Genomic DNA, 142,727 nt, shown 5'->3' with positions numbered 1-142,727 from the left:
GGAGAAAAAAAAACAGAGAGAGAAAAGAAAGAGAAAGAGAAAGAGAGAGAGAGAGAAATGACTAGTCTTCATCGTTCAAGAACTTTATTGATTGTTATATGAAGGTCTTACCTATGAATAGCATGACTGATTATGTTCGTCTACCAGTACTAGTTGTTGTTCTCTTCCTTGGAATCTCGACTCTATCTCTTTAACACAGAAACAGAGTTTTCTTATGCTTCTGTTAGATTGATGTGAAAAGGCCAGCCAGATCAGTTATGGATTAACACTCATCAGTACTTTGGGTGAATAATTTCTTTTTCTTTTTTTTTCATTTAGGATTTGTAAACAGATCTACTATACGCTTGGCACTCTGTCATTTAGTAAACTTTTTGAAACATATAGGACTTCATTTATTTATTTTTAATAGCATGAACTAGAAACCTTTTTAAGCAGAATGTCAGGGATGGCCTCATAGAAATATTCGAGAACAGGAATGCTAGCAGCATGTAAATATGTGGGGGTCTACAGCAGAGGGATAATATGTAACAGTTTATCATCATAGGCTAACTAAACGTTATGGATCATTTTGATTACCTTTTAAATGTCAAATATTGTAAGCTCATCATCGTAGGCTGCAAGAAGCTCTAGCTTTCTATTTGTTAATTATTTAACACACACGCATTTCTCTCTAGGAAAGTTCTTGAAATCTTTTGTAGGGTTTAACATGTTCTAACACCGAACCTTACTGTGGTAGACTTCTTGGACGGGTATGGTACTGGTGATGAACTGAACTACGGATTGGTGAATGATCAAATACCCATGGACCAATATTCGGCTCAACCAGAAGGTGTGTGTGTTTTTGGATTTTAGTATGTTATAATTAATACAAAACCGTTCTAAGGTTTCACTCATAAATTTAACCTTTTGGGCTCAATGCAAGCTGCTGGTTTTTTATCACGATAGGCTGGCTAGCCAGAAACTTTAGCTGCTAGTGTTTTGCTAGCATATATTTTTCTTTGAGCAAACTTTAGATATCTCTTTCGGATTTGAGTTTCAAAATCTTGAATGCAGAACATGGAGCAAATACGTTTCCAAGTCATGGGCATGGGCACTTAATCCAATCGGTGAACACTCAAATAAACCATAACCAGTCAGCTCAACCTGATGGTAGGAATTCTGATCACTCATCGTATGAAACATACACAAACGTATCATCATGGGCTAAGCACTAGAAGCTTTTATTATATAGCTGGTCTATGTTTTGTTGATTTTATGTTTCTTTAAGAAAAATACAAATGTCTTTTAAGGATTTGTTTTTCTAATTAAGCTTTTAAATCCACTTCTAGCATGCTCATTTCAGTTTGGGACAGCTCCTAGTTATGCAATGAAACATGGATTGGTGAATGTTCAACTCCCTCATCGGTTGGATCAACCACAAGGTATAATTAAATTTGGATTGCTCTTGTTATTTGAAAAATGAGCGAGCTCATCATCACATAGGCTTCGGCTACCCTTGATAAAATTGACTTTTAGTACTATTTTATGAAAATCCTAAGGACATTAAGTTTAAGATCTTGGCTATGAGTCTGTTGCATCGATCATGGCAATTCTTGTATATTTTTCATTTGTTTAATAAAATTTATACGTACCTAGCTAAAAGCTGTTTGAAAAATCTTAGCTAGGGAGGAAGGAAACATAAATGTGAGTTAAGCTATAAAATCAGGCAAAAAGTTATAAGTTTTTGGATGAGACGTAAGATATTTTGGTTTTACTCCCTTGTAGCTAATATTTACGTTTCAATACAAGCTAAGACTAACAACTCCCACCAAGATTTTGTTCTTCTAAATTTGGAACGCGGCACAACCAAACACTTTCACATGTTGGGAAATGCAGGTGCTATTTACACTGTGAATCCCTCCATTAGTGCTCAGATGAACCTTTCCCCGTTGGCTAAACCAGGAAGTTCTCAGTCTTCAAACATAAGCAATGCTGATCTTGAGAAAAGAATAAGGAAACAAGAGAGTGACAGGAAATCTCGGGCAAAAAAGGAGGTGATACAACATTAATTTTCTCTCAACCCATAATTTTGTATCGTTATTGTCCATTATAATTAGTTTGTACCCTCTTGTTCTGTATACCGCACAGGAAACGAGAAGAGAAAACGAGGAAAGGTTGGTTAAGGTTACCGAAGAGAACAACGAATTAAGGAAAGACAATGCCAGCTTAAAAGAGGGAGAAGTTGAGATGAAAAGAAAACTGAAGAATTTCGTACAGAAAGTTAGCCACTTCGAGAAAGAAGTTAGCCGCTTGAATAACAAGCTTAAAGGCCAAAACACAAAGGTGGACGTGCTTTCTGAGAAACTAGTAAGTATGCTCATTTCTCCTAATCTGCTACTCGTTCAATCATCTAACTGAATCAAACTATTTTATTTGACGAATACTTTCAACAAAGGAGCAATACGGCAAAATACACAAATCTTGAAAGGAAATCACAAAACAGACAATTAGTCCAAGATTTGCAATGCCGTTCTTATCCATCACTCCGTCTCACTAAACCATCTCTATGGCGTTAAACAGGCCCTGCATTGTCCTAAGACTTTTCACTGTTGGAACCCATCCAATATTGTGAAAGCAGTTAAGGGAAAAGAAAAGAAAAGGATGCAATTAAGATACTATTGGGAATTTTGTAACTAATTTAGCAGCTAGTTAAATTAATTCTCAATATCATTAAACTGTACTTAAAATGATTATTTAATCATGATACCAGATTTTTAATGATCAAATAATTATAAATTCAAATCTTATTATTCTCGTTCGAGGGTTTTTTTTTATTATTAGCATGGATTTTTTAACAATTCTCTTTATATGATGAATTTATTCTAACTGTGTTACAGGTTGCTAGCTCTGAAGCTACTGGTCTTGTGGAAGAAAACAAACAGCTGAAGCGCAAAAATGAGCAGCTAATGACTTCATTGAAATATCCAGACATCATGAAAACAGTCGAGCTTGTCGAAGAGATTGAAAAGTGGAAACGTAAAGCCAAGAGACTCCAGATTATAAACGAAGCTTTGTGTGACAAGTTGAATAATGACGAACATTAATGAAGGGGCGTGGAGCACCCCTTCATGACAAGGTACCCTTGTTAATGTTGTTTAAATTTAAGAGAATCCAACACCTTTTCTGACATAAGGAAAAAAAAAAAAAAACAACTTGCGAAGTGGAGGTAAGAGGGAGAGTTAGCCCATCTCATTTTCTAATTAACTTGGCTATCTCGAAGAATCACTCAATCAAAGGTTTAAATTATTGAGTGAGGCAACATCATATTCTCAGTTATTGCTAGCAGTTTTAGGTTCCTGAGGGTAGTTGGCAACTTTCTCCAATGTTGCCCTAAGAAAGATTTAAAAACAAAAAGGAAAGGAAACCTTTAGGCTTCAAATTAAGAAAAACGCATCAATAATGAAGGTTTTTCATTTGATATTTGCAGGGACTTCAACAAAGTATGTTCACTATCGATCAGGGAGTGGTTGATTTGGCGCCCTGCGCAGGCTGCTCCTGTCCTCTTCTTTATCAGTTTATATATCGAACATATATGTGTAATAAGTTATGGTTGACATGCACAGACAGATAGCCCCTCAACTTCGCAGTTTATGTTATGGACAAGTCGGGTGTTTGTGATGCTGTTTCATTTTGGTGTTCGATAAGTTGTGTGTGTGTCTTTTGTTACAAGAACTATTTTGTTATCCATGGCATGCTAGAATTCTTTTATGAATTCATATAGGATAAGTTTAATAGAGAATAATATATTCATATTCGTAAAACATCGGGAAATTAGCTCAATTTGATTCTATATTTTAAGCCTAGTTTTCAGAATATCCCTAAGAACCTCATTGCTCTGAATTTGTTTCAAAATATACGGTCATTCTCTAATCTCTGTATATTTTTTACCAAGTCAGTTTTTTAGAACGCGGTAAACTATTTTTTACCTGTTGCTTGATTTTTCCTCTGATTCTTATGGACCTGAAATTAAATAGCTTCCAAATTGTAATTATTTAGCCAGTGCTAATTAGTGTTTAGTGTTCATGAAAACAAAAGTGCTTAACAGTTCAACATGGTGGACCCGTCATATAAAACTAATTTCATGGTAGAGTCTCCGTCAATGATCTAAAAAAACAATATTAAAAATATGTATCTCCATGAATGGCAGCTCGCTTATCAAAAACATTAATAGATATAGTAAAATATTATGGATCATAATTCATGCTACATTTTAATGATGTTTTTGTTAAAATAATATTTTTAATTTAATCTATATATATAAGCTTTTTGTATCTAGATTAAAACAAGAACTTTAAGACAAATCAATTAAGGAGAATTTTAACCTCCTTCTCTTTTATGTTCATATTTATTTTTGTGTTAATTGAATTGTTTTAATAGTTTTTACCATTCATATGATAGGTTAATAAATATAAATTGAAAAACAAAATAATTTTTTCACCAAGTTTATATCATATTATTAAATTAATTAGGAATAAATCACTCTTCTGTTTTTTTAACACAATAAAAAACCTTAATTGTCTTTTAAAAAAATCTTAAAATAGCGTTTGAAGGTTTTTTTATTTTGTAAAACAGTGAAATGACTTCAATCCTTGAAAATAAAAATTACTAAACTTGTTTTTAGAGTCTTTTTAATAATTTTATTTGTTTTTTGTTTTAATCAAGTTGATTTAGAGATAGTTTTTTTTATATAAACTTTGTATATAATTAAAAGCATCCTAAACATAATTTTTTTTATAAGATTTTTCTTTCTAAAACTAGAATTTTAACTAATATCTCAACAATCATATAATTACTATGTATTGATTTTGGTCCACCAAGAAGGGAGCCTCGAAGGTACTCACAAAGTTTTTTTTTTTTTTTCCATTCTGTACAGTTTTGTATTTCTAATTTCTATGTCCCTCTTAGCTATCAATTATTTGTAATATTGTGCTGGAAGAGAAAGAAGGAGAAGCAGAAAAGGTATGATTGATGCTTGAAAACAAATCATTTAAATATATATGTATAATTGAGGATTCCATGATTAAAATTTAAGTTACAATCAAGTAGCAATTCCAGATAACTCAACATAAAATTTTTAGAGATGACGGTTTACGTCGCTTGTGATAGTTCTGGAGGAGTGCTAAGTGATACTCGGAACAACAACAATCTAATCGTTGCCTTTTTTTTTTCTTTTTTTTTTTTGTTCTCTTAAGATGATATTGGCGATTTATGGCAAATGTAAGAATTTATACTGCATAATGATGATTTATTTTTATGTTTCAAAAGTATTTTTAAAAAGTTTTAATTTTTTTATTTCAAATTAATATTATTTTGATTTTTTTAAATTGTGTTTGGTATTAAGGTTGTTGTTGTGTTTGTGATTTTAAAAAAGTTGTTTTATAAAAAATACTTTTATTTTAGATTGGTTTGGAAAAATATATATTTGGTTAAAACTGTGGTTGAAATTGAGGTTAAATAAAAAACAATTTAATGTGTTTGGTAACCGCATTTCTAAAAATGTTGAATTTTTTATTTTCAGGAAAAAATTTAATTTTAAATCTTCATTTTGTAAGATTTCTCTTGAATACCTGACTAATAGAATCTACACTTCAATCCCTTACGGGAAATTGGAAGAATCATGGGGAGACAGAAGTGCAAAAGCAGAATTCTATTTGCTATCTATCAGAGAATAAAATGGTTCGCCAATTTTCCTGAGACGCACCAACTCAACAAGATTTATTGGGTGGCATGCAGGGCCCCCCTTCCTTAAAGAAGTCTTGAGCTCAGACCCACCTAGTCAATGGGGAAAAAAGCTGACAATGATCAAACCAAAATGTTTCTTGTAAAATTAAAATAGAATATCAGAGCTTTCCCATCAGAAACAGAAACTGTACGCGTGAATCTTGCCAAATGTAAACAAGAAAATCTGTGTTACTAGACATTCAATAGATAAAATAAACAGCAATGAAATGGAAAAATGAATCCAGTGAATTTCCATATGTCAACCATGGTATGAGTTCTTACTGGTTCATAACTGTGTTCTATTTTTCCTATGCTGTAGTCCATTCTCCGAAAACAAACAAATATGAAAATTTTGCTCTGCAGAAGTATTAAATTAATCTCTCTTACTACCCCAGTTAAAGGAGCAAACTTTTTCCAACCCTTTCCCAATACAAGCTCCAAAACCACCTTCCTTCTTCGGAGAAGACACAGAATTATTTTTTACAGTAGAGGAGAGAACTTTTTGCAGTGATTGTGATCTCAAATTTTTGTGTGTGAGAGGGAGGAGGGATCTGATAGGTGAGAAGAAACGAGTGCAATTCAATTTTTGACAGTAGAGGAGAGAACGTTTGAATCGATTTGGCTGGGAGAGTGATATTATTATCCAACTGCTTTTTTTTTCTCTGGAGCCTGTCGGTGGATGATGGAAGTTGAGGTTGCGGCTGGTTAGCAGACTTTTCATAAACCACACGTTCGGCCGATGGGTCCATCAAATTCAACCCACCCATGTTTGAAACATAATTAAACACTTTTTAGTTATAAATTATTTAACGTTTAATTTTTTAAAATAAAAAATATTATTTTAATATATTTTTAAATAAAAAATATTTTAAAAATTAACAGTTATCACACTTCTAAACACTTATTATATCATTATGATGTAATGCTTAATTGCTTGTATGTACATTAAGTTTGTGTTTATTTTTTTTTAAAGTATTTTTTTAAAATTAATTTTTTTTAATTTTAAATTATTTTTTATATTTTTAGATCGTTTTTTATTTAAAAATATATTAAAAAATAATTATTATCATATTCCTAAACATATTAAAGTGAATAAAAAATTGTAATTCAGAACGCACAAGTTTGAGGTGGTCACCAAACCCTAAAAAAACAATTTTTTTAACTATAATATTCAATAAAGGTGATTATATTTTTTTTTTATCTTTACTATGACCCACAAATATTAAAATGAATAATCTCTAATGACTTTTTTGCCCTCTATCAAACATATATTCTTCACAAACTTGAAAATGACCGGTAACCATATTCTTTTGATATAGAATTTTTAATTTGTCAAAATTATGATGAACTTAACAAAAATATCATACTTCCTCTTTTGATCCCGTAGAAAAACATGAATGATTTGTCATCATGTTAACTTTAACAATTAAACTTAATTTGTTTTTTTTTAATTCTACATTTTTTATTTTTTATATAAACTCTCTAAATTTGTTTTTAATTCTAAAAAAAAAATATATCAATATATGCTAAGTGAATTTTTTTGAAAAAAAATCAAATTGTTAAATAAAAAAATTATATTTTTAAATAAAAATTATTTTTTAAAAATACCTTGAGCTCGGTACCACAATCACTCTTACCAAGCAATGCAATTTTCTAATCCAAGTCCTGGCCGATGCATGCCCACACAAGTGTGTTTGGTATTGCGGTAGCTGTTGTGGTTGTGGTTTGAAAAAAGTTGTTTTAAAAAAAGTACTTTTAGTTGTGGTTGGTTTGAAAAAATAGGTGTTTGGTTAAAACTGTGGTTAAAATTGAGGTTGAATAAAAAGTAGTTTAATGTGTTTGGTTAAGAATGATTTTGAAATTAAGGTTATAAAATAATTTTAAAAAATATATATTAATATTGATGGTTTTAAATTTAAATATTGTAGAATTAATTACTCCTATTACATCAAGAAATAAATAATAATTTATATAAAATATTTTTTATTATTTCATTAAACTATTTATAATTCCATTACGTACAAAATTTATCCGATAAGAACTACAGTTTTCATAATATTTTGAGCGTGTAATAAAATTAGATAAAATATTACCAGGTATAAAATTGATATTATAGTGCGAGTGAATTTAATTCACTATATACTAGTTTTTCAGGAAAAAAAATATTGTTCACATCATAATGCGAATGAATTTAATTTACTCTAAAACTAATTTTTTTTTAAATGTAAAAAAAAGAAAGAAAAAAAGAAAGTGTGTGAACAGTGCAAGTGAATTGCACTGTTCACGTGAACAGTGCAATTCACTCTTGAACAGTGTGTGCTACACTGTTCATGCTAATTAAATTTAGCGTGAACAGTGTCCACAAAGCAGCAAAATGCTGCTTCTTCCTTTCCTGCGTCTTGGACACGAAAAAACATGGGGCCCATACACAGTAAAATGTGTTTTTTTGGTTACCAAACGGGTTGCATCTGCGTTTTAAACAAAACACAGACGCAACCTCGTTACCAAACGGGTTCAAAATCATATCACATCTTTGTCAATGATTCTTTAATCATAATTTCTTTCCCTGCCAGGGGATTGGACAGTAAAGTATTATATATATATCAGTGGTGTTCGATTGTAAATATATTAAAATAATTTTTATTTTTATTTTTAAATTTATTTTTAATATAATACATTAAAATAATATAAAATATTAAAAATATTAATTTGAAACAATTGTTTTTTTAAGAAACTAAAAAATCTTCAATTTCTTATAGCTGCCCTGTCCTCTTGGATTCGATCCCTAACCTCTCCCATGAGTTTTAGCGTGTTTGTCAGTGTGGTTGTGGGTGCTTTTCAAATAATTTTTCATGTCAAAATGCATATCAATGATGTTTTTTTATTTTTTAAAAATTATTTTTGAGCATATCAAAACGATCCAAAACATATAATTCATATCAAATTTTAATAAAAAAAAAATTTAAATTTGTTAGAAACACCTACACAGCCGCCTTTCCTTAAATATGGAAGCTTGAAGCGAAATTCCCAAGTCCTAGTAATTGAGCTGTTCTCTTGGATATCATGAGAAGTCTAATCACGCATGTCATCTCAGTACCACTCCCTGCTACATTTCTCTCGTGCTTTTCTTCCACTTCAAAAAACGCCACAGACTCACTGTACTATGTCTTGCTTAAAGTTGAGTCCGCAGACCGGATGGTAGTTCATCCAGGAAGCCTATGAACATATCTGTAAGCAGCACATTTCCTGCCCGTAGTTAAATTACAGATCTCATTTTTTTTATCTTTTAACTTTCTCTACTAATTACTCTAGCTTCGACAAAGCGCAGGAAGGCAAAGAAAGGAAAAGTATGCAAATCAAAAAACCAAGAGGGAGCATGATGTGGTGCTGCATGATCCACATAGCTATAAGTTTCGTGAACTCAGAACTCAGAGATGGAATTGCTGAGGGGGAGAGAAACGTCAGCTGGGATGAGAAGCAAAATTAAGTGGGTAAGCTAAAATTTGTCCTCCCTTTAGTTTGAAGGCTTTTTTTTAAGTAACCTGTTTGTTGATATCATTTTACTCTCGGTATCTATTTGTTTTTTTAACCATTTATCAACTTCTTCTTCTTCTTCTTTTTTATGCGGATGAAGAAGTTATTTTTCTCAGGTTGATTACAATTTCTCTCCTTAAAATTTGGGATAGTTGTTTCTAATTTTAATTAACCATTGAGGTTTTAAGTCATTAATTTTTCAGATTTTTTCCTTGAAATTTGACGCTTTTCAAATGCTAATGATGGTAACAAGTTTCTTAAGCGTAGTCACATTTGATACTTAGGTTGTCGATTCTGTCCGGCTCAGCCTCCCTTAAACCCACATCAATCCCAGGCTCCTGCTTTTAATAATATGAGTATTTAAATTAATAATTAATTCTATAAATTTTAAAAATTAACGATGATGTAAGTTTACAGTGTACCTAAAATTTATAGGACAATTCCATTTCAGTGCATGTTTTATTTTTTCAATTGGAATGAAATATTTCAGTTTAGGAGTATTTCGGCGTGTCATTTCAGGATTGTACTGTTCATATATATACATTCAACAAATATAATTTAAATTTAAGATAAATTAATTATAAATCATGCAATACAAACACATTGCCAAACAAATATAATTTTAAAATTTAAAATATTTCTAAATAGTCAAGATTAGATCTTTAACTTAAAGTAATTCAATTTAAATAAAATATCAAAATATTATGAAAGTAAAATATTTTAATACAAATATTTTAAATATAAAGTTAGATCAATGTTATCAAGGCTAATGGAATATAAAGCATCTTTTATTTTGCTCAAATTCCTACAAGGTATAAACATGAAAAAAAACAACATGAATATAAACCATATATATTAGTGATAAATCTAATTTTAAAAAATTAATATCATTATTAATGAAAATAGTAATAATAATTTTTAATATTATTATTAATATTATTGTTATTGAAAATTGTAATGAAAAATGGCTTTTTATACTTGGGTGGTTTAATTAATTAAATTGAACAAGGTTCAATTTGATTCAATAGCTTTTCAAAAGCGTAACGAAACATGTGAAATGAAACTGGAATGTTCTGGTCGAAATTTAACTGAAAAATCCGAAACAGGTCAAAATTTAAAATAAAATAAAAATTGTTTCATTTTATTCTATTTTTTAAATTAATATAAAATATTTTAGCCATTTCAGCCTAAACAAAACAAAATTAACAACCTTATCCTCAATGACCTGCTTTTTAATTATGGGGGTGGATCTTCCAAATCTTTGAGTTCCCTTCAAATCATAGGAATGTGTCTTTAATGTCTAGATTATAGAATATCCCCAGTGAGCTGGCTTCACTTGTGTCCTCCGTGTTATCACAGCCACGTGCCATGGGTTCGGAGGCCGGTAGTAAAAGTAACATTCCCAAATCCCAATATCTCAAAGCAGGTTGGATTGAAACAAAGATGGTAATAGCATTATTGAAGATTACATAGCCAGCTTGGGACGATCAACGAGTAAAACAAAAAACAAAATCACACCTATTTTTTGCCCTTCTTTTCTGATTATTTTTCCATGTTCTTAGTCAGCAATGACGGCTCCCCCTTCTTTAATGAATGTTGAGCGTCAGTAAACTAAGAAACACCCTTTAGTAAATAGTAAGAAAAAATTTACCTTCACGTCATGTATTAGACGCTAATGGTGCGGTGTCGAGCGGTTCCCTGCGTTTTATTTCGTCGTCTCCTGGTTTCTTGCGATAAGTCCGGTCTATAAATTTTCCATTTGATACCGGTTCTTTACTTGGCCTATGCGGGCTATTTTTTCTGTACTCTCAGTTTAGAACACCGGCCAGTTATTTCGTCCTCAGACGCCGCCGGTTACCAAGACCGACCGCCCATCACCTGCTCAGGTAGTGTATATGAAAACAAACACAATAATTGTGGTGCTCTCACCTGTTTGATCATCAAGCTCCGTTCCTACTTTTACTGTTTTTTGAGTTGATCTTTACCTTTGTTATCGATTTTCTTCAGATCACATCAAAACGCATCTGATGTCTTACTCAAAGTTCTCTGATGCTAACGGTAAGCTTTTTTCTTTTCTTTTCTTAATCTTCTCATACGAGAAATAAAATAAAGGGAGGGAAAAGATTGGTGCTTTCATTGTTTAAGCACTTTATTAATTTTAAGTTCTTACCAGGAATAATATCTGCGACTGGTCTGATCATTAGATCAACCTCTACGGCCAGCACTTTTGTTTTTGTTTTTGTTTTTGTGCACCTATTTTTCAGGATAAATATCTCTCTCTCTCTCTCTCTCTCTCTCTCTGATCTCAAGGCTAGCTGCTAGATATTAATTATGATTTTCTAGCACTCAATATTATCAATTATTACCTTTTTTAGGGTTTCCACTTAGGGTTTACATTAACAACCTTGCAAGAACAACTAACTACACAAATCCATCTTGGATCTATACACAAATCCACTATCTGGGTAGAAAAGAGTCCAATCACTTTTGTTGGACCTTTTGGGTTACAAGGCCAAGTGATTGTACTAGGCTCGATCTTTTAATTTTATTTATTCTTCGTGATTCTGAACACAGCTCACCTTGGAAACTGTATGCAGGTGCTGTCAGTAACGAGAACACATCCTTGAATGCTGCTCTGATAAACAGTGTGAGGAAAAGAATGGCTGGCATGAACAAGCATATTGCAAAATATAAGGTGATGATTTAAATATTATGTGCCTCCCTGTATTGATACGTAATTGATCATTTTTCGCAATCATTGTGCAGAATGCAAACACCTCCTTGGTGAAGGAAAATGTCTACCTGAAGAACCGACAAGCTTGGATGACAAAATCTCAGAAGCGTCAGAAGAAAACCTTGGTCTGCTTGAAGGACAAGTACAATGAACTGACTGACAAGGCCACAGGCCTTTCCAATCTACTGGTAAGTATTTTCTTCTCTTCATCAAACCGCACCAGAATGCGCGCAACCCTTAACTAACATCAATTTATCAATTTGTCTAGTCTAAATTTCTACCATATCACAACAAACAGCTGGGGTATCTGTGATTGATCAAATCTACCATGCGCTCGTGGAGAATTTTTACTTGTATTCTATCAACGGATTTAGATCTTCTCACTCTCTTTTCTATTGTGTTTTCTTTAATTTTTCTTTTTTCCCTTTTATGTTTGGCCATATTATTTGCTCCAGAACAACAACTTGGGTTTATTGTCTCAGTCCACTTGCAAAAGCCAAAGACATTTGCCCATTAGAAGGCTTGTTGAATTCATATTTACACTATTTAAATATTTTTTTTTATTTTTTTTGCAGTTGGAGTCCTATGCTCAGCTTCAAGAAAGAAATACGGAGCTTGAAGCAAGCAATGCACAGCTGAGGGAAAGAAATGCTGTGCTAGAGAATGAAAGTAATGCACGTGATGAGGTGAACAAGGAAAATGAGCATGAACTGGATCAGGCCAAAATTTAAGGTACATATATAGACCTATTTAATGTTTTCTTGAATAATAAGATATGGAATAAGTTTTAACAACATTTTTATCACTCTTTCTTAATTTAATTAAATGTTGTTAGGAGTATTAATTAATTATAATGTGGAGTTAAGGGTAGTAAAATTATTATTTGCTTTTTTTCTTATACATGCATGTAATATAGGTTAGTGGCAGAAGAATGAAATGATATTTTGGTGACTTCATCTACAACCTCTTATTCTTCTTTCTTCTCTCTCTCATTTTTTCACCTTCCTCCATTCATCTTCTTGATGTATATCGATCTAGCTTTAGCTTTCTAAAACTAGATCCACCTCTCTAATTAACGTTAGATATAAAAAAGAGACTAAAATTTGTTTAGATACTTAACATAATTTTAAGTTAATTTATTTTTTAATTTAAATTGAAAATATATATGTTGAATTAATATATATATATGAACAATACAACCTCAAAATAATATGTGAAAATTAATATTTTAAAACTGAAATGTATTGTTGTAATTAAAAAATTAAAATGTTAATTGGAATGGAATTGACAACCTTTCTTCGAAGATTTAGTTGTGAGGCTAAGAATGATAAATTTATGATAAATCGAGAATCAAATGACGAAAATAAATCGATTGGTTTGCTTGATTTGTTTTTCTAAATCTGCCTGTACTTTTTATCCTTTTGTTTGTGAGGAATAAAGGATTTAGTTTAGATTTGGTCTTACTGAAGCCTGTATTACCATGCCTCAAAAGAAAAACAATGATCTATAATATTTGCTTCAAGGAAAAGTCAATGCACTAATACAGGTTTATCATCTGATAATTGCAGCCTTGCTGGTGATTTATCAGTGATCATGTTGACTGGTGAGAGGAGAATGAAGTGGTTGATATGAAGCAAAATGGCTGCCTTTGATGGGATTAAATAAACATTCACTATGTAAAGCATACATCTGTGACTTTAATTAAGGTGGATATCTTTAAATTGCTTTTGCACTGACAGTTTGGAAGTTTGATTGGTATCTTTAAATTGGGATTTTAATAAGTTGTGTGTCGTTTGTTTTAATTAAAAAGCTGCCCTGATCAGGAGCATATATACCTGTGATATATATATATATATATATATATATATATATATATATATATATATATATATATATATAGAATTAAAAAAAATTAAAATATAACAACCAGTAGGATTCCAAACTATTTATAATCCGAACCTAATCCAAATCCAAATCCGGAGAGCAAAACAAAAGGTCAAATCCGGTATTACCAGGGACAACCGTCCATGGTTTTCTGTGACACATTTTGTTATATGTAGATCCTCAGTTTTTGGTGTATTTACAGTTTTAGACACCTTGGTGGTTGTCGTTCTAGCTTTTTGTTCATTTCTACCCTCTCCTGACACTATTAATTAAATATAGTTGTTGGAGTCAATTTTCTTATCGAAGACTCATCACGATGCATTTAAATAATTATATGGGAACGAGCTTTCACATTTTTCTCTCGTAATCCTCGAGGGTTCAACATTAAACACTGTATTTTTTGTAGTATTATTTTATAAGATCAATTTTGTTAGCAAATTGTTTAGTAAAATCAATAAAATGTATTTCATAATTTATTAAACAAAAGATAAGTATAGAGTACGTATTTGATGCAGGGGTTTTTTTTAGAAAAACAAATATTTTTTTAGTATTTTTAGTTCTTCCTCTTTAGTTTGGATTTTTTGTTTTTTAATATTATTAGGTTTTTTCTAGTTTTACTATTTGAGAAGAATAATTTTTTTTATTTTTATATTAAATATCAATATGGTTTTCTAGTTTTTTTTTTCTATATAGAGGGTTATACTAGTCTTTTGACATGTGAGACTTTAATGAATAAAAATTAAATATTTTAGGTGTCTCTCGATAGCTATGTGGTTCTTAATTTTTGAAGATTTTGACTTGTAATAAATCTCGTTATCCCTCGCTTCTCGATGTTTCAATTGATATCAAAGTTGTGTTAGGTGGTATCAAAACTCAACAATTCCTAATAGTTAATTATTTTATATTGTCATTGAAAAGAAAGGTGTTTGAAACGCATGATAAGGCAAGCTACATAAAAATATTAAAAGCTCGTGACGAGGTAGCCCATACATAAAAAGATCATTTAGTTTTTCAATAAGAAAGTTTTGCTTGAAGAATATTATAATAGGTGTTTTCATAGTGGATTACAGTTTTTGATTGATAAAGTTTTGCTCCATGAACAACTTGAATTCGAGTACGAGTTTCATCTTAACCTACGAAGACTACTATAGGATTTTTTTAAAAAATAAATATTTTTTAATTATTATTTTTCAGGTTAAAGAATTTTATTTTTTATTTTTTTATTTTTCCATTAAATGTTATTATTCTAGTTTTTTAATTTGAAGGGAATAATTTTCCCATTTGTTTTTATTAGTTGATAATAGGGTTTTTTAGGCTATATTTGTTTCTCGGAAAGTGATTTCCGGAAAACCACTTTCCAAACTTTCCTGTGTCTGTTTGCCATTAGGAAAGTTAGTCAACGAAAAACACTTTCCAGTCAAAGGAAAATTTGGCTTGGTTTCCAGAAAAGTGTTTTCCTGGAATATTTGGACGGAAAACACTTTCCGGAAGTTATGAAAAATTTAGAAATGTCATATTATTTGCTGATTATATCAAATTTAGTCCTCAAACTTTTGATTGCTATATATATTTTGTTTTGAATATTTATTTTTCAATTTTATCTTTTAAAATTTAATTTTTATATTAACTTTGGTCTTCATTTTTATAATTGTTATTTGTTTTTCCTTATCATTTTTTTATTGAAATTTTTTATCTGTCAAATTTGATCCTCATTCTTTTGATTGTTACTTATTTTATTTGAAATAATTTATAAAATGTTAATTATTATTATTGTAATTTCTTCATCTTTCATTTTTTTTTATTTTTTAGATTTGATCTCTATTATTTTGATTATTATTTATTTTATTTGAGATAATTTATGAAATTATATTTTTTTTCAATTTCATTCTCATTCAACTTTTTAATTTGTAAGATTTGTTTCTCATTATTTTAATAAACTTGAGAAAAATAAAACATTAATAAGTTATTTTTCAGCTCATTTTTCATGACATAACCAAACACTGGAAAATGTTTTCCAACTTATTTTTCATTACACTACCAAACATCAGAAAATAATTTATTTTTCCGGAATTCACTTTCCAAAAGAAAATTACTTTCCAGCAAACAAACGAAGCCTTAGATTTTTTATATAAAGGGATGTACTTTAGCAGGTAAAAAATCTGTATGAATAAAAATTAAATATTTTTAATATATCTCTATAGTTCTTATATTCTTAAATTTTAAAGACTTTGACTTATATTAAACCTTGTTATTTTTCGCTCTAGTTGTATAAATACTTATTTGTAGAATTATAAATTTTAGATCAAAACCAAGATAGAAAAGAAAGTTGTTGCGGATTTTACCTATTACTATTAATTAAAGCTAAATTGTCTATCAGTATGTGCAAATGATATCAGTGCAACAAGATTTCAATAATAATACATCTAAAGAATGCATTTAGGTTTATGAACTATAAAACTTACTTAAATATTTCCTCTATAATAATGGAACCTAAAACGGGAGGATAGAGAGCACAAGAGCAAACAAAAGAGTGAGAGCCCCATAATTTTTCTATTTCTTTTTCCTTTTCTTCTTCTAAACTTCTATCCAACTTCTAAGAATGAAGCTCCTTCGATTTTTATTTTTAAATATAATTAATTACTGATAATTCATTATATTTGAATTTTAATGAAACAAAATTAATTCAAGATTAATAAGAATTAAGTACTCATAACTTATTAAATTACAAAAATATATAATGAGTTTGAGAAGATTAAATGAAATAAAATTAATTCAAGAATTGATTCTTAACAATTTATTAAAGTTATAGAATAAATTAGTAAGAACGATCAATAAATTTCAAATTCACTATGAATGGTTTTATACAATATATAAATACCATGTCAAAACCATTTTTTCAACTAATTTTATTTCAAATCATTTTCTAACACTATAACATACAAAATTCATTGTTATTAATATTTTAAAGTAAGGATTTAAATAACTTATATTAGCTTAAATTACAAGAATATTAAATTTAAAGTCCAACAACATAATCGTAATATAATGAATCATGTAAATGAAGTAAATTTTATAATCTGATTTGTAATTCATTAATTTTTTTTATTTAAATAATAATCGAAACGTTGAATTAAATTTGATTCCCTCCCATTCTCTATAGCTAATTTTTATTCTCAAAAGAAAAGAAAAGGCCATAAATGAGAATCCTAGCAATTTAGGAACATCAATCAATGTGTCAAATTACAAGTAAAAAGACCTGAGCAAAAGAGATTTGGCGAAATGTAAAAATGGGAAACCAAGACTTGTTTGTTTCTTGCATGAGCAAGAGGTATGTTCAGATAAACAAAACAAAACAGTGCTGGTTTGATTTCCAAGAAGCAAAACTCAGCTTCCTTTACGTTCCAGCTTCGGGGTATGTTCAGAATGGGTTTTCTTTTTTCATTTCTTTGCTCATAGTTTACATGTCTGTACATCTATCTATCTCTTCTTTATTTTTTTGCGCCTTCTTTTGATAGGGAAAAGAAAAGACAAATCTTGTCTTTTCAATGCATGACCTTGATTATACAATGTTTAAATAAAAGAATTATTGAGGAAGCATGTCAAAATCGGTCATGTACATTGCTAAGCAGGGTGCCACATGTATGCTGGTATTGAATGGGGTTTGGCTAGTGATCTCTCTCTCTCTCTCTCGATTTAGCTAAATACTAAGTCCATATATGTGTGGATCTAGTAGATTATTAGATTCATTGTTGGACTCAGCTAAGTATTAAACTCTGATTTATATGGATCTAGAGAACTGGTAGACCTATTATATCTAGACTCATCGAAATACTGAGCCTAGATATATATAAGTCCAGCGAGTTGTCAAACTCATTATCTTTGGGCTCGGTAAAATATTGAGACTTATGTGGGTCTCGTGAACCGCCAAACCTGTATTATCTTCGGACTTAACTAAGCGTTGAGCCCAAGTTTATGTAGGTCTAGTAAATCACCAGACCCACAATCAGAGATATTTTATCCTTACAAAACGAAGATATTTGGCTAAGATATGAATCTTTTTTCCTTTCCACGAAGGGAGGGGACCTCAAGAGCTATAAAAGGAACTAATATAAGCCTCCACATGAGAGGTTTAATTTTTCTCTACTACAAATGGCATATATCTATTTCTATGGTTTTTTTCTAAAATAAAGATTGTTTTTTTCTCTCTTTTGTGATATTAATTTAATCATTGGAGAGTCTCCAAACTCTAAAAAAAGGATCTTTTATAGATATTGAACATTATCTATCAATTATTTCATCAAAAAAAAAAAAATGAGTCAAGTTCTGAGAATTAAAAAATTAATAATTTGACCTCATCACTTAGTTGGTGAATTCTTTTTGGTTATTTTAATTTTGTTATGAGCATGCTTTAGTGTGTTTTTTTAAATATATTAAAATAATATTTTATTATTATTTTTAAAATTTATTTTTTAAATCACATTAAAACTTTAAAATATTTGAAAATATATATATAAAATAATTTAAAATGAGAATTAAAAAAAAAATACTCTCAAATCATAAAAATAAACATGTTGTTTAAACCCTGAGGGTGTAGCTTAACTGATCAGGCTCTAGGTTTGTTCTCTAGAGGTCACTAGTTCGAGTTTTACAAATCTTGGAGCCACTGAAAACTCACATTGTCGTTAATTTTAGGACCGGTGAAATTAATTAAGATACATTCAAGCTGGTTCAAACATCTATTTTGATAAAATAATAATAATAATAATAAATAAATAAACACGCTGTTTGAATTCTAATTTAAAAACCTGGCCTTTATAGCAACACCACCTGTTTTTTAATCACCAAGAAACAACCTCCCCGTACCTCCCGAAAAACGGGTAAGAGAAGACAGCTCGTGTTACTTTCGTACTCGATATTCTGTATCTCTCTGTTCTTTCCTTTTTACAGTCACATGTAATAAAAAGCCATTTACAATAACGTTTTTCTAACATTGAGCTTTTTCGGCATGTCTATCAAATGTTTGATAAAATGCCTCGCAAAAATCACAATTCGTAAAGTTGTATAAATGATGTACGTGAATGCTTCGATGGAGGGCATGAGTAGCCTTGGTTTGATAGATAGACTTTATGGGTTTATGGGCCATTTCAAGAAAGCTTATTTTTTATTCCACTTTCAGAATGATTCAATGTGTTTGACATTGCTTGATTAGATTTATCTCTAGTTCTGGCATTTATTTATTTTTTTCATGTCTTTCAATTGCGTTAATCCAGTGTTGCAACTTGCTGTCATGAAAATGTTGAAGCTTGCCCCTTCAATTTTGTACTTATTGTAAACTTGTTCAGTTAACGCTAGAATCATTATGGAGATTGACAAAATTGCCGAGCTGAAGAGTTTTCTCAAGGTTCTTCCCCCAGTTGGATTTTGTTGCGTCTATGGCTCATCTCTCCATCCAAATAATAAGGACAAGGTTTTGGTTTTCATTTTTCCAATTCTATTGATTTGTTTCTTTATGCTTCATCTTTCTTTAAATTTTTAAAATCCATGGTCTTGTTTCTTAGTGACTATTGGTTTTGTAGTCAACCATGGTAGATTATATTATTGGCGTATCAGATCCCAAGCAATGGCATTCTGAGGTAGATTTATACTATTTAGAACATATAGAGTGATGTCTCTCCTTTTCAAGTTCTGATATTTTTGTATATCTCATTCTATTTTTGGTTATCACACTTCCAAGAATATGGAATTGAATGAAGATCACTATGCCTCCTGGATGGTGCCCCTTGGCGGTGCAAAACTGGTGCCTCTCCCTCACCCTCTCCACCTTTTTTTACTGCCTTAATCCTGAGACTATAACTTATTTATTATTTCAGATTACTCAAGTTGCAGATAAGATTGGTGTAGGAGTGCACTTTAATCCATTTGTAACATGGAATGACAAGGTATTTGCTAAGCATACTGTGAATTAGAAAAGGGAATCAGGTCTTACATGATACTATATATTCAGCTTGTCTTCCCTTGGCATGTCATTTTAAGATCATGTCACATTATCCTTATTCCAGTATTATCTAGTAACTAGTAAAATGTTTGATGAATTCATTTCAGATGCTCAAATACGGTGTTGTTAGGATGCATGACTTGGTTCAAGATGTACTGCATTGGGAGAGATTCTATTTGTGTGGTCGTCTACAAAAACCAGTGCGTCTTGTCTGTTATTTTATACTTATCTTCTCTAGTCTGTTTTGTGGATATTCTTGTTGTTTGCTCAATTTTTTTTCTGAACCTTATTGGATAGGTTACATTGAACTTTTTTCATTGTAAAATAGACAAGAACTGAGATAGAATTTAATTCAGATTCATATTGCTGTCTGGAACAGAACAGAAATTAATTGAGTTAGAAAACCAAAATCTGTTGAAGTTAGGTTCAATTTTTTATATTTGTAGAATAGGCTAAATGAGTGAATTTGTCATTTCAATTCCAATGTTATATTTTCTTGTGTTATGTTCATGTTATCCTTGTAGTCTCCATCTGAAAATAGCAGGAAGAATGATGCTTCTTCCAAAAGTGCAAAGTCTACCTAAAACAACTTGTATGATAATGTTTTAAATGGTGATAAGAATACCCTTGTGAAGAAATTATTAACTATTTGCATTAAAGGACTGGCTAGATATAGAAAGAGCATATTCCATGTTTATTTAGCACTTATTTAAAAGAATATTCAAATGACACCTTAGAATACTAGAGTGCATATAGGCTCTGAAGCTCTAAAGTCATGAACTAAACTCTACATGTTTCAATCCATGCTCCATAAGAATTCAAAGCCTAAAACCAAGCTCAGGCTTAGTTCATTTGATCATTGAAACCATCCAGATCCTTTCAACGAGCTGATTTACAACTTTTTTTCATGATCAAAGTCCCTTTTGTGTGTTTGACATGCATAATGTTTACTGCTTGAAATATTTTTGCTTAGAAATCTTCAACTCTTTTTCTAAGTTTTAAATTCTTCCTAAGAATTGTTAAGTGGTATGCTTACTCTTTTTCATGCCCAATTAAATCCTTGCCTCAAAGTTATTCTTAGAGCTGACATATTTTTTACTCTCAAATTTTCTCATTTCTTGCCTCTGGCTATCAGGAAAACTGGAGGATTGTAGTTGGCTGACGGTGGTGTAAAATCAGCTCCTTCCATTTCATGATATAGATTATAATGAATGAAGAAAAGGGATTTATATAGCCAGCCATAGCTAGTCTGGGACTTGGGCTTTATTGAATTGGGTTAGGTATTTTGATTTGTGTACAGTCCCAAATTGGTGCTACTTGCAACTGATCCATGATATGCTATTCTGGTTAAACCAAATTGTGATATTCTTCCATGACCAGTAATATATCTATGTCTGAAATTTTAATTTTTTCACTGCCTTGTAGACTAGGTAGATACATTTTAACATCCTCTTTTCAAATTGTCTGCTTCTGATCAAAACAATAAGAATCTATGTTTAGCTGTGTACCTTGTTTTATGCCTTTTCTTGTTAGCCTTGCCTGCATTAGGTCTCATACTTCCTCTGTATCCCTTGCCTGTTAATTATGTTTTTCCATTCACAAATGTCAACATTTCTTTGAGTTCTTTTTTACAGGTTCATATACTTGTGGATAATTTGGATATTGGAGATGTAAACTCTGTCAATCTGAGGGCTGCAGTCTCTGCTGCTCTTCTCCTTTTGCCATCCAAATTCACCGAGGTTTGTTCCTTTACTGGTGAACCATTATAGAGCTAATAGAATCCTCAACATATTCCATGCTTGTGCAGGAAGATTTGTACTCCAAAATATGTAGCCTCTCATATATGGGTGACTTGCGCATGCTTTTTGCAGAGGATAAAAATAAGGTAAAGTTGCTTATAGCTTTTGATAGTGCTGATAAGCTTTGTAATTTGTGCACTTGAAATTTTATGATAATTGCTGATTTTATTAACTACTTTTAATAACTGATTTGATCTACTAAGCATTACTTATGCTCCTCAATTACATCATTTAATTTAACTCACCGTGAACTGTCAAAATAATGGGTTAATTATTTATGAGGTCTAGGTTCCACCTCCATTGCATCAGAATTCTTTTGTCTTTGATGATGAATCATTATTATATTTCGTCTGTATGAAATGTTACTGGTTACTTGTATCACTTTGTTTGGCTGTAATCATTGGTGTTTCCACTGATTTAACTTTTGTAGATATTGTTGGTGACTTGAATTCTTGTGGTTTCTATGATATTTGTGATTTACGACTTGCACTGCTGAAGTTAGCAAATGGTGATCATTTCTTATGATAGTTTGGAGTTTCTGCTGCTCATGCTTGCAACCACCTGCAGGTGAAGAGGATTGTTGAAGGACAGTTTGGTTTATTCCAATCGATGTATAAACCATTTCTAAAAGAATACGAGGCTAAAGAGTTACTGACATTCTCATTGCCTAATTCTCATCAGGCTACTATCTCTCAGGTTTATTCAAATTTTCATATTCTCAATTCAAAACTTGTTAAATTTTGTACCTTCCATTGCAGTTCTCTTTTCTTGAGAACTGACAGTGTAATAGCCATTCAATCAATAAATATGCATCTTTGGCCGCAGTGAATCCAGCTAACAAATGCCGAAAGGCTTTTCTTTTTTCTTTTTGAGAACCAAAAGCTCATAATAAGGAACATTAAATTGGGGAATTAACATTTAATACACTCTTGGGATTTTGAAGTTCAATCATTGTCTATCATTTCACATGAGTGGCAGCACTCGTTATCATTGGCTTTTATTTATAATGCAGCATTTTTGGAAGGGGTAATATTTCCAACGTTTTCTTACAGTTGAGTAATGTAACACTTTGTAACTTCTAGCGCATTTTTAGATATTTAAACTGCTTTCCCTGAAATAATGCCTTAACATATGTATTGTTATGATTCTCGTTAACTTCTCATTAACATGTGTTTGGATTGACTACTCTGTCAATTGATATTTGTAAGCTTTTAGTAGATCCTTTGTTGTAAGCTAAAAGCTGTAGTCCTCAAGTCAGGCATTTATTTGTTGGCAGCACTGATATTTATGGATACATGTTTATATGTGCTTTAACATAGTCATCTTTCAGCACCATTTAGAAATTCTTATACAATCTCTCTCAAAACCAGGACTGCAGTTTATCAATGACTCATTCCCTAGTTCATTCACTTCCTCCCCTTGTCAGAAGAAAAATGGGGATGAAGCTAGGAGAGATGCAAGTGCTGAAGGATTCTGGTATGATGGGTTTTTTTTTATTTGTTTGTTTTGTATGGGTGTTTGATAAACTGAATGTTACTTATCTATGATGCAAATTGTTTGTCTTCATCTCTGGATTTTTCAAAGAACATAAATAAACTTAGTGATACTCAAAAGATGATTTAAATATCTTGGCCCAAGCCTTGCATCAATTATTGTTTCTAGGTGACTCATAAAATTCCCCATTTAACCACTTGGGGACTAGACAGTTTTAATAACGTTGACATAAGATTTGCAGGTCGAGTTTTACATGAAGTCGTGATTGGTTCAAGAGAAGAGGCTGCCAGGAGTATGCAGAGGATTATCAGGCGTACTGTTATGGTTTCAAGTGCAAGGCAGGCTGTCTCTGGTTTCCTGGCTGCTGGTGGTATTAATGCTACTAGATATCTTGCTAATAAAGTGCGCAAGGCTTGGAAATCTTGGACATGATGCAGAACATCTTCCCCCTCATTTCCTTGCCCCCCCAGTTTTGTGCATACTCTGAAATAGTTCAGCCAGGTCAATAGTTATATTTTCTTGACGAGGAATCCCACTGGTGCCAGAACACCCCAGGTGCCTAAATTGCCGCTAACTTAAGCAGCAGATGAGTAGAAAGCATACGCATTTTTACTTTTATACCGAGTAGGGCTTCCCATAAAAAAAATGGCCATACGTAGATGAGATGAAGGATAGATACTTAGCTAGAAGAACAAGCTTTATCGCTGATCTATTTCATCTATTTCATACTTTGTAGAGGAGCATTTCACTATTTCCTTGCTACACTTGTTATTGAATTTATTTTTTCTTGGAGAGGAAAGTTTTGTATTGACTTGTATATCGCCTTATGTATCATTATAGTATTTAGAACATGTGATAGTTCGAACCCTTTTTTTTTTTGTTCTCCTATTCTTGTTTGAACTTTGCAATTGAAGTCTTTATAGCAGTTGGCCTCAAGGGCAGGGTTGAAAACCTACCAGTTCATGACAGTATTTCTAACACTGACTTGCGCCTGTCTCTATCTAAACAAAGTATTGAAATGATTGAGCAGCTTGTAAAATTTGCCTTCGGACGATACGGTTCTCGTGAAGAAAAACATTCACTAGGTGATAGAAGGAATCATCCTCGAACAGTAGAACTTGCAATAGCAATCGACTTCCTGGTGAGTCACAGAGCGGGGCTCTTATAGAATGTTGATTTTTACACACCCCTTCATCATTTTCTCATACCGGATAGTATATGGTAGCCCATAAAATATATATATATATATATATAAGGCATCCACTAAACTTATTTTGGGCAAACCATTGAATTGTCACCATCTAGATTATCAGCAATTTCAAGCACGCAAAATCCTCGCTTCTCCAGCGAACGCCAAAAACAGCCAGAGCTTGGTTTTACGTTCAAGATTTGTAATCAGGCAATGTTCAACACAATTGATGAAAGGATCATCTCAGCTGGAAAATATCATTTTTTTATTCCATGCCTGTAAAGCAATTCGTTACTTGATTTTATGAAGATTTTACTTATTGGCCCCGCATTTCTTGAAAGTTGTTTCACGCACATAAATACATGTAGATTTGAGAAGAGATGGAGATGGAGATGGAATCTTCACATTTAATAGCAAATCAAGAATCCATTCCTATTACAAATATGGCTTTCAAGTAGTTTCAAGCAATTCTTAGTTATGAACGCCTAAAACCAAGAGCCACCTAATATTAGACCAGACAAGTCATCTACTGCTGCTCAGGTATCTCATAATCTTAGATTGCATGACCGCTAATTGAGGGTAGAATCTATACACCATAAGTTCACTTGGAACTTGTTTGTTTGTTAAAAAGTGTTTTTTTGAAAAGCACTCTAAACTTTCACATGTTTAGCTACATTGCAGAAAACTATTAGCTATAATGTAAAAAATTAGTAAGCTGAATTCCCTTTCTAGTCAAAGAAAAACATAAGTTTTAGATAGAAGAAAGTGTTTTCTGGTCTAAAAGATTGGAAAACACTTTGCATGAAAAATCAAAAAACTACTTCATTATTCTTATATATATATATTAAGAAAACTACTTTACAAGATAACAGTCTCCATAAAAGCTTAACTTTATCATCTGCGGTTTACTCCACTAAGTGCCGCAGGACACACGAGAATATAGTTATGGGTTCCATGGGAGAAATTGGTGGTGAGACTCAACATAAAAGTTATTGGACATTTAGCAAACAAGACTTCTTCCCAGAAGAGTCCTTCCAAAGCTGGGGCAACTACCATTCAGCATTGTCACAGACATGTTTCCAGTTCAAGGAAAATCTCATCAGCTGTTCAGATGATGCCAATGAAATTGCGGAGCTTCAGAAACAGAGTGAGACTGAGATGAAACGCTGCCTCACTTGGTGGGACCTTAACTGGTTTGGATTTGGTTGTCATTGGAGCTGGTATTTTTTGTGCTCACCGGACAAGAGGCCTGCATACATGCTCGAGCTGCCATTGTCTTGTCCTATTTTGCTTCTGAAGTCTCAGCAATGCTCTCTGTATTCTGTTACACAGAATTTGCAGTTGAAATCACAGTCGCAGGTGGTTCATTTGGTTACTTGAGAATTGAATTAGGAGACTCTGTGGCTTTCATAACTGCAGGGAACATATTGCTTGAAAGCATCCTGGGCAGTGCAGCAGTTGCCAGGGCATGGACTTCTTACTTCACAAGTCTTCTGGACAGTCCTTCCAACTCTTTACGCATCCATTCAAATCTAGCTGAAGGTTTCAATCTCCTGGATCCAATTTCAGTTCGAGTTTTGGTGATTGCTGCAACAATTGCAATGACCAGCACCAGGGAAACTTCAGTGTTCAATTGGATAGCAACGGCACTCAATACTGCTGTAATTTTATTTGTCAAGATTGCAGGTTTGCTCATGCCAATACATCCAATCTGAAACCATTTTTGCCTTTTGGGGTGAAAGGGATATTCCAAGCAGCTGCAATTGTTTACTTTGCTTATGGAGGCTTTGACAATATAGCCACCATGGCAGAAGAAACAAGGAACCCATCAAGACACATACTGTTAGGAGTACTTGGATCCATGTCAATCATTACCGTTATATACTGCTTAATGGCACTTTCACCAAGTATGATACAAAAATAGAAAGAGATGACCCGGACGTGCCTTACTCTGTTGCATTTCAGAGTGTAGGAATGAACTGGGCTAAGTACCTGGTAGCACTTGGAGCCCTCAAGGGGATGACCAGGCGCCTGGACAAGCAGTGTACTACTCATATTGCACGAGCCCACATGATCCCTCCATGGTTTGCTCTTGTCCAACCAAAGACAAGAACACCAATAAATGCAACACTTCTTATCACCATTTCAAGTGCTCTCATTGCTTTTTTCTCAAGCCTGGATGTCTTGGTAATTTTTTTGTCAGTAAGCACCCTATTTATCTTCATGATGATGGCTGCTGCATTACTTGTGAGGAGATACTATGTCAGAGAAATCACACCACAAATAAACCTCTTGAAGTTGGTCTTCTTCCTGCTAATCATTATTGCTTCGTCCATGGGAATTTCTGCTTACAGGGGATTGAATCCCAATGGTTAGGTTGGATATGCTGTAATCGTTCCTTTTTGGTTCTTGAGGACTATTGGATTATCCATGATGTTACATCAACAGAGAAAGTCAAAGGTTTGGGGTTCCACTTGTTCCATGGCTTCCATCCCTGTCAAATGCAATAAACATCTTTCTAATGGGATCTTTGGGTGCGAAGGCTTTTGAAAGATTTGGTATTTGTACAGTGGTAATGCTAATTTACCATGTCTTCTTTGGTCTCCATACTAATAATATGGCTCATCTGCATCACAAGGCAGAATCAACAGAAGAAATATGAAGATAAGATTGCAAGAGAAGGAGCTTAAAATCATCTTCTTCATCCTTAAGTTACCAAAGCAAATATTATGCGTCCTGATATTAGTATATAAACGATCATGTTTATTTTGAATAAGATAAGAATAACAGAGCAGAGCAACATCTATGCAGAATTATTTCAGACCTAACCTGTAAAATAACTGGCATCGTTGCCCCATCTTGCATAAATTTAACAGCCATACGGAAACAGAGAGCCCCATTACCATCACTCGATGTCATAGAGCTGTTAATGGCAATTCACAAGAAAAAAGGCCATAATGTTCTCATGTAATGTCCGGTAACGGCTATTATAGGCTATTATTGTCAAAATAATGGGTCGATAACAGTCTACTTGCTAAATACTAATATGATTTTTTGCATTTCAAGTTCATGGTTTCACACTTTTTCACTCTTTTGATAGTTGTAATGTATTGCTTATATGATATTTAGCTACTAGAAGTGTTATTATTGTACATATATTGTGAAACTATTAAAGAAGCATGCACGCTAAAATTTATTAAGAATTACAAATGATTCATGACAACCATAGCCGCAATCATTATGTAACACCTGCAAAGTCTCAGTCCTGCAACTACAATTTAAAATTATGACATCTTGAGCTCATCAAAGATAACTGACAACATTTTAATGTATCAACTTTCAGATAAAAAGCAGCAATGTGGCTTGCAAATCACATATCCTCCAAAATATTTCCCTGTGCCTTGTCTTGTAATGCCCTAGATTTCATATTTCTATCCACTTACAAGAGATTGGAAATCTTCAATTTCAGGCTTTTCTATTCAGTATTCTAAGTGACCAAACTGAACACAAGAAAGCAAACAGAAAGCACAAATTTCTCACTAAAAGCATATTCTGTATGCAACTATTAAAAGGGCACTAGGGTAAAAACTATCCTTGGAGAAGTCTTATTTTGTTTGATGATGGGTATGAAATAAATAAAAGCAAGAGAAAACTAACCAGCTTAAGGGCATTACATAAGAGAGAGCAGGTAACCATGAGAGGATAAAAAGAAGACAAGGAAGACAAAACACTCTTGAACATTTCCACAAACAGTGATTAAAAGGCACACTAGCATACAAAAATAAAATTGGAAAACCCATATTTCTAACGATGAGCATTAAAAAAATAATCAGAAGTGAGAGTAAATAGCCAGCATCTGTAAGTATAGACAAAAGAGCCAAAGAAAGTACGTTAACCACAAAATGATGAGAGCGAAAAAAGGACAAGAAATAAAAATAGCTTCTGACAGCTCCAAAACTTCAGGAAAATCGATATTCAGGGAAAAGCCTCCAATGCTGGAGAAAAAGATCCCAAGATTGGAGGTTCAATCCTATGAAAAGGAAGCTCCAGGCCCTCAGAAAAGCCATACTTCCATTCAACCACCTCAAGATTTCCCAAATCTTATGACTAATTTGTCTCCCCAAATCTTCTATTCCAGCTATTTATCAGCAGCACAAGCACCATCCTAAGCATCATCAAAACAGTTCCAAAAGTTCAAGAACACAAAAGACTGCACCTCCTCTGGAACAAAGCCAAACAGTAAAGGTTGGTTAAACATTATCTTCATTGCACTTGCATAAAGCACCCAACAACCCACCATGAAATATGATCTCCTGATGCTGGAGAAGGGTCTCCCTAACTTCAATATCAAAATCCATAAAATTTAGATACATATTAGCAACTATGAAAGTCTTTCTAGATGTTTACGGGAGAAACCATAATACCTGCCACTTTAAACATTCATCCAGTTCTCTCAGTGCTCAAACCAACAACCTGTCTCCGGTGATTATCTATCTCCAAAATTAAAATATTCGCATACGCTTCCAAAGAGCTTTTGATTTAAAACCAAGCTTCCTGGGCCAAATGTCACTCATCAGGAGACCAAATGATATTCAAATCTATGGTGGCTTTTAAACTAAGCACAAAACCTTTGCAAAGAATATCTATGTCATATTAATTTTCTATTAGCTGCAGAAACAATTGGAAGAAAAGTGCATTTTTCTCTTTTGGGGTGGCCTACCCTCATTTGTCATTATTATATGCCTTTGTTCAAGATTCTTGTAATAGTAGCTAGACGGTTAGATTATGCCAAACATTTAATGTTTCGGAGAACTGAAAATTATAGGATCCTTTTGGTCAGTTAGAAGGTTTACTGTGGCTCTTAATCGGGAAAAAAGGAGATTTTTTGCAGCTAAGCGGGAGTGGTAATTAATTGTAAGTCTGGTCTTCAATCAAGTGGCTCAAATGCCAAACTGGAGTCCTTTAAGTTCTTTCACAGGTATCCTCAGCAATTTCCTCTAATGAAATTTTAATTAGCTACCGGTTTAGATATTATCTAATAGAATGAACAGTGGATACAGGTGTATTCTTTCTCCGTTGTATTTCCCCATATTTATGGCCACCCTAGTTTGGTTGTTGCCACCTTTTCTCTTCAACATGGCAGGGGTAATATGGTGGCTGCCATGTTTCTGAAAACCCAAATGGGAGGATTTAATTTGTTGGCTTCTACTCCTCAACTCATGTTATAGGATTTCATTTTGTTGCTTCCACTCCCCAATTTTTATTTTTTTTCAAGACCTCATAACAGAGTTTTGGTAATATTCCGGTAATTTTTTTTTTGTTTTTTCATCACTTAGGCTCGGCTTGCCTTTGTTTCCCTCTGGGCACTTGTATATGGAAAACCAAACTTTTATATGAAGTCAAGGCCTTCACTTGGATGATGCAGACCATAGAACTAATAGCAATGATATCTGCTTGAAACAGGCCATATAATGTAATTTTCTACTAATATGTGTGTTATACAAAAATAATAATGTGACAGACACAGAGCAATTCTTTTTGCACTGTCCAAGCGCTAGGGATATGTAGCACATCTTTCCTCAGTTTGTCAGGGATGTTGGTGATCTCTGATCAAGTATAGGACCTTTCACTAATGTCTTTTCCAGGTTTTGGGACAAAGAACAATCATAAGCCCCTGTAGAGATACACTGTATTTGAAGTTCTTTGGCGGATGTGGTTGGAGCAGAACTCTGAATTTTTCATGGATTTTTTCGCTTTCAAGGGAAACAACAATGAGATAAGGTGTTTTGGCCTATACTCAGGGTACTGCATTCAGGGACTTCCAGTGGTGTTTCCTAGCTGAAATTCAAAGGGATTGGCAAACTCTATTATCTTAATTTTTCTTTCCTTTTCTTTGAAGGATGCATTCCCCAACCCCTCCCTCCCCAGTAGACCAACTTGTACATTATGAATATTGACAAGAACCAAAAGCACTTACTAGAAGAAGAAAAAACTAAATAAATAAAAACATATTTGAAGAAACATATAGTTACGTACCTCAAACACAATGTACTCAACTTCTCCAACAGTTCGTTTCAAATTCGTATTAACCAACACCTGCCCTGGTCACACACTCCATATAATTGTGACAGAAGTCTATGCTCTATAAGCTAGAGGTTCATTATGATCATATGAGCTTCACAACAACGTCACAGAGAACCCTGTTAGCAAGAAAATAGGTTAGTATTAAATGCTCATGAATGTTCATGCATTCAACACGCTCACACACATGCATGCAGAAGCATATATTGTAAAACTACAATCAGAATTAGAATACCTAAGGTTTGATAGCCAAATTAAAAAAAAATATATCATATTCAATTCAGGTTGAAGTAAGATAGCAGTAATAAGCATACCAATGAATCATTAATACAGGATGCTCCAACACTTCTGAATGACCGCTTGAACCTTCTTAGGTTTACAAAGATTTTCGACAACTCGTGCCCAAGTAGAGTGTTTTGGTGGCAAAAGCTTTTGCAGCATCACTTCTACAATTTTAGATGCACCTAAAACTCTCTGTCGCTTTAAAAGACGAACCACAAGCTCATCTAGAAACTCCCTCCCATCCTGAGGTGGGTCCAGCTTCTCTCTCAACATTCTCAAGAATATGGTGCATGTAACCAAGTCGGGATCACATCCCCGATCCAGCATGCTATTTAAAAGATCAATGGCACGAGAGATGCTACTCTGCTTGCACAATGTATTCAATAGTATGTTATATGTGACCACATCTGGTTGAGAATCAGGTCCCTGACAAAGCATCTCATTATAAAGTTGCATAGCATCTTCTACTAAGCCAGCAATGGAAAGGCCATTAATCATTGAACTGTAAGCCACAACATCAGGCTTACATCCTTTGCCCAACATCTGTGTCCACACCATCATAGCCTCCTTGACTTTCCCATCCTTGCATAACCCATGAATGAGTACACTGTAACAAACCTCATTCTGAGTAAAATTATGCTTTGCCATGTCTTTCCACACTTCAACAGCTCTATGGCTATTACCCGCCTCAAAGAATCCCTTCATCAGCGAGCTACAGGTGTATGCATTAGGTGTGCAGCCCTTATTAGTCATCTCAGAAAGAACTTCCACCGCATCATCTGGCTTTCCATCCCGGCATAAACCATCAATAACAGCACTATATACAATGGTGTTGAGCTCATATCCTTTTACTGTCATCTCCTTGAACAAATGCATTGCCTCTTGAGATTTCCCCTCTTTAAACAACCCACTAATTAGTGTTGAGTAAACATACTCATTAACACAATACCCCCTTTCCTCCATCAAAGCTAATACACAAGCCCCATCAAGAGCTCTTCCTTGCTTAACAAGTCCATTAATGATTGTCCCATATGTGACCACATTAGGCACACATTTACTCGATACCATCCGATCCAAAAGACTAATTGCCTTTTCCAGCTTCCCTTTCAGACACAAACCATGAATAAGTGTGTTATAAGTTACTTCATTAGGAATACATCCTTTAAGAAACATGTTGTCTACAAGCTTCGCGGCCCGTGATAAATCACCCTTCTTACACAAACCGTTGATTAACACATTGAACGTAACAGGACTAGGAAAACAACCATCAATTTGCATCTCATCCAACAGCGAAACTGCCTCATCAATCCTATCCGCCTTGCACAGTCCATCCATCAATGTACAATAAGTGTACACATCAGGCTCACATTTCCTAATCGTCATGTCTCTAAACACCTGGATCGCATCATCAACTAATCCCACCTTACACATTGCCTTAATAACCAAATTAAAAGTAAGTACATTAGGGGATATACTGACACCTTTGGCACCGATAACATGATTATAAAACTCTAAAGCACGATGAAACAAACCCTCTTGTATAATCACATTAAGAACCGAATTAAACGACTTTCCAGTTCTTTTACACTCAAATTCACAAGCCATTCTATCAAACAAGTCAACAGCTTTTTCAGGTAAATGAGCTTTCCCATAAGCCTTAAAGATAACAATGAAACATTTCTCAAAAATCACTCTCTTTTCGCACTTCATTCGATCCAAAACCTTCTCCAAAGACTTAAAATCGCCCAGATTTGCATAGTTATTAATGAGGGAATAAAAGGTTGAATCACCCAACCTGTAAGAACCCATTTTGGGGCCCGACTTGAATATCTTATCAGATATTGGGGGGTCAGGTTCAATGCCATTTTCTTGGTCAGTGGTGTTACAGTGTTGAGTGTGGTTTAGGGGTTCAGTTTCAATAGTTTTGGTGGATGGAATGGCATGAGCTGAAAAGTTAGAGTGCATAGAAAGAGAAAGGAACTTACTTGGGAACGAAAACAAGTTGTTGAGAGCCTTGAGGATGGAGTTGGTGTTGAATGGTTGGCATTTGGGCATGGAGTTGAAAGGGAGGTATTTTGGTTTTGAGGTTTGTGAAACGTCTCTTGTGTCTTGTTACAGAGAGTTTCGAGGGTTTTCTCGGTCATTCATGCTAGGGTTGTAAACAGCACGTTCATTGTAGCATTCACGAACAAAAAATCAAAAAAAAATCGTATCCTCTAATATTTAAATTGTGTTAAATGTGTGGATTCAAGACTATTATATAAGAAACATTAAAACTATATATATATTTCCCAAGGTTTGGAAAATACTAGTTACATGACCCGCGCGATGCCGCGGGTCAATTTTTTTGCATAAAAATATTAAAAAAAGCTAAGATCTAAAAATGTTAGGTTTTTTTACAAAGCTATATTCAAGAGTCTTGAGTTTGACTGCAACGCCTGACCCAAGAGTAATATTTATAATATTAATAATAACATTAAACTTGAATTACCCAAGTTTAAGTGGGTCTGACTGCAATACCAAACTTAATAGTCTTGGATGTGAGTCTGGCTGCAAGGTCGTGTCATAAAAGTGTGATAATTAAATAGATTAATTAAAAAAAAAACAAAGAAAAAAAACTAACATGAAGAAAAAAACTAATGAAGAAAAAGAAAAAAAATCTGAATCAACTGGGTTAACCCGTCAAATCTGAGATCCGTGTCATGAAAGTCTAATAACTAAATAAATAAAAATATAATATCAACAAACTAAATAAAAAAAAGCTAATTAAAAAGAAAAAAAAAAGGCATCAACCTTTTCACCGTGAATTGCACTGTGCAGTCCACAGTGAAAGGCATAAAAAGAAAAAAAAAGAAAAAAAAGAAAAAAAACTAAAGGCATCAGCTTTTTTTCCACCGTGGACTGCATACAATATTAAAAGATGAAATTGGAAGAACAAAACTAATGAGGAAAAAGAAAAACAATCTGAATCAATTGGGTTAACCCACCAAATCAGGTTAACCCGTCAAACCTCAGATTCGTGTCATGAAAATGTGATAACTAAATAGAAAAAAAGATTTAATATTAATGAACTAAATTAAAAAAAAAAAGATTAATTAAAAAGGAAAAGGCAAAGAGAAAAAAAAACATACAGGAAGAAAAAAAAATTAATGAAGAAAAAGAAAAAAAATATGAATCAACCGGGTTAACCCGTCAAACCAGGTTAACCCATGTCATGAAAGTCTGATAATTAAACAGAAAAAATTTAATATTAAGAAACTAAATTAAAAAAATAATTAAAAAAGAAAAAAAGACAAAAAAAAAACTAAAGGCATCAGCTTTTTCACTGTGGACTGCACTGTGCAGTCCACGGTAAAAGGCTTAGAAAGGAAAAGGAAAAAAAAAAAACAAAGGCATACGCCACAAGTTATTTTTTTTTCTTGCATAAAAAATATCAAAAAAGGCTAAGATCTAAGAGTGTTATATCTTTATGTAAAGATATACCCAAGAGCATTTGGTCTAGCTGCAACGCTTGACCCAAGAGTAATATTTATAATATTAATAATAATATTAAACTTACATGACTCAAGTTTAATTGAATCTGGTTGCAACACCGAACCCAAGAGCCTTGGATGTGGGTCTGGCTGCAAGGTCGTGTCATAAAAGTATGATAATTAAATAGACTAATTAAAAAGAAAAAACAATGAAAAAAACCAACAGGAAGCAAAAAAACTAATGAAAAAAAAGAAAAAAAATCTGAATCAACTGGGTTAACCCGTCAAACCTTAGATTTGCGTCATGAAAGTTTGATAACTAAATAGAAAAAAAAAATTGACGGGTTAACCCATAATTAACTGGGTTAACATGTCAAGCTCGGGTGTCATGAAAGTTTGATAATTAAATAGAAAGAAATTTAACATTAACAAACTAAACTAAACGAAAAAAAATTAATTAAAAAGAAAAAAAGCAAAAAAAATAAAATTTCGAGTTGACTCATCAAACCAGGTTAACCAATCAACTCGGAATCCGTGTCATGAAAGTCTGATAACTAAATAAAAACAAATTTAACATTAACAAACTAAATTAAACAAAAAAAATTCATTAAAAGAAAAAAACACAAAGAAAAAAGCAAAAAAAAAAAAAACCCCATAAAGGCATAAAAAACAAAATAAATAAATAAATAAAAACAAATAAAAACAATTTTTTTTTAAATATATGTTATAATAATAATAATAATAATAATATATAAGTACAATTAAAAGGCGTGGGGAAAGCTATAGTATTTTCCCCACGCCTTCAGGTCAACCGTCAAACTCGGGATCCGTGTTATGAAAGTTTGATAACTAAATAAAAACAAATTTAAAATTAACAAACTAAATTAAAGAAAAAAAAATTCATTAAAAGAAAAAAAACATAAAGAAAAAAGAAAAAAAAAACCTATAAAGGCATAAAAAAAAACAAAAAAAAATTAAAAACAAAAAAAAAGTTATAATAATAATATAACAATAATTATTATTATTATTATATTATTATTATTATTATTATTATTATTATTATTATAATATATAAGTGCAATTAAAAGGCGTGGGGAAAACTACAGTGCTTTCCCCACGCGTTTTAGAGTATTCTTTAATAATGGATTCACACAACTTTTTTTTTTATTAATCTCGATTTCTTTTTTGATTGCATTTTTTTTTATCAATTTAGTAATTGGTTTCTTATGATCTATCATAGAAAAACACAATTAAGATATATAGAACCAAAGTGTAAAGCATGGCAAATTGACATGGTTAGTCTAAAATTAATGCTACAAAGTTCCTTTTGATCCTCCTATTTTCATTTTTCTTCTATTACAGTCCTTACTCTTGGAAAGTTTTATTTTGATTCAAAGCTTTATTTTTCTTATTTTTATGTTTCTAATTGTAGAGAGAAAAGAAAAAGTTGTTGAAAAATAATGAAGGAAAAAGTGTTGTCAGTTGGCTGAGATTCTAGCCAAAAAGATTTTTGTTCTTAATGTTAATGAGTTCCTTTAGACTAATTGATTTTCTTTTATGTATTCTTTGGCCTTCATCCTGCCTAAAAAAATAAATTGGAGTTTCAGAAGTTTTTATGGAATAAAGTTGATTTTGCATTTGGAACCCGATTTTTCTAGTTTAAGACTACATATGAGGTTTTTAAGGTTTTTAGAGTGATTTTTAAATGAAAATTTGGTTGAAAATAAGTTTTTGAAGTTCAAGAAGTTGGACATGATTTTCCAGCCACCGTGGTCGGCATCTGGGTTTATATACGATAGACATTTGTTGTAACATATCATTTGTTTTTTTTATAAAAAAAAAAAGTTTTATGGAACAAAGTTGATTTTGTATTTTCAAACTGATTTTTTTCAAGTTTAAAACTATAAATAGGTTTTTTAAGGTTCTTAGAGTGTTTTTTTAATGAAAAATTAGTTGAAAATAAATTTTTGAAGTTCAAATTTTTTTAGTATTTTGATATTATAGTTGGACCACTAAATTGACCAGAATATATTAGTTAAACTCTTGTCAAATTTAAGTGGTTTAAAAATAACATTATAATAATATAACATTTATTGATGCCTTAGTTAATTTTGTTAAACATTCGTTTCAAATTTTGAATTTACAATCATAACTTTCCTTGCTATTGAAAACATGCACATTTTTTTTTTGCTGTCAATTTTTTTTTATGTAACCCATGGCAAAAGAAGGGTAGGTAACTAATTACATCTATTTTATTTTGTTTGTAGAGAGGTATTTGAAAATATAGTAATAATTATTTTTTAAAGTATTTTTTATTTGAAAATATATTAAGGTAATTTTTTTTTTTAAGTTATTTTTTATATTAATATATTAAATCGATTTAAAAATATAATTTTTTTTTAAAAAAATACTTAAAAACAGGTTATAAGTAAATAAACAGAAACATCTCCTACCCAGGCTGTCACGTGTCGCAATCGAAACCATAGGATTGGTTTATGGACGGACAGCTTCCTCAATCCTCAGCAGTTCGGATTAGCATACGAATGCCTCGGAGTCATGTAAGAGAAAATCTTGAAAAACCTCCAAACTCTTCTTCCTTAACTGAAATAACTACCAAATGTCCACCTACACTCAGCACCCTCTTTCCCCAATCTCTCTTCCTTTCAGTCCGTCAACCTCTCTTCCTTCCCACCAGCAGCCTACAAAGCCTCCCATTTCCTCTTCTTCTCCAAAACCCATTTCCTCTTCTTCTCCAAAACCCATTTCCATATCACACTCTCAAGCCTCATGGATTGAATCCCTTCGCTCCAGATCCCGCTCTAATCTATTCCGTGAAGCCATTTCTACGTACATTGAAATGATTGGTTCGGGTGTTTCGCCTGATAACTTTGCCTTCCCGGCAGTCTTGAAGGCCGTGGCAGGGATTCAGGAATTGTATTTAGGGAAACAGATTCATGCCCATGTTTTCAAATTCGGGTACGGGTCGTTCTCGTCTGTGACTATAGATAATACCCTTGTGAATATGTATGGTAAGTGCGGAGGTTTAGGTGATGCCTATAAAGTGTTTGACAGAATTACTGAGAGAGACCAGGTTTCTTGGAATTCAATTATTTCTGCGTTGTGTCGGTTTGAAGAATGGGAGGTTGCAATAAAGGCGTTCAGATTGATGTTGATGGAGGGATTCGAGCCTAGTTCGTTTACTTTGGTGAGTATGGCGCTTGCTTGTTCTAATTTGCGCAAACGCGATGGCTTGTGGCTTGGCAAGCAAATTCATGGGTGTTGTTTTAGAAAGGGTCATTGGAGAACATTTTCAAACAATGCTTTGATGGCTATGTATGCTAAACTAGGAAGACTTGATGATGCAAAAAGTTTACTAGTATTGTTTGAGGACCGTGATTTGGTTACTTGGAACAGCATGATAAGTTCATTTTCGCAAAATGAGCGGTTTATGGAAGCGTTAATGTTCTTGCGGCTTATGGTTCTTGAGGGAGTTAAACCAGATGGGGTCACTTTTGCGAGTGTTCTTCCTGCTTGCTCCCACTTGGACCTGTTAAGAACTGGGAAAGAAATTCATGCTTATGCATTGAGAACTGATGACGTGATCGAGAATTCTTTCGTGGGTAGTGCATTAGTTGACATGTATTGCAATTGTGGACAGGTTGAAAGTGGACGTCTAGTTTTCGATAGTGTCTTGGACAGGAAAATTGGTCTTTGGAATGCTATGATTGCTGGTTATGCACAAAGTGAGCACGATGAGAAAGCATTGATGCTCTTCATTGAAATGGAAGCTGCTGCTGGACTTTATTCAAATGCAACCACAATGTCAAGTATCGTGCCTGCTTATGTGCGCTGTGAAGGAATTTCAAGAAAAGAAGGTATACATGGATATGTAATAAAGAGGGGTTTGGAGACAAATAGATATGTGCAAAATGCTCTAATAGATATGTACTCTAGGATGGGGGACATAAAAACTTCAAAAAGAATATTTGATAGCATGGAGGATAGAGATATAGTTTCTTGGAATACAATTATCACTAGTTATGTGATTTGTGGACGCTCTAGTGATGCACTTCTTCTGCTTCATGAAATGCAAAGAATAGAAGAAAAGTCCACGTATGATGGTGATTACAATGACGAAAAACAAGTTCCTTTCAAACCTAACTCAATAACTCTGATGACAGTCCTTCCTGGTTGTGCTTCCCTATCAGCTTTAGCAAAGGGGAAAGAAATCCATGCTTATGCCATTAGAAATTTGTTAGCATCACAAGTCACTGTTGGAAGTGCATTAGTTGACATGTATGCAAAATGTGGCTGCTTAAATTTAGCTAGAAGAGTATTTGATCAAATGCCTATTAGAAATGTCATAACCTGGAATGTAATTATCATGGCTTATGGGATGCATGGGAAAGGAAAGGAATCATTGGAGCTATTTGAAGATATGGTGGCGGAAGGAGCCAAAGGTGGGGAAGTAAAGCCTACTGAAGTTACTTTCATAGCATTGTTTGCCTCATGTAGTCACTCAGGGATGGTGGATGAGGGCCTGAGCTTGTTCCATAAAATGAAAAACGAACATGGGATTGAACCTGCACCTGATCACTATGCTTGTATTGTGGACTTGGTTGGTCGAGCAGGTAAAGTGGAGGAAGCATATGGACTTGTCAATACCATGCCTTCTGGATTTGACAAAGTTGGAGCATGGAGTAGCTTGCTCGGAGCATGTAGGATCTACCATAACATTGAAATTGGGGAAATTGCAGCTGAAAATCTCCTTCAGTTGCAACCTGATGTGGCTAGCCACTACGTTCTACTCTCTAATATATATTCATCTGCTGGACTTTGGGATAAAGCAATGAATCTTAGGAGGAGGATGAAGGCAATGGGTGTGAAGAAAGAACCTGGTTGCAGTTGGATTGAGTATGGTGATGAGGTGCATAAGTTTTTGGCTGGGGATTTGTCACACCCACAAAGTGAGAAGCTCCACGATTTTCTGGAGACCTTGTCAGAAAGGTTGAAAAAGGAGGGTTATGTGCCTGATACTGCTTGTGTACTCCACGATATTGACGAGGAGGAGAAAGAAACTATACTTTGTGGGCACAGTGAGAAACTGGCAATAGCTTTTGGCATACTCAACACTCCTCCTGGAACTACTATTAGAGTTGCCAAGAACCTTAGAGTTTGCAATGACTGCCATACTGCTTCTAAGTTTATCTCAAAGATAGAAGACAGAGAAATCATCCTAAGAGATGCGAGGCGGTTCCATCATTTCAAGGATGGAACTTGTTCTTGTGGCGATTATTGGTGAAAAAACGACTTGAAACAGCTTTATAGGAGCCAAAATATCCCGACAATCCTGTACCTGTACAACGAGATATTCTCATTGGTTTCCCCACTCTGATATTGATATTTTAACTAAAATTTATTGTATCCTCAACAATATTGAAAAATTGTGAAATAGAGAAGAAAAATCAAACACAAAATCCGTAGTTTTAATTCTTCCTCAAGATATGTCAGATATTCTAGTGAGTTATCAAATTTTTGGGTTTTGCTTCTATTCCTTTCTCCATTTGGAAGGGAACTCGTTTAGAGCTTTGACAACAAAAGATTGGAGATACGAATCTCACACTTCAAATTTTATTCTACCAGCAGATCTTGAGCCTAGCTTCAATCTGGTATTTCTAATGAAGATCCAGCTGTTTTTTTTTCTCACATAAGTATCAAAATCAGCATGATAACTACTAAATTTTACTGAGCTATAGCTATCCAAAGGTGCGGAACTTTATGCGTCTCAGGAGACACAGCAAGTCTTCCATCAAGAAGAAGGGAGGGGAATTGATGAAAAAGAAGGGAGGGGAATTGATGGAAACTCTTGCTCACGTGGTTAACTAACTCTTAACAAAAATAGATAACAACTTGAAAAGTTGAAAATTATATTTGATAGAATCTTGATTTAGAAATAATCATGTATTTAAGAACTAAAAGTTTTAGAAAAAAACTTGAACTCAAAGATAACTCTGAATCTAAAAACTTAAGTATACGAATGATACCATGAAACTAGTTAATCTTCGATAAATCAATGTATGATCTTTGGTCCTTTAAAGAAAAATTATTTTACCACAAACAAATAAAAATAAAACTCACATTTATTCTTCAACTTACTTCTGAAATTTGCAGCTAAAAAATATAATATAGTTTCATCTAACTAACCCTAATAGATCTCTTTTGGGTTATAAACTAATATGTCTAAACTAGTAATCAATTAACATAAGTTTAATAGTGAAATAAACTCCTAAACAATATCTGATGGGCCATAACAAATCCAAATTAAAAATAATTATTTAACATTAAATAAATAAATAAAATAAAATAATAAAAACAAAACCTTCATGCCAAAATTCCTCTATGTAACTCGAATATTTGATTTTAGCATATTTTTAACAGATTTTCAATCTTGACTTCGAACATGTTCTCTCTCATCTAGATGAATTATTGAGTCTACCATATATGATTGGAAAGCTTGAGATATATAGTTTTCACCTCAATTTTAATCGAAGCACGATTCCACCTGTAACTCTAGATATGTCCCAAACAGGATACAAAGATCTAGTCTGACAGATTTATTTAATAATTTCAATCCTCTGAAATAATATTTTTCTGAACTCTATTTAACCTGAAAATCTAACACTATAGTTTTATTTTTTTAGTATTGCCTTGTAAAATTTCAGCTTGTTCTGATATATAATATGAGATATATGTACAGTTTTACAAAACTAGTCAGCAACATTTTAAATCCAAATTCGAACTTAATGGGCTGGTATCAAGAATACACAGCAAAAGGATGGAGTATTTAATATATCTGCCCTGTAAACTGAGCACTGAAAGAAGCTCGAGGAAGATGTACTAGCTTAACTGCTAAAATAGAGTTCGAACTTGTAATTTCTCTATCCTGCTTTCTAGCACCTGCGCGGGACAGCCACTTAAGACAAGCAAGAAGTGTGCAATTCTATAGACAACATTAGATGGGTAGTAATGTTTTACCTCGCCAATATATGCCCATTGTCACAGAAAGTAATCTTCCCAAAAAACTGGGAAAGAGTGCGGAAAAAGGTGTACAAACATATGAATTCTACACTTGTACAAAAACAGAGAGTACTCTTCTTCAGACAAAAAAACAATCAATTTGAAGAACACCAGAAAATCATCATTCCCCTTCCTTGTCCCTTCTTAGGCGGTACCTTTCCACGACGCTTCAACATTCCAAGCTCTGATAACGCCTGGCAAAGCATGATAAAGAAACATGTCAGGAAAAGAAGCAAGATTTAGTTCAAAAAAACTAGTTAAAGCTGTTAAATGTTGTTATTGTTTAGCCGTCACAGATGTGGTGATCAATCATCTCCTAAATAAAAATGTAATTCGGTTAAATGCTGGGCAAATAGAAGTGAAATGCCAAAGCTGATAAATGTGTCTTTAAAAATTCGCAAGAAAAACGGAAGAAGGCTACACATTATAGGACAGAAAACGAAGCTCGTTGGATGATATTTAATAATTCAACATAGTGAAAAGTAGCATATGCATATAACGACATTCTCTTACATATGTTAGCAATTGATCACCCCAACTAGCTTAGCATTAAGGCTTTTGTCGCTGTTAATGTTCCCGATTGATCAGCTCCAAAAGATGGATAAGGTTTTATCCGCAATTAGTTTGAAAGAAAGAAGTCTAATCAATCTATACCAAATCCCAATACTTGATCTGAGATTTTACTGCCATTTACGATGCAGTTTCAAGAAAGTCACACAATAAGGTGATAACTGATAAACAACATTCTTCACCCTCACGAGGTTATATCCTAAAAGACTAGTATAGAAGCCATAGATAATCATAAATCTATGTGACATCAAGAAACTGGTTTTCAGCGGCTCAGGATTTCAGTACGTGGTCAATGAAATCCCTTCGGATAAGAAATCAAATTTTTTCATATTTTTCAATATTTTTTCTCATCTTATTTTTAGAATTTTCATTTTTTTATATATTTTAATTTTTATTTAAAGTATAAGTTCATCTTATTAAAAGATATTTTAAAATTATAAAATATCCCTTCTATCAAAATGCTGCTTCTCTGGCACACTCACTCTTACACTAAGCATGTCATGCATCATTCTTGATTTTTTCAACTCATGTGAAATCATCATTCATCTTTTTACAACTTCATGGTCTTTCCTGTGATCCCTGAAAAAAAATTGATGTTTTATTTAGGAATATAGTGTAATAATTTATTAAGATTTTCACATGTATTGTATGATTTTTTCTGAATAACATGAAACAAAATATTACTACTAGTTTTAAAAATGCTATTTTAATCACCAAAAAAAAAACTGACATCAGCATAATTTATTCAAGTTTTATGGAAGTAACCTCGGTCAAATTTGTGTTCAGTTTTCGTTCATCGGCAAGTGAATGCAGTTGGATGAGTTGATATTCTAAAAAGCATTTATGAAGTTCCAAAAATTGTCTCATTTTGTAATTCAGAAACGAACGTTGTTTATTTACTTATCCAATCCTGCAATATGAATGTAAGAAAACGATATCGAACAGGTATTGAATGATCCTACCAAATGCTTGCCTTAGTAATAGCTCCTGCAAATTTAGGAAATGGAAGCTCAACCAATTGTTAGTTCAAATCTGAGCACAAACACAAACATTCTCACGAAATAGAGTGCTACTGTTGTGTACGAGACACGGAAGGACAGCAAATATTGTGCACCGCTTTTACTCCCAGATAGTAAGTAGTACACACATATCATTCCAAAATGTAATAAATAATAATAAACATGTAAAAGAAATAGTTGTTTAAACAAACTAATTGATCAGGCCAGTGAGAAAATAGGAATACAGGGCCTTTCAATCAGATACAAACTTGCCCCGGGCTGACAAATCATTTGGGCCATTTCTCATCTGCCAGAGTGATCAGACAGAACTAACAGACGCTTCGGCGTGTTATTCTTCCTTGGAATATGGTGAAAAGAATATAGAGAAGGAAAAAAATACAGCTCCTGAAGTCTTCTATGGTGATATGCTGAGGATATTTGACTGGAAAACATAACACAATTATCAGCTAGGCAAGGATCTCTCTTTTGCAGCATTTGTGCACTTAAGGAGAAATCCTTCACAAAAATGTTGCTAACTCCACATATAACTATTGTAGAAGAGGAACTAAAGTGGGTAAAATAGGAATAATTGAATCTGCAAGTTTACAAGGAAAGTAGCACGGATTAGATTAAAGTCTTCCAGATGATACACAAGTCCTAGACCCCCGAAAAAGAAGATACTCTGTACTCGAGTCAGAATGGTATGTGAGCTTTCCCTAATCTTAAAACATTGATATCACATCAATAACCATCCTATCATCTCCTATTCCCAATAAAATGGCAATATGTTTGCTTCCTTCAATCCTATATGATAGCTCCACAGTATTGTTGGAACAAACATCACAAGGATCAAAAACTTAAGAAAGAAACTGACAGAGAGAGAATCGGTGCCTTGATATTCCTGAATGGCAAAGCACAGCCTGCTCAAAAAAGATTTGACGGAGATAGAGAGTGGTCTCAGAAACTCATTGCGTCATCTATAAGGTAAAACCTCAAGACTGCCACACAGAAAAACAATTATGAGAGAGAGCTATACAGAATATAAAGAATATAAAGCTAAATTATAGTACAATATAACTGCATATGGTGGTCAAGGACATAGCAGTTATATAATGAGTCAAGAACTTACATGGAAAACATTATAAGCTGTTCAAGGCAGAAACAAAATATTTTTCAAAGCATGTGAGCGCTAAAGGAAGTAGCAGAAAAGAATGATCCAACTATAAGCAGAATGCAATGTTAGGAAAGTAACCACAACCATCAAGACTTTCTCAATTTCTGATTTCACTTCAACATTTATGCAGCAAGGCAAAATTGGACAACTTAAAAGAAATGGTCAAGCCAATATCCCTGTCTTTGGAGGTGGGGCATAGCAACACTACACTAACTATGGCGAGAGAAGAAAACTGCCTTAGAGATATGGAAAACGAAGAAGGGATTATAGTCATATTTTAAATAACTATAGCCAAAGTAGCAAAAGTGTTCTCAGAAAGCTCCAGATAAACCAATTTCTGTCCAAAATCACTCCAAAAATAGGATATTTGGCCAGGTTCCTTTGAGTAAAAGTCTGTTTGGAAAAGAAAAAAAAAGAGAGAGATTTAAGAGATGCTTTTTGGACACAAGAGCAAAGGAGAATAGACACTGAACTCTTCATAAAACAATTGTTTTAACTGGAAAAGTAGAGCAGAATGAACTCACTGCAGCATGACCACCTATCCACATGTATCAAAGGAAATTTTACCCTTTTGATATAGGAAGCTACTCTGCATGAAAGCATGAAATGTTTACCGAAGGATGATACAATCTAGCTGTGAAATGAAATTATGATAAGAAGAGGAAAAGACAGCATAACTATCTTCTAACAATGCTAAAACTATATTGGAGAAGGGAGGTATAATTTCAAGTATTTTGGATACAATTGATCAGGGTTGGGAATGGAAGGGAATGAACTTGCACTCACATCCTCACATCCCATCCTAATTTCGTGCCTCCCTTAGAGTGCACTTTAACCCCCCCCCCAGAATTTTTCCAGCATCAAAAACATTACACCACAGAACTAATTCATTTTATACAAAGGTTCAAGCAGGATGAAGGATCTTCTCTGGCTTCAGAAAATCAATCAAATGAAATGCAAACTTCAGCAGATGCATCAAAACAAACGAAAACCAGGTTAAGCTCATGGAATTGTGAATTCTTACTACATAACATATGGCTTTGATATTTTCAGCTGGATGCCGGTTTTAATAGCTTAATCCTCTCCATTAACTGGATGTTATATTCATCACTCGTTAGGTAAATTCTAGGCCAAATGTCCAAGTCTAGCAATCAGTAAAATTTAACATACATCTTCTTTAACCCACTGAGAGGAAACAATTAGAGCATAGCTCCCTTAGCAGATTACCAAAAATCCAGCTACTTTTCAGCACCACTGACTTTATTGTTCTGCACCAACAAGCCAGAAATGATTATACACCCCTTCCCCATCTTTTTTCCTTTTTTCAATCCTCTTCACTAATATCACTGCTCATTTCAATATAAAGACATTTTTTTTGCAGGATTATCTCATTGAATATTACCTCTCTCATTCTCTACGTACAGTGGAACGAGAGAGAGAGAATCAGTGACTGCAAACAGACAGCCAAATCCAATCATTGTTTAGTTCATATAAAATAGTCTTATATCTGGAATACAATTACAAAATGCCCATATCTTACACCCTATTTATTAACATTCAATAATTCACATCATAAAAAAATATAAAAATAATTAATCACACAAACTGAACCTCAATGAATCAGTTAAAGCAGTTCCATAGGGGAAAAAAATTGTTAAAGCATACCTGCTTCTTACTCAGACCAGTTCCTAATTAAAGAATCCAACAAGTCAATAACTTTCTTACCACCCTCACCACTAACATCCTCAAAACAATCACATAAAGCCTTATCTAACTCCACTGCCTCCTTCACCCTAGCCTCGCTCAACAAACTCCTATAGACCCTTTCCTTTAACCCACCAATAGGCAAAAACCCCACACTGACCATGTCTTTCAAAACCTTCAAACCCTCAAGAACCCAACCAATCTCACACAACCCATTAACCAAAACACAAAATACAATCTTTTCAACTTTACATGGAGAGCCAGGCCTAAGCATCCAATTGTACACTTTCAAGGCCTCTTTGGGTCTCTTCTTTTTTATATATGAAGTGATAAGCATGGTGTTCATAGGTGAAAGATGTGAATGTGCTTGTGGGGTGTGCCTAAGAATGGTGAGAAGTGACATGGGTTTGGTCATGTCTGGTTGGGAAGTGAGAGAGTGAGTGAGAATGGAAAAAGAAAGGGACTTTGGAGGTGGGTTAGCGAGGAGAGAGGTTGTGATTAATTGGATTGCGGTGGTTAAGTGGTTTAATAGACATAAACGTGGGATTAGAAGGTTGATTTTGGTTACTTCTTCTTGTGTCAATGTTGTTACTACTTCCGAATTGGTGGAGAGTTTTGGTATATCAATTGAAGAAGAAAACAATGCAAACAACTGGTGCGAGAAAGGAGAGATGGTAATGGATTTTGATGGATTGGAGAGGAAGAGGAATAGGAGGGGCTTGGCTTCCATTGATTTCATTTTCATCAATGGCGTTCCTTCTACCCAACTGCACCTGTTATATTTTGAATTGGTTTTTGTATGTTTGGTCTAAATTGTAATAATCAAGTTTAAGTATCAACCAGCTCTCGTAGCTCAGTTGGTTAGAGCACCCGTTTAGTAAGCGGGAGGTCTTGAGTTCGACTCTCAACGAGAGCATTTAAATAAGATTTTGTCACTTTTTTACTTTAACAATTGAATTTTCTGACACTTCAGTTAAATTTTAATCCTTCGTACCCATTTCTTACGGCATTATTTTTTATGCTTTTTTTTTAAAGTGAAATACAGTTTAAATGTTTAAACAAAGTAATTTTGGTGTATGGTTGGAGTTTTGCTATTATATTTTTAGAGATGATAATTTAAATAATTATAGTTAGAAAAATAAATTTAAATAAATCATTTTTAATTATGATTTATTGAAATAAAATATATGTTTGATTGAAATTATTATTGATAAAAAGTTTGTATATATTTGGTTAAAATGTTTTTATAAGTGTTTTCGCTAATAAAATTACTAAAATGTACACGTTAACAATATTATATTTGTTAATGATATTAGGGTGTATTGTATTTTAATTTTTTTTAAAAGTATTTTTAAAATATAAAAATAAACGGGGGTTTTAGTAGGTTTTTAGAGTGTAGTAGTAATTGTTTTTCAAAGTGTTTTTTATTTGAAAATATATTAAAATAATATTTTAAAAAAAATTATTTTTAACATCAGCATATCAAAATAATTTAAAAACATATAAAAAAATATTAATTTAAAATAAATAATTTTTTTTTTCAAAACCATTTTTAAACCAATCGTATTGAAACAATTAAATTTATAACCAGACAATGAAAAATTGTGGTCGATGAAAACCACAGCAGCCACCACTTCCACCACTCCCCTAGACATTCTCTTAAAAGAATATTTTTAGTCTCTTAAAAGAATATTTCTAGGTGTGGTTTTAAATAAGTAGATTTTAAAAAATATATTTAGGTAAAACTATTATAAAATGTTTTTTTTGTATGTAAAATTAAAAAAAAGAGCATATTTTCATCAATAAAAAAAAAAGTTATTTATCTTCTACAAAATTAAGATTTAAAATACAATTATGTATAGTTCTAATAAAAAAAATTAACTAATGAAATAATATTTTTATATTTTATAATTAAATAAAAAAACACAAGCTACCACAATAATAAAGTATCTTAAAGAGACTAAAAATATATGATTCCAGCAGCAGCAGCTGCTATTTCCTTAATTATATGGTTGTTTCTAAAATCATACAGTGATCTATAGGACTGATATATATATATATATATATATATATATATGTGGCTATTTTCAAAGAATAGTCACTCCTATTATTAGTAAATTTATAGACTACACTACAGACCTTTCTTTTACACAGTAACACAGTATCATCAAGTATGCTCTGCAGGTAGAAATTGTTGAAAAATGTTCTTAATAAACTGATTCAAAGCAGCATCATCCTTCCATCTCTTTATTCTCTTCATCGTACCTGTTTTTGTCACCTTCACGTGTCCTTATTTAATATTTGAAGCAACATCGATCTACATGATCTCAACTATTTCTATATACAGAAGGGAAAACTAAGAAGATTCTTCTATAAATGTTCTAAAAAATAGGTACTTCTCTAAACCGTATATAGCACAGGAACTGGACCTCTCTCTGTTGTGTATAAGAGCTGCCATTGGTCACGAAAATTTCCATTCAGCAGACACATGATCTCCGCTCCTCTAATGGAATCATTCTTTGCTGGACTGGATGCTTTAGTTCTTGCGTCTGCAAATAGAAAGCAACATGAGGTGTTAGGTTGCAGAAAAAGTCTGAGCACCGAAGTTAGACAAATGATAACGAAAAGGACTCTTTCTCTTTGAACCACAAAGAAAAGAACTCGTTACCTTACACAGTTGTGTCATGACGTCGTAATGGTTGGGATTGTGTTGGAGCTTCATTGTTCTGGTTGTTGTCAAGTGGCATGTATTGTGACATGATAGCCATGATCTCTGAGTCCATGTAAGACTGCAAGTGGAAAGAAAAAATGTTAATGATTACATCGTTGCTTGCAAGTAAAGATACTAATTAGTAACCCAAGATAGATAAAAAGCTGGTCCCTTGTATTCATTTAGACATACCCGAAGCCTGTATTTGTAGAATATATAACCAGCAATACCGGAACCAGTCACAACAGCTAGGATCACAAGGGTGAGGAACCATCCAAATTTGGATCCATTTCTTTCTGCAGAATTGAGAAACGAAGGTCAGAAAGTAATTGATGACAAGTATGCCTTCAGTTTTAATTAAACTTGTAGCATGGTATTGCTCTCTTACCAATACAAGCATCTTGTTCCTTTATATAAATGCGGTTCCCCTTACATTTGCACTCATATCCACCCCACTTGTTTTTGCAGGAGCAACCATCACATTGGCAAGAAGTGTGCGCCTTACATTCATCGATATCTGGTGCAAAGTAGAAAATGATTATTAGAGAAATATTTCACAAGAACAACAAAGTTGACGGAGAGGTAGACAGCGAAACTTTTCCAATAGTTACACTGATAGAAGAGAAGCACCTTCGCAATGATGGCCATCCCCCTGAAACCCTTGTGGACAGTGGCAACCTTTCAACTGGGACTCCTGCTCAGTATGGAAAGGAATTGTGTCAAGATGGAACGAACAAATTACGTTCAAGGGTAGTTATTAGATTTAGCAAAAATAACTGAAGCCGTAGGGAGGAGGATTAGTATAATAAGAAGATGAAAGATAATATCACTGAACTGAGCAAGCTGAGAAACTTAATCCATGTTTTGTTTCTGACCAGCATCCTCCATTTTGTACTGCACACCTTCCAGGTCCAATAGCTGCCAAAGAAATAAAGAGAGTAGCTTATGAATGAGAGTGATAGTCTATTTCACATAGGTACAAGGTTTTATAACACAAAAGAAGAAACAGAATATCCCTGTAATTGTTTGCAGGGACTGACTTCCAATCTCACTGGATGTGAAACCAAGTAAAAAAGCTTACGTTTACAAGACATGTAACCATCTCCTGCATACTGAACACCCTTCACAACTGGACACTGACACACCCTTCCCCTAAATGTGTCCTGAACAAATTCAAGATCCTACTATTAGTGAAAGAAAAAACAAAGAGAAAGCAACAAATTCTACGGGGAATCAATCAAAAAGCTCAAATTGGAATTCTTCTGTCTTGCCTTGCAAGCGGTTGTGTTAAATTGTTTGTCCTGCCAACACCCTCCGTTCCTTTCCAGACACTCGTTAGTCTCAAGCTCTGACAGTATAAATCAAGGCGAAAAGGAGAGTAAGATTATTCAGCAATTTAACCAAATGTGATGCACCAATCGTGAGCGTGAAAGTAAATATGCCCACCAACCTGAACTTAAACAAACTGGAGGATCAGTGGTCTCCTTAAATCCAGAACATAGCGCTTTCAGCACCGCAGCCCTCTCCAATTTTCCTTCAGAAAGAAAATTAAAATAAGAAATAAGGACACATAAAGCCATGATATACATACAACATCCAAGAAAAGGATCACAAAGATCACTGTCAAAGGTATCCAGTTCATAGAACAATTTGGCAAAAGTTGTGTGAAAATCAGGGAATATCAGAGCTCTCCTTTTAACTAGAATCAAAAGATTAATATATGGGAAAACAGCCATGAAATAAAAGAAAAAAGCTTGGGAAATGGAAGGTCATAACCAACCAAAACTAGAAAAGGAAATGCAGAAATCCAATACAAACGCTTCTAACAAAGAGCTGGAAAGGCATCTTATGATTGGCCTGTAGTCACTAGAGTGGCCAGAAATACATAATGCAGAGGTTAAAGAGAAATGGTATACAATTTAAAACCAAACAAATCATCAACCAGGATTTGGACTATGAGAAGTCAAATATAAGATCTCAATCCAAAATTGAAACAGTGAATCGCGTTCAGTGTTGAAACCCACTTGCTTACATGGTGAACCCAACTCCTCAACATGCTTAAGCACAATCTTACACTGCTTTAACAAAGATCATTCACACACTGTGACATGGTCAGTAAATACGAACCTCGATATTGAACATTATTAATCACCATTGTTGGCAAGATGGTAACGTCACCACGAGATCCTCGCCCTACCTAAATCCCACAAACCAGAATAAAACAATTGAGTTCACATAGTAACAGCCGAACTGTGTTATGTATGTACAGACACGGACACACACAGAAATATACAAAGACACAATTAAGGGCACTGTATTTCAATTTAGAAAAGAAATCTGCAGTATTGATATTTGAAGGCCTATTGGATGGAAGGAACAGCAAAGTGAAAACCAAATGAGAAGTATGACCTGCAATTCCTGCTCAGTTTTGAGCACCTCATTCTCCACATCAGCTTCAGGGTTACCCATGCATTTTTGGATCTTCTCAACAGGCAAATCTGCGTCCGTCGATTATAATCATTAGAGCACCAATTCAAACAGGATTCTGTATAAACAATAGTGTAGAATAGAACTCACCAAGTGATTTCAAAACATCTTCAGCACATTCTTTGCTATATCTCTTGTTCTTCATAGAGCACCTGATATGGAAATCTGTCACAAAATCCCACCAAACCCAAGACCTTCCGGTCTCATTGGCAACTCTATGGACACAAAGTTGCCTCAAGTTCTCAGAGACCACGTCCTTCCCCTGATATCCCACCCCCAAATCATGTTCTGGATCAGGAGCACAGTATCGCCCATGGTTTATGCACTGAGATTTGCATTGAGTGCTAAGAATGAAAGGCGGGGGACAAAACCAAGTAATATAATGTGGAGTGAACAGAGTGTAACCCCCCCTCTCGAGGATCTGAGCATGGCCTTTGAAATTCTTCACAAAATCCATCTGCTCATCACATCGAGCCCCACATTCATCATTGCTGTTTGTCCAAAGCTCATACTCAACTCTCTGATCAGGATGAGGCACTGACTCTCTCCAGTCCAATTTTACCACCACATATTCTTTATTTTTCAAGGCTTGTTTCAGGCTCTCTCCAAGTGACCTCTCTATCAGAGCTGATGGGATTCCAATCTTCTCTATATACCCGTCTGCGTCATTGCTTTGCTCAGGAGAATCCATAGTTATTAGAGGCTCATCTATGCTATCAGCCACTAACACTGCTGCAGCTCCGGCTTGTTGAGCATTCCATGCCTTCAAGGCAAAGTAGCATTCTACATTTCCAAGAAGGAAAACCGAAAGATCAACATATGATTTCATCAATTTAATAAATTACAAGAAAGCTCAATCCTCTTGGAATTACGCAGTACAGTGGGGTTGATTTAGCTTATCAGTCATTGAACTTTATGAATTCGAGTTTTTCAGAACTAATCACCACTGTTAAGCCTTACATAAGATCATCATCTACTAGTCTTAATCAATCATCAATTTATAAAACCAGGCCTAGAGAAAGCAAGAACAAAGAGAATAAAGGAAAAAAAGTAAAAATTTAACTAAACACAATTAATCTTTGTTCAATATGGTGACTAGAATATTTATCAAAACTCTGAAATGAATCAAAATACTCCTCTTTTTTATCTCACAGTTGATCCAGATCAAACAGCCAACCTATCGAACCTAGAAGTCAACAGAAAGCAACCCTTGCGTTAAAGCCAGAGAGCCAAGATGGAAGAGTAATGAATGTGAAATAGATTTTTGACAATAACTTTTACCGAATTCGAACAAAATCAAGTTCAATAACTTCTACCAAATTCAAACAAATGGAGAGAAGGAAGATATATAGAGAATTCACACCTTAAATCTATCATCCTCACCATAACTTTTACTAAATTCAAACAAATCAAGTTCAATAAGCAAACAACTAGACCCCAATCCATAACTAAAAAATGAATATGCCTTTGTAATCTATTAGAACAAAAAAAACACAAAAGACAACAACTAACCATCAACGCTAACTCCATAATTAGTGATCCGTCAATCAAATTCCCAACAAACGAATCTCATTAAGCAAATAAGAAAGTTGAAGAGAAAGAGAGAGAGAGAGAGAGTTGTTTGTGAGAGCAAAATCAAACAAAACCCGTTTTAGACGAGGTTTATTAGCTACTCTATAACAGAGTTGATCAAATTGTTAACAAACAAGTTAGCAAATCAATAATAAAAAAAAAAAAAGATGTAGTGTAAACAGAGTGGAGTCAAAGTCCAAGAAACACCATGAATCAAGTTCTCGACAAAGAAATAAACTTCACTTGGACTTAATATCATTAATCTATCAAAACACAACAGGCAAGAGAATAATTGTGAGTAAACTATTTATACCTCCACGATCAAGAAGTAGAATAGTTGGGCGAGAGCCTTTAGACTTGAAGGGCTTATCACCATCAAAAGGCTGACAACCATTAGCTCCTTTATCTGGATACATAACAGAACCAGCCAAGTAGCCACCATAATCTGGAATACCAAAGTTACCTATTGCACTGTCATGTTTTGATCTCAAACTCATGGGAGACAACACTCTTAGGCTACTCTTCTCGACCACAAAATGACCAAACACATAACACTTCCCTAGAAATGTTAGTACAAGTAACAAAGACGCAAGTTTCTTTAGAGAAGCAGCCATGCAAGTGACCATCAGTACCATGATGATTAAGGAAGAATATATATTCGTACAAGACTAGCTACGAGCTGGTTTATGAATTCTTGTCGAGAACAAGGAGAAGCAGAGAGAAATATTGGATAAAAGAAAGAAAGAGAGGGGGGGGGGGGGGGGGGGCAGGTGGGGGGGAATGGCTAGGGAGGACGTTTGGTGTGAGCGAGAGTGGACTTTACAATGGTCTTTTCAGGTGGAGAGTTTACAAGTAATATAGTTTTCAGTTTGGTGTTAGAATCATAAATCTCTTGCTAACTTAAATAATAACGTGTATTTTAGAGAGGACGAGAGACATTTATTGGAGAATTGAAGGGAACGTTTACTTTTAGCTTGAAGTCTTTGTATATCCCATGGAAATGAAAATAATTCTAACGTAAAGAGAACGGCATGAGAGTGGAAGGAAGGGGGAGGGGAGGGGGGGAGTAAAAGTGGGGCTGGGGGCGGACGGAGTCAGTAGAACTACCGAACCTTTTTCTATAGGGTGCAACTACTTGGAACTTGAGAGTGAGAGTGATTGGAGAAGCGTAAGGGATTGGAGATGGAGACATGTTGAAAGGTAGTATATATTATTTATTATTATTTGAAGAGGAAATTAATGTTGTTGTTTATTCTTTTAGTAGTTGGATTGATTTCTTCAATTGTAAGCAAAGTGGGATTTTTTAGCAATTTGCTATTAGTAATATTTATTTACGCACCAAAAATGAGTTGGTGCTATTTTGGTGGAGATTTCTACACAGGCAGCAAGAAGAGGGGAATTTTAAAAAATAAATAGAGAGAGAAGTAGAAATAATATAAGATGATCATATTTATAAGAAAAAAAAAACAAGCAAAAAAAAATAATGTCAACCCATGTAAACCCATTAAGTTAGTGACCCGAGTCATTTAACCAGAAGCAACAAATTTAAAAAAATATTGAAACTCAATTCTCAACAAACCAAATATTAAAAGATGAAATTGAAAAAATAAAATATAACATACAAAAAGATAAAGAAAAATAGCAATTATAAACAAAAAAAAAAATACTTGAGTCTGCTTGGGTCAAGATGTGGGTGGGGTGTTGGGGCTTTAAAATTTGAGTGTATTTTGAGCTATTTATTTTTATGTTTTAAAAAGATTTTTGAAAAAAAAATTAAAAAAAATTATTTTTTTACTGTAAATTAAAAAATTCTTGGTATTTTCATATCATTTTGATATACCGATATTAAAATTGATTTTTTAATAATAATAAAAATATTATTTTGATGTATTTTAAAGCAAAAAACACTTTGAAAAACAGTAATTATCACTTATCACCTTCTCAAACAACATTTTATTCATATGCCCCCGCAGATGCAGATGTTGGTAGGTTTTCAAAATATATTTTTATTAATTTTATATGTTACAAAGGATATCTTGTAAAAAAAATAAAAATAAAAAGCAGTAATGTTTGAGATTATCATAGTGGTTGCTTTTAAAAATATTTTTTTTCTTGAAAATACATTAAAATAATATTTTTAAAATATATATTTTTGACATCAGCACATATATAAAATCATTAAAAAACATTAATTTAAAAAAATTAAAATGTTTTTTAAACACAAAAACAAAGATAATCTCAATATATTATCAAGGGTGGTTTCAGGCTAGGATAGGTCTATTATTATGGATATCAAGGGTGTTAAAAGGTTGTTGTTGGAGGGTGGTTTTTAGCGGGTTGTTGATGGCTTGGGTATTTTGGTTGTTATTCAAGATGATTTTGATTTGGTTTGTTGAGTGCTTTGTTATGGGTTTGTTTTGGTGGTTGGCGGTTGATGTTTTGGATGTTATGGGTCTGCTTAGTAGCTTTGGATCCAGCTGCCTAATAGGACCCAATAGCGTTGGGTCCAGCTATCTAATAGAATCCAATAGCGTTGGGTCCTTTTACCTGGCCAGATCCAGCAGCTTATAGAAGAAAACTTGGGTTTGCTGCCCAACCACACTCAATATCCTTGGGTCTGGAGGGAATGTCAGACCCAAAAATATTAGGTCTCGCTATTCAGCCAGACCCAAAAGCATTGAGTGACGGCCAAGCTAGGCCCGTCATCACTTTTTTACTAAAAATCAGTAAAGACAACGCCTCCTAATGCTATGGTGTCTTTCACAATGCAAACACTGTATGTTTACAATATGATCCACAGTACAAACAATATGTGTATACAATACCCGCACAGTGTTCTCCCTTATGTCTTGTTGCAGAGCCAAACTCAATATCCTGAGCCTGGCTATGAACCAAACCCGGTAACATTTTTTGACTAAAAAACAACAAAGATCACATGGCACTATAATATCGTTTATAGTGTAAATGTTCTATATCTATAGTGTGATCCACAATATAATTAGTTTATGTCCACAATACATGCATAATATTTTTGTCATGCCTTTTAAAATATAGCATAATGTATATAAAAAATATTATTGTTCTTCTATAATCCGATTATTACAGTAGAAAAAATTGAAAACTTCAAATTCCAACGTCATTGGAACAAGCAACATATATTTAATGGGTTTATTATTTAAAGTTTAAACATCCAGATTTTACATGAAGAACAGTGCAACTGTTTTCCCATTAAAAAAGTTAACAACAAGTGCAACTTTAAATAAATTAGAAGTAGAAGTTTGGGTGATATTTTATTATCTTATTACTTCAACCCACTTGGGTGGTTTAATAAACATGGAGGAATAGTTTTTTTATTTATTTATTGTGAAGGTATATTTATATAGCTTTTGTGTTAATTATGACCAAGTTTTATTCCTTGAGAGGGTTTAAAAAATACATTTTACATCAATAGATCTGGTATATTCATAAAAAGTTAATAAATTCTCCTGAGTTTTAATCTTTACATTTAAATTTAAGAAATTGAGCAGATTCTTACACCAATCTCCTAGAACTAGGAGGATAAGGTATAGAATGAAATTGAATTTTAATATTCCAATTTTAAATGATAAAATATATAAAAAATTCAATTATTAAAAGGATTGTTAAATACATTTATCTTGTTTTATTTATTAAGAGTAGAATAGTATTTTTATCTTAACCTATATATAAATTCTTTGTATTTAGATGAAATCATGTATTTTTATAAATTAATTAAGAAGAATTATAGTCTTTTTTTCATGTTAATTGAATTGTTTTAATAAAAATAACAAAATTGCCCCATTTTATTTTTTCAATGAAAGGATAACAAACCAACCATTCTCTTCTTTCCTTATTCTTCAGAACTCTTATATATATGGGGGAGAGAGAGAGAGAGAGAGAGAGAGAGAGAGAGAGAGAGAGAGAGAGACTAAATCGTTCAAATGAATTGAAAGAAAGGAATGGCGGAGAAGTACAAAAAACACGGTCGCTATCTAATTTTCTTTCTTTCCCTTTTTTTTCACTTATATTAACGCAAATTTAGCTTATCACTAGGTCGAGGTATGCGCTTTGCTACAGGTAATATCAGAACTCAGCTACTATATTAAAAAAAAAAATGAGTATCATTTTTATTTTTATTTTTATTTTTATTTTTATTTTTATTTTTGAATGCAATAAAATATTTGTAATAAAAATTAAAACTTATTCAGTGTATCAAATAAAATTAATCAACCATAAAAAAGATAAGAAAAAAAAAACCAATTAACATTAAAAGCAGAGCTCAGAACACTGCACACACCATCATAAAAGGAAGTGGCCGCCAAGATAAATTCAACCACATCAAGAAAGCTAGTCATTAACAGCCAAACGAACTTGCACGCACCGGCCAAATATTGTGAAGTATACATGCCTCATCTACTTTTCTTTTCTTAATATTTTTTATTTATTAAAATAAACAATTATCCCTGAGGTTGCATAAATATTACACAAAAAAAGGGATAAGATTGACAAAATAGCTATTGGATGATGTTTATAATTTTTTTTGTTTTTCAATGGAACAATCATTATTTTATTGTGCAAATAAAACTAAAAATGACAAAAATAACCTTGAATGAAAGATTAATATTCTTCACTTTTAAAAATAATTCAATAATTACATCGTGTTAAAAAAATAAAAAAGATTTAGTTATTCTCAATCAATTTCTTAATAACTAATGAAACACATGCAAAGATTATAATGCCCCTAAAGCAAGTTCATCGATTTTTCATTAGAAGAGTAAAAACATTCTTACATTAATTGCAGAGGAGGTGAATACTAAATTAAATCTATAACTATAGTGATTTTGCTTTTCGTTTTAGTTGTTCTGTTATTTCTGTTCGTATAATATGTGTGTGTGTGTTGTGTGTCTTATTTACTTAAATTCATTTCACGGTACTATTCTAATCACTATATATAGTTATATAATTTAACGAATATGTGATAACTTATTGTATAATTTAATTTTCTCGGAGTCAATATTTTAGATTTCTTCAACTGCTACAGCTTAATTATACATGTCAAATCTCAGATTATATATATATATATAAAAGATTTGAGTTTAGAGAGTCAAGAAAATAATTTTTTTTTATATAATCTGGGGTGTTCGGACCAGTTTACGCGCATCACAACTAATCCTCGGATCTACTAAACACCCTACAAATCCAGTAGACAAGTAAGGTATCGCGGGGATGCAAATAAAGAATCAAATCCAAGTATAAAAAAAAAAAAAAAAAAAAAAAGTCCCTGTTATAATGACTAGACCACGATATCAAGTACGAAAATAAAATATTTTGAAAATAAATAACATGTATAGATGATGAATTGACTGGAGATGTCCCGAGCCAACGAAGTCCTTTTCTCGGATGGTCAAGCCTCAAGGCAGCAGAAAAAAGATGGGAGTAATACAGCCCGCCTTACAAGGCAAGTTGAGTGTCTCAAGGGTTAGCTAAGCATCAAGAAAAATCAAAACACCAGTCAACCAGGCAATCTAGGCTGTTCAATATTAAATTATATCACTACATTTTTTCACTATTTCTCAATAAAATAACAATTATACAATTTTTCGTACTCTTAAAACCCTCGTCGTTACTCTTAGCATCATATAGCATACTAATAATTCATTATTATAACAAGATCGACCCGTTTATTATTGTTATGTATATTGTCATGTGATGTCCTCATTTTATTATTATTACAGAGAAGGGAGGGTCCATTGTCGCGGCCTGCTTCTATTTTATTTTTTCTATTTATTACAACGCTCCACACCGTGTAATTTTATATTTAAAATTATAATTAGATATATATTTTATTTGAAAAATACATCAAATTAATATATTTTTTTAATAATTTTAGTATGTTGATGTTAAAAATAAAATAATTTCTTTAATTGTATAAAATAGTTATTTTTATTGTAATCTCATTTAATTCGTAAGTCTTACAAGGATCTATTCAATTTAGGAATCCTATTGCTCATTAAATTTTATTATCCATGTAACTTTCAATAAAAAGAAAAAAAAAACTTACTGCATGAATTTTAGAATTTGAACCAGTACAAACAGAGTATTTTTCAGAACAGAACCGCGTCCAATAGAACGAGAGTGACGTGTCTATCCAGATAAGGACAATTATGGAATGCGAAGTATTCTTGAAAGGAAGCGTAAAGGAGAACAGATTCTCTTGACTTGGCTCGGACAAGGTAGAGTAGCTCTCGTTTTCTCGCTTTCGGGGGCGGCGGAGACTTTTCAATCTATTTATTAAACTTTCCATTCGTAAATAATTTGTTTTTGCTTTGGTAGTTGATAAGCTTAAAATTTATCTTATCTTTGGTATGTTAAATATTATTTTTCGTGCTGAATCTCGTTTATTTTTTTTATATAGATTTAGTTTTTTTTTATTTATTTTATTTGAAATAATTTATAAAATTAAACTTTTTTTTAATTTTATTTTTTTTAATTTTTTTATCTATCAAATTTGATTTTTATTGTTATATATTTTATTGTGAATCATTTTATTAATTGAATTTATTTTTTAATTTTATCCATCGGTATTTAATTTTATTTTATTTTTATATTAAATTTGATCTTTATTTCTTAATTACTATTTGTTTTACTTTGGCAGATTTTTTAGATTTAAATATTTTTTTCTATTTTTTTATTTAATATTTAATTGATTGGAAAATGAGCTTCTTGGTTGAACACAAGTCTAGGATTTTACGAGTTGCGAGTTTGAAAGATTAACCCCAAGTTTAGGACATTCGTTTGGGGTTACTAGGTTTTTATTTTTTATTTTTTTAAACTCGTGTTTTTTCAATTTCATCCTTCAACATTTATTTAATTGGAGATTAACTCCTTTATTTTTTTTTCTTTCCATAGGATTTTTATTAATTTAAAAAAAAGCTTGGAGTTATCTTTAGTGTTTTTTTATTGTCGTTCTTTGTTAAATTTAGCTATTTAAAAGAATTTTTTTTAATAAAATTAAATTAATTGATTAAATATAAGTATGAGATGCTTACTTCGTAATATTTTGTTTGGTTTGCTTTCCGGGTTGTTGCTCTTACAGCACGTACGACCTCTTTCAATGTCATTGTACAACCTTTCATAATGATGTTAGAACCATCTCGATAAACTTTTTCTAGTGGTGGGGCTGTTCATGGTGGACCAAGAGTAAATCTCCAACAAACTTTTCTTTCTTTCCTTGTAAATTATTGCTAATTTTCTTTTTTTATTTATTATTAATATTTTTAAAAAAAATGTTGTTAAATCAATTGATCATATTAACCCAAACAAGTGAATGGCCATGTTTCAGATATTTTTACTTTTAAAAAAATATTGGTATCACTTTAGCATATATTTTTTACAATGAAAAAAATTTAAGTCTGCCCGTAGCATAGCACGGCCCCTGTATAGTCCAACGCTATGACACAACGAAGGATATAATTGCCATAATAAAAAAGAGTTAATAGGTACTGTGCCACCTTCCAAATCGGTAGAAGCTGAAACAACATATGTATAACATGTGTACATATACAAAAATATATTAATATAATAATGCAGTCACTCCAGTTCGTAGTGGAGTTGCGGTTGCTTTTTAAAATACTTTTTACTCATAAATGTATTAAAATAATATTTTTTATATATTTTTAAAAAATCATTTTTGATATCAGTACATCAAAATGATCTAAAATCACTAAAAAAATTATTAATTTGAAATAAAAAAAAATAAAAAATTTTAATTTTTTAAAATGTTTTTAAAATGCAAAAACAAACAGTAATAACAATCCTAATATACACTAACATGGATATTCACGTCCTAATATTTTTAAAAACCTAGCATATTAATATCCCCAGGATAAAAGTAAAAAAAAAAAAAAACCCTAACATATGATATATTTATGTTGACTATAGCCGTTTAAATGATTTTGGTTTGCCTGCTAGACTCCTGTACTTTATTTATTATGTCTTGTATTTACTGGTCAAGATACAAATTCATTGGCCACAGAGACCCACAATTCCAATCTGGTGATATGATCGGTTAAGTCATGCCGGATTTTCTTAAAATACCGACAAGAAATTTACACTAACAAAATCAAGATAAGCTTATTTTATTCCACTAGTTTAAACGCAGGCTACATCACGCCTTACTTAACCAACAGTTGACTTTGATGAATTTAATGTATAATTTAACAGAAAATTCTAATATTTTTTTTTTGTTTTTGAAAGATCCAAGGAGAAAGCCACAAGGGAGGTGTTATTCAGGAATGGTGTTAAGTGTCCTACAGAAGGAGAAATGACCCATCCCTTTTTTTCATCTTCATGTTATCAAGCTATGAGACTGGAGATAGCTTTACGATGCCAAGATTGAATGTGATATATTGAATCGAATTCTCCTCCTTGTTTGTGTTACTTTAAGGAACTATGCCAAATAACTTGAGAGAGACAAGAAGGTCAAGAAATCAACTTGCTCAGGAAATTTGCTGATATACAGCCCATGCGGCCATGCCCCGAAGCTAAATCTTTCAGAATGTTGAGAAAAGAATGAGCCCAGAGTAGGTCCATTTCCCTTGTGGGAAAAGTCCAGGATGTGTTCGCAAATGCAGAAAAACCCAACCCTGCTCAATAACTTAAGTTACTTAACTCTATGCTGCGGGCTGCCTAAACCCAAAGAAAAAAAATCCTGAGACCCGTGTTCTTTTTGGTCCATCATTCTTACGTTGTCCTCAGGTTCGAACATTCCATGAGTACATAACAGTCAACAGAGTTCATAAAATGCTAAGAAGAACTGGACGAGTAGTTTTTGTAAGAAATATGCCCCTCCATTTTCTCTGTCAGCAGTGATTCAGGAATCAAATATGACAGCAGATGGAACTGCGCGAGACCCTTCATTTCTCGTGTTCCATACATGATATGAACGCATTCAACAATCGACGATCCTTGCGTTCAATTGAGCTAGCAGACCATTTATGAGATGATTCGTACAATTGAACCCCCTTCACTGTTGGAAAATTGGAAATTTTTACCGAAATTGTGATTGAGATTTTGAATATAACACTTTTAAGTAACGTTTTGGATTGGAAAGAACTAAAAAGAGAACAGGTTTACAAAAACTCGGTGGATATCATGGCACACGGCCTCTAATATCAGCACCTTCCAAATGACAACAAAATCTTGAAGACACGATTATCAAAATGTTATACAGCAGCCTCAAACATACAAAACTTGGACAACTGAGAAGAAAATGTCAATAGCATAATCAGTTTTTGCAGTTAAATATTTCCCCTCCTGATCCTCCCCTTTCCACCGCTCTTCCTTTTTGCCAGACTCGACTTCTTTTTTAGCTTCTTCCCTATTGGCTTCAACGACCTCTTGGTTTGATTTTCACCATCCATTTCCATATCCGTTGCAGGGCCAAACCATGATCAAAGTCATTATATTTGAAATTTGTACGTACTACCAGAAAATATATCTAGTCAGTGACTTGTTGTAACTTTTAAAATTTGACAGATGATATATCAATCTACTGCTGGTTGTAATAAAACTTGAAAAAGAGCAAAAAGAATGAAGAATCACAACCATGAGAAACTAGAAAATCTGTGAGATCATCAATTGACTTTTAGAACAAAGGTGTCAATTCTAATATTGGTAAAAAAAATCTACTTATATGCGAAAAAAGTGTAATTTAATAATCACAGAAATTGTCAGTGAAATCATGCTTATGGTAATTATATGGCACAATTGTATCCATCTGCTTCTCAAAAGATCTACATAAATTAAAAAACAAGATTTTATTTATTCATGCAGCCCAGCAGATCAACTGATCTGACAACTAGAAGCTTGGCCCAACCCAGGTTTCACTTCAAATCAGCCTCCTTTTTTTAACCAAAAGGATGCTGTTTCGGATTTTCTGGGTTCCCCCCCCCCCCCCTAAATGACACCATTTCGGTTTAAAATCTGAAAGAGACTCGGAATAGTGGTGTCGACATATCAGGATGGTCATCAAGGCCTGTAAAAGCCAATTACGATGGGGACCTTTTGCACTGAAATTATCTTAGTCGCTTTCTCAACACCTTCACAAGGAGAAAAACAAAAACAAAAAACTCCTAAATCAACAACCAAAACATGTGAAAGATATAGTAAAAAATGTTCCAACCCTAATTGATGATGTAATGATTAAGCTTGGAAACACTTCGGACGCTCTAATTCTATATAAATAATGTTTGGTAGTATGGTAAGTGATTTGTGTTTAAAAATATATTAAAATAATATTTTTTATTTTTTAAAATTTATTTTTAATATCAATATATTAAAACAATTAAAAATAATAATACTACCACAAAAACTATAGTCCTATGAAGACAATCGTCTTCATAAGTTTACTATAAAAAATATATGTATACCCATCTTCATACAACACACTTGTAGTTGTTTTCTTGAGTTAAATATCAATTGTAATGTCACAACCTGTATAAATGTTAATACTTCAATTCAGAAAACTTTAATTTCTAGAATTAAATTTAATCATGAGAGATATAGCTCAACTAGTTAAGTTCTAAGTTTGTTCTTTAGAGATCACCAGTTTGAATTTCACAAACCTCAGAGCTACTGGAAGCTTACATGATCGTTAATTTCAGGGCCTGTGGGATTGGTCGAGGTGCACGCAAGCTGGCCCGGACACCCACGTTAATAAAAAAAAAAATCCTAGAATTCAATCCATTAATCTTTACATAAACATGGCAGACGAAAATAAAATCCACTTCACTTCTAATTCACACACATACACATTAGAAACCAACTTCATTTTCTAATTCATATCCACATAAATTATCATTCATAACTGAATTAAAAGTCAATTTTCATCCAATTTCATAACCACAAGCTCTATGTCCAGCCATTATCCATATTAAGTCCTATGAGCCAAGCCCAAAAGGAGCCTAACAGTAACTCAAGACAACCAAAACAATGAAAGGTGTTTCAATGATGGGAAAATGTGATTATGTGTTCAAGCAATTTATAATAAAAATGATACAATTTCTGAAAAGTTAAGAAATTAAGTTTGATAAAAATATGACATAATAAAAACATGTTTAAAAAAATCAGTATTATTAAAATAAAAAACCCTCACCCAATAAATATCATTTTACAAACAAAAAATATAAAAAAAACACCACGATATCAGTTATACCCTAATAAGTCAAATTTATTCTTTATCCCAGCAAAAAAAAAAAATATTTGCATCATATAAAATACAAGTTTATTTCATAAATTCATAGCTTCAAGAGCACTTTAATCATTAAATTAAATATAATGACAAATCTATAAATAATCATAAATCTTTTGTTGACTTTTTTTTTAAAAAAAAAGTAAAGTGCAGTGTTAGCTCAAGATTTAACAATGCAATGCTAAACACCTCCGCTGGTAAGAAAGTATAAAATAACAAAGCCTTTGATATACATGTTGGTTCACCTCCACCAAAATCTCATACAACTTTCCGATTAATTGATGAAATCATATGCCCGCGGACCTCCTATAATTTATCAAACACATCCGTCAACGCTATTCATCCTCAGAATTACACCAATATCTTCATTCCATCTGAAATTAATTAAGATACCATCTCAAACTGATATTAGAATCCGAAGAAACAAGCAAAACATGTAATTCTCTTCACAATTCAAAAGGGAAGTTGATCAGGAACAAAGTTTCAAGCCTTTCCAATGAACTCTACATCGAATAACAGGACTGAATCTGGAGGAATGATGCAAGAACCTGCATTAGTTATGTAACTATGAGAATTCTCTTTTTCAACAGCCCAAATACCATCATAAAAACAAGTTCTGTCGGTTAAAAAACACAGTGAATGCTATTTATATATTTATATATAACAAGTGCAAAATTATATTTAGTTGTGAAGTATCTGTGAACCAAGGGGATGCTTAATCACCTCCTTTGCATCCAGCCCCTCTCATGCCATATGCCAGTTCTGGAGGGAGCTTCAGTTTACGTTTTCCACCTAAAATCCATCAAAGATAACATGGTTGATGTCAGATATTCAAAATACAACCAAGAAGCTACTGTTTTTATATATTTTCTCGTACCAGCTAGCATAGGAGGAATTCCATCACCACCTAGAATACCTTGGTCCCAGCCTTTGATGACCTATTGGGTTCATTTAAAGGAGCTGTGAGTTGTTTAGAAATTAATCATCCAAAACCAAAACCAGCAACACTGCTCCGCGGTCTGTAACCGTAACATAATGCAAACCAATATATGAGAAATTCCTGCCATTCCGACCAGTTTTATATATGATTTACCTTACACTCTTTTACCAACAACGATGCAATCAATTGACTGCAGTTCTTATCCTTGAAAATGAGAAATTTCCAAAAAAGCTTCCAGTTTGAATTAACAAATCAAGCTAAAGTACTAAAGGGAAAATCTTAAGAGCGGTGACCACTTAATTTAGGAAATTAAATTGATATTCCAAGACATTAGACATGTAATGTATTTACTATTTAGATTAATCCCAGATTTAGACTTTTATATTCCAGGAATATCAAATTGATTCATCATTTAATCCTTTCCCCCACAACCACAGCAAAAAGTTTCAAGAAGAAGAGATTATATAGACATTCGCATACCTCACCAACCCCAACTCGAAACGTGAGAGGCTTTCCACGATTGTAGCTGCTATCGAAAATCTTTCCACTCTCCAATTTCCCGACATAATGTGCCTGTTCATTTGTTCATCCACATAATAAGTACCCGGGTAAGCATATAAAAAGGGCAAATCTCCAACATATCTCGTTCTTTAATGTTACTCAATGACCATGTTAAAACTGGCTGTTACAGATCAAATTTTGAAATTGGCAAATGGTGCCAGCTCACAAAACCTTATGGACACAACGATTTTGATTTTCTACTTTTCTTTTAAACTGGCTGAAAAAAAGAAGATAATTACCTTAATGAGCTGTCCCTTGACAGCCTCAAGGCCAGTGCCCACAATTTTGTCACAGAAGGCAAGACCCGAAGGAGCAACTGTTAGCTCACATGGAGCTTCTTCAGCTGTTGCAGTGAGCTGTTGTTGCAAGAGAACATCAAGAAAGCCTGCGCAGAAGCCAAGACCAATTGCTTCTCTTCTCTTGAAAAAAGTCTGGCTTTCTTTCGGCTGCAGCTGTCGAGAAAAGTTTTCTTGGCTGTGGCTCGAGAATTTGATACTCGATACTTTTGTTGTGTCAAGATTCTTAGCGGGCAATGTTGTATTGGGTGCGCTGAGGTTTCTGGGAGTGTAATTCCCAACCGAAAATGCCAATGAGTTCATGTCCACTGCCAGAAATTTGAAAGAGATAAACTTGTTGAAATAGCAGTGGTACTGGTAAAAAGAATGCTATCAAGATTCAAGCATTATCCAATCTTCGATCAGAAAAATACATGGCCCTACTTTTCACCGACTCTGAAGCCCTGTTAGAGCCCAATTATGTGTGTGGCTGGACACCGACTCTGAAGCCCTGTTAGAGCACAACTTAGCCTCTATAATTATTGAGTTCACTCAGCAAATTCATGTTTCACAACTTCACTTGTGTAAAGTCTTAATTCCAATTGATTTTGATATTTATTTGAAAATGAAATTTAATTGTAATCAATACCAAAAATTAATAAGTCGGTAGTTGTAAAGGGTTTTCAATCTTCAAGATCTCGATGCTTTTTTTAGCGTGGAAATACAATTTCAGATTTTCAATCAGTGACAAATAGTCGAAACAGGGGAACCCGCCTCTAATAGCCTCAGCCTTTTGAGTGGAAGATCATGGGAGTGTTACCCGCTGATGACTAAAACCAGTTAGCTGGGCAGTAAAAAATAAACCTATATCCCAAATACATTGAAGACATGGGTGCACCTACAACAATACGAAATTCAACGATGAATATAGAAGTATACAATTAATACGATTTGAAAAGCAATTTTTAACAAAAATAAAAAATCATGTCTTGATAATTTTTATGTTCTTGTATAAAAAAATAAAAGAATAATTAATTTAAGAAAACTATATAAAAATTACACAATACAGAAATAAAAATAATTATTCTAATTAAATATTCATGTGCATTTTTTAAAAAAAAAATTGTTTATTAGGTTCGTATATAATTATCCACAAAGTAATTTCTAGTATTACCATAAAAAGCTCTAATCTTACTTACAAATATGGCATGTAAGATAAATTTTTAAATATCATTGTAATTATTTATTTTAAAATATTAATAAATAAAAAATTTGAAAAAGATGAAGGGTCAACAGAATAAAGCACGTGCACAACTGAGCATGGAAAGACCTCCGAGACACACATGTTTTTTCAAAACAACAAAAGGTATGGATGATGTTGTTCATCTAGACAAACGATGTGTTGTGTGCTGTAATACTTTCCGGGCATTTTTAATGACTAGAAATTAGAATATGAGTTTTTGAATCTTTAAAATTCATATTTTGACTAGTTTTCATCTAAAACCATAAAGGAGCCTCCACAATCCTATTTCCAAAAAAACATATTTTTATTAGCTAAAAACTTAAAATCAAATCAAAATAATTTTTTTTGATATTGTTTTACTTTCTTGGCATGATTAAAAGATCAAACCATTTTCATTGAACTCCCTTCTTCAAGATAAATTCATTAACATCATGATCATCGATGTTTTTTTTTTTTTTTTTTTTGCCAAAATGGGATTGACCATAAGTTTTATCTCTTATCTCCTTTTTGGTGACTATCTCTTACCTCCCTTAATTATTAGAGATGATAATATAAGAGAAATTAAGTTTGATGATTGAAGTATAAAATCTTTGAAAATAACAAGGACCAAAGTGTAACAATACAAACCATTTTAACAATACAAAAAAGTGATCCTTTTTTCTTTAATTTTGATCTTTTACTTTTCAATTATTTTAACTATAAACTAGCTATAATTATTTTTCGTAACAACTATCCATAATGTAATGCAAGAATAATCCTTGTCATAATATAAATGCGAGCACAACAAAACACATCCCAAAATGTATAAACTATGGCAACATAATTTACGAGGACATAAAAAAATAAAATAAAATGTAATGACCGAAGGGTGTGTGTGTGTATATATATATATAGAACTTAATTTTTTTTAAAAAAAACTTAATTACGAGGACATAATTTTTAGCTTTATTTCCGCGTTATATGTTACTTTTATATTTAAATTAAAATTTTGATTATTTTTATCATGTAAAAGTTGGTTTAAGGTATATTTAAGAGAGTTATAATCCTATTTTGAGGATAAATTATTAAAAAAAATTATTTAACAATGAAATTATAAATTAAAGTATTTTCGTGATACATTCTTCTAAAACTTCCATCTTTTTTTTTTTATTATTTTTATTTTATTGTGGCACTTACCAAACATCTGGACCACACATCTATAATGCATCAACTCGCTCACGGTCAACCACCACTCGTTGAAGAAACAAAACTAAGAGGTGAACATTGGCAATGCCTATATATCAAATATACATGTACGCATTCACGTGATAGCTGAAAGGCTATTATAACTTTTTAAATAAAAAAATAAAAAATTGTAATAATATTCAACATGAAAAATAAAATAAAAAATATCTTATTTAAATAAACAAACCTAATAATATCGAATATAAAAATAAGAACAGTAAAACTAAAAAAAAAATAATACTACTAAATAAAAAAAATAAAATTCTTAATTAAATAAAAAAATAAAAAAAACCTAAAAAATATTTATTTTTTTAAAACATTATTACATCAGTCTTTTCTGATATTGAAATGTACTCATCATCGGTTCCAACCTCAATAAAAAAAACCATCATTTCCACTATGAACACCTCCAATGTAACTTTCCTAGGACATAGCCTTCTTAATTAGAAATTGTCCTTTACTATGAACACAAAACCTCCAAACTAGAAAATCATCCTTCACCGGGACCAATCGACACATAAAAAAATAAAAGATAATAGGGTTTTTTCTAAATCAAGCCTTTAAAAATTAAAAACACTGTAACTATAATGAGACACCTAAAATATTTCTTTTTCTTTTTTTCATTCTAGTCTCCTTATTAAAAAGCTATTACAATTATTTATATAGAAAATAAAAACACTAGTAATACTAAATAGAAAAAATAAAATAAAAAAACTATTATTTCAAAAAAAAAACTAAAAAAACCTAATAGCACTGAATAAAGATTAAAAATAACTAAAAAAAACATTTATTTTTTCAAAACGTTACTGCATCACCTATATATATATATATATATATATATATATATATAACATGGTCAATGCATTTTGACAATTAAAATCTATGAAAGCCGAGAATTATAAATATATGGGGTAAAAAGTGCCCAGGATCTCATAAATTATTGATCAAAATAGAAATATTTTCTGAATAAATTTGATGCAACTAGCCTGTCCCTTGATAAAGTCAAAGGATAATTGATTAGGTTTTGGTATTGCGGTAACTGTTGTGTTTGTGATTTAAAAAAAGTTGTTTTTATAAAAAGTACTTTTAGTTGAGTTTGGTTTGAAAAAATAAGTGTTTGGTTAAAACTGTGGTTGAAATTGAGGTTGAAGAAAAAATAGTTTAATGTATTTGGTTAATAATGTTTTTAAAATTGAAGTTATAAAATAATTTTAAAAATATATATTAATATTGATGATTTTTAATTTAAATATTGTGGATTTAAATATTGCTATTACATCATTAAATAAATCATATTTTATATAAAATATGTTTTATTATTCCATGAAACCATCTACAATTTTATTACATACGAAATACATCCGACAAGAACTACAGTTTCTATAATTTTTTTAGCATGTAATAAAATTAGATAAAATATTATCGGGTATAAAATTCACTCTAAACTAGGTTTTGTTTTTTTTAAAAAAAAAATATTAAAAAAATTAACACACTAAAAAATAAAATAAAAAAGGTTCACACAGTGCATGTGAACAGTTCAAGAGAATTGCATTGTTCACTTATTTTAAGTGAACAAAGCAATTCTCTTTCACTGTTCATGTTAATTGCACTGTTCTAATGAACAGTGTAAGAAAAGCAAGAAATTGTTGTTTTTTTTAACTGCGTTTTCAATACAAAAAACCAAGTGGAATCCATGAATAATATATTGCTTTTTTCTTTAATCAAATAACTGCAAACTGCATTTTAATTAAAATGCAGCCGTGTAGCAAAACGTATTCTATATCCTTCTATAAAGTAAAACTAAATTTCCAAACACTTGTATCTTAATTTCTGGTCAAGTCGTCAAAGCGGGATCGCTCCGACGTGTCTAAGATTTACTTTAGTGGGTGTCGTCACCCTAATTATAGAAGGTCTCAAGAACATCTACGAGATTTTAGTGGGTGTCGTTCTACTATGGATTCAATTCCTAAGAACCTGAAACTAGCAGTTTTTCCTGGACATTTTCCTGAAACTAAGATGAATGCCTGACTTTCTTCTTGATTTTAAACAACTTATGTTGAAAGAACTGAAGCTTCTATTGAAAATTAATATTGAATTATGTAATTAGATCCTTGTTTAAAAAACAATATTAGATGTTTATTGAATGAAAAAAAACGGTTTTACGCAATTCTTCTTCTCCTTCTGATTATGACTCTTGGTTTTTACTTTCTATATTTTTATATGCAGTTTGGTCTCATGGGTTTTTATTAAACAAATTAACCTTAAATCTGCAGAAATTTTACCTTTCACCCTAAGATTACGTTTCAAAATATGTTTTATAAAAAAATAATTTTGATGTATTTTAAAAAAAACTTTAAAAAATAATTATTATCCTGTTTTCAAACACTTCATTCATTGAATACATGCAGTTGTGTTCTCAATAATAGTATATTATACAATTTCTGCCAGAAAAAAAACATTTAGACACGATTTGGATATGCTACAACACTCCGTGACCCGTACGAATGACAAATGACATTCATACTCTCGTTGAAAGGAGAAGTTAACATGGAGATAGATATGAAGTTACTCATTGAAAATGACACCGATCTCATAATTAAAAATTAAAAAGATTAATTTTGAAGGGTGTAATTTAATTCATTATGTTCTGAGTTTGCTTCATAGAGATCACCAGTTTGAATTTCACAGACTTCAAAGCTACTAGAAGCTTACATAGTCATTAACTTCAAGGTCCGTAAAATTAATCAAGATACGCGTAAACTAGTCTTATTAATGAAATAAATAAATTAAAGAAGGTTTCAAGAACATCACCGACAGTACTAACTTTAGTATATAGCAAGTATTAATTTTAGCTAACTAAAGATGTTGTGTGAGAAAAGAAACAATACGTACGGACGGACGAAATTAAATGAAGGAGGGAGATAGAGATGGAGATTTATGGTAATATATTAGTGTGGGGGGTGAGGGGACTAATACTATATGAGGAGTTATTACACATTGATAACTTGACGAGTGGGGATACTCAAGTTTGTTTGGCTTTTGATTATTAAAAACCTAACAGAGATAACGATGGAGTTGTCGGTAAAACTCTAATCTAAAGATAGAATTTCTCATAATGGAACGGTGGCCCAGACCGTCCATAAATAATCATCTAGAAGTTTAACCATCAAATTAAAGGCAAGACCCACTCCCCCCACATTCGCAAAAAAGAGCCTGATTGACTGCCCCAAAACCGAGGTGATTAAGGTCAAGGTTTTCATCAAGTGGTCACAGACCGTAACTATGCTTACTGTTGCTGGACTAACTTCAGGATGACCTATGGTCCAGCCTCTCGAGTCCAGTTACGGTGATGGTATGGTATTTCAAGCTATCTTTTGGGCATCAGAATAAAATCTTCTCATGTAACCATTTCAATCTTTATATTATGAGTTTGTTGTGATTTAGAGTGATTGGTTATTTTAATTTACTTTATATAAGGTTATCATGATATTAAATAAATATTTTTTTTTTATGATTGATACTTGATTTTACAAACATTTATTTTTATTATAAAATTAAAAAAAATAACTTCAAAAAACACAAAAGTTATTAAAATTATTGAAATCTTTGATCTAGGTCACATGGTGATCAAATTTATTCAATATGACATCGTCTTAATATTTTTTAAAAAATTATTATCTTAAAGTTTTTTTAAAGCTATACCATATTTTTACTTGTCATTAAAGTTGTCTTTGGACCTATTAAATTGATTGATTGATTGACTTTGAGTCAGTTCCCATACGGTTTAGTTGAAAATTCGAGCTAGACATGAAGCCAAGTTAACAAGTTTCAAGATCGAATTATTTTTTTTATTTAATAATATTGCCCAAAAAATTCCAAATTCTTAATATTTTTTTCTAAGTTTTTTCCTTAATATTAAGCCAAGGTAACAGGTTAATTGTATCGAACAAACTAAGCTAATTCATGCTGTTGCTCATTCAATGTTTTTTTTTTAAACATACCCTAGCTAGGTTTGAATATTTCCATATATTTGTGTGTGTCTACTTGAGCTTTGAGCTAGGTATGTAGTTGTGATTATTGTCACTTGAGCTTTGAGTGATTTGCCGACTGATCAACAAATATTACAAGAAAGGGTTTAACAATTTGATCACTGTTTTATTACAGGAGGCTGCTTAAACTAAAAAACGCACAAGTATAGTTCTTAATTAGGGGTCTAATTATATATGGAGTGCTGTATTTCAATAGCGACTTGCCTTACAGAATGATCAATCAAGACGAGGGACGAATTCCGAGTCATGCCTTGACTTTCAACTCCCAAAAGAGAAAAAGAAGCCTGGTCGATTCTATGTATATATATGGTAAGATCCAGCTGCTTTAATTAAGTGCAATTATATATTAATTAGAGGGAAACCAAATTAACAACATTTTGTAAATGAAACCCAAAAGGTTGAAAGGACAGGTTTTTCTCCTATATAAAGTCTGTGTGCTAGATTTTGTGTGACCTCGATCGTTGCTGCCTTGCTTTAGCACGTGATTTTCTCCCCTGAAAAGAATAAAGGGTGACAGAAAAAACAAGGAAAGCGAAGGGTGAAAATGATGAGGCAGACATATCCAATCATAATGATCTTCGTTGACATCAAGAAATTGGCACATCCAATCAGCTGTTTGAGTGAAGAAAGGATATCATAAGCCTACTAGATATATTTGTATAAATTAATTCTACGTACACATGTACGAGCATGTGTGTATGCAGTATGTACAGATATGGTATGTGCAGTGCTATACTTTGAAAAGGAAAAGGGGGAGACAGCACTCGGAGTGGAGGGCTTTTTCATGTTGAATTTTGATGCAAGAAATGATGTGCTTATCTTGAAATCATTAGGTTTTCCCCTAAATGGCCATATTATGATTAATCCTCCAACGTCCTTAATCATGTTCTTTCCCAATTGTGTGAGAACACCTTTTGTTTGGTCTATATAGGTATGTACTATGTAGTATTCATTACAACTCCACTGCTTTTATGTTTTACTAGATTCAAACCAAAAAGAAGATTTTCGTTAGCTTCACTTATCAAACTTATTAGTTCATGCTCTAACATGTTTTGCTGCGCGCGCGCGCACTTCGTGACCGTGCTCCACTGTGGAGCTGAATTATTATTTTTTACATGAAAATGATGTTTAATTACTGCATGTGTGTTTTTTTTCTTCTAAAAAATTACACAACTCGGGTGATAGATCCGACGAGATTGAATAAGTTGATTTTAATTCAATTAGATAAAAAAATAAAAAACAACAATAAATTGATTAAATTTGAAAAGAAAAGTAATTAGGATAACTAGAAAAAAATATTTTTTTTTTCAAAAGAGAACAAATAATGTATCTCAATCCACATCTTATTAAATACAGAAGAACAAAACGGGGTAAAAAAACTGGTTATGGTTAACTTGAGTTAGCATGATAAACCTGTAGCCTTGATAATTAGGATTGCGTCAACTCGAGATACTGTGTCCCAGATTATAAAATTGAAATAACTCAATAAGAAATAAAGAGAATTATAATTTTTTTTTTAAAAAAACTTGTATTAACTTTTCAAACTCATGACCCGGGTTATTAAACCCGAAGTACCCTATTTGATAAAACCGTGAAGTTTAATTCTCAATCAATCAAATATTGAAGGGTAAAATTGAAAATATAATTTCAATTATACAAAAAAAATTAAAAAATAGTAATTAAAAGAATGATGATCAAGATTCAAATACCAAATAAATTTTATATTTTATTGAAGGGTGAAATTGAAAAGAAAAATTAATTTAGTAAAAGGAAAAAAAATCAAAACAATGAGGATCAAAATCGACATAAAATAAAAACAAATTTATGATTGAAGGGTGAAATTGAAAAGAATAATAACTTTTCCAAAGGGCCAAGAAAAAAAAAAATAGACACCAAAACAATGAGGATCAAATTGGAAAACATACTACTATCAATTTGGATTGAATGATGAAATTAAAAACAAATAATACTCTTACAAAAGGGCCAAGGAAAAAAAAATAAAAATCAAAAGAATAAAGACCAAATTGAAAAATATAATATTTTTAAATTGAAATTGAAGAATGAAATTGAAAATAAATAAAACTTATACAAAGTGGTTAAGAATAAAAATTAGATATCAAAAGAATAATGACCTAAGTTGAAATACCAATAACAAAGAGGGCTAAGGTGTAATTTTTGGGGAAGAAGAGAGAAAAAAAGGTAAAAAAGAAGAAGAAAGGCCTATCGATGACAAACCAGACCTTCATCAAAAATACGCATCGTACCAATAAGAGGAGGACAATACACCGCTTCCAATAACACAATAAAAGAATATTTTTGAAAGTTGAAAGGCACCGCATACATCACTTGAAGTGTGCAGACTCTTCCCACATGTCTTTTAATGTCGTATAGCTCCTGTTTTTTTGTTTTTTTATCTTTTTTATTTAGTCAAATATCAAATTTTCCTCGAAATGACTTAATAGCAAGAATTATTGTCAAAAGATATAAAAAAACCCCGTTTAACTCTAGTTTTTTTCTTCTTCTTTTAAGGCATTTAGTCGTGTTTGGGTTTATTTGCGGATTACTTTTCAAGCCTGGTCTTCTCAATCCTCTCATAAATATATTTTCAATATATACTTTCCACGTAAAAAGGACAAATATCTTTATATCATCATCCGCATAAACCTTTCTCATTCTCATGTAGCTGGTTTAATTAGACATGAAGATATATCGAGCAAACAAATACTTACAAGTAACATGTGCCATACAAGGATGTTGCTTCTTCAGGTATCATGTTTTGTAACTTGTTGATTGTGTCAAATTACTAATCAGCCCAATAATTAGAGTAACGTGTTTTTTTATTTGGTGAAAAGGAAAGTAGTAATCAAGTTGAGAGCAAAGGTTCAAAAGAACACTTGAAGTTTCCAAGACACTCAGTGAGACCAGTGGTCCTCTCATGAGTACACCCAAAGTTAAATTTCCACACAATCCCCCCCCCCCTCTCTCTCTCTACATATTGATTTGCATATAGACGTCCAAAGCAGGATCAAGAAAGGAAAACTACCTTTATATAAAGGTGCAAGATGTTAGCATTTTTAAACCCGCAGAAGATTTGCTAGAAGATACAAGGAAGGAAGCACCCCTGATCAATATTTCTAAATGGTGAGTTGTGATATTCAGGAGGGTTTGGGAAATAAAATGGGCCATCAATGCTGCAGAAAACAGAAAGTCAAGAGAGGGCTATGGTCTCCAGAAGAAGACGAGAAGCTAATAAAATATATAACCATCCATGGTCATGGTTCTTGGAGTTCTGTTCCAAATCTAGCAGGTATATATATGTACATAAAACTCTAGTGCTCTTTAATCTTTTAATTTAATTCTCTCTTATTTCGGAGAGCTCTTCAATCCTCCTTCTTTCACAGCCAGCCCCCCCATTGTATTGTTTCTTTTCCTTGAAATGGTTGCTTATAATTATTCTTTCAGGGTTGGAAAGGTGTGGAAAGAGTTGTAGATTGAGATGGATAAACTACCTGAGACCGGATCTCAAAAGAGGTTCAATTACCGCAAAAGAAGAGAGGATCATCGTTGATACTCACAGGATACTAGGCAATAAATGGGCTCAAATAGCTAAGCATTTGCCTGGCAGAACTGACAATGAGGTCAAGAACTTCTGGAACTCATGCATAAAAAAGAAGCTTATTGCACAAGGGTTAGATCCAAACACTCACAATCTCCTCTCTACTAATTATAAACACAACAATAACAATGATGCATGGAAGCTCTCTTATCATTCCCATCAACAACCCACCTCAACTTTCACAGTGAATTCACAAATCAGTGATATCTCATCAATGGTTATGAAAGCACCCCCTATTCCATTCCCTATGATTCCTCTTGCTCCTGATACTAATCCTCCCTTATCACACGAATTCTCATCCATATTGACATATGAATACCAAAACCCTAGAACGCAAGCTTTCTTGGAGAGTACTGCAAGCCAATCTTCAATCGGAAGTGTTCCTATATTCTCTTCTACTTCACATCCATCCGAGTTTGGCATGTTAGATGAGAGCTGCATGTGGGCTGGTGGCTACGACCCCACTCAATCCATAATACCTGAAAAAAAGCAGCCAGAGCAGCAAGTGGGAATTGAGAAGATCACCAGTCATGAGTTAACAAGTGCTGGGCAGAATATGGATGCTTCATTTGAAACTTCTAACTTTGATTTTGATTTTGATTTTGTGGAGTCGACTCTGCTGCCTTGCGGGATGTACTATAATCAGAGTCCCATAGATCAACTTGCATGGGATTCATGGGCCTTGCAAGAGAAAAAATGATTGTTGTGGCAATGATCATACTAATATTTCACCCTACAGAAACAAGGTTTAAGACTAGTACTGGTATGCTTGTTGACGGTGTTGGTAATAGCAGTACGTAATCTTGAAAGAGTTTGAAGATCAGTTGAAGCAATGGAGTTTTCTTGTATTAATGTTCTAAGGACGTAGTTTCTAGCTGGACTAATTAATTCTGTAACTTCGAATGTCATAGAGTAGTACGAAAGCATACTTTGGCTGTACGTAAACTTGTATCCAATAATCAAGTAGCTTCCTTCTCTTCGTTTATTCCCCCCTTTTAGTCGAAGTCATTGTGTCTAGCTTCTTCTTCCTATAATTTGATAAAATATTTTATAGTTTCTTAACTTCTTTAAGAAACCCAAATTCAATACCGAATTATAATTACGACTGGGCAGTTTCTCATGCATTGATTTTTCTCAAGTTTATATGTAATGGTTTGTGACAATTCATAAAAAAATAAAATAATGTATGTGCCTTGTCTAAAACTGTTTCGAAAACAACGACCTGTGAAGGCCATTTCTATGCAAAAGCATTGCTCCCCATTCTAAAGCAGTGACCCTTTGTCCACCAAAGCAACAACAAAAGACTACTTGAAAAGACTCCGATATTCAAGGAGACACAGTGCTGTCAATCGTGTAATTTGACGGTCCTTGCCGGCTTTCCCCGTTCCAGCAACAAATTAAATTAATAGCGGTATATATATTCAAAGCAAAAATGAGGCATGAGGCTGCATGGGAATCACTTGGCAAATATTAGGGAGGGGAAGACATTTGGTTCTTTGTTTCCAACTTACCTTCGAGAGTACTGCACTTTGAATCCTTCGACAAATCTGCACAAATTAATTGCACCTCTTGAATTACATGCAGGTTCTACACTAACACTGTTTGAAGTAATGTTTTTCTTAATTTAAATCTCGAATTAGATTGCTTTGATTTACATTTTTTTTAATTGTACATGCATGCCCTCATTTTAAATCGTACAACAACATGCTTGGTAAGTTAAAATAACTTATGGGTTAGTACCGTAAAAAGTTTTATTTTGATGAATATAAGAACCCTTAAATGTCTAAGTAAATATATTTCTCATATACTTAAATAAATATTTTTTTAGAAAGAAAAAATATAATAATACTATAAAAAAATACTCTAAAAATATACATATAGTAGAAAATAAAGATCATGAGTCTTTATCTCGAAGAATTTACGATATATTTAATAATTAAAGATTTAAATAATGAGTGTTTTATGCCACATGTTAAGAATAGTTAAGATTCATTTATTGTTTTTAATTAATCACAATATTTCTTTTAGAATTTATTATAAATATATTTTAAAAATTACTATATAAAATAGAACTTATTTAATATGTTTAATAAATATCATTGATTTTTATTTAAATATTTGATTTTTAACCCTATTTTGACATAAATTAAAAATACATAAAGTTTAATAAAAACCACACGTTAGCTTTTCCCATCATTAAAAGAATAAAATTTGAAAATATTAAACTTGTATCAATTTTGTCCTTTACGTTTTAGGAATTCTAAATTAAGTATTTTCACCCATTTTTTATAGTGGGTGAAAATCAAACCCAGGTTTTAATTTATTTTGTAATAAAAAACTTGTTTTTAACATTTTTTTTGGTTTAGGAATTAAGGTCGTAATTGAGAGATCAAAATTATTTAGAGATAGAATTGATACAAATATTTGTTTGGGAGCAAGATTGTTACTGGCCCAATCGTTGGGGGGCTTTTTTTGAGGCTTGCCCTCACTTATTTTCGAGGAAGCCTAGATTGTGGCGAACTCGAATGAACCGACCGAGATGGAACTACAAGTTAAAACCATCAGCAGCTATAGACTATAGTTTAAAAGCGCCGTCACCCCCCGCTTGCTTCTTCCTTCCTTGATTTCTCCTTCCTAATTTCTCTGCCCAAACAAAAAGCACACCAACAAAGACAGCAAGACAGTGCTTTGTTATTTGGAAAAACATGCCACAAGGTTCCCCTTCTTCTTCTTCTTCTTCTTCTTCTTCTGGTTTTTTTATTTTTTGTTTTGCTACTAATAAGACTAGTAATGCAATTTGTTCGCAGAACTTCCGGGGTTTTATTATGATAAAGAGAAGAACAGGTATTTTCCTCTCAAAGGCCCAATTCCGGGTTCCTCTCGCTCTTCTTCTTCTTCAAACAAAGCTAAAAAACCATCTACAAACAATACCCAGGTCAGTATTTCTTGTATTTATTTTAGTGTATGATTTATTGGGTTTCAAGTGCTTTCATTAAAGATGTCAATTCCGTGTCAATTGGTGATGGATGCTTAGTATTGTTAACAATGGCTTTAATCTGTGTCTGAAATAAAGTTTTGAACTTTTTGGTTTTTGTTTAAAGTTGTTCAGGGGTGATTACTTTAAATGATGTAATATGTGTTGCAATGTGTCTAATAGGATGCTCCTACATTAGCTTTCTTTTCATTTTCTAATCTTTTTTGGAAAAGGTAGAACTTGGAACTCCAAGGCTTGCTCCCTCTTCTTGCTTTGCGGAATTAGTATACTGGGCAAAATGCCCATTAGTCATTCGTGATCAAAATTGGTGGTCTTTTAATCCACGAGTATTGTGAGATAAACTAAAATCATTTACTTTATTTATGCTGTTCTCGCTTCTTCTTCCTGTCATAGGTGATCAAAATTGGTTTCGGCATATTTATCACTTTCCATGATTCCTGTTCATAACACTGGCACTTTCCCAAAGTTAGGGGCTTCATTCATCATTTATTTGCTCTTCATGCATGCTTTTTGTATGAGATGCTATTTCTGGTTTTGGAAGAACCTGTCTTTACTTTGTAAATTTGAAATTCTCTATGAAGATAAGAAAGTTTGTGATCTTTCAATTTTAGAGCTTGAATTGTTTCTCAATAATAAAATGGTGTGGTGTACACCCCAGTAATGAAAGTAAAATTGTGTGGCAAATGATAGAATTCTCCATCATTTTATATTGTATGTATTACTTCCAAGCCAATGGTTTCATATACATATAGATTGGAAGGAAAAAAATGATAGTGGTGTGTGTAACTTAACTAATCTTGAGTGTTCCACCTATCATGATGTAAAATTATTTAGGCATTCCAGCAAGTCAAGATATTGCTGTGGCTGTTTTAAATCTGTCTATAAATAATGATCTTTTCCTTTTCCTTAAATTTGTTCTAATGAGAATATTTTATGCTAACTTATAACAAATTAGATATGCATCTTAAGTTACTCAATATATACAAGCAACTGTATGTTTCGCCTTTTCCTGCTCCGTTGATGGGTGTGTTCCCAAATATTGTAACTTATCCTTGGTTGTTTCTTTAACTTCTTTCAATGCTGCAGGAATCCAACTTTTGTAGGAGAACTGGAGTAAGAATATCCCAACTGCTTCAGGGTAGGGAGTTGAATGGTAATGTAATAACTTCCAGCAAAGGGAAGTGTGACTTCGTGGAGGAATTCCTAAAGATACAAGCATCCAAACCAGTGGTATGCTGATAAAATATGGGCTTGTAAATTTGAATGCAATTGTTTTCAGGTTTCTTCTGTTGATTACAGCAGCATGAACAATACACACTTCTGCACTGTTAAAGTAGAACTTTCTTATTATTTTTAAACTACTTATAAAAGCCTCTTAAATGAACAAATTATTAGAACCGTAAATTTGTTGCATAAGTTTTGAAGCTCAAATTGAAGAGCAGGACACTTTGATGTTGGATGAGATTTGAAGAGCAGTGTGTGTCTTTAGATGGATCAGTGAATGTTTTAATCCCTTGAAGAGTGAATGTTCGTGACTTTAGTCAGTGAAGGGTAAAGGCATGCATTGTTTAACTGAGGTGAATTCCATTCATTCTTTCCTTTGTTGTAACCATTGGAAATGTACTAAAAATGACATCTCAAAATTATTAAAATTCAATGTAATCTTGCCATTTATTCCTATCTATTGTGATGACTTTTTTCACTGATTTGAAACAAATCGCTGTCAATTTTTGATATGTCAATTAACATTTCAAGATCTTGCTGGATTTTCAAAAACCTTTATGGATTTCAGAGTGAATTTCTGTGCTATCGCTTTCTCTCATTAGAGATTGCCCAAATTTATTGTTGTTTTATAATTTTATTTATGTTGAAGGTTTGGAAGTACCGGTCAACTGAAAAGATAGCCGATAGTGCCATGGACCAAATACATATTGATATTCACACAGCAGAAGGTCAAACTGAAGCAAATGTTCTAATAACAGGCGGTGTAAATGGCTCTCTGAGGTATAATTGATGCTTGTAATTTGATTTGCTATTTTCCAGCATCCTGCTACTGACATTTGCATGAAGCTCAAAACAGTTTTAGTGCTTGAGGTTACGAAGAAACATTTACATGCTTCCTAGCAGATTAACTTGTAAACTATGATGTTAAGCCCTAGATAGTAGTAGAATTTCGTTAGTTAACCTGGTATATAATAATTAGCATTGTTATGTGGAAGTCTGTGTCTTGTAAGCATGTTGTATAATTGCTTGGTGACATTTTATCTTCAACATAAACCTTCTTGCAAAATTTGCATTTCACTTCAGAGCGAATCAAATAAAGTGTAAAGATTTGAGTACCTCCATAGGAATTCTCCATAGGAATTATCGTGTTTACTATATTTGATAGTATCATTTAACCATTTTCTTGTCTGGAAATATTTTCATAGTTTTCTTGAAGAGTATCTTTTCATGGCGATACTGGAGCTTTGATATGTTTGTGATTATATAGGTGTTTGATTTGCCACAATGTATCTAGGTCTGGACTTTTCTTTCCTAATATTTGGCATTATTAACATATGACTGTTAGGTTCTTAGAGAGGTTTTTTTTTTTTAATAAAAAAAAAGAACAAATATGCTCCACCATTAGAGAGTACAGCAGAACTTTCACCAAAATATGCTTCTAGCTTGACTGTGTTAGCACATAACTATTTTTGCGTGCCTTTGTATGTCCTGCAGAAAAGTATCACTCTTTGCCACAGCTTCCTTTGTGCAATCAAAGGATCCTTTCTTTTTTCTCTGCTAAGTTCAGTAGCAATGTTGACTTACTGTTTAGTTTTGAGATAACTATGTGCTTTTGTGATTTGCTTTTCTTATCATTATGCAGTTCTTCCACATCTTTTGTCGTTTTATTGTGACTATAATATTTATTAGTGTACATTACCGGCTATTTCTTTTCAAGTTTTGTGCTCTTGCAGTCTTTTTGAAGTAGGAAAAGTTGGAGAACATAATCATGGGGTAGAATGCATTCCAGATCGTATGTGGCCTGTCATTGAAGAGAAGAGAGCAGAGTGTGGTAAAGACCCTGGGTGTATCTGGAGACCTCCAGGAGCTTCTCTACATATGTCTTCAAATATATCTTGTATAAAAATGTGTGGAAAGCACTCTCCCATCCAGCGGGCATTGTATCCTATTTCAATTATATTTTTTACTTAATTAGTTTGTCCATTGCTTTTAATTTACATGTACATATGGTTTTTTCTTTAGAAATCACTAGTCAATCTACTAGCAATCGAACTTGGTTAGCCCATGTTTTTTTTCGGTATTTGGTCCTGATTGTTCAGGAGATTTGATCTCTTTGTTTGTCTTGGGTGTTGTCAGCCTTATATAATGGATTCTTTTACCAGTCTAAAAGTTGTCATTTCCTGTCCTGGAAATCTCAGTGTTATGAGATACAGAGATCTTGCAGGGTGTGGTGGGCATGCATTGTCTTCTGTTAAATTGTGGTGTTGCTGTTGTGTTTTCTTCTTGATTAGTGGCCTTTATAGCTTACATATTTGGAGTTCACTCTTGGCACATCTTGTTTGCTCCAGCCACTCCCTTTTCACTTCTCATACCTTTTATATGCACAATACAGTTTCATTATGAAAGCAGAGAATTCTATTTTTGCACTTGTAATTCCTTAATGCAAGGAAACAGGATAACTACTCTTGGATCCGAGACATCCGGAGGATCTGTTTATATTCTTAACCTTGTCGAACCAGTAGATTTTGATTCAAGTTCTGCTATAGGTGAAATGATGCACAAAACTGCTGATTTCAATTGCACCATTTGGACTGCAGATTGCAGTTATAACTCGAATCGGGCAGTGATTGGCAAGTATTCATCTTTCTTCTTCTTCTTCTTCTTTTTTTTTTTTTCATTTTAGTGTATCAGTCTTGAAATTAACTTGGATTTGTATTATGTGTACTGCTCTGGATTTGGGATATAGAACTTTGCTAGAAACCTGTATCTTGGAGTTTTGCATGTTATTAGATTTAGTTTGCTTCTTTTGTCTTTTAGATTGATGCTTTGAAAAGATAAATAAAAACTTGCCAGTCTGTCGTTTACCACTTGGATGTTAATTATTTACCACTATACATGTTATTTGAGATGACGTCTGTTTGATGATTTATTTGGTAGGAATTTAACGATAGCTAAAACCCATTGGCATTAATTCTGTGTTATTTTCAGGAATTAACATGTTTGTTTATTTCTGGTTACAGGAACAAATGTAGGAGCTGCCCTGGTCAATTTGGAAACTGGAATGACATCATGGGTGTGTAGAAGCAAAAGTGATGTTTTGTCTCAACAGCTTGATCCATCGGTAACATTCTAATCCTCTTCGGTACCACACATGACACATGCGTTAAGTTTCCTTATGGCCACCGGGACATTATCATCTCACGTGACTGTACTATGATGGTTAAAGACGTGGAAATGGTTTGATAAATTGATAAAAGCTATTTTATCCTGAACCTCACGCTAAAACCAAACCGAACCTATTTGCTCAAATTGCGGGACCTTTATATATGAGGGTTAGCAATTTGACAGACTGAAAATGATGAAAAAGGAAAATGATTCTGTTTCTGAATTTTAGTTTTGCATGCTGAGTGCTCAAACTGCAAGTCGTATAGTAAGTTCGGTGGCTTTCTACCGATAAGTTTAATGTCATTTTAAAGATCATGAGGCACATGGAACATAATCACAAAAAATTGGAGCCACTGGTCATTATTGACCTTTGTCAATCAACTGTCTTACAATTTCTGAAATATATCTGGTTTTTCTTTTGCTGCAGGGGAACGTTGTTTTATGTGGGCTAAGAAATGGAGCAATTTTGACCGTTGATGTTCGTGAAAAACAAGAGAGGGTTTCAGATAGATTTATTAGGCATAGAATACCTTATTCATCACTGGGCAGACAGGGTCCAAGTTCTAGCAAACAATGGTTTGAGGTATTAAAACCTTTAGATATGATAAATTTTGCAGGTACCAAATTCGTTGCCAAGTTGTTCCCAGAGTGAACATTCATCTAAGAAAAATATTATGGAACTTGAGAGGATGGTACCATGTTAACTAAATTGACTTCTACATGTAGGAATCACAAAGAGAAATAAAACTCAAAATAGAATTAGCACCAGGGGATTGGATTAGGTCTTAAGTTCATGTCTGACCAATCAAAACCCCAAATTGAAATGAGAAATTAAAAAAAAAAAACAATAAGAAATTTTCTTTACTTTTCCCTTCAGCAGCATCCAAAAAATTGAAATGAAGTGTTTTTTTCTAAATTCATTCTATATACTTTTCCCAGGTTTTGTTTCTGTTCAAAGAAATGAATGCATAAAGCTGTGCATGCTTTTAACTTGAAATTTCGTGGAATATACTTGATTTTTACAGAAGGGCACTACTACATAGGTGTTCTGCTGAAAGAGAATCCTTTAGAGGACACCGGGATTCCTTAGTGTCCTCACTTTTAAAGTCATTAGAATCTATCCATCTATTGAAGTTGTGCATGGATCATCTATTTCCTAATTATTGCACTTAATTTAATGATTTTTTTTAAAAAAAAGGTTATGAGAAATTATTAGGAAATAGATGAACTTAAAAACCAGAAAACTTTTTATTTTGGTAAAAAAGAACTTGATCAGTAGCAGCAATTCATGGGTTTGATCCCAATTTTACAGTTTGGTCAATAGCACCAATTCATGGGTTTGATCCTGATTTTACAGTGCCATTTTTTTAAACTTCTACAGTGTTCAATAAAACCTAAATCATAAAGATCAAATATCATGTAAAATTTTACCTGCTGTAACTTTTTTCACATTGTATACCTCCTACAGCAAAGCAAAGGGTAACTTCACAGCTGGTTATGTTGTTTTGTATTTTTATTGTTCATTGAGGAACCAGTTTGTGAAAACTTGGGTGATTGTAGTAGTTTTGTTTTGTGTTGTATTTGAGCTTGGTAATTTCAGATTTTTTTTCTTTCTTTTTTAGCTCTTTTCCTTTCCTGCTGTGATTTTTTTTACACAATATCTCTTACTCATTAGTGATGAATTAAGCATGGAACTGTTATATCTCTACTCATTTTTTTTACTTTGTATCTCTTACTCATTTGGAAGTGCTCATTTCGGTAAAGTTATGGTAACTAACCTGGATGTGGTGTTTTGCAGGTCAAAGGAAACATATACCCTTCTCGTACTATTTTGATGCCTTCATCTGTATGCAGGTTAGTAGACTTCTAAAACTTGTAATTCCTGGTTTCTAGTTTTAATATTTTCTCTCAATTTATGTAACTTCTGCCTTCTTTTGAATCTCTAGTTTGGTATCGCTTCAGTCTTACGACCAGTACTTCTTGGCTAGCTCTATGGATGGATTGGTTAGTATTGACTCTTAGTTTGCCATTCTTTTGACTCTTTTTTGGATGTCCTCTTACTAATGTGCTCCTGAATAGTTTTAATAACATATCAAAGCATCTTTTTTTTCTAACTTAATATGTATAAGGAGATGACAAGGTGCAGGATTTTCTCCTTTCAATAAGTAGTTCACTAAGTGATTGGATCATGGCCCGACAAGAGCATTTAATTTACCTTTTGTATTATCATAAAATATTTTTGATAGTTTAACTAAACCCCTCCCCCACCCTCTGCACCTAGGTGGACTGATTGCTGGAAAGTCCATTTCAATTTCGAGGGAGGTTGAGATATACATGTGGATAAGCAACAATAAGAATTTAGTGCATGAGTTGTCTGAAATATCAAGGTATATGAAACAATGTCTGAAAGCCTTGCAAAAGCATCATGACCAACCTGCAGTGAATTTGAGATAATTGGTCTATATTTTGTTCCACCTAGGTGGGCCAAAAGCAGCCCACATCTCTCTCTCTCAGTTTATTCTATAAATCTCCCATTTCCATCTCTTCGGCTTATGTGTGCTTTTCTGTTTGGGTGCATTCGTTTCAAGTTTAGACAAGTAAAGGCGAACTGTTCCATGAGTAGCTATAAAGAGTGGAAAAGTTAGTTTCCTTGTGTTAGCCAATTAAGGGCATTTGTTAGTGTTAAGAATGAAGGATTAAAACTTGCTAATGTTCAGGGTGAGATTTTTTTTACAGTCCCTTTCGAGGCAAAAGGTCGATGAAGAAAGGGAAAAAAAAAGAACCTTATGTTTCTTCCCAACTCATGCATGTTGCATCAATCTCATTTGCCACACGAAACAACTCTATATTGAGATAGTATCATCAAAATGCCTGAGTGCCTTTTATCACACTTCAATTACAAATATGAAAACTATCAGTGGCAGTGGTACTGGTTGTTATAATGGGCTGGCTGTGGAAGTGTAGGGAGGCTAAGGTGGAGGCTATGGTGTTTGCTGCAGAGTTGTTGCCAACATTGTTGTTGTTATTGTAGCTTAGATCAACATCAGCATTGTTATATGTGATTGTAAAAGTTGCTACTCTAATATGTCATTTCTGTTGTTGACGTGGGCACCAGCTGAAATGTAGCTAGGCACATTACCATTGTTGGGGGTGTCATAAAGGAGGTTTTAATGATGTGGTTTGACCATGGAAGATGGCTATGGTGATGGTGGTTTGGCCATGGTGGGTGATGGTGTTGTATATGTATATGTATGTAGGTGTTTGGTTTGTGTTCAAAGTCATTTTGATCTTCTGTAACCTGTTTGCGTTTGGAGTGTTGAAGGAAGGTTTTAATGATGGTTTGGCCATGGTGGGTGATGGGGGTAATGGTTGTTTGGCTATGGTGTGTGTTGGCCGGGGCAGTGATGGTAGTATTCTCTCTTATTTTTTATTAAAAAATTATTTTGATGTTTCATTGCTCGTTTCAATTTTTTTAAAATTTTGTTTTAATTAAATTTAATTTTCACTATCATTCAAAATTCTTCAAAATTAATAAAATATTAATATTTATGAGAAATGCATGTCAACCAAGGTTAAAAGGAAATGTGCAGTGTCAAGAGCATAGTTACTGTTCACATTCGATGGAGGGCTGACATGAATCAAGTTTTTTTTACGTAGAAGGACTCAATTGCTATTTTTGAGGTAGGGGGTCAATATTTTGTTGTAGGACTAATAGGGTTGTAAACCTATTGTTTCTCTGAAAAAGGAAAGCTCTATAATCACACATAAAAGGGCCTCATGTCTCAGCATGTTTTCGCCCCCCTTCCTGTTAGTTATTTTATTTACCATGCCTGCTTTTTTTTTTCCGTAATTGCTAATAAATCTCATTGCTGTTTCAGTTTCTAGCTTCAATATCGCCCAGTTTTTTAGTCCACGAATTTCTTTTACATTTTTAAAATAGTGACTAAGAGTAAAGGAACTTCATTTTCCTGCTTCTGTATTTTCTCTTGTAGATTAAGCTTTATGATCAACGCATGACTAAGAGAGGTGCTGTGCAATCTTATGAAGGACATGTGAACTCTCATACTCGTTTACAGCTTGGAGTAGACCAATCTGAGAGATTTGTTATGGCAGGTTTGTACCATTTCAATTCATGCCAGTACTTTTAAAAGCCATTTTACTTTGATAAAGGCTTCAGAAATTATTTTGTGTTTACCACTAATATATTCTTCTCAGGAGGAGAGGATTGCAGTTTGCGACTTTGGAGCATCAAGTCCGGCAAGCTGCTTTTCGAGGAAAAAATTTCTGATTCAATTCTCTCAACTGTGTGTTGGAAGAGATCTGAAAGTAAGCCACCTGCCTTGTATCGTGATGAGTCTTTGGTTCTTTATCTGTTCTTTTATTTCAGGATGGATAACCTTCAGGTGCTATTTCACTTGTTTAATCTTTTACCATCTACAAATTTGATTCTGCAGGACTCGTGAAGACATTGAATGAAGGAAAAAGCTATGAAGAGTGCTTATCTAGGCAGAACCATAGTTGGGGGACATGGTTTGGATCACAGGAAGGACTGTTCTACATTAGTTGGTCATGAGTCAAGAGCACCATTGATTAAAATATACCAGTGTGGGGAAAAAGAGTCACCGTGGATTTAAATCTCCAACGCTGGAACATTTCCTGGAAATGTTCGAGCGCACGAATTTTGTTGATACTGGAACATTTTGTAGATGGCAGTAACCTAACTCTTCTTTGTATCTCAGTGGAGATTTTTAGGAAACAAATTAAGGTCATGTCGTCTTGTTTTGATTTAAGATGGTAATAAAATTTGTAGAGAATCACAGTGATTTGCAAATTTCAACAAATACCAAATGACAAACATTGGTTCTCTGTGAAGAAATATTTGCCCTTGATAATCTCTTAGCACGTCAGCGTTGTTGGGAGACCTGGGATGGTATTGAAGATTTAATTTGTGCATCATTTGACGTTCATAAAATGGGAAACGACCAATCTTGAAATATGTAGAATTTACTTCTTTAGTTATCTTGCATACCAAACTCGTCGTTTCCAGTAGCATCTTCATTGAAGGAACAGTCTCCTTCATAAACTTCTAATGTTCAATGGTGACCATAAGTTACAGAAGGTATTCGACAGGAAACTTGACGATTTCAGTGAGAAGATGCGACGATGAGATGCGACCAGTAATGAGTATCCAGAATTTGATTCGCTCAAGATTGCCAGCATCTCTATATATTTCTTATTTTTTCGGGGGGCTAGCTTATATATCCACACACACAAACACTTACCTTAAATTTTTTTATTGGCTATTGCATCTCAATAGAGTACTGATGTAATTGTGTTAATAAAACATTGATTATTTAATAAGGGAGTTTGATTAATAGGGTCTTTATATTATTAATTTGATTAACGGAATCTATATGCATTTCACTTTCTTACAATCAGTTAATCAAAACGTAACGATGAAAACAGTAATCTATGTCCAGACCTGTGCCCATTTAAATTGGAAAGAATGTTCTTAAAAAATAAAATTGTGTTATAACACAAAAAAAGTTTCAAAAACTAACAAAAAAAATTAATTATATATTTTTTTTGAGGTGTCGCAAATGTCATCCAATCACACCCCAAAACTGATACTTTCAAGTTTTCTTATCCATGCAAAAAAACAGAGGCTACCAGACCACAATTTCACTTTTAATAAAGGAGCATAAAAGCTATATATATAACTCTTCTTTAATCGCTTTCATCGAGGGAGACAAGCAATTCTTTTCCCTTTGAAGATGAATAGACTGCTGGTGTAATATCAAAGCGTTTTATTCTCAGTTTTAAAACTACAGTCTCTCATAGTGCAGACAGCATAGGAAGGTAGGTAGGTAGGTCTGGTTGAGTCATCGTTACAAAAGTTTCTTAAAGTGATTAAACTCCTCAAAATCAAAAGGGAAGACAGCATGATGCTTTGATTGCCAAAAGTAAACCATCTTAGGCCCGTTCTTGCAGGCCTGTGAGTGTATGTGTGTCTGTGGACTACGGACAATATAGAGAGAGATCGGCAACGACAAATATATATAAAAAAACAGGCATATGGGGGTCTCTGTCTTGACTTAAACTTGCTTTTAGCAAAGTTTTTATAATGATAAAAAGTGACGGAATATAATCCATTACAAATATCTTGCCACCTTTATATGTAGCACAGTGTGTGTGTGTGTGTGTGTGTGTCTGTACGCACACTGGTAATTACTTAATTAGTGTCATAGTAACATTAATTTGCGAGCATGTAACTGTAAGAGTGTAATATTATCCGTCAAAGAACACTGGTCAATGGTTATTTCACGCAAAATTATAACAGTCTACTAGTTCGGCATGCTAGATATACTAATTTATTCTCTTCTTTTTTTAGTCAGTTTATCTCCAAGTCAGCATTTTACATAAAAACTAAGTTTTTAAGCAGGTTATTCATATTGGAACATTTACAATAAACTAGTTTTTAATACATATTCATCCTTAAAAACTGAATCCTAAATGATAATTTATGAGAATGTTCACTTATCAATTAGGAGCCGAAGCCTCAAATGATGCTCGTTTACTTATTTGTTTTTAAGTTTATAGTATTTAAAAGATTATTATAAAGGTACTTTGTGTTATCAATAATAATTTAGAGTTTGTTTAGCATGATTTTTTAATTATAGTTTTTCATTTGAATCATAATTCAAAAAGTGTTGGGTTTGTTTTAAATTATAGTCCAAGTGAAAAAATAAATATTTATGTACTTAGTCCATGTATAAAAACTTATATTAATTATTATATTTTAGGGTTAAGATTTATTTGTAAGTGCTTCTATTCTCTACACTTGGATGCCTAGAGAGGAGAGAAGATGTGAGTTTTGGGTTAATTTAGAATCTTGGGTGAAAGAGCAATTTTTTATGACACTTTGTAATCTTCTACTTTCTCATAGTGAATTTCTATAATTATTTCACCCATGGAGTAGGCCTAAGTTGTTGAACCATGTAAATTTTTTTGTATACTTTTGTGTTATTGATTATACTTGTTCTTTTATATTTCTCTACTTGTCAATTGGTTTGAGATTCTAAGGTTGTTTTCGCAAAAAATTAGTATCAAAGCTTGCCTAGTTACTAGTTAGATTTAGTGATGACGACAAAAGTAATGTTAGTGGTGAAGTTTGATGTAGAGAAATTTAATGATAAAAACAATTTCAATTTATGGCATATTAAGATGCACGCCTTGTTATTTCACTAGTTTATTTAAGGCGCTAAAAGGTGGAGATAGTTTGTCTCAGGGGATGAATGATGAGGAGAAAAAAGATCTCATGGAATAAACACATAATGTTATTTAACTTTGTTTGTTTGATGAGATTCTAAGATAGGTTGCTCGCTACATAGCTTGGACAGGAGCCAACTCTGATGGAGTTATATGTGGAAAAGCATCTACGAAAAGAGGATAAAGAGAAATGGGTGTGGTAGTTCATGGATAACCCAAGCCAACCAAGAAGTTTGTTGTATGTAAACTTTGAAAGCTTTGAATATTTTTTATTGATAACTTTGACTTGTTTTTTTTAGAAAACATATAACACTAGCGTGCATGTCAAGCACGGAGAGGACACCTTTCAACCTATCCAGAATAATATCTGGAGTTGTGTTTAGAAGCTAAAGCTACTGGTGTGAACTTGATAGGAATCGAGTTTATAATATCTTTATAACTATGACCTAAGATTTGAGGGCGGACTGTAGTGTCTCGACCGTAGACACCCTATAATCCTACCCGAGACAACCATTACTAGTCGTTCAAAAGTTGGTTCAAGAACAAGTCGCTGCTGCGAAGATCGATCTAAGGGTCAAACTAGAGGTGGGGTACAAAAAAACAAAAAACAAAGTAGAAAGCAATCAAAGCAGATAATGACATACATTTTGACTTATTATCCTCCCACTCAGGATGTCCAAAAGATTTTTCTTTTCCTCCACCTCAAACTTTCTTCTAAAGTATTAAGATATTTGTAATTGATTTTACGATTAAATTATTAATATAAAATGTATTCTTAAATTTAATGTAGTTGTTTAATGTTATTTAATCTTGTTTGATCCAAATAAGCATGTATTAAAAAACAAACTAATAAAATAATGAAGGAATTGCCAATGAACAAAAAAATTTTATTGGTGATTCTGTCAGTTATATATATTAATTGGTGCATTTTCATCTGAGAATTACAAAGAGTTGTAAATTTTTTTGATATCGCTAATAGAATCAACGATATAATTTTTATGCTGGCGATTCCATCGGGGGATTCTTAAGTGATACATAATCAATTGTCGATGGTTAGTAGGTCATTGATTAGTTAGTAATATATACCGACAGATTGGCTAACAAAAAAGTGGTCAACAAATTTTTTTACATGAATATTCTATCGATGTTTCTGTTAGTAATTTACTTTATTGACAGAAGTAAAATCCTTGATAAGAAACTCTTTGACAACAAGTTTTCATCAACAAATCCATTAATAATTTAAATATCCATGAAAATATAATTTAAACACTGGCATAATATTATGTAAATATTTATTTATTTATTTATTTTTAGTAACCCGAGGTATCCGGGTCAGCTTACGCGCATCACAACTAATTCCCGGACCTACTGAACATCCTGCAAGCCCAGTAAATATGTAAGGTACCGCGGGGATGACAGATGTGCACAACAAAATTTGAACCCATGTGCAGAGGAAGGGAACAAGTCCCTTCCACCCCTGGCCACAACCTCAAGTGCATTATGTAAATATTTATTAATTTTCGGGTAGAGTGTGCATATGTATAATGCGAAAGTGATGGAATGATTTTGTCCAGTTCCTTAAACTAAACGAAGCCACTGTATGCACGAATGCATGCGTGCCACCATGGAATATGCATGTGATCATTCACAGTCGTTAACTTATTGTGATCGATAAACTCTTGAAAGAAATAGCTAAATTCCCTTTTCTTTCTGTTTGGCCAATTCTACTGAACTTTCCTTTTTTTTCTTGTTAGCAATGCAAGTTTTTCACAATATCGGTCATAAAAAACAAGAAGTACTCGATGATTGTTCCAAAATATATCTCAAAACTTGAAGTTCATGTTTCGTTTCGTATATAAGTTAACTTGGGGGAGCATTATATTGCAGGCAATTGAACACTATGTAAGGATTATGGACACCACCTATCTCCACATTGGTATGATATTGTCCACTTTGGGCCTAAGCCCTCATGGATTTGCTCTTGGGCTATACCCAAAAGGCCTCATACCAATGGAGATATTTGTCCATCCTTATATACCCATGATCCTCCCCATTTCTAGCCAATGTGGGACTTTGGTCGTATACCCAACAATCCTCCCCTCGAACAAAGGACCACCGAGCCTCCCCTCAAACCGATCATTCATCCGTCCACTCTCTACCAACCAGGATTCTTCATTCTCTACTTCACCGTGTTGGGGTCAGAACACGTCCATGAAGCATCCGGAGAGCACTACCTGACTTGAGAGTTTTTGCTCTTTCTAGGTCAACTCCTCTTCACCGTGTTGGGATCAGGACACGTTCATGAAGCATCTGGAGCACACCGCCTATCCAATAGAGCTGATCCATGGATTACATCGTGATTGGGGGCCCACCACCTTTTGTTCGGCATTCCGAGGATTCATCCATCATGGCTAACTCCGGGACCTGGCTCTGATACCACTTTGTTGGGAAAACTAGGGACAACTAACCGGATCAATTCAGCGGAATACAATTCACAATTCACAAGTCCCAATCCTTTTTCCCTCTTTGTGCAGTAAAAAACAGAATCAAACAATGAACAAATATAATGCAACAATCACACAAATCAACACCAAGATTTTTACGTGGAAAACCCGATGCGGGAAAAACCACGGGACCGGAGTCCACCTAAAAACTTCCACTATCACAAATAATGGGTTCACAATAGTTCTTCCTCAGATTCAACTAAGGGCTACAACATATATATCATCAAGAACAACTTATTCTCGGATTACAACAAGATTAAAGAGAGTAATGTTAGAGAAAAGCTCACAACACTGACAGCCCTGTTTTCTGTCCAAACGACCAGCTTCCACACCACCAATCTTCAATCTAACCGTTCAGAATGAAGAGGAACGTGTCTAGAAGCTGCTGTCCAAATCTCAGCTCGATCCAACGGTGAACGAACTGGAAATCGAAGAAAGAAGACAGACTGCTCTGCTGCCTCTTCTTCCTTTCTTTCTCTCGGTTTTCTCTTCTCTCTTTTGTTCAAATTTGCTACTGCCATCTACAGTAACCGTTTCATTTAATTTAAACCAAAGAGGCAGCCAGCTGCCTCCTTAATTAATGTGGTGGTCCCCCCATCACATGGTGCGGGACCACACAACAAATCTCCCCCTCACGCACCATGTGAGGAATTCGCCATACTGGCGATCAACATGTAAGCTTCAATTTAGGAGGCTCTGACAAGCCTGCCTCCCTTCTGCAAAACTCAAACTTCTCTCTCGGTAGAGGTTCGGTCATCATGTCTGACACGTTGTTATCGGTATGAATCTTCTCAACAACAAATGACTTCATCTCCATAGCATCTCGAATCCATTGATATCTAACCTCAATGTGCTTTGATCGAGAGTGAAAAGTAGGATGCTTACTGAGATGGATTGCACTTTGACTATCACAGTGCAACACAAAGTTCTCTTGAACTAGGCCAAGTTCATGTAAGAACTTCTTCATCCATAACAACTCTTTGCCCCCTTCAGTAAGAGCAATATATTCTGCCTCTGTAGTGGATAATGCCACACATTTTTGCAACCTTGATTGCCATGAGACTGCTCCCCCTGCAAACTTCATCAAGTATCCTGATGTGGACTTTCTAGAATCAACATCACCAGCCATATCTGCATCTGTGTATCCATCCAACACAGGTTTATCATTACCAAAACATAAGCTGAAACTAGAAGTACCTTTGAGATACCTGAGTATCCATTTCACTGCTGACCAGTGTTCTTTACCAGGATTGGAGAGGAACCGACTAACCACACCAACTGCATAAGCTATATCCGGCCTTGTGCAAACCATGGCATACATCAAGCTACCAACTGCGGATGCATAAGGAACCTTTTTCATCTCATCTCTTTCTTCATCACTTGAAGGACACTGTTTAGAACTTAGTTTAAAGTGGCTTGCAAGTGGAGAACAAACCGGTTTGGAGTTGCTCATGTTGAATCTCTCAAGTACCTTTTGAACATATCTCTCCTGAGATAGCCAAAGTTTCTCCTTCTTCCTGTCACGTGTGATCTTCATGCCAAGAATCTGTTTTGCCGGTCCTAAGTCTTTCATTGCAAAAGACTTGCTTAACTCTTCCTTCAAAATCTGAATCTTCTTAGCATCATGGCCAACAATCAACATATCATCCACATACAACAAGAGAATAATAAAGTTTCCATCTGGAAACCTTTTCATAAATACACAATGATCAGAAGTGGTCCTGTCATAACCATGATCCACCATGAAAGAATCAAACTTCTTATACCACTGCCTTGGAGCTTGCTTTAACCCATATAGACTCTTTTTCAACTTGCAAACTAACTGCTCTTTACCTTTTGCTTCAAACCCTTCAGGCTGTTCCATGTAGATCTCTTCATCTAAATCACCATGGAGAAAGGCAGTTTTCACATCAAGTTGCTCAACTTCAAGATTCAAACTAGCAGCTAAGCCAAGCACAACTCGGATTGAAGACATCTTGACCACTGGTGAAAAGATTTCTTCAAAATCAATACCCTTCTTCTGACCGAAACCTTTCACAACCAATCTTGCCTTGTACCTTGGTTGTGAGCAATGTTCATCAATTTTCAACCTGAACACCCATTTGTTCTTGAGTGCTCTCTTACCTTTAGGAAGCTTCACTAACTCAAAAGTATGGTTTTCATGCAAGGATTTCATCTCTTCTTGCATTGCTTTCAACCACTCACTTTTCTTCTCATGTGACATAGCTTCATCAAAGCATTCTGGCTCTCCCCTATCAGTAACTAGCACATACTCATGAGGAGAATATTTGGTGGAAGGTTGGCGAGGTCTGGTTGACCTCCTCAATTGTGGCTCATCTGGAGCTTCCTGCATAACCTGTTCAGGAATAACATCAATATCATCATTAGCTGATTCAGAATCACCAACTAATGGCTCATTAAGAAAACCATCATTTTCATCATTTTGCAAGTCTCCCCCATGATTAGCAGGCATCAAAGGTAACTGTGGAGTAGGTCTTGGATTTGAAGTAGATGGAATAAAAGTTGTAGACTCTGTTTTCTCCTTCAGTTCAAAGTCTTCAATGGTTTGATCTTCAAAGAAGATAACATCTCTGCTTCTCACAATTTTCTTCTCCTTTGGATCCCACAACCTATAGCCAAACTCATCATCTTCAGATCCCAAGAAAATACACTGCTTTGTCTTGCTGTCAAGCTTGGACCTTTCATCCCTTGGAACATGTACAAATGCTCTGCATCCAAACACTCTCAAGTGTGCATAGGAAACATCCTTTCCTTTCCAAACTCTATCTGGAACATCAAACTCAAGAGGAACTGATGGAGAAAGGTTGATCATGGCAATTGCAGTCTTCATTGCCTCACCCCAAAAGGACTTAGGCAGCTTTGCATGAGAGAGCATACATCTAATTCTTTCAACAATGGTTCTGTTCATTCTCTCAGCCACTCCATTCTGCTGTGGAGTCTTAGGAACTGTCTTCTCCAACTTGATACCCTGTTCCCTGCAGTACTTCTCAAAAGGACCTCTGTATTCACCACCATTGTCTGCTCGAACACATTTCAGCTTTCTGCCAGTTTCTCTTTCAACTCTGGCATGGAAATCTTTAAAGACATCAAGCACCTGATCTTTGGATTTCAAACAAATGGCCCAAATCTTCCTGGAGTGATCATCAATAAAACTAACAAAGTACAATGCACCTCCAAGAGACTTATCAATCATAGAGCAAACATCAGTATGAACTAAATCAAGAACATGTGACCTTCTATGTGAAGGTGATCTTTGAAATGCAACTCTATGTTGTTTACCAACTAAACAATGAGTACATGTGTTCAAGTTCATACCTTTCAATGGAAGGTAGTTCTTCTTGGCAAGGATGCCAAGGCCTTTCTCACTCAAATGTCCAAGCCGCTTATGCCATAGATCAGTAGAGCAATCTTCAATTGCATTCACCTCCCCTTTGATCACCTTGGCTTGTGACATGTAGAGACCCATCTTCTTCCCTTTAGCAACAATTAGGGAATTTCTGGAGAGCTTCCATTTACCATCTCCAAAGTAACTGTGATAGCCTTCTTCATCAAGAGTACCAGTAGAGATCAAATGTAGGCGCATATCAGGCACATGCCTAACATCTTTGAGTAGCAACTTGCACCCAGTATTGGTTTCCAACCAAATATCTCCAATGCCCACAACACTAGCCATCCCTTGATTTCCCATCCTAACTTGACCAAAGTCACCAGCTGTGTAGGATGTGTAAAAATCACGTCGGGGTGTAACATGGTAAGAAGCTGCTGAATCTGCAACCCAGGTGGTATCTTGACATGCAAGATTAACACAGCCATCATCACACACAATGGCAACATCACCATCAGATACAACTGCAGCTGTACCATTCTCTTCATTCTTGTCTTCATCTCTACCCTTTTTATCTCTTTTATACTTTCTGCAATCTTTTTGCATATGCCCAGGCTTGTCACAATAGTAGCACTTAAAACCCTTCCTTGACTGAGATCTTCCTCTTGGCTTCCATTTGCCTTTTCTATTGCTGGATTCTACATCTTGCTTGCCGTGAGAGAACCTGCTTTGACTTCTCCCTCGACTTTCTGTAACAAGTGCATGAAACTCGGAAGTGCTTGTCCCTTTCCTCCTCTTCTCTTCATTGAGGATACAATCCTTCACTGTTTTCAAAGTGAGCTTTCCATTCGGAGTAGAATTGCTAAGTGACACTACCAAAGTCTCCCAACTATCCGGCAATGAACTCAATAGGATTAATGCTTGCATTTCATCGGCTAACTCAAGGTTCATCAATGACAGCTGATTCAAGAACCCTTGGAATACATTTATATGCACTGAAGCATCTTCACCATCTCTATACTTCAAATTTACAAGGTCTCTAACTACAAAAACCTTGTTTTGTGCACTCTCCTTGGCAAAGGTTTCTTCCAACAGCTTCCACACTGTATAGCAGTCATGTTCTTGAGAAATATGATTAATGGACTTAGAAGATACCCATTTTCTAACATTAGCGGTAGCCTTTCTATTTAGTCCATTCCATTTTGCATCATCCATATCATCAGGCTTTATTCCTTTACATTCAATCGGCAAAGCCAAATCATTGCAATATAAGTGATCCTCCATCATTGTTTTCCATAGAAAATAATTTGAGGAAGTGAGCTTTATCATACCCGAATCTTCCTTTTCCATTTTAACTGCACAAGAATTCAATCTACACAACCAAATGCTCTGATACCACTTGTAAGGATTATGGACACCACCTATCTCCACATTGGTATGATATTGTCCACTTTGGGCCTAAGCCCTCATGGATTTGCTCTTGGGCTATACCCAAAAGGCCTCATACCAATGGAGATATTTGTCCATCCTTATATACCCATGATCCTCCCCATTTCTAGCCAATGTGGGACTTTGGTCGTATACCCAACACACTAAATGCAAGTAGTTCCATTGAAAAACAAACAAGGGAAGGTGGCCAACAACAAGATGAAGACATGGTTATGGCAGATATGGACAGAGAGGACACTTTATGGAGATTCATGGAGCTTTACAAAGAGGGACAGAGTGGCAGCTAATGTAGTTAACTGAAGTGAAGCAGGGCTATCTTGGGAAACTGGAATGAGGAAGGAAGAGAAGTCAAGAGACCCTCCACTACAGCTTTGGATGCCAGGTCCGTGTGACTTTACACGCAAAACTCTGGTATTTGGGGCCTTTCGTTTCCCTTTCATAATTGTATTTAGTCTCGTCCTTAACAAAAGGGCGCCGTACACCAAAAGTGGAAATGGTGATTCCCTTCCCTTGCCTATGAAATGACATTTCTCTCTTAATATACTTAGCACATCTCTCCTTCCCCAGTTGTTTCTGATTTTTTCTATTAAAAAACACAAAACACTTGAAGAATTTAAAATGCTTGCATGAAATTTCTAAATGTTCCCTACCTATATATCTTTTCATTTTATATACCAGGAAAAAAACAATAGAGCTGTAGCTTGTAGGTATTCAAATCTATAAGGTACATTCGGAGTGATCGAATTTATGGTCCAGTACCTCTGAGAGAAGGGCAGGCCTTTTAAAGGAACATCACGCTTTTTATAAACAAGCACAAGCAAAACCTTTTTTTCGCATAAAAAAACACAAGTAATTTTTTGTTTAACTCCTGACAGATAATCTTTAAATATGTTGGTGACTTTTTATTTTTTTTATTTTGAGGTTTTATAGAATTACTTTTTGGCTTCTTCCATAAATTACGTCCCTACTCATTAATTCTTCTTTGATCTTTTGGTCTAATGGAGATGACTGAATAATTTCATGAATTGGATGGATTTGTTTTTGTGGGGGAGATAAATCTATATCCCTTTTAATAGACAATAAAAACTAATTAATGAGGAGTTAGTAAAAGCAATTAAGATATAAATCTTGAAGGGTAATTTGCAGCAATAATTTAGAGAAGCAAACAAAAGAAGAAGTGTGGCATAATCATGAGTACTATTCTACATCAACAGAAACCCCCCCAGATATCATTATCATCATTTACATATATCATCATGGCTAACTGATTGGTGGATAGGTACTGCTTGGGATACTAATAATTACAAGAATAAACTGTGGTGATCTCACATTGCTGTAAATGTATATATAAGCACTAAGAAAGAAAACCTAATTTACTAAATATAAAAGAAGAAACAGACACAAACTAAAACATAATTAAAGAAGGTTGAGCTTAAGTACTGATCCGGTTTGGTCTCCCTTCACCTATTAGAAATGGGATTTGGACCACTAGGAACTTCATGGGCGCTATCATTGAAGACACCTTCTTGCCATGGCAATGGAGATCTATGAGCTCGAAACCGGCCTCTCCTTCTACTACTCGGAGGAGGAATGTGGATAATATTAGCTTTCGAAACTGTCTTTGCATTGCCCATGTCATGTCTTCTATGAGCGAAGTACTCCATGTCGTTTTTCTTGATGTATTCTCCATCTCTTGAGGTACCTAGTAGGAATCTATGCTCTTTGATGGCCATGGTGGTGTGGGACATGATGAGAAGGAAGAATAAGATTGTTAAAGAAGTGGGATAGGGAGATCCTACATCACTAGCCATGCAAAACTATGGATTATTATATATGATGATGAACCATAAAAAAACACACAAGGTGAAGTGATTGAAACATCTATATATTTAATTGTCCAGTGAAACAAAGGGTAGGCAAAGGTGAAAACTAAGCTTGGAGAAGATGCAATAGGAAAGAGAGGGTTTGTATACTTCGAGGAAAGACTTTGTAGCTAGGGACTTGATTATAAGAATTTAAATGAGAGAGAGAGAGAGAGAGAGAGGAGTTAGCTAAAAGAAGATCTAAAAAGAAGGAAAGCAAAGGATGGTGGACTGCTTTAGCAATGTGTGGCTTTATCAATGTCCTTTATCCAATGGCGGTGAAAATATGCAAAGTAGTAATGTCGTCTAACTAGATAAATAACGTGTTTTTTGCGTATGAGAGAGAGAGGGAGAGGGGGGTGTTTTGGTGTTTTTCGTTTACCACGTACTTGACCTTTATGGCAGTGAGGGAGCGTTTAATTGGAAGCAAACTATATATAGTCTCCTGGGAGGAAGACCAAGTGGGTCCTGAAAGGGATGAAGGAACATACTTTATATTACAAAAGCACAAGCAAACAATTCAAGATTCAAAACTGGATAAAGAAGTCTCCGTGTTAAGATTTTGTAGGATGAAGCAAATGTGTTGCCGGAAGGTCGGGCTTACAGAGGCCAAGTCCTGTCAATCCTTCTGTTGAAATTATATATAAGAAAATTAAACAAATTAACAAATTAATAATAATAATAATAATAATAATAACAATAACAATAATAATAAATAAAGTTCAAACAAAGGATGGGCTGATCCTCGACAAGTTTTGAACATATTAGGCCCGTTAAAACTGCTCGGAGCCTAGTACAGAACTTTGTCTTGCATCTGTATCAATCCACCGTTACATAAGATATTCAATTAATGATACCATAAACTTTGTTATGGATCTCGATTCAGATTCCAATTAAATCTTGTTTAAGCCTCAATTATTTCCTGGCCCTCTTGTTTTTGTGGATGGTTCAACGACCGAACCAGACTTGAAAACATTATGAAATGCCTTGGATCAATAAAATATCACCTTGCAATCCTCTAGCTATAGTAAATTAACTTGCAGAAGAATTACGGGTTAAACATATGGTCAAAATATTTTTGACCTGCATCAAAGGCTATCATAGATTGGAAATTGTTACATAAGAAAAAGAAAAAACCATTAAAAAAATCAAAACACGGAAATTAAAGAGAACAAATTAAACTCAGAAAACTATTTCATTACAGAAACAAAATCTTTCAGTAATTAGAGTTGACAGAATAGCATCTAGTTCGAATTTCGCCTCCGTCTTGAACTGTAGGGACTAAAATATTGCCGAGCTTTGTCATGGACACTGCAAACTGGTGATTGAAGAACTCTGGTCCATCAGCCGATTCATCAACAATTGGAGAAGTCCTTGGATCAGAATATAGGGATTGATCAGTGGACAAAAGCCTCGTGTGGTCTTGGAGATTCTTGAAGCAAACACTGTCAAAAGTCTGCGGGGTTCTAGCATCTCGATCAACATACTCAAAGGCCCATCTGCTTTCTTTTTTTGCCAAGAAGTTTGCGTATCTATAATCAAGGGATTCATCTGGTCTGCCGATTCCTGCATGGTTGTACAGCCTATGCGCTGTGCTGAACTGCATGTAGCCCAGCCAATTGTATGGGCCCCTGCCGAAGACACAACGAAGCATTAACATACAATTACTGTAAATCCATATCCACATTTGGTTCTTGATTTCTTAGTTAAACACCAATAATTATGTTCTGCTAATTAATTCTCCTGAAAGAGTGACCAAATCAAACACATTCAAACCCTTAGATTGGTAGAATTCAATAAGGTAGTGATGTTTCCCGGCCCATTGGCACTAAATCAACATCTTTATCAATAGAAACTTTCCCATCTTTCCTTCCATGCGGAACATCCCAGTATGGACCGCCAAGAAGAACGGTAGCATCTCCGGAGGCTGCGGCACGAATGTCAGCACACGATACAGTTCCTGGGCACTCTTCCTCTATCTCAGCTAGCTTTGATAGCATCAATTGCTTCAAACCTTCTAAGAGACTTGCTTGCCTCTGCTCTTCTCTCACTTCCATCATGATTCAACAGAATGGAGCCATCACAACCCTATAAAGAACAAAAAAAAATTAAACAATTAATTTAATGCCATTAAGTAAAGGTAGAATTTAATTAAAATCAATAGGCTCGGACATAGATACTAGTATTGGACAGGGATGCACGTCCAAAGGGACATATTAAGCAATTTTCATTTCATGGTTTTTGGATGTTGATTGGGGAGGAGATCTTGATGACAAAAGATCTGTAGGATCATATTGTGTATTTTTGGGCCAAAACTTAATCTCTTAGAGCTGTAAACATAAAAAATAGTTGCCAGAAGCAGTGCAGAGACTGAGTATAAATCACTAGCAAATCCTGCAATAAAGATTCAATGGTTTAACATACTATTGACCGAGTAACGCATTAATGTTTCTTCAACACCAAAATTATGGTGTGACAACCTAGGTGAAACCTATTTTTCTTTTAATCCAGTGTTTCATGCACACATAAACACATATCAAGATCCATTTTCAGTTTGTACGAGATCAAGTGATGAACAACTATCTTCAAGTTAAATTGTTTCAAGTAAAGATCAACTTGCAGATTTGTTTGTCAAACTATTGAGTGATACACGGTTTAATCTTCTGAGACCAATCTTCTGATATTAGAGAGTTACCGTAATTGTAGTGTATTTAAATGTAAACTTAAGTTTTAAATTCTTGTTACACTTATACTATATATATCTCTTGTAATACTCTGTAGCGAGCGATAATAAGAAAGACTTTTTTTACCATTACAACTCTAAAACTTTACACACCTAAACATGATATTTTTAATAAAATTTTCGAAGTTCAAAAATTTCCCTTTTATCGTTTTCTTGTGTTGCCATGAATGATTTATCTTCTAAGTGCCTTTTCCGATTCATCTCCTCTTGATTTTCACTTCTCCCAGCGGCAACTTCCGATTCAGTACAATTTTTAACTTCGATAATTCAATAAAGAGAAGCTCCCAACCTCATCACGCTGCTCCAATCTTACGTAGATTGACCAGCTAGCTATAGCTCGTCGAACACTACGTGCTTTCAGCTTTTGATATTAGTATGGCACAATCATGATATTGTGGTTGTAGTCTTTTTAAAAGTTTTTATTTATTTGGAAAAGTATTAAAATAATAATTTTTAATTTTTTAAAAATTATTTTTAACATTAGCGTATTAAAATGATCTAAAAATATAAAAAAATTAATTTAAAGTAAAAAAATTAAATTTTTTTAAAATACTTTTAAAACATAAAAATAAACAAAAATGATCATATATGGTGTCCGTTCACTCACCTAACTTTGGAAGACTTTGTACCTGCCATTGCTAATTAACCACATAGATTTTAGGTTGCGTTTGTTTTGCACCTGTTTTTGTGTTTGCGGTGCAAAAAACACAATAAGGTATTTGGTAACTGTAAAAACTGTGTTTTATACTGCGAGACTCACTAAAAACTGAAGTTTGAAACATATTTTTTGTGAAGCAGTTTTTACATGTTTTTTTAACTGAGTTTCGTAAACCACTGTTTGTTTTTGCATTTCAAAAGCGCTTTTAAAAAAATTTGATAATTTTTTCTTTGCTTCAAATTAATATTTTTTTGGTATTTTTAGATCATTTTGAGGCGTTCATATCAAAAATAATTTTTAAAAAATAAAAATATATTATTTTAATGTATTTTTAAGTAAAAAGCACTTTAAAAAGCAACCGCAATCACACAACTACCAAATATTTTATACATGTTTTTTGTTGTATATAAATTCCAACCACAATTTTTAACAAACACGTATCTAAATTCAATTTATTTCAGCTAACTATATTTTTTTAAAACTTAATTTTTTTAAATTACAACCACAAAAACTACCCAAAAAACATAAAACACTTGCAAGTCCATGTTTACCAAACCAAATCGAATTGCTCTTAATGGATTTTTTTCTTTGATAATGTTTCTACAAATAAGAAAGGTATGCAGCATTTACCATTCTTCGAAGCCCTTAAAAGTCACAATGACGCATTGTCCAACGCTAGTCTCCACCTTGAACTACCACCCATCATGTGAACTTTGGAATCCAAGCAAACAGATCGATCAATTCTAGGGACCAGCAACTCCAAGGTCCAAGCCAAGGGCGGGGCCGGGTGAGCTTTTAAGTCAGAAATTACATGATACTTGAAATAGTAGACAAGATAAATAATATTGCTCTGCAGGTTGGACGTTTACACTAGTTATTCTTGTCATTCAGTTTTGACGTAAGCCTGTTTTTTTTATATATTTTAAAAATATTTTTGAAAAATTTTAAATTTAAATTTTTATTATTTTTATTTCAAATTAATATTTTTTTGATATTTTTAGATTATTTTAATATACTAATATAAAAATATATTATTTTAATATACTTTTAAATAAAAAATATTTTAAAAATTAATCACAACCGAACTTTCTCAGCATCAAGCATACATGAATGTTTTCTTTGACAATTTGCCTGATATTACCTTGCAAATTCAAAGATCAATACATACCTTTCCGTGGTATAGAAACCTTGGATAAATGTCCCATGACAAGACCTGAACTATATGGTGATCTGACCAGATGGCAAGGAAATCCGATTAAAAAAGATATTTCAGGCAAAAAAACAAAGAAAAATCGCCATTGTGATGTGATTAAACGACAAATCTCCACCCGCATTTTTTTAACTTATCAATGCTGCCAGGTTTTAAATAATATTTTTAAAAATATTTTTTATTTAAAAATATATTTAAATAATATTTTTTTATTTTCAAAAAATTATTTTTAATATCAAAATATCTAAAAATATATATAAAAATTAATTTAAAATAAAAAAAATTAACTTTTTTTTTAAATTTTAAAAGATTCTGAATTGTTAATTTACTTACACATAAGATAAAAATAATTACATCATCAACATGATTACAAATTTTTTTAATTAAAATATCATTTTTTTATTCTCTCATTCCGATAAAGACTTTTATTTTCTCTTTTAAATACAGCATTTTTTTCAATGATCGTTGGAGTTTCCAACTCAATAATGCTGAATTAGCCGGTCAAAAGCATATGAGTTTTCCAAGGAAAAAGAAGAAAAAAAAAAATCTAGTAATAATCAATGTTGATCATTAAAGATGATATTTCACTCAAATAAAACTTTCAAAATGTTCTCATGGTCTCCTGGCAATATTCCAAACCGTCAATCTCACCCATGGTCACCACATTATGAGTTCTTGGAACATAAGTTTGAAATGTCACTGCTTTGGAAATTAATGTGTTTCTCCTCGGATTGTGTTTAGTGTATAATATATAATTATAGCAACTCAATATATTCTAGTAGAAAAATTAAATGATTTCACTGACCAGATTAATCAAGTGCATACCTCATCACAAGGTTTAGAATTGTGTAGTAAGTAAAGTGTATTTTAAGATAATTATAAAAAATGGGATTATAGTGTAGGTGTTTTTTAAAATAGTTTTTCGCTTGAAAAATACATTAAAATAAAAAAAAATTAAATTTTTTTATTTTTAATATCAATACATTAAAATTATTAAAAATTACTGAAAATATCAATTTAATACATTTTAAACTAAAAATATTTTTTAAAAACATCTAAAAAAAAAAGTTAGCGTACAATCACACCATATCTTGTTGTCTCATTCTACTCCAAGATTTTTACTAAACTTTCTCATTCTACTCCAAGATTTTTACTAAATTACCGTCACAAAGGGCCATGATGGGGGCCATAGTATTCAAGACACTCACTCCGCATCAATCTATATGGCTGGAGCAGGATGCTACCTTAAAGGAAGTAAAACAAGCTGGGTCAAAGGCTGCGAGACCAAATAACTTTACTTTTGCTTTCTATAAGAAAGAATAGAACTTAATTGGAATGGAAATAGTCCAGCTAGTTAATGAATTCTTAAGGCTCCTTCTAAAGGGTGTTAATACTTCTTGTGCGGCATTATTTCTCATGAAAACTAAGATACCCACTGGATTTTCAAAGTATAGACCTATTATTCCAGTGCATGGATTGCATAAAATTGTGGCTAAATTGCTCTCATCCATGTTGAAAACTCTCATGCCTAGTATTATTAGTTTCCATCAAACAATTTTCATAGTAGGAATATTGCAGATTTTGGATGGCTTTAATTATAATTGCTAATGAGGTAATACATGAGGCAAGGAAGAAAGAGGATCACAATTTCATCTTGAAAGTTAATTTTCATAAGGCTTTCAATTCAGTATTGTGGGAGTATTTAGATGAGGTGATGGAATATATGGTCTTCGGCAACAAATAAAGAATCTGTCATTCATGAATGCATCTCAGGTTCACAACTTGCCATTCTCATCATTAATCGCTCATTAAGCCGAGAGTTTGGAGTCGAGAGAGTTCTCAGACAAGGAGATCCTCTTTCACCTTTTTTTGTTTGACATCGTAGTTGAGGGATTCTTAGTCTTGTTTCAAAGAGCTTATTCAATTGGTTATTCCAGAGAGTTTCTTAGTCATCTACAGTATTTATACTGTAGATGACACTCTAGTACTGTTTGGAGATTTTTTTTTTATTAACATAAATATTCGAGATTAAATCTTAAAGTTACGTGTTCAAGATAATTTGAGCTAGCTTTAAGTTTGCGTGTGAAATTCTATAAAAACTCCTTGATTGGAATAAATCTAGATGATGTTCATACAACAAATATGGCTAACTATATATATTTTAGATGAGACTCATTTCTTATAAGGTACCTAGGCATTCCTTTGGGAGCTAACCCTAAAAGGATATCAACCTGAAAACTTGTGATCTCTCGGATCCATACAAGATTAGAAAGATAGAAAGGCAAGTTGTTAAGCTTAGCAAGTCACATTTATTTGTTAAAAAGTGTTTTGAACTCTCTCCCTTTATTCTATATGTCAATTTTTCTTATGCCTAAAGGGATGGTGCGAGTTATTACTTCCATTCAAAAGATATTTTTATGGTCAAGTGCATCTGATGTAAGAAACATTAGCAAGGTGCTTGGAATGTGGTAGTGAGAGAAAAGGGAAGAGGTAGTTTAGGAATGGGATCGTTGCAAGGTAAAAACAAAGCTTTACTATTCAAATGGTTATGGAGGCTGGGTGATCAAAATAGGGGAGGATGGCAGGATATTATTATCAGAAATTATCAACCTATTTTTAAGAAAGACTTCCTATTTTCAATCAATCGCTTTCAAACACATGGTCCAGTATATATTCTATCATCCATAATGAAGGGCAAGTCTCGCCATCTTTGAAAAATTATTTGTACTACACAGTTGGCAATGAGAAAAAGGTTCAGTTTCGGACGAATTCTTGGCTAGAAAATGGGTCTCTAAAGCTTCAATTTCCGTAGTTATATGATCTCACTACAGACCAAAAGCACATATTTCAAACATGGGTGATTTGAATAATGACTCTTGGTGTTGGAACTTAACTTGGAAGAGAAACATAAGGCCTGCAGAGTTGGAGCAGTAACAATGTCTTCTTGATCTGATTCAAGGAATTAAGTTGAAGTAGAATATAGATGATTCCAAACGTTGGAAACCAAAAAGAAATGGTGCTTATCCTGTCAAATCGTGCAACAACTTCATTGATAGAATTTATTACGTGGGTATTTCTTCATCTCCATCTAATTTATTGTGGAAAGGAATACTTCCTCCAAAATTTAATGTATTTATTTGGATTTTACTTCATGGAAGAATCTGTACCAACGAGTTTATAATTGCTAGAAGACATCTAATGCATTTAGATGAAGCAATTTGTCCATTTTGTGCTGAAGAAATATATAGAATCTGTGGATCATCTTTTTCTACACTGTTTTGTGGTTTGGAAATTGTGGAACCGCTGATATGGTTTGGACTTACGTACAATGATGTATGCCAAGAGGCAAGAACCATAGAAGAATTATTTTTTGAGTGGTACTTCCTTGTTAAAGGAAAAATTCAGCACATTGCAACTCTCATGTTGGCTTTTGGCATTTTGCCGGGGAATTTGGTATTTTACAGGGGAATTTGGTTGGCTAGTGTTACAGAATAATATAAATTATATTTTAAAATTTTATTTAATAACTTAAATTATTGGATTGAGATGATTTTTTGATATGATATCAGAGCTTTTATAATTAAATAATTACAAGTTTAAATCTCATAATTTCTATTTATTTAAAATAATTATTTAATAATTAGAGAAAAATTGATTTTCCAGGAAGAGTTTACCGAACGGGATATAATGTTTGGGCTAATTCTCCACCGCCTGTCTTTATAGTTGCAGATAATTGATGGAAACTTTCAGTGCACATGATTGAACTTATTCAGAGGTTCGAAAAGCATTCTTAATGGGTCAAATAAGTAAAGTTTTATTAGTTCTAGTTACGAGCATGGTTTTACTTTGTAAATATTTCATAGTTGTTTCTTCATTTTTGGTTTTATTTTGTAAATAAAGAATTGTATTTTTTTTTCATGCGAGTTTTCCTTTGGCTTTTTTGGCAATGGCATCCATTAATAAATTTGTCCATTATTATATATATAAAAAAACAGATTAATTAAGTGAATTTCCAACATTGAATACTCACGACAACTCGTTGGCCTAAAGTACAGAAAGTCTGAAGGCAAAGGCAGCAGTACATATGCGGAAAATTTTTGTCAAGACACTACTAAATATGAAACATTCATTTGATTAATGCCAAATTTGCAACTAACAAGCATGAGATAATGTTGTAATTTCTAGAACCGTAGAAGATATACATTGGGAATGGCTGCGGTGTTTAATCAAGAGTTAAGACCTTTTTAAGTGTATTTCTTTGTCATATTCTCTTGGACGAAGCATTTAGCAGTGTTTAATCAATCTGAACACAATCAATTCTCTGCATGCTTGACACATATGATATGATTCTAGTAATTAAAAAATATCGCAACATAGGGCAAATAATGTTAATTACTACATATATATTATTACAAGGTCCTATTGTTCTTATCCTTAATCTATATATATATATATATATAGATTAAGGATAAGAACAATAGGTGTGTGTATATATATATATATATATATATATGAGAGCATGGATTAGAATGAAGTACTAATACAGAATTATATCTGATCTACCAGACAACGTTTGATTAATATATTTACCTTCTTTTGTTCCTTTTTAATTAGTCAATATAATAATTAGATCATCAGTATTAATTATTGTTTCAGATTTGAAAGAATAGTACATCACCCCTCTGTCAGCGGAGAAGACCATTTACGAAGCTAAATATGTTTAATCTAAGCTAGATCATACCTTGGCGAAGCAATAATTGGGGCTATGTTGAATTACACAAGTAATTAACTCATACTCGGGGATTAATCATAGAAACTCGCCTTTGAACAATGGTGAAAATATTAATAACAGGCATAGCTAGATACTTTGCATGAAGGCAACAGATGCGCTGGATTTCCTCTTCTTTTTTCCAGAATTTCATAATCCCCCGATTGTGAACTTGGGTTTTTTTTTTAAAAAAAATAAATTATATGGGAATGTTTTTATTTTCACTTGAGACAAGTTTTCTGTGTGTGTGTGTGTGTATGTGTGTGTGTATGAAAGGGTTACTGTCTTCTAGAAAAATGTCAATCTTCCAACACCCAATGCAGGGAAATTAATGGTAAAGGTTTTATACCACAATAATTAATGGTTGGCTGAAGTAGGTGGGAATTGGATTTGTTTGCTTTGCACAAAACAAATTGAAGGAAGAGTGTGACAAACAATAAAATAAGAGTAATTAATTACTCCTAAAAATCATCCCCAAATACCCAATTAATTTGCATATACAATTCGAGTGGGGAGACAATTAATTAAGTAGGGCATTTTGGAGTAGGCAACAGGGTTACACGCAACCAATCAAAGATTAAAGGCCACAAAAGGACACTAGGAATTTGGTACTCAACCCCATAATAACAAGTGTAATTAATAATAAAAAGAGTAATGGCATTAATTATATGCTTTTCAGATGAGGTAATATTAGTTATTTTACCCTTGTTGTTTTGTCACAGGTCAAATAATATTTTTTTTAAAAAAAAAAACTTTTCAAATATGTTTTTTATAATAAAAATCTGAATTATGAATAAAAAAACCTATGTATATATTTAATTAAATAAATTAAAAACAATTTATGCTAATAAATGAAAAAAAGGTGTTAACGCGTCTATTTGACTCGCCTAACTACAAGTTGAATAATTATTTTTTGTAACACAATTAAATTAATACGTATGTGTTATTAACATATTTTTTTGACAGTGACTAAAAAATATAACTGTGAATAAAAAAATCAATACTTATATATAATAAAATATAGTGGAAATCATATATGTTAATAAAAATATATAAGATCTGAAGCTTATTTTTAATGTAGTAGAAAAATGGGACAATGTTACAATTTCTACATTGAAACATTATTTTTTTAGTCTTTGTATAAGAATTTTTTGAAAAACAAAAAGTATAAAGAACAAAAATAGAAAAAATTATCAAACAAATTATAAAAGAATGAAGATAAGAACAAAAATAATGACATAAATAGGCTATATGTATAGTGATAAATATTCTAAGTATAAAGAATAAAAAATAATATTTTTTTCTAAAAAAAAGTGTAAAGAAAAAAAAGGAAAAATTAAAAAATTATTACTAAAAAACAAAGATAAGAAACAAAATGGTGATGAATAAGTAAAGTGTAAAATGATAAAAATATCAAGTACAAAGAGAAAAAAATATTAGAAAAACTTATTTTCAAATAAAATAAAATAAATAAAAAATTATAAATTTGTCACCGCTAGTAAAAAAACTAGAGAAAACTTCAATTGTGCCATTTCTATAATTAAAAAAAACCAAAATTTACATATTTGCCACCACTATTGTACTTACAGTTAAAAAAAAGGAGAAAATCTCAATTGTTTTTCAAAAAAAAAAAAGTGTAAAGGAAAAGGAAACTAAAAAAATGTTACAAGAAAAATAAAGATAAAAAAAATGATGATGAACAAGTGTAAAATGATAAAAATATCAAATATAAAGAAAAAATATATATATAAACTTGTTTAAAAAAACAAAAACTATAAATTTGCCACCACTAGGGTGAAAAAATTGGATAAAATTTTAATTGTGTAATTTATACAGTAAACATGTGTTTCCTTTTACTTTGTGTGTGTGTTAATCTGTAATGGAACCAAAAGATCAAACGTGTAGTACTAATTAAGCTACTATAGGTACAATTTGGAAGTGATGTTGCTTACGTTCATGGAGGGGATATTCCATTGACTTTGTAAAGCTTCAAAGTACAAATAGATAATGCCAAAACTAAACAAAAGGAAATATAATTTGTAGTAATTCAACAGCTCACTTTCTTGGTAGGGTTTAAAGTAATTCAGAGCAAACACACTATGACAAGAAAACTAGCAAAACCATGAATATCTCATCCCCTTGTCGGTCATGTAACCACTGTATCTACCTCCATGGAATCCCATATATTTTCTTATTCAACCGAAACCTGCCAACCTAACAATTGATACATTACCCTTATCTCTCTTCCAGGCCCCAGCTGCGGCCCTCTTCTTTAATTCGGTTTTCATTTAACACTTGCCTACAGCACACTGTAATCAACAGCTCAGTTTCAGTTGTAGCAGCTTGACGATCGTCATTTATGGCGTTTGTTGCACTTGACTGACAAAATACTGCCCTCTCATTCATCACGGTTTCTTATCTCTTCTTGCCAACCATTTTAAGGCCTCTTTTAAAGACACTGCAGAATATTGCCAACTTTTCCAACGCAGCCTCAGCAATCAATACATTACCTGTCTGCTTTGAAATTCAAAAACCATGCATATAGCTCCCTTACATGCATGGCTGCCGCTATGCCTTCTCTTTTCCCAAACCACGCGTCTTCCCTTGCCCAAGACCATCCACTAACAACAAAACCAACACAAACACAGGCTTGCTCTGTCTTTAATGCCTACATGACCAAAACCACTCACCCTTACATAAGATGAACCAAACATGATAATAAATGTTATATTGCCATTTTCAGTCTCTCTCTAAAAGCTTTTCTCAAATGTTATCTAGTCATTAGAAATAGAAAATGGGTGTGCCAAAACAAGTTTTGTTACTTTTTGTTGCCATTTTAGTGTGCTTTTCCTTTGGCTTTGTTTTGTGCCAAAACCAAGAGCTCTCTGTTCTTTTGGAGGTGAAGAAATCATTCGAGGGAGACCCAGAAAAAGTTTTGCATGACTGGAATGAAAGCAACCCAAATTCATGCACATGGACAGGAGTTACCTGTGGCTTGAACTCGGTTGATGGCTCAGTGCAAGTTGTGAGTCTAAACTTATCTGACTCATCACTTTCCGGCTCAATATCACCCTCACTCGGTAGTTTAAAGTACCTGCTCCACCTTGATCTTTCTTCTAACAGCCTCACGGGTCCCATTCCAACTACTCTCTCAAATCTTTCTTCATTGGAAACTCTGCTTTTGTTCTCTAATCAACTCACTGGCCCCATCCCAATTCAACTCGGTTCAATCACGAGTCTCTTAGTAATGAGGATCGGTGATAATGGACTCAGTGGACCTGTTCCTGCCTCTTTCGGTAATCTTGTCAACTTAGTTACTCTTGGTTTGGCCTCATGCAGTCTCACAGGCCCAATACCTCCCCAACTCGGACAACTAAGCCAAGTCCAGAACTTGATTTTACAGCAGAACCAACTTGAAGGACTGATTCCTGCCGAGCTAGGGAATTGTTCGAGCCTCACTGTCTTCACTGTAGCTCTCAACAATCTAAATGGATCAATCCCTGGAGAATTGGGTCGTCTTCAAAATCTCCAAATACTAAACCTGGCAAACAATAGTCTCTCTGGAGAAATCCCGACTCAACTCGGGGAAATGAGTCAGCTCGTCTACCTGAATTTCATGGGAAACCATCTTGGAGGTTCAATCCCAAAGTCCCTAGCAAAAATGGGTAGTCTTCGGAATCTTGATTTATCAATGAACATGCTCACTGGAGGCGTTCCAGAGGAGTTGGGCAGAATGGCTCAGCTTGTTTTCTTGGTTTTATCAAATAACAATCTTTCCGGTGTGATACCAACAAGCCTATGTTCAAACAATACCAATTTGGAGAGCTTGATTCTGTCAGAGATTCAACTTTCTGGCCCCATTCCGAAAGAATTAAGGCTATGTCCATCTCTGATGCAGCTTGACTTGTCCAACAACAGCCTTAATGGATCCATTCCTAATGAAATTTATGAGTCCGTTCAGTTGACTCATCTCTATCTCCACAACAACAGCTTGGTGGGTTCAATATCCCCTTTGATAGCAAACTTAAGCAATCTGAAGGAGCTTGCATTGTATCACAACAATTTGCTAGGCAATCTGCCTAAGGAGATTGGAATGCTTGGAAATCTTGAAGTCTTGTATCTATACGACAATCTCTTATCTGGGGAGATTCCTATGGAGATTGGCAATTGTTCAAACTTGCAAATGATTGATTTCTATGGAAATCATTTCAGTGGAGAGATTCCTGTTACTATTGGGAGGCTGAAGGGACTGAATCTGCTTCATTTGAGACAAAATGAGCTTTTTGGTCATATTCCCGCCACTTTGGGTAACTGTCATCAACTAACTATTCTAGACTTGGCAGATAATGGCCTATCTGGTGGCATTCCAGTTACTTTTGGATTTCTTCATGCTCTTGAGCAACTCATGCTTTACAACAATTCCCTTGAAGGTAACCTTCCCGATTCGCTTACCAATTTACGAAATCTGACCAGAATCAATCTGTCTAAAAACAGAATCAATGGTAGCATCTCTGCATTATGTGGCTCGAGTTCTTTTCTTTCTTTTGATGTCACAAGCAATGCATTTGGGAATGAAATTCCTGCCCTGTTGGGAAATTCACCTTCTCTTGAAAGGCTTAGATTAGGGAACAACCGGTTTACTGGCAAAATCCCATGGACACTCGGTCAAATCCGAGAGTTGTCGTTGCTAGACCTGTCAGGGAATTTGCTCACTGGACAAATACCAGCACAGCTTATGTTGTGCAAGAAATTGGAACACGTTGATCTCAACAACAACCTTCTTTATGGGTCTGTTCCATCATGGCTTGGAAATTTGCCACAGTTAGGGGAGCTTAAGCTCTTCTCCAATCAATTTACAGGGTCTCTTCCTCGAGAGCTATTCAATTGTTCTAAATTGTTGGTGCTTTCCCTTGATGCTAACTTTCTGAATGGAACTCTTCCTGTGGAGGTTGGTAATCTAGAATCTCTAAATGTACTCAATCTCAATCAAAACCAATTATCAGGATCGATCCCTCTGTCCCTGGGTAAGCTGAGCAAGCTGTATGAGCTTCGGCTCTCGAATAACAGTTTCAGCGGTGAAATACCTTCTGAACTTGGGCAACTCCAGAATCTCCAAAGCATTTTAGACCTCAGCTACAACAATCTCGGTGGTCAAATTCCACCTTCTATTGGTACATTGTCCAAACTTGAAGCTCTTGATCTGTCTCACAATTGCCTAGTTGGAGCTGTCCCTCCTGAAGTTGGTAGCTTGAGCAGTCTTGGCAAGCTTAATCTCTCGTTCAATAATCTCCAAGGCAAACTGGACAAGCAATTCTCACACTGGCCACCTGAAGCATTTGAAGGAAACCTGCAGCTCTGTGGAAACCCTCTTAATCGCTGCTCTATCTTAAGTGATCAGCAGTCAGGCCTAAGTGAGTTATTAGTGGTGGTAATCTCAGCAACTACTTCCTTAGCTGCGATTGCTCTGCTCGCACTTGGACTTGCTCTCTTCTTCAAACGCAGGCGAGAATTCCTCAAAAGGGTGAGTGAAGGGAACTGCATTTGCTCTTCCAGTTCTTCCCAAGCTCAGCGCAAAACACCCTTTCTGAGGGGTACTGCCAAGAGAGACTACAGGTGGGATGACCTTATGGAAGCGACAAACAATCTTAGTGATGAGTTCATCATTGGCTCGGGTGGATCTGGAACAATATACAGAGCTGAATTTCAAAGTGGAGAAACTGTAGCGGTGAAGAAGATTTTGTGGAAAGATGAGTTTCTACTTAATAAAAGCTTCGCAAGAGAAGTGAAGACACTTGGAAGGATTAGGCACAGGAATCTAGTGAAGCTGATAGGGTATTGTAGCAACAAAGGGGCGGGTTGTAATCTTTTGATTTATGAATACATGGAGAATGGGAGTTTGTGGGATTGGCTGCATCAACAACCAGTGAACAGCAAGCAGAGGCAAAGCCTGGACTGGGAGGCGAGATTAAAGATTGGTGTGGGATTAGCCCAGGGAGTGGAGTACCTTCACCATGATTGTGTACCAAAGATCATGCATAGAGATATCAAATCTAGCAATGTATTGCTTGATTCCAATATGGAGGCGCATTTAGGGGATTTTGGACTGGCAAAGGCACTCGAGGAGAATTATGACTCCAATACAGAGTCGCATTCATGGTTTGCGGGCTCTTACGGTTATATTGCTCCAGGTATTATAGCACTTTCTGCATTGAATTATGCTACTTTTAGTTCATCTTTTACTCCATATCATAACTAATTTTATGCATTTTCAGAGCATGCATACTCGTTCAAGGCAACAGAGAAGAGTGATGTTTATAGCATGGGTATTGTGCTGATGGAACTCGTTAGTGGAAAAACGCCAACTGATGCGACCTTTGGTGTCGATATGGACATGGTGAGATGGGTAGAAAAACATACGGAAATGCAAGGTGAAAGTGCTCGTGAGTTGATCGATCCTGCATTGAAACCACTCGTGCCGTACGAAGAATATGCAGCGTATCAAATGCTTGAAATTGCACTGCAGTGCACAAAAACCACCCCACAAGAGAGGCCCTCCTCCCGACATGCATGTGATCAATTACTACATTTGTACAAGAATAGAATGGTGGATTTTGACATGAATATAGATCCTAATGCATAACTGATGACATCTATATTTATGAAACGAAGCCAATTATCAAATTAAGCATCATTCTTGTTTTGTAGATCTTGTGCTAACTAGGTCAGTCTTCAGAAGGTATCATTCTTCATTTGTTGATGCTATTTTCACTCTTGCAACCTCCATGCACTGTTTTCCCAAAAGCACGGTAGAAGCTGTTATGATTATAGCACATTGGTAGTTTGGTGTAGCGCCCATGTTGACTGAAGCAACGTTAAAATTAAAACGTAGCTACAGTTACACAAGGAATAATCCAAGGCAAATCCAAGATTTAACTTATTTCAAGAGTGATCTGTTCCAAACTTTTGATCAAGCGGCAAGGTATGAAGGACCCAAAATTCATGACAAGCATTGCAAAATCATAATAAAAACTGTATTCCAGTGGAGAAAATCACTAGATTGCTTCAAGGTATTATTGGAGATCCAACTCCATGCTGTCCACATTATGAAAGCATCCTAAATCTCATTTGTAGCAGCAGCAAGAAAAACATCTGACAAGATTTCTAGCACAGCAACAAAAGAAACGGGCTGTCTATGCCAAAGGACATCAATCCAGATGCGCTAATCATCATCTTGATCTGCAAAGGAAATGAAACTTAAATCAGTGAAGAGAATTATACATTAAAACAAAAACACAGATGCAAATGAAAAATCTTCCTAAACTGGAAAAAATGGTAGGCATTGGAAACAGTGTGGGCTACTATAGGAATCTTGCATGAAAGTGGTGACAGTGCAAAGAGCTCTCCATTAACTTCAACCACAAAAAAATACATCACCCTTGCTAGGGTCCTCATCCAAACCTCATCTTTCACAGATAAACATGCCATGAGATGCCAAAACCAATGCCCGTCCTAGGGTCTTAAACTCTAAGCCAAAGAATTTTTCTAATATTACACTAAACCCACAAGATTATTTCCACCTGATGTCCTGCTAATAAGCAGATTCTGATATTAATCTAATCAGATCATATAAAATTAAAATTTGATCCATTAAATTGCATAATTATCATAATCAAATATTACCATCAGAACTATAAATAGATTTTGGACATGAAATTAGTGGATCCTGAATACCCCTAGGTACTAATACTTTTAGATGAAGAAAAAATATATTAACCGACTAAAAAGAATCACAAAGCATGTTGGAGAATGAAGTTATCCTCCAAAACATGATAGAGAGAGGGGAAAAAAAGCATGGCAGCTCAATCCCGCTGAAAATCAACAAAGAGGAAACAGCCCTAAAAACTCCCAAAGCATGACACAAAAAAGATGAGAGGACACTATCCTATCCCACAATAATTGTCTTAAAGTGCAATGGTTCTGAAAAATTCTAGCCATGTACATTATACGACTGCATGATGGTATAAAATCACAAAGTCTTGCACTTTTTCCTCCTCCCAAATCCACAAAAGATATCAACATAAAATCCACTACCAGAGACTGAAGTTGGCTTCAAATTTGGACTTCAAAGAAATCCACCATTGAAGATGATCAAAATGTTGGAGAATAAGTCTTACAGAATTATGTGCTCATTTTCTATTAACTGAGATCTGAACTGGCCTGGACTTAGGGTATCAGTGTTGACACATCTCAATCTAATCATGCTGGTTACACTGTCTATGAATAGGTCAGCATACACCTATACTGGATGTAAGCAAAACCTGTTACAAAACTCTAGATTAACACAAGTCCAAAGCCACTGCTACAAGTTTTCAATGCTAAATTTGTAACTTTTCCATGCTTTAGAGAACACATTCCTCCTATAATCTAACATAGGAGTGCTTGCAAAATGAAATTGACAGAGATATCCACATGATATGGTCATGTATTAAGTTGTCAGCGCCTCAGAGATGATCACAACAATGTATTACATTCATAGCTCAATTCTTCTAGGTAGAAACTAGGTCAAAGAAATGCCAGGGCTAGTAATCATGGATTAGTTCACCACAACGAAACTTAAAGCAAGCTCAGCTAAACGATCACTCATAATGTGCCTGCTGGGGGGGGTTAAAGGGGTTTTGTCTGGTTGGATTTGGGGTGGTGCATTAAGAAAAAACATTAGTGATGTTTAACAGGAATTTAAATTCCTGTGGGGAGCATCATCTAATCTAGACTCCAAGACATTTCTCTGAATGACTTACTATGGATGTTGCCAGCTCCATCATGTTTGCATGTTTCAAGTAAAAAAACTTAGACTCGTGCAAGCTTAGGTTGTAGCAACAACCTCCATTTTCTTCCTTTTCTCATTTTATAAGTCTTCCACAATCCCCTATTTCCAAAAATTGTCTTCCCATTTTTTTCTTCTTTCCCTAAAAATCCACTTTAGAAATATTTTTTCTTCATCTCCCTCATTCACACACACAAAAACAATATTCATGATCTTTACTATTACACTGATTAGAAAACCCCCAACACAAATGCTAATTAACAGGTTTGCCCTAATTTGAACAATTCCACTGCCCTCACAATATAATTTTCTTTTAATAAAATTGAACCCCCAATTATCAAGTACATTAGAAAAACCCAAGCTTGAGAGGAGGAAAACTGAAGGCCCAATCAAAATGACGTAAAAATAGGAAAAACAACGCAAACCCAGAAAAGAAAAATTGCTGAAACTGGAAGATACGATCGAGGAAAGAGAAAGAGAGAGTACCGAAGTAACGGCGCTCATTGGCTTCCTTAGCTTTCTGAAGCATCTTGTCAAGGTCTTGTTCAAGCTGAGCATCCCATTTGACCAATTGATTCACAAAAACAACTCCTAATCCCATGCCCACCACATGTTCCCACGGATCTTTAAACACACACAAAAAAACAAGACCATCATCATCAAAATCAATTTTTTTTAAGATTAAAATGGAAATCAATGATAAAAGATTAGTGATTTGTTGGTAGAAAATAATTACGGCGCATGTAAGGGAGTTTGCGGAGAGCATTGGAGTACATCTGGGTGCCCAGCCCCAACAGTGCTCCTACCACTGTTGCACTGAATACCATCTTTTTTTGGTAGATTTTTCTAACAAATCTCCTTCTTTCAACCTTCTTCGCTCCACTTCACTTCCAATTTATTATTTTGAGGATTTTCTGCAAGTCTTTCTGTTTCCTTGTGACTCTCATCCAAATCTGTTCGATCTTGCCACGTTGAGTTTTTTTTTTTTTCCTTAAGGGGAGTTGGGCTATGGGTTTACTAAGGGCTTTGTCACTGGATATTTTCTTCGTAAAGCCCATTATTTTAAGCCGGAGCCTTTATATTGTATATACACTCACAATTAATTCGATATCACCTAACCCATTTGTCAGTAAAACATAAGTTCATTTTCAGTTGGGTCTAATTACATTTGTTCCTGGTAGATTTGTTTTGTTTTCTATGTTTATTTCTTAAATTTATATTTTTTTCTTGTAAAATATTTTATAGAAAAATTAATCCATATAAAATATTTTACAGTCAATCTTTAAATTTAATTTATTTATTAAAAAGTATTTTCAGTTCATAAAATTCTATAAAATATTTTACAAATATTAATCTACTTATCATATCATCTAACTATTTCAACTATCATCTCCTCTACCACCATCTCATCATTACCTTCTTTTTCACTATCTCATCATTACCTTTTTCACCATCACTGTTATGTCATCACTTCCTTCACTTTCACCATCATCATGACCATCTTCACCACCATCTTCTTCATCATCACCGTCATCTCGCTACCGCCATGTCACCATCACTACCATCTCACCACCACCTCTTGCTCACCCTCATCATGACAACTTCCTCCATCATCATCGTCATCTCACCACCACCACGATCATCTCCTCTGTTATCACCATTATATCAACACTATCATTAAAAAAATATTTACATGTAAAAAGTATTCAAATATTAGTAATGTTTTTTCAGTGTAAAAATTTTTTTAATCGCATCGGGGTTGATTCGATGTAACTCGATCGATTTTGTTAGTTCAAAAGCAACCTAAACGACCCATAAAAAACATAATTTGACTCAATTTGTTTTTCAAGATGACATCTTTTTTTTTTTAATATTAAGATAACAAGATATTGAATTGACTTGAGTTAACTCATGATAACATTTTAAATTCATGACCCAAGTTATGAAACTATGATAATCTCATAGAAAACAAATCAAAACAAATTATAAAGCCTAATTTCTAATCAACCCAATATTGAAGGATAAAATTAAAAAAATCAATTAAAAAATGACCTATAAAAACGACCCGAGTTAATCTGTCAAACTCACGAAATGGTTCATAAGATCGAGATAACCCCATAGAAAAAAAATCAAAACAAATTATGAAGTTCAATTCTCAATCAGTCCAATATTGAAGGATGAGACTAAAAAAGAAATCAATTAAAAATATATAAAAAATAACTCAAGTCAATCTATCAAACCTATGACTCGGGTCATGAGATCGAGATAACCTCATTGAAATAAAATTAAAAAATAATCTGATTTAATCCAGATTAACTTGTCAAATTCATGACTCTAGTAATGAGAATGAGATAACTAAATGTTGAATGATGAGATTTGTAAAAATTTTAATTAAAAAAAATAACACAAAAAATAAATCAAGTCAATATGGGTTGCCTTGTTAAGACCAAGCAAACCCATAACTATAGAAAGACAAGAAAATACTTAATTTTATTCATTCATGTTTGTTGAAAATATAAGTCAAACAACTCTATTTATACTAATTCTAAGTCTGAATCTTAATCCTTAAAGCGAAAAAAAATCCTAAGAAACAATTTTAGAGTTAATATAGAAATTCATAAACTAAATAAAAAAAAATAAAATTATAAAACCAATATTAAATATTCTAAAACTGCTCTCACTAGGTTGGAAAGAACTTATTCTCAAGTTCAAATTGTTCATGAAAGTCCAACATAGCATTCTTCAAGCTGAACCTTCTTAGTAAAAAAAAAAACAATCCTCCATCATGAAAACTTTCAACATAACATTTTTCGAGCAGAACCTCTTCAGTCGAAAACTACTCTTTCCCATGAAGATGTTCTCTACAAACTTAAACCATGGTGATTCAACATCACACAACAAAAACCACTAGAAATTATTGGATTTTGATACAACCTAAGGTAACCAGGAGTGAAGAATTGCAGGGTTTATTACAAGTTACAACTCTAAAAAATCAAGATCACTAACTCTATGGAGACAATAAAAATACTTGATTTTTATTCATCCTAGTCTCACATACCAAAATATTACTACAATTCTTTATATAGAAAAAAAAAACTAGAAAATTAATATTGAATAGAAAAATAAAAATAGAAAAACTATCTCATCAAATAGAAAAAATAAAATTACATGGACAATATTTAATTTTCTAAAATTGTTACTGCCTCAAATAATAAGTTACACGAAGTTTCCCTCTCAAAACAAAATGTTACAGTTAATGTCGTTTTTATCTTATATTGGCAGATTACATTTTTATCTCTTTAACACTGAAGAGATCTATTTTGATGGTCAAGTGTCTTTCCGATATTGAAAATTAATCATGTAGCTGTCCTGAGTGTTAAAATTTGAAAATCCATAATCAAAGAACTTTCATCTTCCTCGTCCTTGCCCAAGGAGATAATTATTTTCATTTAGCTTTTCCCTGCACTCCAAGGTCATTAATCACCGGTTCATGTAATTTTTTTTTTTTTTTTGGAGAGGATATTGTCCTTGCAATTTCATCAGGTTTTCAATATAACCAAAGGCCCTTTCTTTTCTTCTCTCTAGTATAATTGTCAGTGAAGGTCCTTAATCACTCTTTGGTGGTGCTAGACGCATGGTTAAATAAGAATTGGCTGGTAAGTATACCCTTCTGCGATGCACTTCTCCCCTAATCAGCGTTGGAATTAAAAAAAAACAGATTTATGGCTGATAAACACACCCACAGAGATAACTGAATCCCATCAGATAATGTTCACAGACAAAATAAAATCCCATTAACCCAATATAGGCATGTGAGTTGCCAATCTCTAACAATAAGAATGTGGAACGATGCCCTAAAATCAAGCTTAGCGTAAAAAACATGGCAAGCTAATAAAGTAATTAGCATATTTAAACCAGTCGAGTCAAAAGATTAGAGGTGTTTACACATATGGTATGTACAGAAAAGAGTTGCTCTCTGATGACAATGATTTTTTGATTTCTTCCTAAACTTGGGATTTACGGACCCCTACGAAACACGACGGCTTTCTTTCACCAGACCAAAAACACGAGTACTTGTTTTTATTTTACGTGTGAAGTTTCCTCAGAATTTGTTTCCTTCAGTAACACCTATCCTATCCCAGTCTTTCTCCTGCTTTCTGATATTTTAGTCCTGTCAACGCCAGGCCATTCATTTTTAAGGCAATACAGCAGTTTTCTATAATAGAGTCCTAAAATTAGGAAATAAAAGCCAAGGCATGACTTGTATTGCTGGTGGTGGGTAGTTTAGCACCCTGAAAACAAGATTCATACGTTTCTTTGTGGTCCAGAATTACCGCTTAGGTTTTCTGGGTTTGGTTTTGTTGACAACCCTTCCCCCCATACATCCTCTCTTTTTTTCTGGAAAAATGGGTTGTATCTCGTTTATGGCTTGCACAAAATTGTTGCATTCACTCTATTCTATGTCGTGATATCCCATTATTAGATTTATGGCTTCTTCCCAGATTGAGATTGCTTCGTCTTCACCGTTTGTTTGTGTTCTAAGAGATCACAATCGGCATGAACGATGTAATAGAGAGAGCAATGCCAGGGCTGGGGCTGCTGCTGCTGCTTTTCAGAAGAATCTTCAAGGATTGGTTAGAGAAAATCTCCATACTTGCATCTCTGTTTCTTCTGATTGTGCCTCTAATGACAATCCAAGAAATCATATTAATACCAGTATTGATGATCATCATCAAGACTTACGGCGCTTACCCGGTAACCAAGATAGCATTGCCAAGAATGTAAATGATTCTTCGACTAGGAGAAGCAAGCAAGCAAGAATTCTTGACCAATGGGCCGCTATGCAGGCTCGACAAATGGTGTCAACAATTGAGAGGCAGAGTGAGGAGGCAGGGTTGTTGATTACATCTTTGAAGAAATCATCTCCGATGCAACAGAACTCTCTAGACTCTGAAAGTTTTAATCGCGGGGCCTCTTCTCTCGTTCAGATATGGGAGGCAAGGCTACATCGATCGGATGCGTGCCTTAATAGGTCCCGTAGCCTGAACAATAGCAGGACAAGCTCTGCATCTAGCCAGACTGAAACTGCTCTGTTCAGCGCTGAAGAGAGAATAAGACAATCTGATATAGCCGACTCTACTACAAAAGAGAACAATAGTAGGACAAGTCCTGCATCTAGCCATATTGAAACTGCATCATCCAGAGCTGAAGAGAGATCAAGACAATCTGATATAGTCGACTCTAGTACAAAAGAGGACACTTTTGTGGATTGTGGCACGGTGAAGAGTGCACCTTCATCCATACATTTCAGGGATACAGATGCAGGAGAGCCCGATAAAGTTAAGATTGTTGACATCATTAGGAGACTAACATCTGATGGAAATGATCACGATCAGAAGTTGAACAGTGCTGGTGATTGCCTATCCAGAGAGCGTAGGAATTCTTCAGGTTCTGATCGGACAGAGCAGAAAGTCTTGCCACAGGTTGTAAATCCACCAAAGATAAGAGGACGACAAGCCTTTAATGATTTACTTTTGCAAATGGAGCAAGAAAGGCATAGAGAGCTTGGCTGGTTAGGAGAACGCCAAGCTGTTTCAAAATTTTCTCAACGTGGCCGCATTCAGGTGAAGCCAAGTTCTTCATTCATTTCTTGATTTCAATACCAGAAGTTAACGTAATTTTGCTACGCAATTGGTTAATCTTTTCTTTTTAGTTCTTATCATTTGAAAACATGTAGTTATTTGTGTGCTTTAATGCTTCTATAGTCCTTGCTTCGTCTGAGATTCCTGCATCGTAGTATGGCGTTTGAAGATCAACAGCGACCGCGATCATCTCAATCAACAACATCGTGCAATGGTGACCGTTCACAACAAGGGTCTACCATCATGCATCTCAGGTATCACAATATTCATATCTAGGCTTTCATAGGCAGTTAACTCACCCAGATGAAAACCATCTGTAAAATTGTGAATTCCATCCAGTTTTAATGCAAAATTATCGATCCATAGCATCTTAAAACTAATTTTTACTGCCTGGCAACACCTATATGCAAATATTATGTTTTCAAAGTGAATGCTAATGTTCATATTGCTGGAATTAGATTGTTTCTATGATAATTTTATGTCTACCACCAAGTAAATTATTTCCTTGGTGTCATTTCACATGCGCTTTTGTGAATTGGTCAACTCAAAGACATTGTTCTAAATTTACTGAACAAGTTGATGATATCTGTCATTTACATCATACAACAAAATTCAAGTTTGCAAATCATAATAATCAGCAATAGCACTGTCAAATTGGTAAAAGTAGAATGGCAGCAGCAAGTGAATTTTTGAGCACGCATCACGAAGAGTGTGATTTGGATGCATTTGTTGGGAATTATTGACTAATGAAATCTAAATTTAGGACATAGCTTGAGAATTTATAGAAAACAATCATATTGTATGAATTGGATCCATTTGGATATGTTTCTAGGCTATATCCAATTGTTGCTTCCATAGAAACTCTACTCAAATGTGCTGAGAGAATTGATGCTGAAACATTTGGCAACTTTCAGCTTCTTTTGGCCAATTTCATATATGTAATATTTCCTACTTGTCTTTCTTTTTATCAGACCTTTTCTAACCTGGAATCCGAATTCAATATAGGGAGAAATTTAGTGCAGGAGTGGAGCAAGCCACAACTCTGAGTGACTCTACTACTCCAAGAAGCACTACAGAGATGGTCAATAGCATTGTACAGAGGTATGCTTCCGTACACAACGAGTTGACTTCAGATAGTTATCAGCAAGAAACTTCTACTAGTGATGAGCAGGAGAGTGAATCCCAAGTTAAGAATTTAGCATCAGCCACACGTGAAGTCATTGAAAAAGTTCATGAAGAAACTTATGCGGTTTCGGATGTCTCATGGCAAGGAACAAGCCTGCAGGATAGTTGTCAGCAAGAAACTTCTACTAGTACTGAGCAGGAGAGTGAACCCCAAGTTGAGAATTCAGCATCAGCCACATCTGAAGTCAACGAAAAAGTTCTTGAAGAAACTTGTGCAGTTTCGGGTATCACATGGCAAGGAACACGCCTGCTGATTCAAATTTTTGATCCACCAGAAACTTCTGAAACAACACCACCCTTGAATGACTGGGATGAGAATGAGATAGGAGAGGAGGGGGTGGAGTATTTTGAACAAATCAATTATGATTGGTTTAGTGATATAGCTCGCCCTCGAAGTTATTGGGAAGATAAAAGAAAAGCACGGTATGAAGAGAAGCTTGGTACTAGCTCAGACAATGATGAGATAAGGCAACTCCTTGAAAGGTAAGATAGTCTGCCTTGATTTCCTTATTTCATTTTCCAATAAAAAATCACTAACAGCAGTTTCCATAAAATAAGAAATAGACTGATTTACACGGTGCATAAATCTGATGCATCACATTACAACTGCAGAGGAACAGTCTCAAATTTTCTTGCTGGTGACTTACGAGACAGAATAGACCAATTGATGATGTCTCATGCACAAAGACAAGCCAGTCAAGAAGATGAAGAACTAGAAGAGGATAGTCAGGAGAGAATGGGACAGCTGATGTTGTCTTACTTCCAAAGGCACTTACACCCAGCAGGCAATCAAGAAGAAGAACAAGAGCATGAACAAGAACAAGAACAAGAACTGGATGGAAGAAGTGAAGTAGAAGAGACAATAGAAGAAGAATGCATATCAGAAGAAGGAAGCCCATCTAGCCATCAATATATGGAAGCCACTGACTATTTTGATCAATCCTCACCATCTCAGCATTCTCCGTATCCGTTTAGGTCATGGAATTACAGTGATGATAATGAAGTAGCTGATTTTTGTGAACAGGCTCAAACTACACCTTTGCACCTACCTCTTCCACCTCAAGCTTCCAATCAAGATAGGCGTTACTCTTCCTCTAAAAGTCATTCATCACTTGTGAGTTTTTTCACTATACAGTTTGAAGTTACCTTCTTCGCAGGTTCTTAAATAACTTAATGAGGGAAGAAATAACACTCTAAACGATCAGGAAATGGAATTCGTGTACGATTTAAAAGGCCATATGGAGCAACTTCAGCGTGAAATGTCAGAACTCCGAAAAGCAATTCAGAGCTGCATGGAAATGCAAATGAATTTGCAGAACTCCTGGAAGGCGCGGGAAGTATATCCAGGTGAGCTGAGAAAACTAATCCCATTTAAAATAATTTAATCAACCTAATATGTATCATATATAATTTTTAAATGGGGGATTGCTTTACATTTACTACAAATATTTGCTTCATTTTTTTTTCTGGTCACTGGTCATGCAAGAGGGTATTACTAGGTAGTGTATTCAACAGTACACCTTAATCTTGTGTAACTTGGAGGTGGTTGTGAAAGAAGAAGTGTCATCCTTAATCTTTTCTGCGTATTTCAATATATTTCTTTATTACTATGCTGTTTAAGAATGACCAGTTAAACAATTCAAGTCTGAAATTATTGATACAGTTCAAGGGAATGGAAAGAATTCGCCTGATAGGAGACCAAACAAACGTAGCTGCTGTATCTGCTATGGAAAGCAGGTCGACTCTTTTCTGTATAGGTACTTGCTTGTGAAACCCTTTGTCATTTTGAACCTTCATTGCTACTCTCTTCAGTATCATGAGCTGCATTAATAGCCTGATATGATGCTGATATGTTTCAGATGTGGGCATATGTGCACCTGTCTCAAATGCGCCCACGGGCTGCGGCAGGGCAGTGGAAAATGTCCAATTTGTCGAGCTCCAATATTGGATGTCGTGCGAGCATACCTGGATTCATAGTGAACTGGTGAACGAGTTCTTGCTCTAGAGGACCGTCTTTTTCATATAACTTAACGCATTTGATGCTGACTTTGGAAAAAGGCAAATCTTTTTACTTTGCTTCTTTCACCTCATTGGATCAATATAACCATCTAATCTTTGTAGTCACAAGTAATATCTGATCGATACTGTCTCTCCTTTTCAAATTTACGCTGTAAATGCTTTTGAGTAGTAAAATTTAACAGTCTCAGTAGGCTGTTGTTTAATTTACAAAGGCTCCTTCTTCCTCCTCTTCTTCTTCTTCTTCAATGTGCTGTCTTTTAAATAGTATTATGACTATAACAGTCCACGTTAGCTAATGGAGAGAAATTTATTCATGGACTCATAGTGTGTTAGCTATGGTGGAAAACTACGACAACAACAATAATAATATTGTTGGCTAAGTTACTAGCTTGTGTGTGGTCAAAACAACACCATTATACAATCTCGTAAAGGGAAAAACAGACCTGCAATTTTCTGTAGAACAACATAAACAGGAAAGAAAAAAACACAGCAGAAACTTAACACTCCTTTTCTTTTCTTTCTTCTTTCTTTTTCTCTCATACATGTCCAGAACATTCAGCCATATATATATACAAAAAAACAACACATCTCAGCTTTACATTTGTTCATCTTAATCATCTTTTAATCTAACTCTAATTACTTTCTCTTAACACAAGTTAACTAACTAAAGTCAAGGTTAAATAGTTGTCACAATAACCTAACTAGTTACAGCATATTAACCTTAACATTCTTCCCTTTAATATGTTGAACTTGAACTCGTAGTGCATTTCTCAGCTTTTGAAATTTATCCTTTGGCAATATTTTTATAAAGATATCAGCCTCCTGCTCCTCTTATTTGCAGAACTCCATATCAACCTCTCCTTCCTAAATTGCTTCATGAATGAAATGATGTTTAAGTGAATGTGCTTGGTTCTACTGTAAAAAACTAGATTCCTTGTCATTGTTATAGCTGATTTATTGTCACAAAACAATGCTGTTGTATCTTCTTGCTTTTCTCCTCATATCCTTCATAATTCTTCTCAACCAAATAGCTTGCAGAGTAGCTAAATCAGCTACAACATATTCAACTTCATCAAACGATTGAGCTACTGATTATTGCTTCTTCGAACACCAAGCAAACACACCTAAACCAAGAGAAAAGGCATAGTCTAAAGCACTTATCGTATCATCAATACATCCACGTGTCTTGAATGTATTTAAGTATCTTTTTAGCAGCTCCAACATAAAAGTGCCTTGGAGAATTCATGAACATAAAAAATAAACTTGCTGCAAATATTACATTAGACCTTGTAGTTATCAAATACAATAAGTTCTCAATCAAACTTTTATAAAAAAATAACAACCATCTTTTTTCCTTTATCATCTTTTATTAACTTTCCATTCATTATTAAAGGCACATCAACGGGTTCGCAACTTGAATTTTTTAAAGATTTTATCAATATTTTTTTTTTTTTACAAATAAAAATAACTCCATCATCTTAATAAATCTCAATACCCAAAAAATAATGTAGCAGCCTCTTATAATTCATCTCATATCTTCTCATCATTTATTTCGTAAACTCTTTAATCTATCCTCCACTCTTTAATCTATCCTCCATTACTACTCGCTAAATCATCAATATATAATATACCAATAAGAACATCACTCTCACCTTGTTTCTTCACATATAAAGTGGCTCATTTTTCCTTCTCTCGAACCCATGTTGAATGAAATAGCTATTAATTTGGTTGTACCAAATTTTTTAAGCTTGTTTCAAGCCATATAATTCCTTGTTCAACAAATACACCTTATCTTCCTTTCCATTAACTACAAAACCTTGTGGGTGTTGTACATAGAATTCTCCCTTCAACTCCCCATTTAAAAAGGTTGACTTTACATCAAACTGGTATAACAACTAGCCTTTATGAGTTATATGAGCAATGAGTGCTCTAGTGGTATCCAAACAAGCTACCAAAGCAAAAATTTTATAGAAATCAATTCTAGACAGTTGAAAATAATCTTTAGCTATCACTCTTTCCTTGTTGTTTTAGAACTATCTTGATGATGCTATAAATCCACTTTTTTGTCTTTTGGCTTATCAACTAACATCTAAGTTGTTTTTCTCAATCATCTCTATTTCTTCTTTCATAGCTCTTCTCTAATTTTTCTTCTTGCTTGCTTCTTCAAAATTCTCTGGTTCAACAACGCAGAAGTTGCACATTACATATATCTCACTTAAACTTCTTATTGTCTTTGAAGTGGAGTTATAAGATAATGATATACTTATTCTAGGATTTGGATACTCTTATTCTTTTTCACTTTTTTCTTCTTGAATTGATTTCTACTTTAAATCATAAGTTGAATCACTATCATTTTTAATTTTTCTTTATTTCCAATTCTATTTTTATTTTTCTCCAAACAACATATCTTTGCTAACAAGAACTTTTCTAGTTTTCAAATTATACAACTTATAGCCTTTTAACATAAAGCTATAGCCAAGAAAAATAAATTTATCACAAGTTTCTTTCAACTTATATCTTTTTTTCCTTTGGAATCTAAGCATAACACACAACCAATCACTTTTAGATGATTCACCGAAGGCTTCCTTATACTCTAAACTTCAAATGGTGTTTGATTTTTTAAAGCTTTTGTTGGACACATGTTGATTAAATAAATTGTTCTATTTATCATTTCAACCCAAAAACTTTCTGGAAGACCCTTCTCAAACAATATAAATTTGGCCATTTCCATTACTGTTTGATTTTCCCCTTGAATACCCTATTTTGTTATGGAGTATAACTCATTGTTACCTTTTCACACCTTCTTCTTCACAAAACTTCTTAAATTCACCTAACATTCACTCATTTATATAATCATTTCTTAAATCTTTTATCTTACAACCACTTTATTTTTCAACAAGTGCTTTAAACTTCTTCAAAATGCTAAAAACTCCAAATTTATTTCTCATAAAATACACCCAAGTTATTCTATTATAATCATCAATAAAGATAATAAAGTACTTATTCATTGAATTTGAAGGAATTTTCATAAGACCCCACACATTTGTATGCAAAAGTTCAAGCTCTTCTTTGGCTCTCCATGCTACTCCCTTAGGAAAAGGTTATCGATGATGCTTTTCAAGTGCACAACCTTCACAAACACCACCATTCTCTATAATAAATGAAATTTCATACACCATAAATTTCTACTAAAGTAACTTGAGGCTGCTGAAATTCAAATGACCAATCCTTTTATGCTAAAGCCATGAGTCATCTTCTCATTTCATGTTCATTGCTATCGCAGGTGCGACATCGGAACAACGTGCTGAAGTGCCTCTTGATGAGGTATTGTTGTTGGGAAGGAAAGAGTTTTGGATTTAATCATGAAATTATGATTAAAATTCAGGAGTCGCCGCCTAGTATTATGGTTACTAGGAACCTATGGTCTGCGAGAGTCTGGGTAAGGGACTAGTTGTGTAAGGGAAAGATGCATCGCCCCCAGTACACCCCACCTAAGGTAAACTGCATTGTTGTTTGATTGTTTTTCTAGGTCAGGTTTCTATTCGTAGCTCTTTTTCTGAGGTCTAAGATAGATCTCCCTTCGTGAGAGAGTCTCGACCTAATCGGGTTTAATCCTAACCATTCTAGAGTTCAAATTTTAGCATCACATTTACTTTATACTATGTATTTTTAGTATCTAAGGGCGTACTTTATTTTGTAGTTTTACACCCCACAAATATCAAAGTTTACATCTAAACCTTAATATATAAAAAATGATTGGTAAAGGGTTTTTGATATTTTGGCCAAATCCTAATGGATAATCATAAACTAGTTATGATATTTTTTTTTTATGAAAACATGCTTCAAAAACCTTTAGGATTTGGGCGTATACGTGAAAACAAAACTTTTTTTGTTTTTTTAAAGAAGAAATTAATTTAAAATGTTTGAGATTTTTAAATATATATATATATATATATATATATATATATATATATATTTCAAAGAAAACCGGGTATTTTAATATCAGATTTGTATCTTACAGTGTAAATATACAACCCGATATTATGCAAAATTGATATAAGAAAAACATGTGAGAAAATCATAATTTTTTGAAAGGACTTTTGAATTTTTTTTGGAATTTTTTAATTTTTTAATAATATATATTATTATAATTAAATATATTGGGTTGGGCCCATCCTTGTTGGGCCGAATTGACTAGAAAGCATGGACCGAAGTCGGCCCGACAAATCTCTTTTTTGGGTTCTGGGCTAGGTCGAGACAGGTCCAGCCCAACACAACTCAGTCACTGGCCCAACCTAGTGACTAAGATGCATGAACAGTGCGTGAATTATAATTCCCGTTTCATTGTTTAAAGACAGTGAAACCTGAAAAAGAAGAAGAAGAAGAAGAAGAAGAGAAGGGGAAGTTGACGTGGTGTGGAAGGAGTTGCTGGTCTGGGAGCTGGTCGACGAGAGGCTGATGGCAGTCGTTCATGGAGGAGCTGGCATGGCAGTTCATTGTTGCTGGTGCTGGAGAAAGAAGAAAAAACCGATAAAGGAGAGAGAAAAGTTAGCGTGGTGATTCCTGATGTGGAGACAGCCGGTTGGCGGTCATGCTACTGGCTTGTGAGGGGAATGGTGGCAGTTAATGGCTGGAATGGCGGAGAGAGGGAGGAAAAATGGCAGAATAACTAGTAAGGAAAGCTAGTTTTTTGCCAACTTTAGACCTGAATTTCTCGATGCTAAGGCCATGAAATCCACCCCTATTTATAGGGGGTGGAAGAGAGATGTTTTGTCTTTAATAGTGTCAAATATTGGCCCTTGGTTCTGCTGGGAAGGATCCCAACCATATGCTCAAAGTAGGCACCATGAAATGTCAAATCTGTCAGTTAAAGGATGTCTGAGTTAGCCTCTTTAGGCCAGCGCCATGACGTTTGTGGTGTCAATCAACCAAAAAGGACCACATTGGTGTGTAGTCAGATGTCAGGTGATCATTTTGATTCAGGTGTTGTCAAATTTGATGGAGGTTAAAGGCATTAAATACACCTGCAAAGTAACCTCCCTGAGTTGTCATTTCAGATAAAATTAAAAGAGAAGATGAACAGTAACAATGATGTTTTGGTAAAGTTTATTTTGGTCCTTCGATTGCTAATTTATCTCATATACACCTTTGATTGGCTTCAAACTTCAAATTTCATGCAATTTGGTCCCTAGAAAACTTCAATTTTAGCCCTAGATTTCGGCATCTTTTTCATTTTTGTCCCTGATCTAAGATTTCTTCCATTTACCCCATTATTGATCATTAAACTTTTAATTTTCTTCAATTTCACCCCCGATTTTAATCAATTGAACCCCTGTAGTTTGACACCTTTTGCAAATTGATTCTTGGTTGTGATATTTTTCAATTGAACCTCTAATTGACCACAAAACTCTAATTTTCTTGTGATTTTGCTCCTAATTTCAATCAATTGACTTGGTAAAAATTAAATTTGATCTCTTATAATTTCAATCTTCTCAATTAAGCTCAAATTGGGATCCCAAACTTAATTTTTCACCAATTAAGCCCCTAATAAAATTAATTTGACTAATTTAAAGTATAATTAAGTCATTACACCTAATTAAATCCTTCAATTGGACCAAATTAGATCTTAAACATAATTAATCTTTAATTTGACCCATGATTAAATCAAATTGGCCTATTAAAAATTTAATTATGTTCTTGGACTTAATTTTTATGAAGATTTGTCCGATAATCATTTAATTTGGCATTGAATCTGCATTGTTTCTTTGGTTTTGGGTATAATAGGATACAATTAGGTTTTGAATTTCATCCAAAATTGCAGCTTGATTTTTCTATATGTTTGAAATCCTTCCCGGTTTGCTTTCTCCACGTTGTCAGCTTTTATTTTATTTTTTTGAAAGAAAAAATGAATTTGTGGAATAACTTAAAAATTAGTTATGACAATTGCCACACCATTTTAAGAATTCTATATGCCATTGAGTTCTAATTGGACTAAAAAAACCTCAAATGTGCAAAAATATTTCATGACCAAATTGAGAATTCAGAAAATATATATTATTCCAATCCATAATGGGTGAAAAAGTCAACAATGCGTTTATGTAAGAAAGCCACACGGTTTAGTTATTGATAATTTGAGGTTACTAGTTTAAGTTCAATTAGGATAAAGAAGGGAATTTTCAATATGAATCCAAGGCATAATAAGTGGCCACAACAATAGGTCCCACAAGAAATCGGACAACCTAACTAATCATGTTCGCGTTCTTTTGTGATAAAATCTGCTTTTAAGTTCCAGTTTTTAAATTTGAAGGACACTTTGAATTTTCTGCTATATGATTGGCAAATTCCAAATATTTTGCATTGCCATTCATTAAAAACAATTGACCTAAATTGCTACGTTTCTAAGATAAATTGGGAGAGCCAGACATAATGTTAATAGACAACATTCAGGCCTCAAATAACTTGAGATTGTTGGGGCACAAAAATATTCTGGTTGCAGATACAGCCATGACCTAGCAAAACTATGATGATGAAGGATCGTACACATAAGGTCCCGATGAATTCAGAAGTTGCCAAGGGCACCCTTTATATAGGGTCTAAAATCACTTGAATATACAATATGATAAGTCTCTGTCCTCAACAGTTATATTGATCTGTATTTTCTTTTGTAAATGATTTGGTAATTGTCAGACAGAATGCTGACACTGAGAGATGCCGGCACCATTATCGACCTCTTGGGGCACTTTGGCCTCCTGTTAACTTGGAGAGTAAACAAATGGGACAAAGCCACCTAGCCCTTCCCTTTCAATGGGATCAAGATTGGCTTGTTACAGCTCATAAGAGTACACAGGACTATGTGCACTAATCTTCATTTAGTTTTTTCTTTTGTTTTTGGGTTACTGTTTCATTGGAATTTGATGTGAGTTTCCAGAGGAATTATTGAACATTAAATTATTAAAGTATGGCTTGCATGCAGTGAAAGAAGATGAGCTGCAAAAATATTGCTTGATCAACGAAAACAGACCATGAATAAATCTTCAAAATTTCAGCATGGGAACAAATAATTATCAAGTTATTCCAGGTACATGTAGATGAAAAATTAAAAGATGCGCTATAATTTCATAGATATTACATGGGATTAAAAATAATTAGACCCTGTTATGTTGAGACAGAAATAAAACAGATGAAACCAGCTCCGGGTAATTAATCAGTACCCAGGTTGTAAGGTTTTGTGTCCCAAATTTCCTTTGGTGGGCATCGTCATACATATTATTGGAGAGCATGTCGATGTCGAGGATGTCCCACCATAGATTAGCTTACTTAGCAACAAGATTGAGTTGCACTTTTCATGATCCCGTGACCAACTGTTTTAATTCAAAATTGTTGCGGATTGCTCAAGGACACAAGAAAAACTCAACATTTGGTTTTCACGAAGTACAATAATGCATTTTGGAAGGTTTTCTCTCTGAAGAAGACGTCAAGAAAGTGCTTATCAATACCAAGAAGAACTAATCTTAATATATGAAAACTATATGGAAGGGTTCCATGGCATTAACTTTCTCGGAAATAGAACAGGTCTGATAAGATAAATGTATGGAAACTGCATGAAAGTCTTCCATGTCATTCTTGGAAATAGAAACGCTCGTCGATTGCATGCCAAAGCTATACAAGGCATAAAGATATCTAACATTCAGGTTTTTAATTACCTGCTGTTCATAGTATTCTGTCCCTTAATTTTCAGGATTCTGTCATCAAGAATATTGTTTAAGCTACTTGCAATCTCATGTGAAATATTTTCCCTTGATACAGTTTAATTATCACAGTAAAGAAACATGCAATAGAATTTTACATGTATCTAAACAATACTGTCACTGATCGATGAGTTTGAACAGTCCTGTGCCTACCTATATCGTGGGCCAAAAGAAGAGCAACTTATTGTTAAGAAAAAAAAAAGAGCAACTAGATTATGTAATCTTTCATTTGGCCAAACTTGCGATGCCAAATAATTTTCTTTTAGAAGGAAGATAATTTTCTGTATAAATCCTTTGAATTTGACTAGACAGAATTTTTTTTTTTTTTTCAGAAATCGGGGAAGGGGTTCATATAATTGACTATTGACCCTCTTTTTGTCAAATCAATGAGAAAATCAGACGGCCTACCGTATAAAATGTCGATAACGTTTTTCGCATGGAATTGTCTGAGAAATGTCTCTCGTTATTGATGCAAGTGTGCTAGAGAAGCACATGATTTGTTCCTCCTCTAATCACATTTCAACCGAGATGGCTACAAGGAATTTGTAAATAAATATACCAAATCATCCCAGATATATGTTAAGCTAATAGAGAGAAGCCTCAAGATGCTTTTATATATACGCTCATGTTCTATTCATCAGTTTAATTTACAAAAAACCTAAATTCATTGCCACGGAATTATAGCTATTTTGACTGAGATTTTACTTGAATATCTTTTTTGTTCCTTCATTTATGTATTCAAGAAACACTGGGGAAAAAAGGGATTTCTATATCATTAGAACCCTACCAATCCCACTGAAAAATATATGTACGCATTTCTGCTTTCATGAGGTCGTAAAATATGATTTTATTATAATCATTGTCATAAATACGTTGCACTGTATTACCATCTTGCTTCGTTTTTGTTTCAGAAGTCAAACACACATAACACTTTTAACAAATTCCGTATTGGTTTCACAGTATGTATACATACATATATATTGTTGCGTATGACCCTCGAAGGATTGTGTTTGAAGTTCTACCTACAGAATACACTGTAGAGGACACAGATGTTCGGGACAATCATGTAATTGACCCAACAAAATAAACTGTAGATGATATCTAAGCATCAATTTTTGTCGTTAATGATCCTAGCCTTATCATTGCTCAAGTCATGTGCGCTGTTAACAATTGCTTGAAAGCTCCAAGATGTAGATTGGGCATCAATGGTGGTTCTAGAGTGTTGATTGCTATTAAAGCAGCCCTAATCACTGGGATCCACAGCCCTCCGCGTGAACCCTTTCGCGTCAGTGTGTCCCAAATCCTATCCATGATGTTCTTCTTGTCAAGGACAGGCAAAAAAATTAAAAACTTCTTCAGGTTTTGATTCATCCATCTAAGTTGGACATGTATAAAGGAGCTGTCTCTATATTAAAATATAGCCCAAATCACTAGCAACATCTTCATTTTCTTCACCAATTACTTAGGTTTGGAGCTTCCACGATCATATTGTGCATTCAGGTTCAAATTATTTTACAAACAACCGATGTCACTAGATTGTTTTTGGCTATTAAAGCAATCCAAATCTATGTGGAGCAATATTCTATCCAAAATCTTGCTCATGGTTCGCTCTTAAATTCATTTCATTGTTACTACAGCCTCAAGTCACATGGTTATCTGGTGCCAATTTTGACAAATATTGTTCAATGTGTGAGCTTCCCTGGTCAGTACTGAAGTATAATATTTCTCTGATGAGAAAGAAAGACCTCTGACCCCACTAATCCATTCCTCGTGCATCTATATCAATGACACCATTGATTAAAAATCAAGTAAAAATTAACTTGGAAGTCATGTTTTTTAGCAATAATGTTTGTGGAAATGTGGATATACCATCAAAGATTTTTGTATAGCCTAAGATAGTTGAACATATTCTCTCTTCAACTATGTTTATATACACACACACACAGCAAGTTGACTCCCTGCTAAATAGTATTAAATAAATTCAATCATTTATTAATTAAAACACTCAAGGGTTTATGATCCAAAGTCTTGAAGTTCAAATTGTTCAAGAAAATAACAATAAGTCTTCAAGTTCAATGAAGATGGTCCATTGTCTCACAATTGAGATTTGGGACCATTTGACATGAATACTCATCGTCTCAAAAAGATAACGATTAAAATAAGACAAGCTGTTCTAAACAAAGATGACAACAAGATCTGCCATAACCATAAAACAAGGTCCCAGAAGATTTTAGCCACTTTAATTTGATTAGTTCAACAACTAAACTTAAGCTAATATCATACCAAAACCAAATATCCTTGTACTTGAGAATTCCAGCAAGCTCAAGAGAGCAATGATTCTCTCATTGATCCTCACTCCAACTTGGGATTAGGGAAGAGATCGTGGACTATTGAGCAGTAAAGGCACAAAAAGAAGAGGCAATTTAAGGGATAAATTAGGAAATTAGTACAATAAATTAAAAAAAAATATTGAATTGATATAGATTCAAAAAGATTTTGCGAATTAGCATAGTTTGACCATGTCATACTTTAGAAGCGGGATATGGTCAAATTATACAACATGGTAAAATTGTGCTATTTATGGCTCATTCGGTTGACCGGTTCTAAAAATAAAAGGAAAATCTCAAAACTATCAAAACAAGGAGACTCGGCAAGATTTTTGATATATAAAGATCCAATAGTTCGCGTGGCGAAGCAGTGGTTACTATAGGGAAAATGGCTTTCGGAAATTCCTGTAAAAATTTGAGTGCAATCCAACAGTCGGATCAAAAAAAATTTGAGTTGTTATAATCTGTTATTCTAGTCTAACGCGACCAAACCTTCTCTTGAGTCTAGACCTGTCACATTGATCTATAAATGCATATGTTAGGTCATCCATGTAATCTGTTTGGGGCAAATTCTCATTTAGTTATGGCATACTTACACCTGACTACTCAGAATCACGCATACCATATAAACAATAATTTTTTGATATTTTAATTGGAGTCTATTTTTTAGTTACTAAATTGAATAAAGATGTATATTTTGACTCATAAAACATATTTAAAGAAAAAACTTCATAAAAATATGGTTTTTATGTGAAATGGTTAACCGGTTAATACAACTAGATCCAAACGGTCGACCGATTGATGTAAAAGAATAGAGTTTGACCATGTCGCACTTCTGAAACGAAATATGATCAAATTGTACTATTTCATTCAATCTTTTTGAACCTATATTAATTTGCTAATTCTTTTTAGTTTACTGTGATATTGTTTTTAAAAAAAAATTCCCAATTTGAGGGTCCATGTGAAGGCTGGCATTGGCACTACCACCATCCCCACACTTTCATTTTTTCTTGAGAGAAATATTAACAACTCTAATCTAGACCGTGGAGTCATTGTCATCTTTGTGCTCGCATATTACCCCAAAAGCAATACCCCTCACAAAATGTATGGCAGACCCCAACCCACCCATGTTACCACTCCCTCTGCTCTGTCCCCACTTCCCAGTTTATAAACCCCACATCCTTCCCAAACCCTCCTTAAGTCCTTCGCCTTCGATCTCCATTGCCCATCTCTCATCTCACTCAATAATTTCTTGCACCCAAATCATTCACTCTCCTCTGTTTTTGCTGTCCATACAAAGCACATATTCACTATGTGTTCCTTTAAATTTAGGCTGCACCGAAGTGCTAATAATATTGCTACTCCTATTGCTAAGATTAATGGCCGCCCGGTCCTTCAGCCAAAATCCAATCAAGTTCCTAGCTTGGAAAGACGCAATTCACTTAAAAAGAACTCACCTGCAAAGTCTCCTACTCAGGAACCAGCTGCAGTACCACCTATACCATTAATGCAACCAGCTGGTAATGCCGCAGGTACTAAAACTAAGCAGCCTTCAGGACTGTCCCCCCCTATCTCTCCCAAATTAAAATCACCTGTGCCTCCAGCAGTTAAGAGAGGAAATGATCCTGACGGGTTAAATACTAGTGCTGAAAAGGTTTGGACACCACGTAGCACAACAAAAGTGACAGCTAGTTTGGTAAAGAAGTCGAGGAAATCTAGCACTGTAGGAGTTCCACATTCTGTTGACCCTTTTGCTATGAAACACTCCTCTTTGTTAGTTGAGTCTCCAGGCAGCATAGCGGCTGCTAGGAGGGAACATGTTGCTGTTATGCAAGAACAAAGAAAAATGCGAATTGCTCATTATGGGAGAACAAAGCCTGCTAAGTATCATGGGAAAGTTGTTCCTGCTGATTCTCCGGCTACAAATACCATCTCTCGAGAGGAAAAGAGATGTAGTTTTATCACTCCTAATTCAGGTATCAAACGAATCACTGATATTCCATTTGATTGAGTTAACCTTTCTATGCAATTAAAGGGTACAAAAAAAAAGTAACTAAAGTGTTCAGTCTATACTTATGTTTCACCAGATCCTATCTATGTTGCTTACCATGATGAAGAATGGGGCGTTCCTGTCCATGATGATAAGTAAGTTCTCTTCACTCATACACAATGTATATGATGGCACTCATGAATCATGAAACTAGAGGACTGATCTTTTTATGCAGGATGCTGTTTGAATTGCTAGTACTGACTGGTGCACAAGTTGGATCAGATTGGACTTCAGTCTTGAAGAAAAGAGAGGCATTCAGGTGTGTGCTTTCAACGAGGGAAAAAAATAGAATTGGTTGCGTTGAGTTAATTGACAGAGAAATTGTGATTAAATGGTTTTTTTTCTTTCTTTTTGGACATTGATGTCTACTGCAGGGAGGCCTTTTCAGGGTTTGATGCAGAAGTTGTTGCCAAATTCACTGAAAAGAAAATAGCATCAATCAGTGCTGAGTATGGCATAGACACAAGCCAAGTTCGAGGAGTGGTAGACAACTCTAATAAGATTATGGAGGTGATGCAACATAGCTTTCGTCACTTGTTCATTATTTCTTAACAGTCATTTCAGCCTCTGAACTTTTTACTATACTGATGGAATCAAACATCTTACTTCACCAATGACATTCTCATTCGATAAGAAATATGCATAATTAAGGTTCTTCTAGAAAAGATCTTAGGTTGGGATTGATTTAATAGTTAAGTAACAGTCTTAAGAATCATTTAAAAATTGAACAGGTGGACCTAATAACACTAACCACAGTTTGCCTTTGCGTTTGAAACTATGTATGGATGTATAAATACTTGCTTTGTTACAAAGTCAATAGACATGATTGAGAGACTTTACTGTGTAAATTATCCTGATTAATTTTAATTTAATTTTACAGGTTAAAAGGGAATTTGGGTCATTTGACAAGTACTTGTGGGAATATGTTAATCACAAACCTATCTTCACCCAATACAAATCATGCCAAAAGATCCCTGTGAAGACCTCAAAATCAGAAACCATAAGCAAAGACATGGTGAAGAGAGGGTTTAGATTTGTTGGTCCAACTGTCATCCATTCATTCATGCAAGCAGGCGGACTCCGTAATGACCACTTGATCACCTGTCCAAGGCACCTTCAATACACAGCCTTGGCATCTCAACATCCTAGCACTCTAGCCCCACCTTCGTAGATGAAGTTGATTTACAAGTGGCAGCATAGAAGGGGGAGAGAAAAAAAACAGAGAGAAGGGAGATGATCAACATATTACATGGCATATAGTGTGACCATAAAGAAACAAATATAGTTAAGTGGCTTGATTACCTAACTACAGATATAAATTAATGCTGCTTTTTAATGTCAAATATTTCTGTGTAGACAGGCTTTTTTGGGAGTTTTCAGTGATGGGGCTAAGATAGAATGGGATGATGAAATGAAAAATTAAAGGAGTCTTGGGAGTGGGGGCATATGGGCACAGACAGCATGTGCGGGTGGGCAGGCAATGGCATATGTATGGTTTCAACTCCCAATGGCTTTTAATTTAGTGACCACCACGCCCTCCTCAATTCTGTATTCTTCCTTTAAGCTGGCCCTCGGAGGATAATCTCCTAAATATTCTCTTCTTTTCTCCCTTCGTGGATTGGATAAGAATTGTTGTATCTTCAGCTTTCTTGAGGGTAAAGACTATATTCTCTGGAGACAGAAACGAGAATCTGATCCTTCCAAGACAAGTATATAGTGACTTGTTGCCATTGCACCTCATCTCCTAAACAAAGTAGCCCAGATACATTTGTAATGGTCATTTTTTTCAATACTAACTTGTGAGGGATACCAAGTTCTTGTAATATTATGAATTAATGTACTGTTTGAGTGCTTTTTTGCTAGCTGATCTCCGACGACTTTTGCCTGCGCAAAATGTGTTAATATCATGGGTCTCCATAAGCAGCTCATTTGGACCCCTTGTTTTCCAAAACTCAGCCTCCTAAGTTAAGCATATCCTCTTCCTCCTCCACGTTCTCTCAGCTTCATAGCTGCGTACCATTCTTTCCTATACTTTTGTGCGGCAATCACTGCAGAGATATATGTATGATGATTGATGGCTGTAAAGTTGTGGCTTTAACCTCCTGTAAAGTGGGCATATATCGGAGGGGAATCCAAGGCACTACTAGCTCGGGTTGAGGGGCCTCTAGCTAGCTGTACGCTGACCCTCCCCCAAGAAAATATGCATTGTTGTGCCTGCAACTACTGTATAGGATTCCCCTTCATTTATCTTCATCTTCCCCTCTTGATTTTTGGTGGAATCAAAGCATGAGAATGTGGATGCACGTGTTCATTTAAGGGACATCAATATGATTAGCTTAAGTAAATTTCGTTTCCCACAAGGGACCATGAGTTTTAAGCAAACATGTTGTTTGATTTAAATCCATTTTACCTGACTGTAGCCATGAATGCTTCACAAGAACATCTGAACAAAGGCATGAGTGCTCGTTAAAACCTTCTTGTATATCATCATTTGACTTCAAATTAAACCACCCAGTTTAGTCCAATGGTCGTCTCTGGAAAGATTGTTTCATGGAACACAGGATCGTGCAAGTAAGGGCTTGGTGCTTTTTCGAGTCTCTAGAGATGAGGGCAAGTGACCCCAACGAACTGGCCTGCTGCTATGCTTCGTAGCCTTGGGTCCTAGACTTTGTTTCGTGTCCGAACTGAATTTCTGACAACGACAGAAATTCCAAACAAAAGCCTTCAGTTACAACTTGACTACACTGTCATGATCCAATGTATTCAGGCCTGCATATTTATATTTCATGGATTGCAACTTTACGGGCCATCTCAATTTCCACTCACAGTTACCCACCATGCCACCACAGCATCCATGACAAAAGGTTGCACATAACATGCTTGATATATATATATATATATATATATATATATATATATCTTTGAGTGTGAAATCGAAAAAGGTCCGCTTGATGGTTGAGATGGAGATCTCTCCTTGACCATCATGTTAAGAACTAAGTCTATAGAACGAAAATTTAAGAAAAAATATATATTTTTAATTCTAATAGTGATAATCCACCTTTGATCATGTAAAAAAAAAAAAAAGACAGACTTAGTGTTGATAACAGAAGATGGCAATTGAATCCGAACATTCTTTTTATCACGTAATAAAAAATCTTAAAGCAAAATCATAAAAAAAAATGAGAAATATAAATAAGAGAGAGAGAGAGAGAGAGCATTAACATGATGGAACCTAGCCAAATTATCGGATAAAATCACCATCAAATAAAAGTTCTCGTCATTCATAAAAAGCTTGTAGACAACTAATTTAGACGGTTTTATCATCGAATTTGGGTGTTGATTATTTAAAAGCAATTTGTAATATTAATTTTGTGTTTGTAATGTTGAGATGGGAGTTTTTATGTCTTTTTGCGATGAAAACGACCCGTTGTCTACTAATTTCTTACAACCTACCTATCTAGGCTTGGTCCCAAGCCTGGTAGTGATGTGGGATTAGTTTAAAGCCTATTCTTTTTAACATGCTCATTTATAAATATACAAGGTCCGGCCCCCACTTCATTGCGGGCCATGTCAAAATCCAACTACTGCATTAAAAAAATCTCAAGTGTTGCTCTTTTTTATGCATGCAATAAAATATTTCAAATGAGAGTAAAAACCTTGACCAGATAAAATTATATGATTATTATATGCATTAATAAATTTTTCAAAAAATATTAGTGTGGCTTATTTGACCTAATGGATCAAAAGCAAGCTAATCACCCTATTCTAATGGTGATATGGTTTAAAAAAAAAACAATTATCGTTGTCATCGTAAAACGACGGGATGTCAAAGGATTAAATTGCAAAAAAAAAATTCAAAGAGTGAAATGAAAAGGTGACGACACATTATGTTGACCTGTGTTAACCCGCAAAATACATGACCTAGGTAATGGACACGATAACAATGAGTAAACTCAATTAGACAATTTGCCTTTTTGTTTTTCCTTCTCTTATTCTCTTACCAACCGGGTCTTGTCTAGGTTTCAACTAACCTTGGGTTCGATTA

The 142,727-nt window shown here is 33.9% G+C and overlaps 13 protein-coding genes, 2 non-coding genes and 2 pseudogenes across 45 annotated transcripts in view; 11 read left to right on the top strand and 6 right to left on the bottom strand.

Moving 5' to 3' along the window:
• LOC7491471 (uncharacterized) overlaps positions 1–3,667 on the top strand; it is a 4,434-nt gene extending 767 nt beyond the window's left edge. For 2 of the 4 annotated variants that reach the window (XM_006368771.3, XM_024597269.2), the window contains exons 3-9: positions 737–829; positions 1,054–1,149; positions 1,329–1,421; positions 1,876–2,033; positions 2,128–2,346; positions 2,877–3,115; positions 3,467–3,667. In XM_006368771.3, the coding sequence (XP_006368833.1) occupies positions 737–829; positions 1,054–1,149; positions 1,329–1,421; positions 1,876–2,033; positions 2,128–2,346; positions 2,877–3,083 (866 nt within the window). In that variant the 3' untranslated portion in view covers positions 3,084–3,115; positions 3,467–3,667. The remainder of the gene's footprint in view (positions 1–736; positions 830–1,053; positions 1,150–1,328; positions 1,422–1,875; positions 2,034–2,127; positions 2,347–2,876; positions 3,116–3,466) is intronic. The other 2 variants (XM_024597276.2, XM_024597281.2) reach the window with 2 other exon arrangements.
• Positions 3,668–10,662: 6,995 nt separating this feature from the next.
• Positions 10,663–13,856, top strand: LOC7491470 (uncharacterized). Its single transcript, XR_008057518.1, has 7 exons — positions 10,663–10,740; positions 11,112–11,180; positions 11,302–11,352; positions 11,892–11,989; positions 12,061–12,216; positions 12,604–12,760; positions 13,597–13,856. It is a non-coding gene; the product is annotated as an uncharacterized LOC7491470 (transcript).
• A 4,842-nt stretch (positions 13,857–18,698) lies between these two features.
• On the top strand, positions 18,699–24,051 carry LOC7491469 (uncharacterized). 4 transcript variants are annotated; one of them, XM_024605469.2, is made up of 11 exons: positions 18,699–18,789; positions 19,255–19,379; positions 19,489–19,545; positions 19,647–19,709; positions 19,783–19,851; positions 20,015–20,107; positions 21,542–21,646; positions 21,715–21,792; positions 22,235–22,402; positions 23,077–23,182; positions 23,442–24,051. In XM_024605469.2, the coding sequence occupies exons 2-11, from the start codon at positions 19,272–19,274 to the stop codon at positions 23,630–23,632; spliced, it is 1,038 nt and encodes a 345-aa protein (XP_024461237.2). In that variant the 5' UTR covers positions 18,699–18,789; positions 19,255–19,271; the 3' UTR covers positions 23,633–24,051. The 4 variants fall into 4 exon arrangements, with proteins under 4 accessions (XP_024461237.2, XP_052306761.1, XP_024461253.2 ...); XM_024605485.2 differs by lacking the exon at positions 18,699–18,789 and having other exon boundaries at positions 18,816–19,379; positions 19,471–19,545; XM_002299352.4 differs by lacking the exon at positions 18,699–18,789 and having other exon boundaries at positions 18,818–19,379; positions 22,274–22,402.
• A 1,140-nt stretch (positions 24,052–25,191) lies between these two features.
• Positions 25,192–32,927, bottom strand: LOC7491468 (pentatricopeptide repeat-containing protein At4g20090). 17 transcript variants are annotated; one of them, XM_052445297.1, is made up of 5 exons: positions 30,785–32,927; positions 30,426–30,589; positions 27,219–28,943; positions 26,977–27,015; positions 25,192–26,883 (listed from the first exon to the last, which is right to left on the bottom strand). In XM_052445297.1, the coding sequence occupies exon 1, from the start codon at positions 32,805–32,807 to the stop codon at positions 30,795–30,797; it is 2,013 nt and encodes a 670-aa protein (XP_052301257.1). In that variant the 5' UTR covers positions 32,808–32,927; the 3' UTR covers positions 25,192–26,883; positions 26,977–27,015; positions 27,219–28,943; positions 30,426–30,589; positions 30,785–30,794. The 17 variants fall into 17 exon arrangements, with proteins under 17 accessions (XP_052301257.1, XP_024444268.2, XP_052301251.1 ...); XM_024588500.2 differs by having other exon boundaries at positions 25,192–28,610; positions 28,687–28,728; positions 28,814–28,943; XM_052445291.1 differs by having other exon boundaries at positions 26,977–28,943.
• LOC18094480 (cationic amino acid transporter 5-like) lies at positions 25,335–27,051 on the top strand (annotated as a pseudogene).
• A 3,778-nt stretch (positions 32,928–36,705) lies between the features above and the next one.
• On the top strand, positions 36,706–39,715 carry LOC7477787 (pentatricopeptide repeat-containing protein At3g57430, chloroplastic). The gene has a single exon (XM_002299351.4). The coding sequence runs from the start codon at positions 36,843–36,845 to the stop codon at positions 39,525–39,527; it is 2,685 nt and encodes an 894-aa protein (XP_002299387.4). The 5' UTR covers positions 36,706–36,842; the 3' UTR covers positions 39,528–39,715.
• Positions 39,716–42,367: 2,652 nt separating this feature from the next.
• LOC7477786 (uncharacterized) lies at positions 42,368–46,515 on the bottom strand. Of its 6 annotated transcripts, none has more exons than XR_002981429.2 (4): positions 45,710–46,515; positions 44,569–44,633; positions 42,638–43,868; positions 42,368–42,451 (listed from the first exon to the last, which is right to left on the bottom strand). XR_002981429.2 is itself a non-coding variant. In XM_024599639.2 (2 exons), the coding sequence occupies exon 1, from the start codon at positions 46,491–46,493 to the stop codon at positions 45,717–45,719; it is 777 nt and encodes a 258-aa protein (XP_024455407.1). In that variant the 5' UTR covers positions 46,494–46,515; the 3' UTR covers positions 44,610–44,628; positions 45,710–45,716. The 6 variants fall into 6 exon arrangements, 1 of the variants encoding a protein (XP_024455407.1); XR_002981430.2 differs by having other exon boundaries at positions 44,569–44,628; XR_002981428.2 differs by lacking the exon at positions 44,569–44,633 and having other exon boundaries at positions 42,378–42,451.
• A 75-nt stretch (positions 46,516–46,590) lies between these two features.
• On the top strand, positions 46,591–46,664 carry TRNAT-AGU (transfer RNA threonine (anticodon AGU)). Its single transcript has one exon. It is a non-coding gene; the product is annotated as a tRNA-Thr (tRNA).
• Positions 46,665–47,952: 1,288 nt separating this feature from the next.
• Positions 47,953–53,698, bottom strand: LOC7477785 (vacuolar-sorting receptor 6). The gene is made up of 13 exons (XM_024589375.2): positions 52,831–53,698; positions 51,036–51,728; positions 50,868–50,956; positions 50,586–50,655; positions 49,909–49,992; positions 49,730–49,806; positions 49,540–49,621; positions 49,294–49,376; positions 49,089–49,152; positions 48,847–48,975; positions 48,651–48,754; positions 48,417–48,537; positions 47,953–48,297 (listed from the first exon to the last, which is right to left on the bottom strand). Exons 1-12 carry the CDS (start codon positions 53,150–53,152, stop codon positions 48,418–48,420), a joined length of 1,917 nt encoding a protein of 638 aa, XP_024445143.2. The 5' UTR covers positions 53,153–53,698; the 3' UTR covers positions 47,953–48,297; position 48,417.
• A 10,296-nt stretch (positions 53,699–63,994) lies between these two features.
• LOC7491467 (peptidyl-prolyl cis-trans isomerase FKBP13, chloroplastic) lies at positions 63,995–65,970 on the bottom strand. The gene is made up of 5 exons (XM_002297878.4): positions 65,527–65,970; positions 65,207–65,299; positions 64,664–64,724; positions 64,510–64,578; positions 63,995–64,334 (listed from the first exon to the last, which is right to left on the bottom strand). Exons 1-5 carry the CDS (start codon positions 65,884–65,886, stop codon positions 64,270–64,272), a joined length of 648 nt encoding a protein of 215 aa, XP_002297914.2. The 5' UTR covers positions 65,887–65,970; the 3' UTR covers positions 63,995–64,269.
• A 9,114-nt stretch (positions 65,971–75,084) lies between these two features.
• On the top strand, positions 75,085–76,658 carry LOC7491466 (transcription factor MYB86). The gene is made up of 2 exons (XM_002299350.4): positions 75,085–75,385; positions 75,541–76,658. The coding sequence occupies exons 1-2, from the start codon at positions 75,217–75,219 to the stop codon at positions 76,392–76,394; spliced, it is 1,023 nt and encodes a 340-aa protein (XP_002299386.4). The 5' UTR covers positions 75,085–75,216; the 3' UTR covers positions 76,395–76,658.
• A 1,569-nt stretch (positions 76,659–78,227) lies between these two features.
• On the top strand, positions 78,228–87,954 carry LOC7477784 (uncharacterized). 3 transcript variants are annotated; one of them, XM_024596662.2, is made up of 13 exons: positions 78,228–78,409; positions 78,502–78,629; positions 79,776–79,919; positions 80,563–80,693; positions 81,647–81,853; positions 82,368–82,543; positions 82,934–83,034; positions 83,506–83,661; positions 84,877–84,932; positions 85,025–85,082; positions 87,071–87,191; positions 87,294–87,404; positions 87,533–87,954. In XM_024596662.2, exons 1-13 carry the CDS (start codon positions 78,400–78,402, stop codon positions 87,649–87,651), a joined length of 1,518 nt encoding a protein of 505 aa, XP_024452430.1. In that variant the 5' UTR covers positions 78,228–78,399; the 3' UTR covers positions 87,652–87,954. The 3 variants fall into 3 exon arrangements, with proteins under 3 accessions (XP_024452430.1, XP_024452439.1, XP_024452433.1); XM_024596671.2 differs by lacking the exons at positions 78,228–78,409; positions 78,502–78,629 and adding an exon at positions 80,132–80,266 and having other exon boundaries at positions 79,797–79,919; XM_024596665.2 differs by lacking the exons at positions 78,228–78,409; positions 78,502–78,629 and adding an exon at positions 80,107–80,266 and having other exon boundaries at positions 79,798–79,919.
• A 12,770-nt stretch (positions 87,955–100,724) lies between these two features.
• On the bottom strand, positions 100,725–102,887 carry LOC18094482 (peroxidase 7-like; annotated as a pseudogene).
• A 7,962-nt stretch (positions 102,888–110,849) lies between these two features.
• Positions 110,850–115,578, top strand: LOC7477782 (LRR receptor-like serine/threonine-protein kinase GSO1). The gene is made up of 2 exons (XM_002299348.3): positions 110,850–115,075; positions 115,160–115,578. The coding sequence occupies exons 1-2, from the start codon at positions 111,682–111,684 to the stop codon at positions 115,525–115,527; spliced, it is 3,762 nt and encodes a 1,253-aa protein (XP_002299384.2). The 5' UTR covers positions 110,850–111,681; the 3' UTR covers positions 115,528–115,578.
• A 216-nt stretch (positions 115,579–115,794) lies between these two features.
• LOC7491464 (uncharacterized) lies at positions 115,795–118,674 on the bottom strand. The gene is made up of 3 exons (XM_024593914.1): positions 118,448–118,674; positions 118,198–118,335; positions 115,795–116,123 (listed from the first exon to the last, which is right to left on the bottom strand). The coding sequence occupies exons 1-3, from the start codon at positions 118,536–118,538 to the stop codon at positions 116,107–116,109; spliced, it is 246 nt and encodes an 81-aa protein (XP_024449682.1). The 5' UTR covers positions 118,539–118,674; the 3' UTR covers positions 115,795–116,106.
• A 3,229-nt stretch (positions 118,675–121,903) lies between these two features.
• Positions 121,904–126,760, top strand: LOC7491463 (uncharacterized). The gene is made up of 7 exons (XM_024610688.2): positions 121,904–123,335; positions 123,477–123,607; positions 124,359–125,021; positions 125,151–125,652; positions 125,744–125,885; positions 126,202–126,295; positions 126,398–126,760. Exons 1-7 carry the CDS (start codon positions 122,199–122,201, stop codon positions 126,513–126,515), a joined length of 2,787 nt encoding a protein of 928 aa, XP_024466456.2. The 5' UTR covers positions 121,904–122,198; the 3' UTR covers positions 126,516–126,760.
• Positions 126,761–137,789: 11,029 nt separating this feature from the next.
• Positions 137,790–140,544, top strand: LOC7491462 (uncharacterized). 2 transcript variants are annotated; one of them, XR_002983367.2, is made up of 6 exons: positions 137,790–138,608; positions 138,720–138,777; positions 138,858–138,941; positions 139,057–139,192; positions 139,563–139,966; positions 140,043–140,544. XR_002983367.2 is itself a non-coding variant. In XM_024607169.2 (5 exons), exons 1-5 carry the CDS (start codon positions 137,945–137,947, stop codon positions 139,851–139,853), a joined length of 1,233 nt encoding a protein of 410 aa, XP_024462937.2. In that variant the 5' UTR covers positions 137,790–137,944; the 3' UTR covers positions 139,854–140,544. The 2 variants fall into 2 exon arrangements, 1 of the variants encoding a protein (XP_024462937.2); XM_024607169.2 differs by having other exon boundaries at positions 139,563–140,544.
• Positions 140,545–142,727: the final 2,183 nt, after the last annotated feature.

This window comes from Populus trichocarpa, chromosome 1 (genome assembly GCF_000002775.5).
Source record: "Populus trichocarpa isolate Nisqually-1 chromosome 1, P.trichocarpa_v4.1, whole genome shotgun sequence".
Taxonomy (NCBI): domain Eukaryota; kingdom Viridiplantae; phylum Streptophyta; class Magnoliopsida; order Malpighiales; family Salicaceae; genus Populus; species Populus trichocarpa.
Note: the sequence above shows the minus strand (reverse complement) of the source record. Positions and strands in the feature narration are given on the sequence as shown.

Bases quoted from the DNA above. Each gene is read 5' to 3' on its own strand.
- LOC7477785 (XM_024589375.2), bottom strand. From the start codon at position 53,152: ATGGTACTGATGGTCACTTGCATGGCTGCTTCTCTAAAGAAACTTGCG. The intron at 49,377-49,539 runs GTAAGCTTTTTT...TTTCTTTGGCAG, and splicing joins TGGTTACATGTCTTGTAAAC to CTATTGGACCTGGAAGGTGT. The intron at 49,153-49,293 runs GTTCAGTGATAT...CATACTGAGCAG, and splicing joins TAAGTTTCTCAGCTTGCTCA to GAGTCCCAGTTGAAAGGTTG.
- LOC7477784 (XM_024596662.2), top strand. The intron at 83,035-83,505 runs GTAACATTCTAA...CTTTTGCTGCAG, and splicing joins CTCAACAGCTTGATCCATCG to GGGAACGTTGTTTTATGTGG. The intron at 85,083-87,070 runs GTTAGTATTGAC...TTTCTCTTGTAG, and splicing joins CTAGCTCTATGGATGGATTG to ATTAAGCTTTATGATCAACG.
- LOC7491467 (XM_002297878.4), bottom strand. From the start codon at position 65,886: ATGAACTCATTGGCATTTTCGGTTGGGAATTACACTCCCAGAAACCTC. The intron at 64,579-64,663 runs GTACGAGAAAAT...GATGGATTTTAG, and splicing joins AATTCCTCCTATGCTAGCTG to GTGGAAAACGTAAACTGAAG. The intron at 64,335-64,509 runs GTGATTAAGCAT...TAACTAATGCAG, and splicing joins AGGGGCTGGATGCAAAGGAG to GTTCTTGCATCATTCCTCCA.
- LOC7491468 (XM_024588461.2), bottom strand. From the start codon at position 32,807: ATGCCCAAATGCCAACCATTCAACACCAACTCCATCCTCAAGGCTCTC.
- LOC7491464 (XM_024593914.1), bottom strand. From the start codon at position 118,538: ATGGTATTCAGTGCAACAGTGGTAGGAGCACTGTTGGGGCTGGGCACC. The intron at 118,336-118,447 runs GTAATTATTTTC...GTGTGTTTAAAG, and splicing joins CAAACTCCCTTACATGCGCC to ATCCGTGGGAACATGTGGTG.
- LOC7477782 (XM_002299348.3), top strand. From the start codon at position 111,682: ATGGGTGTGCCAAAACAAGTTTTGTTACTTTTTGTTGCCATTTTAGTG. The intron at 115,076-115,159 runs GTATTATAGCAC...ATGCATTTTCAG, and splicing joins TTACGGTTATATTGCTCCAG to AGCATGCATACTCGTTCAAG.
- LOC7491466 (XM_002299350.4), top strand. From the start codon at position 75,217: ATGGTGAGTTGTGATATTCAGGAGGGTTTGGGAAATAAAATGGGCCAT. The intron at 75,386-75,540 runs GTATATATATGT...TTATTCTTTCAG, and splicing joins TTCTGTTCCAAATCTAGCAG to GGTTGGAAAGGTGTGGAAAG.
- LOC7477786 (XM_024599639.2), bottom strand. From the start codon at position 46,493: ATGAAAATGAAATCAATGGAAGCCAAGCCCCTCCTATTCCTCTTCCTC.
- LOC7477787 (XM_002299351.4), top strand. From the start codon at position 36,843: ATGTCCACCTACACTCAGCACCCTCTTTCCCCAATCTCTCTTCCTTTC.
- LOC7491469 (XM_024605469.2), top strand. From the start codon at position 19,272: ATGGAGATTGACAAAATTGCCGAGCTGAAGAGTTTTCTCAAGGTTCTT. The intron at 19,380-19,488 runs GTTTTGGTTTTC...TTGGTTTTGTAG, and splicing joins ATCCAAATAATAAGGACAAG to TCAACCATGGTAGATTATAT. The intron at 23,183-23,441 runs GTATGATGGGTT...TAAGATTTGCAG, and splicing joins GCAAGTGCTGAAGGATTCTG to GTCGAGTTTTACATGAAGTC.
- LOC7491462 (XM_024607169.2), top strand. From the start codon at position 137,945: ATGTGTTCCTTTAAATTTAGGCTGCACCGAAGTGCTAATAATATTGCT. The intron at 138,609-138,719 runs GTATCAAACGAA...ATGTTTCACCAG, and splicing joins TTTTATCACTCCTAATTCAG to ATCCTATCTATGTTGCTTAC. The intron at 138,942-139,056 runs GTGTGTGCTTTC...TGTCTACTGCAG, and splicing joins AAGAAAAGAGAGGCATTCAG to GGAGGCCTTTTCAGGGTTTG.
- LOC7491463 (XM_024610688.2), top strand. From the start codon at position 122,199: ATGGCTTCTTCCCAGATTGAGATTGCTTCGTCTTCACCGTTTGTTTGT. The intron at 123,608-124,358 runs GTATCACAATAT...AATTCAATATAG, and splicing joins TCTACCATCATGCATCTCAG to GGAGAAATTTAGTGCAGGAG. The intron at 125,886-126,201 runs GTGAGCTGAGAA...TTATTGATACAG, and splicing joins GGCGCGGGAAGTATATCCAG to TTCAAGGGAATGGAAAGAAT.